The sequence below is a fragment of the Cornus florida genome, unplaced genomic scaffold, assembly GCF_030987335.1.
Source record: "Cornus florida cultivar Cherokee Brave unplaced genomic scaffold, ASM3098733v1 CherokeeBrave_3.0.0_Hap2_Chr08, whole genome shotgun sequence".
Classification (NCBI taxonomy): domain Eukaryota; kingdom Viridiplantae; phylum Streptophyta; class Magnoliopsida; order Cornales; family Cornaceae; genus Cornus; species Cornus florida.
This window is the reverse complement of record NW_026775578.1, coordinates 81,235,447-81,379,625: the sequence shown is the minus strand read 5'-3', so window position 1 is coordinate 81,379,625 and position 144,179 is coordinate 81,235,447. Positions and strand designations below refer to the sequence as shown.

Genomic DNA, 144,179 nt, shown 5'->3' with positions numbered 1-144,179 from the left:
CTTGCATTTCTACATATCATGGTTACATGTATACTTTGTTCCCCAAGTTAATTGCAATTAGGCATGTTTATATGGCTTGTGGTGAAGTCAATTCCCTAGTCTCTTCTCTATTGTTCTATCTCTTTACTTCCTAGCACATCATTGTTTTATGCACTTTGAATTCCTAGTTTAGTGACTATCAAACAAACTCTTATTACACCTTATCATTCTAAGAACAATTCTAGACTCTTAGGTTGCCATAGACTAGCGCAGTCCCAGTGGTTCGACTTACCCGACCAATAGCCCTATTTTATAATGATTCGTGCTATTGCGAAGGTTGATGTATAGTTGATCAACCGATCAAGTATTGGCATGGCACCTTTTGAGGCGTTGTATGGCAGACCTTGCAGATCTCCAGTTTATTGGATCGAGGTCGGTGATACCATTGCCTTGGGTCCTGACATTGTCATTGAGACTACAGAGAAAATCAAGTTAATTCGGCAGCGGTTGGCTACCGCACAGAGCAGACAGAAGAGTTATGCTGATAGGAGGAGGCGATCATTGTCTTTTGAGGTAGGGGACCATGTCTTTCTTAAGATTTCTCCGCGCTAGGGGCTTTTGAGATTTCGACAAACTAGCAAGTTGTCTCCTAGATTCATTGGACCATTTGTGATTTTAGAGCGTGTCGGTGAGGTTGCTTATCGTTTGGCATTGCCGCCAGACTTGGATAGGGTTCACAATGTCTTTCATGTCTCCATGTTGAGGAAGTACAAGCCGGACCCATCGCATGTTCTGCGGTGGACTGATGTGGTTGTTGATGAGGATGTAACCTACGAGGAAGGTCCAGTTCAAATTCTTTATTCATGGGAACAAGTCTTGCGGACCAAGACCATTCCATTGGTTAAGGTCTTATGGAGACACCACAGCATTGAGGAGGCTACCTGGGAGCTTGAGCAGGAGATTCGCTCCCGGTATCCCCATTTGTTCTCTCTTTCAAGTACGGCTTGATTTTGGGGACGAAATCCCTTTAAGGTGGGGAGGTTGTAAAGACTCGGTCTTTTCCCTCTTTTCTTTTTTTCGGCAATTTTCTTTTTTTTTTTATTTTCATCTTTTCCTGTTTATCGTTTTCGTTGCATAACCTCACTTTTTGTGCTCAGATTTGATTCCGGCTTTGCATGCATCCATGATATTTAATTTCTTTGATATCTACATTTTTACTTTTGTATAAAAGCATGCTAAATGTTTACTTTTCTTATAAAGGGCATAGATGTATAACTTTTGGTTATTTTCTTAAACTTTTGGGGTTTTAGTGTAATTATGCAAAGTAATTATTTTTCGTCTTAGGGACCATTTTACAAATTAATTTGGAAGATATTTTCAAAAAGGACATTTTTGCAATTACCGAAAAATATGACAAGTGTCACATTCTCATGGTGCCACTTGTTGGCATTGGGGTAGGGAGACTTGCAGGCATAATTTCTTGACACATGGGGGTGGAGATTCACCCATTTGTTCGCCTAGGATTGGACCACTTGCTGGCCTAGATGGTTGACAAGTGTAGGCTTAGGATTTAATCTAGGAAGCTTGCTTAGATTCATGACAAGTGTAGGACTCACCTTTAGTCTTGCAAGTGTGTGTGTGAGAGGTAGTGCAAGAGCACCTAGTGAGTGAAGAATCCCACCAAATTTAACTTAGGGTTTTCATTTCATTTTTCATTTTCATCTCCTTCCTCTCAAGAACCCTATCCTAGCCACCATTGAAGACAAGCTTGGTTCAAGGCTTTGACTTCATTTTTGACCACCCTCCACTCACCTTAGATCATTGAGCTTGGAATACAAAAGCCTTGCCTCATCTTCCTCTTCATAACCCTAAGAGGAAAACTTGAAATTCCTTTGCTTTCCTAGGATTCAAGAGGAACAATCCTCTTATGAGGTAGAGAGTGTTCTAAGTTATGTCTTTGATGTTTTATATGTTTTAGTATCTTGATACAAATGGAATACATGTCTCTAATCTAAATCTTTAAATTGATAGTCAATGATACCTTGCATGACATTAAGCTAAGACATGATTTTTGGAAGGGCCATAACTTGATTCATAACTTGTGTTAATTTGAAGTCATTCAAGGTTGTTTTGAAATCTAGAGGAATTAGTTAATTAATTTAATTAATTTTCATTATTATGTTCTTATGATTTAAATCAAGTTTTGAAGTTAGTTATGTAATAACCATGATAGATACTACAACATATATTAAATCGAGCATGTTTGGATGAGAAATGAAATCTAGAGAAATTAGTTGTCTTAATTAATTAATTTATATCCTTGTTGTGTTAGTGAAGGAGTATGTATCTTATGTTGATTCCATGTTTAAATTATGATTTTAAACTTATATCATACTTGTGAGACTATGTTCTTGTTGTTGAATGATATTGTTATAAAGAGGAACAAATTGTATAATGATTATTCGCATTCTTCATGCCATTGTAGTTGTGAACTTAGGGCATGTATTACGTCTCCAAAATTGGTTTGTGTATGGTAGATGGCTTTACATTATGTATATATATGTGATGTTAATATATATATATGTTGCTGCACAAGTTGTTGATTTTGGAAACTTAGGATATCGTTGTTATGGCTAAGGCTAGGGCATGGTTCTAGTACGGGGGGTTGTCCCTCTACAAGTCTAGTGCGCACATAGGGAGGTTACCCATGGGTTAGTAACCCTAAAGTAACTATGGTGTTGGTTTGATCCAGCATGATGTCCAAGTATCCACTTTGGTTTGATTTTGCATTTTAAATTCCAAATTTGATAACTATGTGATATTGCATCTCATTGTGCCATGTGAAAAGTTCCAATGTCATTTTAATAGCATGGACTAAACTTTATTGAGTTGCAAACTATGTAATAAGTTAAACTTATGTATACACATTCCCTACGAGTAAACTTGTTTACTCACCCCGAAGTTACTGGGTGTTTTTCAGATAAAGAAGCATTATTGTGGGATGCTCAACACTCTTAGGATTGCTTGACTACTTAGAATATTTTTGTATATTAGAATATGCACTTGTTAGCATATCATGCTCCATTCTTGTTTATTTTGACAAAACATGTATTTAATGTTCAAACTATGTAATGTGCACTTAAGTGCACCTTTTGATACTCCCTAGTTGTGTATGTAGGGAGGCCAAGGGCCAAAGATACTTATATGCTATGTATGCTACTTTATTTTCATAGTTTGTTTATGAAATTTAAGGGATTTCATGCATTGAAGGGTCATATTTTGCATATGACATGCCATGAGGCCGTAAGCCATTGTAACGCGTCTATTTTTGCATTTAACGTATGCGTACATGGTTACATTTCACAAAACTCTTAAGTTCCAAATTTTGAACTATTTATGGAGGATTTATGAAACAATTAAAGCAAAATCCATGCATTAAGATTTGATTCAAAGCTCCATTTTGATTTAGCATGACTTAGATGCTTGCATGAGGTTAGGGAGTGTTTTGAAGCTTGTTTGGATCACTTAGGATGCATGTATAACCTTAGAACCAAGCTAAGCACCTTCCTATGGGTGACAGCAGCTTTTTCTACTGCTAACAGGTCCATCGGTCGGCTGATAGCAATCATCGGTCAACCGATATGTCTTAAAAATGAGATCCCGAGAGTTTGCATTTGAAAAAGGGCATTTCGGTTGGCTGGTACTATACATCAGCCTACTGATGATGGAGTTTCGGCCGGCTGGTACTATTCCGTCAGCCTGCTGATCCTCCCTGAAGCTTGGTTTCCTTTCAGCTTCTTGGACAGATTTCTTGGGTCAACTTCAGAGGGCCATATCTCCTTCGTTTCTGATCCAAATCAAGTCATTCTTAAGCCTAAACTCAAGAGATTGAAGTTAGATTTCCAATGATACCAACCACACTCAAAAACTCTAACCATAGTGAGAGTTATACCAGTTTTAGTATGATAGGGTCATGTTGTCTCTTAAACGGAGGATGCCTCTTCGTTCTATTTTCATATTTTTTCCGTCCGAACTCCAAATCAGGTGATTCTTGAGTCTAAATTCATTAATTTTTCATTGTATTTACAATGGAGTGCTTGGCAGCACCCACTTCCATATTGGAAAAAGACCATTTTTTCCCTAGGTTCATTCTTGTCCGTTTTTGAGACGTCATTTCCGCATTCATTTTCATTGGGTTTCGTGACCTCATTGAGGATCACATTAGTGTTTTATAAATGTGTAGTATTCCTAGAGACCATTGTTACACCCTTTGCTTTTGCATTTTGGACTCATCATTGGATTTATATTAGGTTTATCTTAAGACGCACTGGCCTTAAAACCAGAGCCGTCAAAATGTGTGTATATATATATATACATATATATGTATAAAAGGTTTTTTTATGCTCGGTAAAATATTGTTTCTAAAAATTTATTTTTTTTCAATTAAGTGACGTGGTACAAGGAGGAACACATGTTCCCCACCAGCTAGCACTGGCTCTCCTGTAGCGTAGGAGAAGATTTTGTTCCCAAAATGTTGGGAATTTGCACGTAAATATATTAAGAGTGATGTGTCAAATTTTATTCACAGAATGGATAGTACATCAGGGAACAACAGATCAATACAAATACATAATGATTTCAATAAAATGAATAATACATCAAAGAATAATATATCAACATGAATTAATAAAACTTTCATTAACATGAATAATACGTCAAATTGAATATCATGGATAGAACAATGAATCAAATAATTTTAACCTAATAGAAATAATATCAACAATAGAAATTAAGATAGGAAAACAATGATAATAAAATACTATGAAAGAACTGGTCTAGATATTGAGAGGCATGCGAGCACTGTCCTAAAGTTGTAAAGTTGTTTAGCCTCCCTACGTGTAGGTGATAATGGTCTAATATGACTCCAAGATATGACACATATCCACCAATGGTCTTCTGCAGGTACGTCCAAAGTGTACTTGCCTTGTCTTCAAAGTTGCTCCAAAAATAATATAAAATACTCTCTCTTAAGTATAGTAGTATCTCAACAAAACTCAAGGAGGAGGGAGATAGAATGATTTTTCATAAAGATACTTCTCACACCCACATTGTCACACTTAAGTATATCATCTTATAAAATGATAGAAAACTCCCTTTTATAAAGTTAAAACTTGTAACGTTTATGTATCATAAACATAGAATTAAGTGTGAAGTAATAATAAGATAAACAAAATAATTATCACAATAATAATAATAATTTAATGATAATTGTGATTTTTATAAAATAGTAGTAACACAAAATGTGTTAATCAATACTAAGAATTAGTGAAACTTATAGTAAGTATAAACCTAACCTTTGATATTACTTGCATAAAATATGTATGGCTTAATTAAACCCACATTATCGGTAAATATTCTCAAACTCTATTACTACGATAAAGTATCTCTAGGCTCTTAAACTTTACAATTTAGTTTTCTATTACTAAAATAAATAAAATGATGACATCCCGATGCTTCGTTTGGTTAGAGGACTGGAAAAATAGATGGAAAAAATAGGGGGAGGGATGGATGAGGCATCCTAGGGAAGAGACTATGTCACCCCCAATTTTTGTTTGGTTGAATGAAATGGATAGTAGAAAGGATGGATGTGATGATACTTTTTTGTTTGGTTGGAAAGAAGGGAAATAGAATTTTTATATTCTTTTTACCAATATAGGACTTTATAAAATTATAAAAGGTAGATATCTATTTTAATTTTTTTTTAATTTTGAACTTGGCAATTAATATTTGTGGGTAGTTATTAATTTTTACTCTCCTCTCATCTCCCCAAAATTGGGCGGATAAAAAAACATAAAGAAATGAGGGATGAATCATCCCTCCTTAGTTCTTCTTTCTCTTCCCTTTCCTCTTACCAAACACAAAAAACTTCATCCATCCCTCCTCAATCATTCACTCATCAATCATTCCCTCCAACTAAACATAGCATAAGAGATAGAGACCTTCATTATCTTGCGTTTTCTCTTTTTGAACTCTATTTCTTAAACTCTCAAACAAAGAAACAACTTTATTTCCATTTTTCCTTCTTCCTTTTGGGTTAAAAATCAGACTACTTGGGGTGAAATTGGACCAAGTATCATTCATTTGCCAAAGCCCACTTCAGTTTCTTTATGATTTGTTATTGATGGCTATGAATAGTGATGACATTAATTCCTTTGGCATATATATATGCAAAAATATTTAAGGCATTTAACACAACCAATAATATAAGTATATAAATGATTGAGGTATTCTGACCAAATTTTAAATTTTGTTGCTTTCAAACTTATGTTCTTGCTCTTGCTCTCGCACGCGTTATCACTTCCATTCTGTGTGATTTAGGGCCCATTTGGCATGTGATTTGTTTTAGGCATTATGTTTTTAGTCACTATCAAAACAACCGTTTTGTTGTATGAGTGTTTTAGGTAGTAATCAGAACCATGTTTGGTAACAAAATTTTGTTTTGGAAAAATTCAGAAATTTGTTTTAGTTCCTTCGCTACAGTACCAAAAGACACAAAATCACCAGGGTTTGAGGAAAAAAATCTGATATGTTATGAACTCCAAACCAATATCAGTCGTATAAAGATATAGGCCCAAATTTAAAGATCAATATCAGAAAAATAATATCATAACACATTTCAAACCGACCCTTAGCTTTTGTTATGGTGCTCCTAATAGACCAAGATCCTCTCCAATCCAACAGTAGCCCATTTCCTCCATTTTTGTTAATGAACAGTAATAACTAAGGTGGTTAAAAAATTGTATTTTTTTTATACATAATTTCCATACATATATACATATATATATATATACATATATATATATATGTATACACTGTTCACAAATACTATTTCTTCTTCCCTCCCTTATTTTCAGTAACCCAAATCCCGCCAGTTTCTTCTCTCCCAAAATATTGATTTTGATTTCTTTCCAAAATCCCGTCATTTCAGCAACCCAAATTTTGATTTCTTTCCAAAATATTGTTTGTTGTGAGTCTTTTCATTAATTTTCACAAAAAATATCAATCAACGCAAATCCTGCCAATTGCTTAGATTTGCCAAAGGTTTCACAGAGAGAGAGAGTTCATTTTTTACTTATTATCTTCTTCTTCTTTCAAATCTTAATAATTCTCTTTGATTTGTTTCCAAAATGAATCACACATCTATTTCTCAATTCCATTGTTTCTATAAATTTCTCAGATCTATTTCTCTATTCATTTGTTTCCATAAATTTTTCCTTCCCTTTCTTCGTATACAAGGTCATTTTATCCCAAATTAACATAGCAATATTGGAAAAGATCAACATCTGGACTAGCATGGTTTTTTTTGTTTAATTATTTGTGTACTGCATAACATCCCAAGCAGTTTGTAATTTAAGACAATATAAGTTGTACTCAACATCCCAACATAATCCTAATAGATTATTTGTACATAATATCCCAACAGTTTGTAATTTAAGTCAGCATAAGTTATACGTAACATCCCAGCATAATCCTACTTAACATCCCAAGCAATACGTATTTTGTATCCCAAGCAGTACGTACTTTATTCCATGCTTATGTTATACATAAAATCCCAACAAAATTCTACTAAAGAAAGTGTGAACCAGTTATGTTTGTGCTCTTTAATCAGATAAGAAAAAACAGACCCAAAATCGAGACTTAGATGAACAAAGCTTAGATCTATGGATGATACTCTGGAGTTTCTGCATAATAGTCAAGTGAAATTACATGGGTTTTTGGAGTGTGTTTGCGTTCTGAAGTGAAGCTTTGAAGTTCAAAAATTGTTGTGAGTCCTTGGAGAGTCCATTAATGGAAGCTGATGAAGCTTTTAGAGAGAGAAAGAAAGAAGACGATGTATTTTGGAAGAAGACGGCATATAATTACATGGGTTTTTGGAGTGTGTTTGGGTTTTGAAGTGAAGCTTTGAAGTTCAAAAGTTGTTATGAGTCCTTGGAGAGTCCATTAATGGAAGCTGACGAAGCTTGTAGAGAGAGAAAGAAAGAAGGCTATGTATTTTGGAAAAAGACAATGTATTTTGGATACAATATTTAAATGTTTTTATATATATGGAATACAATAATTAAAGGTTCTATATATGAAATACTAGGGTGGTGAAAATTTAGTTACCCAATATTTTTAATTGATGTGGCCAATTCTCCTCCACTTATTCCAAAATGGAGCAAATGGGCTACTATTTCACTAGAGGTGATTTTCTTTGTTCCTAATAGACTTTTAGATTAGGTAAATGAACCAATGAATTGGTGAAGAAAAAATAAAAGATATGCTCTTCACTTGTTCGAGCCGGGAAGAGAAAAGGATTTTATGGGTGTTGTGCCATTCAGATTTACAACATTATATGCATAAAGGTAAAAGTAAAAAAATCATAATAATTTTTTTTTTCAAGGTGCAAACAACACCGGAACTAACTTTATCAATAACCATCTAGATATGCACCAAGACAGTGCATCTCTAAGAACGTTTTTTTAATTTAGCCAAGCTACCTCGTTGCCATGTCTAAATTAATTGGGCGGCTACCCTTAAATTAGGGCTTGAGGTGGGTCTGCTGGGGCGGAGCTAGAAATTTTCAATTGAGGGGGCCAAATGTACTAATATAAAATTAAATTTAATAAATAAATAAATAAAATAATTGCAATAATTTTTTTTCCCGTGCATTTTTAATATACATTTTTAAGAACAAATCTATAAACGATATGAGAAAAATAAATATAAATAAGATTAGTTAACAGTTCATTAATAAAGTTATCATTGTCCACTATTCTCTTTTTTTTTTTTCTCTTTAAATCATAACAAATAATTTATATATTTTTATACATAGAGAGAGATAGTGTGATACCCCCAGATTTCCAAATGCGAGTTGCCAGGCCCACGCCCGAATGCCCGGAAATATAAAAAAAAAATCGGCAATAAACGAACACAGAGTACAAAAGAATAAATAGGAATAAATAATTTGCTGAAAGAAAATTAAAAGAATAATCCAATAATAAAACCTCTTACTAAATTCCATTAATATAAAATCATTTTGATACAATAAATCCTTCATTAATACAACTCAGGAATCCATACTGTGTGGACCCTTAAAAACCAATCTAAACAAGTGACAGTAATAACTGTCTACAACTGAAGAATGAAGCATAAAAGAATCTCCTATGTAAAATTGGAAGAATGAAGTAGACTGATCTCTGCTCAGTACGAACAACCTCTACTCCTGACGAATACCTGAAAAATAATGGTGGGTCAAGTCCACAAATAAGTTCTACTCTACTACAGTCCAAGCAGAGATTCGATACACGTATACATCCTAGTCAATCCAACAATAATTAGTAGTCCGTATATATATATATATATATATATATATACACACACACACACACTAAAGGAACCTCACTAGACTATAAGGTTACCTCAACCTGAATAGTAGGCAACATGCAAAACGCACATATAGTGGGCATGAGTACTTAGACCTACTAGGGCACACTACACTATATCTAGCTACACATCCCTGGCGACATACGCGCACTAACCATTGATCCTGAGACTCAAGCTCATATCATGGTACCATAATTATATATATATAATTAAGTAATCATCTTATCCAGTATAAATTAATCCCCTACAAGTAATCTTCTATAAGTCATTCAATTTGTTCAGCTGACCTGACTTGAATATAAGTAAGACTTAACATTTTAGTTAATCCATTCACTTGTACAAAATAGATAGGACTTAACTGATAAGTTAATCTGTCCCTAAAGTGCCACCATCCCATATTGGTGCACTACATCCACACAATCCAATAATCGATGTAACAAATACAATAATACATCAATCAATCCAACAATTAACATAATAATAGAATATCATGCTATCACAAAATAGAAATAACTTAATAAACCTCTTTAAGCTTCCTACATCCTATATCATACACAAACTGAATCTTACACATGCTGATATTTTATTATACAGTCAAGTAAGCTACATATTTAATCTTAATTGCTAGAACAAAATAAAGATTAAATCCATTCATTCCTCCAATAATTCAAATAACATGCATTATTGTATTTAAGTTTGTTTAAAATTTATTTAAACTCATCCCTAGTCCATATTTAATGTTTAGGACCCTTCAAAATTAATTAAGATTAATTTAAACACTTTTACGTAAATTCTCCAGGTAAGGCTCGCGTTTTTGGTCCTAATTACTCGAGCTTTCTGTCCAAGGCTCGAGCTTCCTGTCCGTTACTCGAGCTTTACATCCCAGGCTCAAGCTTTACATCCAAGGCTCGAGCTTTTCACCTATGGCTCGAGTTTTTCGTTTCAGGCTCGAGCTTTGCCTCCAAGGCTTGAGCACTGTAATAGCGGATCGAGTACTGTTACGCGAATCTGCCCAGAATTTCTATTGTAATCTTAATCTTTATTGTTTAAGGATTCCTAGGCATGTTTTTAAGTTCCATCAATCCACAGATATGAATATACATCATTTAAACATGTAAAAATTCATAAAGGAAACCAGATTAAATCTATGAATTTAACAATTCATACAACAAGAACAAATATGAACCAAATTCAGAAAACCTATGTTCTAATCCAATTAAACATACATGATTATTTAATTTTAATGTTTAAGTATCCTGGAATTTCCTAGGCATGTATAGAAACACGAATCAAATGGAAAGAGATAGAAGAAGGACTTAGGTTAAACTTTCAGATCGAAAGTTAAACTTCTTCTTCCTTGATCTTCTCTAAAGGTTTTTCTCCTCCTTCCTTCCTATTCCTCCTTCTCTCTCTAACTCTCTCTATCTAGAATATATTACGTGATATATTTTTAACTCCCTTTTACAACCTATAGTTATATATTTATAGGCAAAATAATAACCCTATTCATTTTCCCAATCCAAGCCAACTTAATAAAGAAAATAAATAAAATTAAAATATTGAAAAGATAACTTAAAATATGTTACGTATATAATCTATGTATGTCCTTATTAAATAAATAAAATATATACATCAGATTATTTATTAACAGATTATTTAATAACACTTAAGTTACCATAATATTAAAAGGTAACTTAAAAAAATCTATGTATATCCTTATTATATAAGTATATAAAATATATATATCAGATTAAATATTAATACTAAAGTTACCATAAAGTAATTAATAAATTACTTTCCCTTTTATATATGTATATACATACATATCTATATATATACATAAATAACTATCCATGGGTAATTATCCATATTCATCAAACCTCCTATCCAAGTAATCCATATGACCTAATTGGTTGGCCCATTACTACTAACCATAACCATAAAATAAAATACAATAAAATAAAATAAAACATTTAATCAAACACATCAATCATTTAAGCACATAATCAAATTAAACAAATAATACAAATAACACATAGAGAAAATACAAATAACACATAAACAAATAACCAATTAATCAAGTAACACTTAATTCAATTAAACACATAAACAATTAGTCAAATAATCATTTAAACAATTAAAAATGCAATAAAAATAAATTAATAAATACCGAGACTATCCTTTTAAAATTAGGGGTATTACAAATAGTACTAATACGTTTTAACAAGACTTACAAAATAAAAACGTGTTTTTAGTTTAGCCAGGCTGGCCTCGTTGCCATGTCTAAATTAAGAGGGCGGCTACCCCTAAACTAGGGATCGAGGTGAGTCTGTACGATGCTCGTGCTTCAAACCTTTAAGCCCAACCCAACCTAACCCAACCCTCTTGAATGGTCAAGACGAGTTGGCCCGCCACAAGCTTAGTTCAGGTCAAAACCCTCAGTTGGGCTCCAGGCCTTGGGCCTTTTTTATTACTTGTAAGAAGAAAAACACACCCACAAAAAATTAGCAAGATAAACCATGTTGAGTAGGTTTTGAATAAAATTGACATATCGAGAGTGAGTTTGAATTGAAACAGGAAACAAGGCCTAAGTTGAACGTCTCTCTCCCAAAAACAACCAAATGATTTTTTTCTCACACAAAAACACTAAATGATTTTTTTTTTTAACCTGTAAATAAAAAAATTTCGGTAAATGTCGTAACACCAAACTTTGTTTAGAAGGATTGGGTAATTGTACTAAATAATTTATACTTCATTTAACTACTTCTCTTATTCCACCATTGAAGTCTCTTTCTCCTCACAGAAATGTGTTTTAACAGTGTCAATGTCAAAAAGGTTGCCCTCGGGTGTAGCTTAGTAACAACTTTCAAAAATAATGGTATCTTGAGCGATACTTTTAACAGGAAAAAAAAGACATAAAACATAAGCAAAAGAACCCATCTTTACATGGTTCGTCACAATGAGTGACTACGTCCATGGGCAAAGATAATCTCAAAGCTTCCATTAAGTACAATTTGGTGCATACAACATAAATTTGTATCTCCCTTTTCTCTACCCTTTCCATGGTTCTTCATTTCTCTTATCTCGAGCTCAAAAATCAGAAATACAAGGGGGGGGGGGGGCATTACGTCCACCAAAAATTTTCACCAAGTACAATTTGGTATACAACAAAAATCAGTATCTACCTCTCTCTACCATTTACATGGAAAGGGTAGAAAAAAGAGAGATACAAATTTCTATTATACACACCAAATTGTACTTTGTGGAAGCTTTCAAATGAAATACAAATGAAAACCAATTGGAAGCAAGCTGACGTATTCATGGTGCTTCTATCTTGAGCTCAAAATTCAGAAATACAAAGAGGTCGTGTTTAGACGTTTAATGAAAACCAGTTGGAAATAATAGGCGTGTATTTATGGACTTATCGTTATTAAATACACTCCATATCAAGATAAAATACCTACAACCATTTAACAAAAAATGTCTAATGGCAAGTAGGGTCGAACCACGCATTCATGTGAGTTTTTATTTTCAGACAAAAGATTTTTAAAATATTGATTTTGCAGTTTGTCATTAACTAGAAATGAATATTGGACAACAAATATTTAAAGCAATATTAGAATGAGAAATTTCAAGTATACAAATTGAGAGCAAGAAACAGATGAGTAATAAAACAACAATGCATTGAGAAGAAAATTACAACTAGAAACAACAAGGAAAACACTAAGAATCTATTATATCATTGTAACGACCCGGACATTTGCCTTCCTTTCCTTTTTCCTGAAATTTTATGAATGAATTTTTTTTTTTCGTTTAATTTTCTTTTCTGAGCTCTATTTCGTGTCGCTTAATGTCATCTCAAGTGCTCGGAATTGGTTCCTGAGACTCTATTCCGTGGATTGACAACTTCCTTTGAGGACCGAGTCATTTATGCATTTTCACTTTTCGGACACTATGCGTCTTTCGTCCTTTCCCCTATTTCGTCTTTTTCCCTATTCTGTCTTTTCCCCATTTGCCACATTGTTGGCACAACCTCACTTCTCATGGTCGGAGTTGGTTTTTGACTTCACGTGCCTTCATCTTGAGTGGTTTCCACGAAATACGTATCTTTACTTTTGCAAGAAAGTACTCTGGTTGCTCCCAGTGTCCATAGGGGGCATGGATGCAAAGTTCTTTGAAATTATTTTCTTTTCTTGGGGTGTTTTTCGTAAATATCTTTTGAAGATATTTTATTTCAGGGGCATCTAAGAAAATATCTTTTAGAAGATATTTTCATTCTGGGGCAGTTTCGCAGTTAACCCTTTTTGTATGGGCCATTGTGCAATTAACGAAAGTTATTCCAAAATGTCTTGTTTGGAGCCTGGATCCTCGTACGGGATTCATTTTCACTTTTTGTTGACTTGTAAATTCATAGAATTCCGTTCTGGTCGTTTTTATCCAGTTTCAGAGTTTCTGGACCTAGTTGCCGTTGAACTTGTTCGGGACATAACTTCTGCTCGGGACTCAGTTTTTGACGCCGTTTCTTCCGTTATTCATATTTTATCATTTTGAATCTTTTTCATTCACAAAGTTTTGCCATTTGAGTGCGTCTGCTCAAATTTTACTTTTTCAGACCCGGCGGGGCCCGTTCGGGGCACTTTTTGAGATTTCTATAAAAGGGGGGTGAGATATTTCATTTTTGATCTTCTCCCTTCTTCATGCACGACCTGGAGCTCCCATGGCAGCCCAAGGGATGCTGCCATCTTCTCTCTCCTCTTTTGGTTCACTTTTCCTTGATGGAAAGTCTTCAACCTTAACGTTTGTTGTTCCCCTCGCCGAGCTCTGCCTTTCCCCCTTAATAAAATTCAGTTTTGACCATTTCTTGAGTTTGGTTTTGAGGTCAAGTTATGGTTTTGATGGGGCTTTCATGGGGGTTATGTTCACGGCGTTGTCCCCGACAAAACCTAATAGTTTTGTCGGATTCGGAGCCGTTCCATTTTGGTGGGCCTTTGGGATTTTCATCTCAAATTGAGGTAGGAGATGTTCTAGGTTTAAATTCTTGTTATATAGCATGCTTGTGATGCTTATACTACTTGTTTGCATGATTAAATATAAAATCTAGATATTTTATTATTTATTTTTCTTGTACGGGATCTAATTTTTCCGGTTGCTCATGACTTGGTTTAAACATGTAGCATGATTTTATATTGCCCCTTGATATTCATTGTCGTGTATTAAAATTGAAACATTTGAATAAGTATTAAAGATTTTATTTAATACTTATCTTAGGTGAAAGATTAACTCACATGGCCTTAATTAACTTAAAATCAATATGTGTTAGCATACTAAATTAGGCCTTAGCATGCTCTCCAACATAGTTGAATTTGAAAGTGATTGGAGGTGTTTTGAAAATTAGTAATTATTAATTAATTTGATTAATTAATTTGCCCCGAGTACACTATTCACTCTATTTGAATTCCGACTTGATATTCTTGATTTACATGCCATATAGTTTCACATATAATTGATTTAGAATATTCGGTTAGGTTTTGAAACCTTTTATTTAATTAAATTCTATGTTTAAGATTTAATCCTCATGGTGATATACAACTTGGGATTGTATTGCGGCATGCTAGAAAATGAAGCTTAGGTATAGTTGTTCACATATATTAAATTGGAATTAATTGCATGAGAATTGCAACTTTTAATTTATATTTAACTTTAGTGAAAGGTTAAGTCACATGGTCTTAAATTGAATGAAATAAACTTGTAATGTGATATTACATTAGTCCTTGGCATATTCTCTAAGATATGTTAAATTGAGAGCATTTGGTTAAGTTTAAAAATCTAGAGATTTTAATTAAAAGAATTAATTAAAATCTATTTTGTGGTCCCATTAGCTTAATTAAGGTTTTAACTTGATATTTGTATTGGCCATGACTTGTTTACTAGTATATATTAATTTGGGACTATTAGAAGTTGTTTTAGAACCTTGGTAATTAAATTTGCATGATTTAATTAAAGTTCTACTTTGTTGTTCCAACAACCTAATTGAGTTTTAGAATGGATATAGGTGATGACCATACCATGTCCTTTAACATGTATTAAATTGAGGTTATTTGGAATTAAATCGGAATCTAAAGAATTTAATTGTGTTTATCTATTTAAATTCTTTCAATTTGCTCCATGATCTAGTTGTGTTTTAGAAGTGGTTTCTATATTCAAATCATGGACTTAGACTTGTTGTATATTCATTTGGTTATGTTTTGAACATTGGATAACATAGTTGCGATGTTTATATTCGTGATAATATGTTTTCCTTATTGAATATATTGTTACCTTGTGTAATGATTTGCACACTTCGTGTTTAACATCTTTCATGCATACCGTGTAACGAATCGCACACTGAAGATTCGACATTCATCATATCATATTAGTTGTGGATTTAGAGCATGTATTGTATAGGTTTCCAAATTTGGTTGTGCTTAGTAGATAATTGATTATCTTGCATATTCCTGTTGATATATGCGTTGTTGCACAACTTGTTAATTTTGGAAACTTGGGGATGTCGTTGTTTGACTATGGCTAGGACGTGGTTCTAGTACGAGGGATAGTCCCTCTATATGGTCTAGTGCACACATAGGGAGGTTACCCATGGGCTAGTAACCCTAAAGTAACTATGTTGTCGGTCTGATCCGGCGTGACGTCCGAGTCTCCACTTTGTTTGATTCCGCATTTCATTTTCAAGTTGATAACTAGATGATGTTGTAACTTGTTGTTTCTTATTTGTCGTTCCATTTTAAGTTACAAGATGTTAACTTTGCGAAATTGTGCTTTATGCGTTGTATTGGAAGTTCCAATATTGACGCTCTAATAAAGCTTAGGATTGATCCTATTGATTCATTTATAACATAGACGTTAGGTGGCATGAACCACTACTGTTATTTTATGCTTTAGATTCTAAGTTGATGGCTTTGAGAACTTAAACCTTGTTGCATTGTATAACATGCTCTTTTGTTGTTGAATTGCATGGATAATGTGATTCTTGTTAACTTGTATTCAAATATGCTTTTGTCATGTTGTATGGATTACTCTAGACCTAGTTCAATTGTATTGAAAATGCAATTCATGTTAATCTATGCTCAAGCATTCTTCTTGTCGTGTTTTTTGGATTATCCTAACCATGATTCGTTTCATACACGTATGTATATCATGATTCTTGTTGCTTAGACTCTAAGGTAGCTTAGGATGCTCCCCGAGTCTCACTTGGACATAGACATTAGGTGGCATGAGCCCCTTTAACATATTTCACCTTAAGGTGATAAATTTGTAAAATGCTAGGTCGATACATGCTCATCTCCTACGAGTAGCTTTATGTTACTCACCCCTACGATACTGGGGCATATTTCAGGTACGCAGATTTGGTTCGTGAAGCCTAGCATTCCTTGGATGTCGTGTAGCTTTCAAGTTTCCATTTCATGCAAATGTTAGCATGAAATGTCATTTTGTAGACTTATATGTCAAAATATGTATATTTGATTCCATGTATGTAATGTGTACATAAGTGCACTCTTTTCAATGTATTTGACATGTATGAGATGAGGCCAGAGGCCAATGACATGTGTATTGTATTCTATATAACTTTTTAACTTCATGAAATATTATGAAAACCTTGAAAAATCGCAAGTCATTGCTTCACCATGGTTGCATCGGCTGTGGGAATTTCATTTTCATTCTTTCATAGGGTCTTGTTAATCTTGTATGAAGTGTGACTAAGGGCCAAATGGTCATTTGACTCCGTTTTACATTTTTGGATTTCATGTTTTCCATTCCAAGTCCATTTTTGCCTTTTTGCCCATTGGGGGGTTGGATTTTGTATCAGCTATATTTTTAAGCCATGGACCATTGTAGCGCATATAAATAGGTAAGTTACGTTTGTGTGCATGGTCGTTTCCAAGCAAAACCTTATCGTTTGTGTTTTGAGCCTCTTCTGAATTCATTTCGCATTTTTTTTGCATATTCTGATCTAGTGGCATTATGGACCTTTCACATCAGTTTTATTCTATTCTTTTGACATGGTTGAATAGAAAACATGATTTTAGGGGGGGTTTCTTCTTCGTGTTTTTCCAGAAAATGTCGTCTTGGTACCGGAAATTCCTCGTGAAGTTTCAGCTTCCAATTTTCATTTAGCAGCTTTATGACCCTCTTGTTCAGTTCTGATCTAGGCACATTTTTGGGATTTCACAGTGAGTTTTTTTCGATTCCGTCCGTGTTGTCGGGTAGAAAACTCGATTTAAGGGGGGGTTTTTTCTTCGTGTTTTTCCAGAAAAACTCATCTTGACCTCCGTTTCAAGCCTCAGTTTTGGGCAGATCAAAAACAATGTAGCAGCAGCCAAGGGCTGCCACCAGCCATGTCTTTGGGCGCCGGTGGGCTCGCGCATGGGCACCATGTGCGCCATGGCCCCTCGTCGGGCCGCCGCGACGTCAATTCTTCTTTTGGGCTTTTCTCCTTCGTCCGGACTCCGATTCAAGTGAATTTTTTTTTGAGCTTGACTAATTTTTCGCTGTCTTTCCAACGGTGTATTCGGTTGCACCCGGTTCTTCCTAGATAATTACCAGTTTACCCTTTTTACTGTAAGTACTCATTTTTCTTCATCATGCCGTTTCTCCTTCATTCGGACTCCGAATCATACGATTCTTGAGTCCATCTTGATTAGTTTTTTGTTGTCCTTCCAGCGTATGCTTGGTGGCACCCGAATCTACAGTTTTCAAAAATGACTATTTTGCCCCTGGGGGCTTATTTGTCATATTTTCGATCTTTTGCATCCGCATCAGTTCTTGTTGAGTTCCACGACCTCATGGAAGGTCACTTTGACTTCTTAGAGTCTTGTTTTCTGTTTTCACTTCCGCATTCGGATCCGTTATCGGATCATCCTTACGGTTCATCACAGGACACGCTGGCCTAAAAACCAGGGTCGTCACAGGTGGTATCAGAGCATTCGGGTTCGAATACCTAGGACGACGGGTTTTGTGTGCATATTATGCTCATGTTGTTTTGCTTTGTTTTGTCATTTGTATCTTGATAACATGTCTTGTATGATAACATGTTCACATGTTCAGGTGTTTTGAGACATCTATCATTGGTTGAGCATGCTTTTGTGTATATATGCTTCCTGATAACATGTTCTGTGTCACTATCATATTCTGGTGTGATAACATGTCTCCGTGCTTCTTGATAACATGTCTGATTTGATAAAATGCCTATTTGCTTATGTGGCAACTTGTTTACTACTTGTGTGAGTAGATAGTTATGCTATGTTGCATGCTACTTGTTTACTTTATGTCAGGTTTTTGCATTGTCTCTTAGGATCTATCGTATCCCTTGGATGCGTTCTTGTTTCACAAGTTTCTTCCTTAAATAGGAGAAATTCATTCTGTGAGGACCTATGTAGGGAATCTTCTTGTCTGTTCTGTCGGTTGATGCGAGTGAGGCTCATGTGAGCGTAGAATCGCAATCATTTTTTGGTGGGGTGAGACGTGGGCCAGGGAGGTACCGTTTCATTCCCTTTCATCGTGGCTTCTAGATCTAAGGCCTTAAGCGTAATGGTGCCAGTGTCATTGTTGTTAGAGTTTTGGGATTAGCTACCCCAACTCTCGCAGATACCTGGTTTTCGTAGTGCCTTTGGTAATGATCATTTACGATATTGATGTCATTGGTATCGAAAAGTTCCCTTCTCGGGCATGTTACGAACTAGTGCCTTATACCGTCATGCTACCTTACTGACGAGTAAGTGTAGGCGGGTTCTGGTCACTGTTCGTACTTCCTTACCACTCTCTTCTTTCACTGCGTTTGACGTTTTGTTTTCTTGGGATTCTCTCGGTGGTTGACGTTGAGTTAACGTGCCGATTCGTATGGGGTGTTGTCTCAGTTCATGGTTTCACGTTCCTTCAGTTCATCTTTAGACTTCAGGATTTGTCCTTCAGTGCATTGTGAGCTGTCTTTTGATTTGACCTTTTGTTCGGTCATTATTCTGTTCTCTTTGGTATGTTCCTAATTTCGAGGACGAAATTCATTTAAGAAGGGTAGGTTGTAACGACCCGGTCATTTGCCTTCCTGTCCTTTTTCCTGAAATTTTACGAATGAATTTTTTTTTTTCGTTTAATTTTCTTTTCTGAGCTCTATTTCGTGTCCCTTAGTGTCATCTCAAGTGCTCGGAATTGGTTCCTGAGACTCTTTTTCGTGGATTGACAACTTCCTTTGAGGACTGAGTCATTTCAGCATTTTCACTTTTCGGACACTATGCGTTTTTCGTCCTTTTCCCTATTTCGTCTTTTTCCCTATTATGTCTTTTCCCCATTTGTCACATTGTTGGCACAACCTCACTTCTCATGCTCAGAGTTAGTTTTTGACTTCACGTGCCTTCATCTTGAGTGGTTTCCACGAAATACGTATCTTTACTTTTGCAAGAAAGTACTCTGGTTGCTCCCGGTGTTTTTCGTAAATATCTTTTGAAGATATTTTATTTCAGGGGCATCTAAGAAAATATCTTTTGGAAGATATTTTCATTCTGGGGCAGTTTCGCAGTTAACTCTTTTTGTATGGGCCATTGTGCAATTAACGAAAGTTATTCCAAAATGTCTTGTTTGGAGCCTGGATCCTCGTACGGGATTCATTTTCACTTTTTGTTGACTTGTAAATTCATAGAATTCCGTTCTGGTCATTTTTCTCCAGTTTCAGAGTTTCTAGACCTAGTTGCCGTTGAACTTGTTCGGGACATAACTTTCTGCTCGGGACTCAGTTTTTGACGCCGTTTCTTCCGTTATTCATATTTTATCATTTTAAATCTTTTTCATTCACAAAGTTTTTCCATTTGAGTGCGTCTGCTCAAATTTTACTTTTTCAGACCCGACGGGGCCCGTTCGGGGCACTTTTTGAGATTTCTATAAAAGGGGGGTGAGATATTTCATTTTTGATCTTCTCCCTTCTTCATGCACGACCTGGAGCTCCCATGGCAGCCCAAGGGGTGCTGCCATCTTCTCTCTCCTCTTTTGGTTCACTTTTCCTTGATGGAAAGTCTTCAACCTTAACGTTTGTTGTTCCCCTCGCCGAGCTCTGCCTTTCCCCCTTACTAGAATTCAGTTTTGACCATTTCTTGAGTTTGGTTTTGAGGACAAGTTATGATTTTGATGGGGCTTTCATGGGGGTTATGTTCACGGCGTTGTCCCCGACAAAACCTAGTAGTTTTGTCGGATTCGGAGCCGTTCCATTTTGGTGGGCCTTTGGGATTTTCATCTCAAATTGAGGTAGGAGATGTTCTAGGTTTAAATTCTTGTTATATAGCATGCTTGTGATGCTTATACTACTTGTTTGCATGATTAAATATAAAATCTAGATATTTTATTATTTATTTTTCTTGTACGGGATCTAATTTTCCCGGTTGCTCATGACTTGGTTTAAACATGTAGCATGATTTTATATTGCCCCTTGATATGCTCATTGTCGTGTATTAAAATTGGAACATTTGAATAAGTATTAAAGATTTTATTTAATATTTATCTTAGGTGAAAGATTAATTCACATGGCCTTAACTAGCTTAAAATCAATATGTGTTAGCATACTAAATTAGGCCTTAGCATGCTCTCCAACATAGTTGAATTTGAAAGTGATTGGAGGTGTTTTGAAAATTAGTAATTATTAATTAATTTGATTAATTAATTTGCCCCGAGTGCACTATTCACTCTATTTGAATTCCGACTTGATATTCTTGATTTACATGCCATATAGTTTCACATATAATTGATTTAGAATATTCGGTTAGGTTTTGAAATCTTTTATTTAATTAAATTCCATGTTTAAGATTTAATCCTCATGGTGATATACAACTTGGGATTGTATTGCGGCATGCTAGAAAATGAAGCTTAGGTATAGTTGTTCACATATATTAAATTGGAATTAATTGCATGAGAATTGCAACTTTTAATTTATATTTAACTTTAGTGAAAGATTAAGTCACATGGTCTTAAATTGAATGAAATAAACTTGTAATGTGATATTACATTAGTCCTTGGCATATTCTCTAAGATATGTTAAATTGAGAGCATTTGGTTAAGTTTACAAATCTAGAGATTTTAATTAAAAGAATTAATTAAAATCTATTTTGTGGACCCATTAGCTTAATTAAAGTTTTAACTTGATATTTGTATTGGCCATGACTTGTTTACTAGTATATATTAATTTGGGACTATTAGAAGTTGTTTTAGAACCTTGGTAATTAAATTTGCATGATTTAATTAAAGTTCTACTTTGTTGTTCCAACAACCTAATTGAGTTTTAGAATGGATATAGGTGATGACCATACCATGTCCTTTAACATGTATTAAATTGAGGTTATTTGGAATTGAATCGGAATCTAGAGAATTTAATTGTGTTTATCTATTTAAATTCTTTCAATTTGCTCCATGATCTAGTTGTGTTTTAGAAGTGGTTTCTATATTCAAATCATGGACTTAGACTTGTTGTATATTCATTTGGTTATGTTTTGAACATTGGATAACATAGTTGCTATGTTTGTATTCGTGATAATATGTTTTCCTTATTGAATATATTGTTGCCTTGTGTAATGATTTGCACACTTCGTGTTTAACATCTTTCATGCATACCGTGTAACGAATCGCACACTGAAGATTCGACATTCATCATATCATATTAGTTGTAGATTTAGAGCATGTATTGTATAGGTTTTCAAATTTGGTTGTGCTTAGTAAATAGTTGATTATCTTGCATATTCCTGTTGATATATGCGTTGTTGCACAACTTGTTAATTTTGACTATGATCTAGGACGTGGTTCTAGTACGGGGGATAGTCCCTCTATATGGTCTAGTGCGCACATAGGGAGGTTAACCATGGGCTAGTAACCCTAAAGTAACTATGTTGTCGGTCTGATCCGGCATAACGTCCGAGTATCCACTTTGTTTGATTTCGCATTTCATTTTCAAGTTGATAACTAGATGATGTTGTAACTTGCTGTTTCTTATTTGTCGTTCCATTTTAAGTTACAGGATGTTAACTTTGCGAAATTGTGCTTTATGCGTTGTATTGGAAGTTCCAATGTTGGTTAAATTGCATCGATATTGAAAATCGTGTTTTGACATTCTAATAAAGCTTAGGATTGATCCTATTGATTCATTTATAACATAGACGTTAGGTGGCATGAACCACTACTGTTATTTTGTGCTTTAGATTCTAAGTTGATGGCTTTAAGAACTTAAACCTTGTTGCATTGTATAACATGCTCTTTTGTTGTTGAATTGCATGGATAATGTGATTCTTGTTAACTTGTATTCAAATATGCTTTTGTTATGTTGTATGGATTACTCTAGACCTAGTTCAATTGTATTGAAAATGCAATTCATGTTAATCTATGCTCAAGCATTCTTCTTGTTGTGTTCTTTGGATTATCCCAACCATGATTCATTTCATACACGTATGTATATCATGATTCTTATTGCTTAGACTCTAAGGTAGCTTAGGATGCTCCCCGAGTCTCACTTGGACATAGACGTTAGGTGGCATGAGCCCCTTTAACATGTTTCACCTTAAGGTGATAAATTTGTAAAATGCTAGGTCGATACATGCTCATCTCCTACGAGTAGCTTTATGTTACTCACCCCTACGATACTGGAGCATATTTCAAGTACGAAGACTTGGTTCGTGAAGCTTAGCATTCCTTGGATGTTGTGTAGCTTTCAAGTTTCCATTTCATGCAAATATTAGCATGAAATGTCATTTTGTAGACTTATATGTCAAAATATGTATATTTGATTCCATGTATGTAATGTGTACATAAGTGCACTCTTTTCAATGTATTTGACATGTATGAGATGAGGCCGGAGGCCAATGACATGTGTATTGTATTCTATACAACTTTTTAACTTCATGAAATATTATGAAAACCTCGAAAAATCGCAAGTCATTGTTTCACCATGATTGCATCGGGTATGGGAATTCCATTTTCATTCTCTCATAGGGTCTTATTAATCTTGTTGTATGAAGTGTGACCAAGGGCCAAATGGTCATTTGACTCCATTTTACATTTTTGGATTCCATGTTTTCCATTCGAAGTCCATTTTTGCCTTTTTGCCCGTTGGGGGGTCGGATTTTGTATCGGCTATATTTTTAAGCCATGGACCATTGTAGCTCATCTAAATTGGTAAGTTACATTTGCGTGTATGGTCGTTTCCGGGCAAAACCTTATCGTTTGTGTTTTGAGCCTCTTGTGAATTCATTTCGCATTTTTTTTGCATATTCTGATCTAGGGGCATTATGGACCTTTCACATCCGTTTTATTTTCTTTTTTTGACATGGTTGAAAAGAAAACATGATTTAGGGGAGGTTTCTTCTTCATGTTTTTCCAGAAAATGTCGTCTTGGTACCGGAAATCCCTTGTGAAGTTTCAGCTTCCAGTTTTCATTTAGCAGCTTTATGACCCTCTTGTTCAGTTCTGATCTAGGGGCATTTTTGGGATTTCACAGTGAGTTTTTTTCGATTCCGTTCGTGCTGTCGGGTAGAAAACTCGATTTAAGGAGGGGTTTCTTCTTCATGTTTTTCCAGAAAAATTTGTCTTGACCTCCGTTTCAAGCCTCAGTTCTGGGCAGATCAAAAAAAATGTAGCAACAGCCAAGGGCTGCCACCAGCCATGTCTTTGGGCGCCGGCATGCACGCTGGTGGGCTCGCGCATGGGCGCCGTGTGCTCCATGGCCCCTCATCGGGCCACTGAGACATCAATTCTTCTTTTGGGCTTTTCTCCTTCGTCCGGACTCCGATTCAAGTGAATTTTTTTTTTTTTAACTTGACTAATTTTTCGCTGTCTTTCCAACGGTGTGCTCGGTTGCACCGGTTCTTCCTTGATAATTAGCAATTTATCCTTTTTGCTTTAAGTGCTCGTTTTTCTTCGTCATGTCATTTCTCCTTCGTTCGGACTCCGAATCATGCGATTCTTGAGTCCATCTTGATTAGTTTTTCGTTGTCCTTCCAACGGTGTGCTTGGTGGCACCCGAATCTACAGTTTTCAGAAATAACTATTTTGCCCCTGGGGGCATATTTGTCATGTTTTCGATATTTTGCTTCCGTATCAGTTCTTGTTGAGTTCCACGACCTCATGGAAGGTCACTTTGACTTCTTAGAGTCTTGTTTTCTGTTTTCGCTTCCGCATCCGGATCCGTTATCGGATCATTCTTACGGTTCATCACAAGACACGCTGGCCTAAAAACCAGGATCGTCACAATCATTCTATCTATATCCCCTTTGAATGCTCCAGAGTTGGCTATTTATAGCCAAAATTGTGTATCCCCACTTGTTGCCTTCTGATCAATACTTCTAACTTCTTTCTTCCTTCACACCACCTCGCTACACCTTACTTTAACCTCTTCTATATCAACCACTTCTTCACCTTTTCTTCCTAACTTCTGACCACTTCTATTTCAACCACTTCTTTACCTTTGTTGACTTTTCTTTTCTTTTCTTCTCTTCTTTTCTTCTTTCTCTCTCCTCCTTTCTCTTCTTCACGTGCACACTCTTTTCTTCCTACATTTGTTGACTTTTCTTTTCTTTTCTTTTCTTCTCTTCTTTTCTTATCTCCTCATTTCTCTTGCTGACTTTTATTTTTACTTTCTTTTCTTCTTTCTTTCTTTTCTTCTTATTCATACATTAACACTTACAAAATACAAAACGAGCATATAAGAATATTTAAATAATATAAAAGTCTAATTAAAATCTTATTTTGGCGCATGAAATAATAGGTTTTGTGTACTTATCAAACTACCCCCAAACAAGCTTTTACTAGTCCTCTAGCAAAGAAGGGCAAAAATAGATAAGTTCACAAAAAATATTACTTTTATTAACAAAAAGATGTGCCACTTTCGCAGGATACTTTCGATTGCATTTACCATATGCAATAAGGCCTTAAAACCCTAGGTCACCCCTGCCGGACGAGTTATAGCCTCGTGAGGGTTTCTAGTGAAGGTACTCACAAACTTCCAAAGAATTTTCCCGTAAATCTACAAAATGAAAAGTTTTAGAGATGAAAATATCAAGTTCTTTATATACAACGAGCTACTAAGGTGTTATAAAAACAAATATTTCAAGAAAGTTAATCCATTAACAACCTAGAAGTAAAGTATAGAGTGTGTGTGTGCGAAGTCGACAAAAATCCATTTTCAAATCCAAGTGATGAAATTCCCAAGTCTTTAGAAAACTATGTTTTGACTTCAAATCTCACTGCCTCTTATACACATCCTTGGCTTCAGTAGCTATCTTCAGATTGGTAGAGGCAGTGGTGGCTCTCTTCTCTGCATTGTCAAGATCCTTCTCCAGCTTCTTGATGGAGAGGGATTGGGCTTCAGCAGTGGCACAGAGGGCCATGGTGTGGTATAGACTCTGTATAACAGAGGAACAAATATGAGCATAGATGGAAACATAAGTAAGCAAGAGTAACATAATTCTGAAGGAGCAATACGAACCTCTATGGCCCGGACCGGGGCAGAGGGGAGTAGTTGTTCCAACCCCATTTGGCTGATGGCTTCCTCGTCCTTTAGGAGCCACATCCCTCGGGCCACAGCCAGTGCAGCTGAAGGGTCTATGATCACAGAATCCCCTGAATGCAGGACTGACTTGTCAGCCCTGGTGAAAGAAGGAGTCCAAGGAGCCCCAGTTTCAGCCAGAACATATGCCCTGACTTCATCTTCAGGTTCGGCCTCTCCAGCCTTTTTCCCTCTGCTTTTAGAAAGGACCTTGCCCTTGCCAGAGGATGGGGGGTTGAGGCGAGATTTCTTCATTGGTGGTTCCTCAGCCTCCACCTCACCCTCAGTAGACCTAATAACGACCAAGGGTTGGGCATCTTCGGCTTTCTTTTTTAAAGCCTCAGCCCTCCGTATCTCCTCCTCAGTCATGGGAAAACTATCAAAGGATGGTAGAGACAGATCCATGAGGTCTGCAGCAACAGCACTGGAAACAATATCCTTGAGGTTTGAAGAAGTTAGCAGGTCCTCAATAGGCGAGGGGTCACTCCAGACTCGTTCCTCAAGAAAAGAAAGTCTGTTCCTAGCTGCGGAGGATGGGAATGTAGCTGAAAAAACACCAAGAAACTCATAAGTACGGCGAAACATTAAGACTTGGCAAGGAAAACAGCCAGAACACTTGGGTTGAAGGGAGGTTAAGTATTGTATACCTAACTTCCCGAACTTGCGCGGGATGGGGAGCGTAATTGATTGGGGCACGAACCATTTTCCTTTAACTATAACCATCCTTTCTTTCCACTTCTTCTCGGATGAAGGAAGGTTCGTGCATATCCTCTGATGAAGGGTAGAGGTAAAAAAGAAGCGACCAGGCTCGGTCACATGCTTAGATATATTATAAGTAAGCAGAAGGTCGGCAAAGGTCAAATCCAGAGCCTCTAATTTCTGGCGCACCAATAGTGCCGAAAGGATGTGAAAGAAATTAGGATTTACCTGAAGGGGGGCAAGACCTAACTTGTTGAAAACTAAATGATAGAAGGGGTGAAGAGGGAACCGGAGGGCGCTAAGATGCCCGACCAAAAGAAGCAACTCACTCTCTTCAATTCCCTCGCCGGAGGTAAAATCGGCACCCTCGGGATATTCTACAATTTCTACTCCCTTAGGAATATCAAATTCTTCCATTACCGAAGCAACAGAGAACTTGATGCGGCGAATAGAGATGATTGCTTTCCTCTCTTCATAAGTAAGAACATTATCAGAGCCAGAGGTGGATGTCTCGGCTGGAAGGGAGGAAGTACCTAATTGATTCAACGAAAGACGATCTGTAGAAACCCTAGGAGGAAGAACCCTAATGCGAACGGGGGAAGATGAAGGTGTGGATTCAGAATCCCCAATGTCTATACGTTCGGGAGTAGATGAAGTACTCATAATGAAAGATTGAAGAGAAAGATGCAAAAAAAAAAACTAACCTGACAAAGCGATGAAATGAAGAACGCAGGAGTGCAGCTAGGGCGAATGTAACTCTTGCAGAATCTTATACGACGGAGTAATAATGAAAGTCCTCGAACCGTCTCTGAAGCAAAGTAAAAAACCGGTTTCAATTCCCTCTTTAATGGGAGCCGTCACTCAATTAACAATGAAATTTGGGGCAAAGTGTGGAAGGAAAAATCTCCCTCCAATGACAACTGTACACGTCATCGCAATATAAATACCCATCACAAATGTCAAAGGCCCATCCTGCTCAAAGCCCAGTCCAAGCTCGTTGACAGCCCAAAGTCATAAGACACTAGCCCAAGGTCACAACTAATTGATCTCTGTAGCATTGCTCAAGCCCGAAACAAGAGATCCAACCCATTAGTAATGTCACATGGATCAGGTTACTTATAGCCCAAATCCATTGAAAGGAAATTAGTCCTATTACAAGAAGGATACAGCAAAGAAAGAAACTACTACACAAGGAAAATTATACAAAGGAATGAGCTCTATTTGTAAAGAATTTCTGTAGGGAAAGAATTGGAGAACAAGTAATGCGAGTCCTACCATAATTCAACCAATCTTTTGTGTATAAATAGAGGCTCAGACCTCCAATAAAAGAATCAAGCAATTCTACGCTTTTCTATACACTATTCTTATTTATTCTTATTGTTTTTGAGTGAGTTGTTTGATTTTTCTCAATCATTATTGGTTGAGCGGAATTTTGCACTTACATATGGTAACTGTTAAAAACAAACTTTCTGAAAATTAAAAATTTCAGATTAAGTTATTACTTGAGCCATGAAAAGAACTCTTGATGTATGATTAGTAAGCTCTGCTACATTCAACATTGATGGGTATTTCCAAAGAGTGAGCTGATTCCGAGTAAAACCATGAGAACTAAGCAGCTCACGCTCTTTCTTGTTCCACAACAGAGTGCAAACCTGAGAGCCTGTGTCAACCGAATTCAAGCATGCTCCAGCGTGGGTGTTCCAAAATTTTATACACCTGTCACCTCCTCCTCCACCAGAGGCCAGCAAGTTACCCTGGAATGGGCACCAAGCAAGTGCTTCCACGGCAGCTGTGTGGTCTTCGAGCCTGTGAAGCCATTGCGTTGGGGAATTAGAAGAAGCCACTGATCTGTCCCATATATTGAGGAGATTGTCATTTCCCCCACTTGCTAATTTCTGGCCTGAGGCTGACCATTTTAACCCACAAACTTCTTGATGGTGTCCCCTATAGGTTTCAACTATTTGTGATCTGACTCTTACATCATTGTTGATGATTTGACCATCCATTCCTCCGGTTGTCAAAATATGATTGTTCCAATCCAGGGACCCAACTCGTGATTGATGACCACCTCTCAAAGTTCTCAACTGCAGAAGTTACACCATAGTTAAACACAGTATTAGCAAAACATAATTTAACAAGAAAATATGTAAAAAGAGTATAAACCTGTCGATTGGCTGTAGAATCCCAAAGATGTACTTCAGAATTGTTTAAGCCAACAGCTATGTGTCGGCCATCAGGAGCCCATTTTACGCTTGTCACTGGTCCATTTTCATCATCAAGGGTGACAAGTTCTGAGGTAGAACCATCAGAAGCATCCCATAAATATACCGTGTTTCCAAGAGCAATGGCAAAAACATTGCTGCTACCCCAATCTAATAAATTCAAGTAGTAATCATCAACCAGATCGGGAGCATCTAATGTCCTCTCAGAAGTCTGCAAAACCACATTAACACACCATTCAGAATCAATTATAAGAATTATGCCTAAGAACATCAATTCAATAAATCTTAATTGCAAAAACAAAAGACACAAGGAGATTCTAATTTAAAACACAGGTCCAAACTATCAAACCAAACTTCTAAGTCCACCCTAGCCACTTCAAATTCAACAATCCACACACTATCCAACCAACAACATTTCTAACTAAACAGGTAATATATTTGTGTAATTGGTAATATCCCAAATATCCTTATAATTGATTTTGATAATTTTCAAGTTCACTCAATATTGGGAGCATCTTGTTCACTTTCCAGTACCCATTCCAAATCCAAATTCAACTAATTCCTTAATACCATGAATTTCAAAAGGCATTACATATCAATAAAAGATTAGAATATGTATCCACCTGAGGAATGTACCGACAGGGCTTTGTTGGTTTGTTCTGGTGAACAGATGAGAAGAAATGTATCCACCTGGGGAATGTACCAACAGGGCTTTGTTGGTTTGTTCTGATGAACAGATGAGAAGAAATTGGGCTCGTTTGGTATAACTTTTGCTTCTGCTTTTAGGCAAAAGAGAAATAGAAACAGAAGTTATCACTTTCATTTGGCTTATATGTTAGTGTTTTGGAACTTTATTTTAGAAGAGCTTTTAATGCCAGAAGAGTTTTTCTAAATGTTTGGCAAAATATTTGTTGAAGCTCTTTTATTACTGAATTAACTATTTTGCCCTTAGTGTTCTTTTGGACTATTTGGTAACCTAAAGTATGTAACTGTTTTTTCATACCCAACTCTTTTTCTAAGCACAGACAAAAAAAACTTTCAATATAATCAAATTTAATTTCACATACCAACAGTATATTGTGCTAAAAAAAAATTACCAATTCCATCTCATCATTAATATGACAAAATAAAATATTTATCTATACATAATTTCATCATTAATATGACAAAATAAAATATTTATCTAGACATAAGTTCCGAATAACTCCCAGTATTTTCTCAATCAATCAAGCAGTATTTATCTACAAAATAATAAATTCACTGATAATGAAAAATTATTATCCATACCAAAAGCAACCTAACGTAATATTTTGAAGTTAGAACAGATGCTCACCTAGTAAGCATTTCGGTAGGTAAAAGCAACCTAACAAAAAAATTGGGATTTGAGAAAAAAATTTATCCATGAAAAAAATTGGATTTTGATACCTAATCAGCAATATATTGAATAAGTAGAAAAATGAAAGAATGAAGTCAAATGGAGGGGGAAAGCCTGTTCAAGCGAGAGAGAGAAAAAAATAAAATAAATTAAATTAAATTAAATTAAATAAAACGAAAACCAAATTCTTGCATTGGTAGAGGTCAAAGATGGGATGTTTAGTTCAAATTAGAGAGCCAAACTCTGATAGACTATTTGACTTATATCTAATTACAGGACATCACTTTTTCATTATATATTTTAGAACACAAAAATGTCACCAAAGAGGATACCAAACAGCCACCAAGAACATCAAACAACAAAAGGACCAAACCACTTATATATACACATATATATTGACCCTCCGACCAGTACAGCAGTGGTTTCTAAGCCATTTCACTTCCATCTCCTTCCTAAAAGGCATACGAAACTTCATAGTGCAAAACTCAAACATCAAAGTTTTTCTTCTATATGCTAATATCAATAACCAACGGTTCTTCGCTTTCCTGGTTCAGAAGAGGCCCTTTCTCCCGTAAATCAAAATATTCCCCTTTTTCATGCTTTCATACAAAAGGATGAGAAAACGGATCAAGATCGACTTGGGAAGCAGACCTTGATAGAAGGAATCAACATATTTACCGAATATGATGATAAACTTTCAGATCGCCCTGTGCTTGAGTTGTAAAAATTGTCCTTTGAGTTATGCTAGGGTTTTGGAAGAAGACGCCTTTTTATAATGGCATATATTGTAATTTTGTTTTCTCACTACCTAAATAGAAGGGTACGTTTGGAATATTGAAAGTTTCATTAAACTCATAAACAGCTTCCTGTATGTTTAAAAGAAGAGCGTTTTGAAAACGCTCTTCTAAGGCCCAAAAGCTCTTTTAAAATATTAGCCAAACACTACTCAAAATAGCTTTCAAGTTCAAAAAGCCAAAAGCAGCGTTTGAAAAGCCAATCCAAACAGGCCCATAGTAGGGCATCGCCTCAACAGGAGTGGGGACTTGTTCTTAAAAGCCAGTATACGGGTCCGGTTCATGTTGAAGGTTTCTGCCAGTAGCTTCTGGTATGCTAAATGTTTCAGGAAATGTTTATGAGTTCCACATAAACATGTGAATTTCAAGAAATGTTTTAAACAAAACCATTGCTTCATAAATCCAATTATGAAGAAAACCCTATTTCCAAGCAAATTAAGCATGAAGAGAATTACAACAATGATAAGGAAGAAACTCACAATAAGAACCAGTGAAGCCTACAAATATAATTAGAGCTTGTATTAAGACAGAACCCTAGCCACAGAAATATAATTATGAAAAAAAAACCCTTGTTTTAAAAACAGATTCCTAATTACAAAAAAAAAAAAAAAAAAAAAACCTAATTCTACAACCAAGCAAGAATCCTTGTTCTAAATATTTACCCTACTTTGGATATGAAATCAAGAGCAGATAAACCCTAATTTCAAAATCATGTCCAAAATTAACCCTAAATTTACATATAATATTGAGAAACCAAACCCAAAATTTGATGCAGGTGAAAAACCCATCTAAATTTAGGTCATAAAGCAAAAATGCATGCCAAATATGAATCCTTGTTCCCTATTTTGGATATGAAATCAATAGCAGATAAAGCCTAATTTCAAAATCATTTCAGAAATAAACCCTAATTTCAAAATCATGTCAGAAATAAACTCTAATTTCACATATAAAATTGAGAAACAAACCCCAAAATTTGATGCAGGTGAAAAAACCCATCTAAATTTAGATCATAAAGCAAAACTCATGCCAAATATGAATCCTTGTTCCAAACATTTACCCTAATCTGGACATGATATCAAGAGTAGATCAACCCTAATTTCAAAATCATGTCAGAAATAAACCCTACATTTACATATAAAATTGCGAAACAAAACCTAAAATTTGATGCAGGTAAAAACCCATCTACATTTAGATCATAAGGCAAAACTCATGCCAAATATGAATCGAGTACATATGACTATATGAGAGAATATGTCTGCTTTACATACGTTTTCTAGAGCATTTCTCCTTCGCATAAACTGTTCTTGAAGAGGGCATCGAGACTGTGTCTTGCAAATTAAGCGTGAAGAAGAGATCCTCCTAGATCCTGCATCCATAACGTTAGCACACAAAAAAAAAAAAAAAGGAAGAAGAAGATACCTACAAAATCAAAAGGGAAAAGAAAAAAAAAAAAAAAAAAAAAACCCTGCAAAACAGAAAACCAGATTAAAGAAATAGAGTTTTAGAGAGAGAAAACAGTGAGATAAAGAGAGAGAAGTCGATGAAAAATCAATTTCCGGTGTCTTCGTTGATTATTGAGAGAGAGAACACCGATGAGAAATCGATGGTAGCTTCGTTGATTATTGAGAAAGAGAACACGATGAGAAATCGATGGTAGCTTCGTTGATTATTAAGAGAGAGAACACCGATGAGAAATCGATGGTGGCTTCGTTGATTTTTAGCGAGTATTGATCAGAGAGAGCGATGGTGGAGTATCACACTGATTAGACAATATATTTCTATATTTCAAAAATTAGGGTTTCCTTTTTAGCTTGATGTGCCCGTTGCTTACAGAATATTGCAACGGCTAGTCGATCTCGAGATTAGAGCGTTGGAAATTGGTTTGACAAAAATACCCTGGGTGAGAACCGCTGGCTAAATTAAGATTCAGCCTTCTGAAGGGCAATGTGATAATTTTATTGGGGTCTGATAAAGATTTTTGCTCTCATGTCAAAATGGGCTAATAGGGAAAAAAAATTATAATAATAATAAAAATAATAAAATAATAAAAATAATATATATATATTTAAACCCTCAATTTAGGTCCTGGGCCACAGGTCTGATTATTTCTCACACCCTTCTAATGTAGAGTTTTTTTGAGGTATTTACACAGACCTCCCCAATGGTTTGCATAATTAGACGGATAGTCTCTTTGATTTAAAATTTTACACGGATTTCTCTTTTGTTACAGTCAACGTCACTTTCGTTACGATCAACGTCAGTGAACAACGAATTCTGCTAATGTCAATTAAAATAAATACCCATAACTCTTATCCCTGCCAATTAATGTTTTCTCCTCTTAGTTCTCTCTCTCTTCTCTCTGGCTCCTACCAATTCATGTCATGTCTTGGGTTGTCAATGGGATGTCGATGGCTCTTTGTCATTTGGGAGATGATATTTGCTGTCAATGCTCAGATGAAATGAAGGGAGAAGAATGGAATTGAGGTGGCCATGGCTTGAATGATTCATTGGTTCATCATTTCTCTTCAATTCTCGTATACGTTTGTGGGTTCTGACTGAATTTTAATATGAAATCGGCTTCTAAAATTTAGCTTAGTTCTTTTTCCTGTTTGTATTTAGATTTCTTCATCTATGTAACCAAATTGGGTATACATCAATTGATTACCCAAAGAGCAGAGTTTTTAGTTTTATAATTTCAGAACTAGAATTAGGAAGAGAGGATGATGCAGAACCAGAATTGAAGAGAGAAAAAGAACCCATGAATAATTTATGCTTCTTTTAACTGCTGCTTGTTCCACCATTGAAGTCTCTTTTTCCTCACAGAAATGTGTTTCAACAGTGTCAATGTCAAAAAAAGGTTGCCCTCAGGTGTAGCGTCGTAACAACTTTAAAAAATAATGGTCTCATGAATAATACTTTTTAAGAGGGAAAAAAACAGGCATAGAAAGAATCATAGGCAAAAGGCATAGAAATACAAATGAAAACCAGTTGGAAGCAAGCTGCTGTATTCATGGTGCTTTTTCTCTTATCTTGAGCTCAAAATTCAGAAATACAAAGAGGTCGTGTTTAGTTAATGAAAACCAGTTGGAATCAAGCCGTATTCACCATCTATCTGCAAGAAAATTAGAAAAGATGTGTTAGTCAACAATAACACAGTCTCTCTTTTATACAGAATTGCACAAGTTTAGAAGAAATGGTGGTTTACCTGCAACTAGTTTAGTTTGAGAATAATACGAGATTATGTTTGCAATCCATCATACCAAACATTAATGATCTTCAACGAATTCGTTTGAAGTGAGCTGGTTCCAGGTTTGCCTCGTTGACAAGTTTAATGATCTTGTGTATGAGACCTCAACCAATTCTTTTCCAATGACACTCAACGAATCCGGTTTAGGTTTAAGTGAGCAAATGGCTCCGGGTTTGCCTTTGGTGCAGGTTTTGCCACTTCAGGAGTCCCAAAAACATTCCAAAATCTCAGTGTTTCATCCCCTGCTGCAGAAGCAACCGTACATCCATCCGGGCTCTGAATTATTAGACAAGAGAAATCAGAATATGACATACAACAAAAGAAGAAAATAAATGCCAACTGTTAACAACAAACTTTCAGAAAATAAAAAATTTCAGATTAAGTTATTACTTGAGCCATGAAAAGAACTCTGGATGTATGACCAGTAAGCTCTGCTACTTTCACCATTGATGGGTATTTCCAAAGAGTGAGCTGATTCTGAGTAAAACCATGAGAACTAAGTAGCTCACGCTCATTCTTGTTCCACAACAGAGAGCAGACCTGAGAGCCTGTGTCAACCGAATTCAAGCATGCTCCAGTGTGGGTGTTCCAAAATTTTATACACCTGTCACCTCCTCCGCCACCAGAGGACAGCAAGTTACCCTGGAATGGGCACCAAGCAAGTGCTTTCACTGCAGCTGTGTGGTCTTCGAGCCTGTGAAGCCACTGCGTTGGGGAATTAGAAGACGCCACTGATCTGTCCCATATATGGAGGAGATTGTCATTTCCCCCACTTGCTAATTGCTGGCCTGAGGCTGACCATTTTAACCCACAAACTTCTTGACGGTGTCCCCTATAGGTTTCAACTATATGTGATCTGACTCTTACATCATTGTTGATGATTTGACCATCCATTCCTCCTGTTGTCAAAATATGATTGTTCCAATCCAGGGACCCAACTCGTGATTGATGACCACCTCTCAAAGTTCTTAACTGCAGAAGTTACACCATAGTTAAACACAGTATTAGCAAAACAGAATTTAAAAAGGGAGGTAAAAAGAATAGGTAGGTAACAAGAAAATATGTAAAAAGAGTATAAACCTGTCGATTGGCTGTAGAATCCCAAAGATGTACTTCAGAATTGTTTAAGCCAACAGCTATGTGTCGGCCATCAGGAGCCCATTTTACGCTTGTCACTGGTCCATTTTCATCATCAAGGGTGACAAGTTCTGAGGTAGAACCATCAGAAGCATCCCATAGATATACCGTGTTTCCAAGAGCAATGGCAAGAACATTGCTGCTACCCCAATCTAATAAATTCAAGTAGTAATCATCAACCAGATCGGGAGCATCTAATGTCCTCTCAGAAGTCTGCAAAACCACATTAACACACCATTCAAAATCAATTATAAGAATTATGCCTAAGAACATCCATTCAATAAATCCTAATTGCAAAAACAAAAGACACAAGGAGATTCTAATTTAAAGCAGAGGTCCAAGCTATCAAACCAAACTTCTAAGTCCACCCTAGCCACTTCAAATTCAACAATCCACACACTATCCAACCAACAACATTTCTAACTAAACAGGTAATAAATTTGTGTAATTGGTAATGTCCCAAATATCCTTATAATTGATTTTGATAATTTTCAAGTTCACTCAATATTGGGAGCATCTTGTTCACTTTCCAGTACCCATTCCAAATCCAAATTCAACTAATTCTTTAATACCATGAATTTCAAAAGACACATTACATTGCCGCTACCCCAATCTAATAAATTCAAGTAGTAATCATCAACCATTCAAAATCAATTATAAGGATCATGCTTAAGAACATCCATTCAATATATCCTAATTGCAAAAACAAAAGACACAAGGAGATTCTAATTAAAAGCAGGGGTCCAAGCTATCAAACCAAACTACTAAGTTCACACTAGCCACTTCAAATTCAACAATCGACACATTATCCAAAGCAACAACATTTCTAACTAAACAGGTAATAAATTTGTGTAATTGGTAATGTCCCAAACATCCTTATAATTGATTTTGATCATTTTCAAGTTCACTCAATATTGGGAGCATCTTGTTCACTTTCCAGTACCCATTCCAAATCCAAATTCAACTAATTCTTTAATACCATGAATTTCAAAAGGCGTAATTATCAATAAAAGATTAGAATATGTATCCACCTGGGGAATGTACCGACGGGGCTTTATTGGTTTGGACTGGTGAACAGATGAGGAGAAATTGTAGGGAATAGCCTCAACAGGAGTGGGGGGCTTGTTCTTAAAAGCCAGTATACGGGTCCGGTTCATGTTGAAGGTTTCTGCCAGTTGCTTCTGGTATGCTTCCCTGGATGGAGAGCTCACAGCTGGGTTCTCTTTGCCTTTCCTCCCCTCGGTCAGCATGTAATTCGCGTAGTCGAAATCCATTGCAGACCGATTTGGTATGAATCTATCCAACTGTTGACGCAAACAAGAAAATTACAATGAGTTCAACATAAACATGTGAATTTCAGGAAATGTATTAAACAAAATCATTGCTTCATAAATCCAATTATGAAGAAAACCCTATTTCCAAACAAATTAAACATGAAGAGAATTGCAACGATGACAAGGAAGAAACTCACAATAAGAACCAGTGAGGCATACAAATATAATTAGAGCTTGTATTAAAAACAGAACACTAGCTACAGAAATATAATTATGCAAAAAACCATAGTTTTAAGAGAACCCTAGCTACAGAAATATAATTATGAAAAAAAACCCTAGTTCTACAACCAAGCAAGAATTCTTGTTCTAACAACCAAGCAAGAATTCTTGTTCTAAATATTTACCATAATTTGGATATGAAATCAAGAGCAGATAAACCCTAATTTCATAATCATGTCCAAAATAAACCTTAAATTTACATATAATATTGAGAAACCAAACCCAAAATTTGATGCAGGTGAAAAACCCATCTAAATTTAGGTCATAAAGCAAAACGCATGTCAAATATGAATCCTTGTTCCCTATTTTGGATATGAAATCAAGAGCAGATAAACCCTAATTTCAAAATCATGTCAGAAATAAACCCTAATTTTACAAATAAAATTGAGAAACAAACCCCAAAATTTGATGCAGGTGAAAAACCCATCTAAATTTAGATCAGAAAGCAAAACTCATGCCAAATATGAATCCTTGTTCCAAACATTTACCCTAATTTGGATATGATATCAAGAGCAGATCAACCCTAGTTTCAAAATCGTGTCAGAAATAAACCCTACATTTACATATAAAATTGCGAAACAAAACCCAAAAAGTTGATGCAGGTGAAAAACCCATCTAAATTTAGATTATAAAGCAAGACTCATGCCAAATATGAATCCTTGTTCCAAACATTTACCCTAATTTGGATATGATATCAAGAGCAGATCAACCATAATTTCAAAATCATGTCAGAAATAAACCCAACATTTACATATAAAATTGGGAGACAAAACCCAAAATTTGATGAAGGTGAAAAACCCATCTACATTTAGATCATCAAGCAAAACTCGTGCCAAATATGAATCGAGTACATATGACTATATGAGAGAATATGTCTGCTTTACATACGTTTTCTCGAGCATTTCTCCTTTGCATAAACTGTTCTTGAAGAGGGCATCGAGACTGTGTCTTGCAAATTAAGCGTGAAGAAGAGATCCTCCTAGATCCTGCATCCATAACGTTAGCACAAAAAAAGAGATGCCTACAAAATCAAAAGGGCCAAAAAGAAAAAAAAAAAAAAAAAAAAAAGAAAACCCTGCAAAACAGAAAACCAGATTAAAGAAATAGAGTTTTAGAGAGAGAAAATAGTGAGATAAAGAGAGTAACACGATGAAAAATCAATTGCCAGGGGCTTCGTTGATTTTTAGCTAGTATTGATCAGAGAGAGCGATGGTGGAATATCACACTGAATAGACAGCTTTATATATTGCAAAAATTAGGGTTTCCTATTTAGCTTGGTGTGCCCGTTGCTTACAGAATCTCTGAGTATTGCAACGGCTAGTCGGTCTCGAGATTATAGCCGTAGGAAGTTGGTTTGACAAAAATACCCTGGGTCAGAACCGCTGGCTAAATTAAGATTCAGCCTTCCCTGAAGGGCAATGTGATAATTTTATTGGGTTTGATAAAGATTTTTGCTCTCGTGATATATATTTGAACCCTCAGTTTAATTGGGCCAATATAATTGGGCCACAAGTTTGATTATCCCTCACACCCTTATTATAATGAAGGTTTTTTTTTTTTTTTTTTTTTTTTTTTTTGATATATCATATATTGAAAACACCAACCATTTTTTTTTTTTTTTTTTTGAGATATTTGACAAAATAAAATTAAACAATAATTTTTTTTTTTTAATTGCTCAACTTATTAAATCCTTTCCAAAAGTTATTATAGTGGGAATATTTGAATTCACCTTTTTATATGTATCATCAACCTACAAAATATTAACTATCCAGCTAGATCTAACATTGATTTATTATTAAAAATATACTTATTTTTGGAGTTTATATATGTATGGTGGTTAATTTTTGAATGTTTTAAGAGGTTGTATATTATCATAATTGACAAAAATAAAAATAAAAATAAATACAATCATTTTATCATTTAACATGATAAAATCATAAATACAATGATGACGACCCATAGGTCACAATTAGGGGTGGCAAAATGGGTCATAACCCTTCAATTTGTCCATATTCATCCGCTTTTTAATAGTTTTGGGTGAACCATAAATACAATGATGACGACCCATAGGTCACAATTAGGGGTGGCAAAATGGGTCATAACCCTTCAATTTGTCCATATTCGTCCGCTTTTTAATAGTTTTGGGTGAACAATATTTAAAATGAGTGGGTAATTTTTAACCACTTAATTTAAGGAGCAAGATGGGTTGAATATGAATACCGATATTCAATCCATATTTCACCCATCACATAATAAACACACATAACGCATCTATATATTACACTCAACTCATTTCTCCCTCTCTAAAATTCTCTCACTCACGATCCTCTGTCTCTAAATTTGTCTTTCATCAATCCCCTCTCTTTAGAAATTTCTTTTATTTCTTTCACTTCTCTCTCTTTAAAACAATTTGCTGGGTTTGAGATTGTTTTTTTTTTTTATTTGTTATTAAATAAATTTTAAAACCTTTCGAAAAAAAATAAATTAAAAGATAATTAAAATAAATTGAAAATAAAAAATAATTAAAATTTTAAAAAAATTAATAATTAAAATTTAAAAAATTTAAAAATAGTAATTAAAAAAATAGTTAAAAAATAATAATTAATGGGCTCACGGGTCATAACAGATTGGCCTTATACATTTTTGACCCGCCTATTTTCAACCTGTCTTGAACGGGTTGAATATTGGTATTGACCCATGCTTGACCCGCCCATTTTCAATCCAGCTCAACCCGTCCATTTGCCACCCCTAGCCGTAACCTATGGTGTGGGACTACTTGACATGTGGGCCCCAAGTCATAAAAGCAATCAAGGCGAGCTCACTAGCGAGAAACAAAAAGCTTAATTTAAAATTTAAAAAAAAATATGAAAGAGCCCTTGCACTCACCCTCTACCCACCTTTGCTCATTTTTTTTATTTTCTTTTTTTAAAAAGTGCTCTTTTCCTTTTCTTTTTCTTTTTTTTATCTCTTTGCTTCATTACCTCATGATTTTTTAAAAAAAAATTTAAAAGAGCACTTTTCCTTTTCAAATATATATATATAATCTTTAAATTTGTCAACAAATATATGACAAACAAAAAGTTAAAAAATAATATTTTATTCATCACAAACAATACGAAAATTATATTTAATTCAATATTAGCTAAATTTATTCCACAAATATTTCATGAAATTCACAAATAAGTTTTAAATTTATTTTATAAAAAAAAAAAATTATAATAAAATAAAATAATAAGAAAGTGGTTAATACCATAGAAGCTCTCTGCATTTGTGGAGAGCTATGTCAGCCCAATTTGCTGATGTGGTTCTCTGCATTTACAAATTTAAAGAGCCCAATACCCATTGCCCTAACATAATTTCCTTGCTTTTGTTTCCGACATTTTGCCAGTTGGCTATATAAGATGGTTTTACACAACAATTTAATTTACGATTATTATTATTATTATTAGTATTATTTTGTAGAAAGTAGTAGAAGATCTCAATGGGAGATGAATGTGTTTGAAATGTCAAGTTCTTATTAGTTACCTAGTGAAATTGACAAATGTGTTTGAAATGTCAAGTTATGATTAAAGTTACCGTAGTGAAATTGACAATTAAATGCACATGCTTATGAATAGATTCAAAAACAGAAATCAAGGCCTTGTGTTGGTATGTGTTCTGTAATGTTTTGTTTTGTTCCAAAAGTGCTACAATGACAATTTTCTGGCCAATTCATGTTTGTCTGGACTAGTTTTATTCCCAACAGTATCAGAACAAATCCATTATTGGGCCTAAAAACTGAAACAGAAAATTAGTGTTTTATGTTGTTCCAAGCCCATTTTTCACTGTAGTGGGGGTAAAAAAAAAAAATAGGGCAAATCATTTCATCCTCCCAATCACCTCCATCTCTATTCTCAACTCTGAACTTGCCCTCTCTCTCTCTCTGCAACTGCAAACTACAAAATCTACAAGAATTAGAAGTTCAAAACCCGCCTCCATCTCTATTCTTGTTCTCAGCTCTGAACTTGCCATCTTTCTCTCTCTGCAACTGCAAACTATAAAATCTACAAGAATCAGAAGTTCAAAACCCACCTCCAACTCTATTCTCATTCTTAACTTTGAAATTGCCCTCTCTCTCTCTCTGCAACTGGAAACTACAAAATCTACAAGAATCAAAAGTTCAAAACCCGCCTCCATCTCTATTCTCGTTCTCAACTCTGAAGTTGCCCTCTCTCTCTCTCTCTCTGCAATTGCAAACTACAAAATCTACAAGAATCAGAAGTTCAAAACCCATATATTTCAGTTTATCTATCTGTCTGCAAGAATCAAAAGTTCAAAACCTATTACCTATATCAAAACCCATGTCAGCATATAATTTCAGATTGTTGAAAAAATCAAAACCCATATCTTTAAATTTAGGGATATTTTTAGAAAGTACAAAATACTACCAAACATATTATACCATGTTTCTGTTCCAAAATTCTCACTACAAATTTTAGTCGCCAAACATATTTTGTTCTCATTTCAGAACACCCTATACAAAACACTTGTTCTATTCTACGCTAAAACAAAACACCCGAGAACACAACGCATATCAAACGGGGCCCTAAGTCTCTCTCTCTAACTTTCTGTGTGCAAAAATCCCTTATTTTCCTCGTTTTTCTCCTGCTCCTACTCCTTTCCATGGGAGTGGGGAGGTGCTATTTTTGCCTCCCACAGCTTCAATAAACTCGGCGTGTGTCAATAAGTTTGCTTTTGTGTGTGTTTTTCATGTCGTTTTTACTTTTGTTTGGGTAGATCTACTCATATTTGGTTTGTTTTCCGGCTAGTATGGGTGGATCTGCTATTTTCTCTCCGGCTAGATCTTTGATCTATGTCGGTTTTGGCTGTTCCCGACTTAATTTGATTTTGTTCGAGTTTGGGTGGTTATTCCCCGGTCGGAGGCGCCTTGTGGTTGTAACTTTGGAGTTGTTGCCTTATGATGGCCAAGCATTAGGGTCTCTCCTATTGCTGTTCTTCTCCCTTGGTAATTTCCGTTCTTGAGCTCTAACTTTTGTTCTCAACAAATTTGTAATCTGTTCGTCATTTTTTCTTGTTTTGCTTCAAGATTTGTATGCTTTTATCTGACTTGGCTTTTGCCTCCATATGTTGGCTCGACCTTTGCGCCTTCGCAATGATAAAAATTAAAAATTAAAAAAAAAAAGTGAAATTGACAAGCGACAAAAAAATTGATGAAGTCTTTTTCACTAAAAGTTTCATCTTGTTTTTTCACTTGCTAGTTTGAAATTGTTTGGTTATAAGAACAGTGATTGTGTTAATTGGAAAATAAACTGAAATTTGGTGGCAATTTCAAACAATGCTTTGTTCACCTTTCTATAATATGTGCATGCCTCTGCAAACCTAATACTTCATTTGATTGGAGTGATGAAAAAATAGATGGAAAAAATATGGGGACGGATGGATGAGGAATTCTATTGAAGGGAAAATGTCTCTCGAATTTTTTATTTGGTTTAATGGATAGATAGTAGCAAAGGGTAGATGAGATGAATTCTTTTTTTTTTTTTTGATTGGAATGAATGAAAAAAGAGTTTTTATATTTTATACCAATATACCCCCCATATAAAATAATAAAGGGTAGATATTCATTTGAATTATTTGAAAAGGTTAAAATTGTAAATTGTATATTTGTAGGTAGTTATTCACTTTTTCTATCCTCCCTTCCCCAAAATTGGGCGGATAGAAAATTATTAAAGAAAGGAGGGATACTTCATCCCTGCTTCCTCTCTTTCTTCCCTTTCCTCCAACCAAATACGAAAAACTTCATTTATCCCTCCTCAATCCATCCCTCCAACCACAAATAGCATAAGTCCCAAGATCAACGAAGAAGTCGAGAAAGAGTCTGCTCTTCATTTTTTTTGTTTTGTGAACCATTTGGAGAGTCTAAAGTGGCTTGATTTTTTGTTACCAGATATATATATATATATATATATATATATATATATATATATATATCAGTTTGATTTTTTTTTTTTTTTTTTTCCAGCCTTCTTGAAAGCTTTAAATAGCTCAATTATAGTAAAACTAGTATTTTCTAATCAAATTCGAAAATCAGACTACACACAACAACACATAAACAACCACTCCGCAAATATCTTACCATTCTCAAACCTGGATAAAGACGGCATATATCTTACCCTTTTCAAACCCCGGCAATGGTAGGAGCCTCGCCCACTAAGTTGGGTTTGTCCTTTTAACTTCCACACAACACATTTAACATTAACAACAATTTCAAGTGACGTTTCTCTTTTAATTGATAACTAGTTGGGCATAAAATATCCACTTAATTGACTTATCAATCAACAACAAACACACTACAAGATTATGCTTAACAAAGTTCCATTTTTTATTTATTTTTTTAGTTTTAATTTTATTTTATTTTATATTTTTACTGCTCCATTCAAAGGGACCAGAGATCTAACATCCACTTCCCTAATCAATGTTCCATAGTGCAAAATGCAGCTTGACCATTTCTTCAACCACAAGTAGAACCAATACATATGACTGGATGCAAGGCTAGTGATGTTATAAGTGATGCAAACAATGATAAGAATGTAGCAGTTGAGTTTTATATTTTTAGAGAATGAATTCCATATAAATTTTGAGTAACTATCCTTAATGTCAGGGAAGTTATGATGATATATATTATTGAAGTGATGCAAATTATGAGACGCATGAAGCAATTTCAATTAAGAGAATGAATTTACTAACAATTTTGAGCAATTATCCTCGTATTAGAAGGTACAAGAAGCATAGAACTGATTGTTGAAGCCAATATAGCCTGATTGAATTGCCAAATGGCTAAATGGGCGTGCTGACAGATTTTCTGAACCGTTCCCGAAGTGTCTGTTTTTCACTTTTTGTTTTTTTTTTTTGGGGGGCTAAAAATGGTCTAACAAGCAAGACTCGCTGCTACGTCGTGACGTACGCCATTTTTCGACCGAAATACATCTTTTAGCTGTTAATTATTTTGAAATTTTCGTTCATTGCCTAAACGAACTCGGATTGCTCTCAATTTTTATATTTAGTAATTTTTATTGGTTAAGTTTCTTACTCTATTTTTTTTCAAACTTTATTTTTAGGTTTATGCTTAAATGTTAGTTTCCTTTTGATATTAGGTTTCCCTTATAAAGTTTTACAGTAGTTAATTCTTTCATTATAAATACATATAATGAAGAGAGTACAATCATCTATTCAATTATGAACACAACATCAAATTTTCTCCGCGAATATATCTCATAACTTTATGGATTCAAAATTGTTTATCATTGCTCGTGAACATTCATAATTTCCGCTTAAATCAAGAATCAATCAGCAAGTTCAGCTGTTTTGTTTAGACAATGAGATCATATCAAAAGCATTGATGGCCATTTCAATCGGTGTTGAATTAGCATATTCTACGAAAGATTGAACCGTGGAGAAAATTAGCCTATATTTCAGAATTTATGTCACAAGGACTTGTAAAAGAAAAAAAATATGATAAAAAAAAAAAAAAAAAAACCATTCTCCTTCATTAATCTGCTTTTAACAAAGTCAATATTTCTTATGCTCGAGACAAGATAAATGACTCCAAAGTTTAGGATTTTAGGATCAAATTCATCAAAGTATTTATTTCTCAGGAATCATTTTCATTTTCTACATTAAATAAACCAAAGACACCACTTCAACATGATCCTTGGGAAAAAAAATCATTTTAATATGGTAACAAATTCTCACCTGTGGTAAATTCTTGCTTCAGAAAATCAAAGCTCTTATGGTGTCCACAATTGTCTGAGGACTTAATGTAGCATCAACCTTAAGTATCCCCTCAGATTCATTAATCTGAAGCAAATCGAGTTGAGATTGCAAGAGCGAAGCAGGCATGAAATGCTTCCCTTCTGCTGCTCTTTTCTCTAGACGATCAGAGAGAACCTCAGCCCGAGCATCCAACAAAACAAACTTCACAACAGAAACATAGCTTCCCGGTTCATAGTTTGTGTGAGCAGATCTAAGAATTTCTCTGTACCGTTTCTGCAGAGCAGAACACCCAAGAATTACATTTTCTCCACCAATTAAGCTTGCTCTTAGGACATCTCGTAGCGTTTCAAGCCATGGAGTACGGTCTTCTTCTGATAAAGGGATTCCTTTATGCATCTTTTCTGTCTTTTTTGTTGCACAAATCACCAATTCAAAAAAGTTGAACAAGAAAATAAATGAAATTTTTTTTAGCAGAATATTAAAACTCCAATTCTAAATAAAATCACTAAAATTAATCAATTATTACCTTTGCTTGATTGAGAGTGAAAATCATCCGCGTCAAGAAAACTGCAATTTATAACTTTTGCTAGCATCTCACCTATTGTGCTGTCAAAGTACAAGCACAACACATGATTTCATAAGAAGAAACTAGAATTATTGGAAGTAAACAAACAAAGAAATGCGAAGGAAAAAATAATCTTTGTATTTAATCCAATATCATGTCACCGAGGCCGGTTATTTTCTTTCTAGAAATTAGTTCCTTGAAAGAAGGGGACCTTTATGAAAGGTTGCAACAATGAAGATAATATTTTATCAGCTCAAAACCTAAACCAAATAAATAATTATACGCCACTTGATGGGAAGGAAGCATCTTTTTTTTTTTTTCCTTTCTTTTTTCAATGGCATAAAAAAAAAAATACTGCATACTAAAGCCGTTTTAAGTATTTTGCTAAAATCCAATCCAATTTTATGGGTGAATATGGTTGCGTTGTGCTAGAAGCTGCTAGTTTTTGGTATTGACCGCAGAAGCTCATTCACAATTTTGTTTTAAATATATATATATATATATAGATATATCGTTTCAGATGCTTCTTTCAAGCTAGTGAGTGCCTTATTCATATCAACCAAGTCCCTTCAGATGTCAGAGACAGGATTTGTAATGGCATAATAAATTAGGGCCCCTCTTGTACCTCTCTTAGCCTGCTTGGATTGGAAAATGATTTTTTAGAGAAACAAATTACACAAAAAGGGAAAATATAAAAAGCTTCCTCACCACATGCAACCAAATTTGGCTTGCAAGAAATAATACTGAAAAGAAAACTTAAAACTTCTCCTTGCTGCATAGTTCTGTATAAAGTGGTAGACAGTGTGTGAAAGGGAAGCATTTATAATTTCCTTCAACAAAAAGTTTTAAGACAATTTCATATAGCAACCAAATACCCCAAAAGTAACCCGTGGGGTATCTGGGGGGTAAACAATAAACTCGAATATAAAAACGCCTGAATTTAAATGATGTGTGATTTGCAGTGATTGCACACATCCGATGTATCCCTTGCCCCATCAGAACCAGGAATGGAGGCGGTTAAGGACCAAGCGGACAAGTGCCCCCGGATTTTCTCCCTCTCTTATATTCTATATATATTTTATAATAATATATATATTTTTTAATGAAAATATGAAAAGTGCCCCCCCCAATTTTCTCATTCTTTATAAAAATCTATATATGTTTCATTTTTTTTCTCTTAAATTGTTTCCTTAATACTTATCTTCTCCGTTGGATATAATTGCTATGTTGTTTTGGTATCCAAAAGTCATTATGGTTGGTGTGGATAAATTCCATGCACATCGGTCAGCAAGAAATTATTTTCCTATTCTTTTTTTTATATCAGATAAAGCATAATTTCACAAAATAAAAATAAATAAATAAATAAATAAAACAGAGGAATGTTGATTGGAAAATGAGAACGACGGCAAAGAACACGTATAAGATGATTATATTACGTAAAAATAATAATAATAATAATAAAATAAATAAAATTCCAAATCAAAGAATTTAAGAGGGGGGTTTATAAGAACTCACGATTTCCCAGCGCCACTAACACCCATAATCACAACAGCTGTTCCTGTAAATGAAAAAAAAAAGAGGAAGTTTATAATCCAATCCATACACAAAATACAGAGAAACAAAGGGAAACGTATGCAATAAAGAGAAGAAAATTGTTAATAGAGACAGACAGGAAGTTGTAATTGAGTATCATCAACTCAATTAACTAAGAAATAAAAAAAGAAGAACCTTTGAGATCAGAAGCCATAATTGGTTGAAGGGTGAGGAAGATTTAAAACCGCCTCAATTTATGACAAATGATAGGTGAGGAAACCAGTCCTTGCCCATCTCTGTATTCAAGTAACTCACGGAACTATAAACCAAGTCAAAGAACCATCTCGGGGATCTATGTAAGATGGACTAGATACAATGTGAGCATACTTAATATAAATATAAACTATTTATATATTTATTAATCAAACCCAAAATTCTATGTTATTATTATTTCTTCACTTGTCATTACATTTAGCCTCAGCCTTGCTTAAATGCATTTATAAATTTCAAGATGATTTAATCAAAATTATCATTATAATTTTGTTATTGAAAAGTGTAGAAATTTAGGTGGTGTTTGGGGAGATTCTAAACACCAATTTTCAAAAAAAAAATAGTTTGGTGAGTGCACTTTTTAAAAGTCATTTTCCTATTAAATAAATTTTTGTTTGACAATTATACCCATCTCATATATTCCATTTCCATTCGAACCCTTCTCCTTACTACTCCCATTCAAACCAATCTCCATCGTCACTGTTTGACCAAGGTTGAAAAAATATCAAATGAAATTTTTTATAAACAAATTATTATTATTATTATTATTATTATTTTTAACCTGCCAAACGATACTTACAAATAAAAAACACATCGCACCATCTTAGACACAGCAAAACAACACCATATACATATCCCCGTGTCAATTTCCAAAAGAACATTCAACATATAAATCATTTTGCTTGACAAATTGCCCATGAGAGTTGGTATGGAAGAAATTTTAGGTGAAACGTGATTGTTCAATAATATTTATCTTTTTGTACTCTAAATTTCAAAGTCATTTTTGATTTGGTATCCAAATTTTGTTTTAATTCAGAGAAAAATATAAGGATTGAAATTATATTCTGTATGTTCATTGATGGTGTTACATCCAATTTATAGAATAGGACCTAACTAAAATAGGTAACTAATTACCTACCAATTAGCCCTAAATCAAGGAATAAATAATTCAATCCTACAGCTGTATTATAAGAGATAAAATATCAACACTCCCCCTCAAGTTGGTGCATAGATGTCACACATGCCCAACTTGTCTAAAAATTTTGAAAACACTTGATTTGAGACTGCTTTGGTGAGAACGTCGACTAGTTGATCCTCAGATCGAATCTTAGGCAACTCCACAATTTTTCCATTCAACTTCTCCTTAATGAAGAATCTGTCTATTTCAACATGCTTCGTACAATCATGTTGGATTGAATTATAGGCAATATCACATGCTGCTTTATTGTCACAATATAGTCGAATAGGTTGCCTATAGATAACTCAAATCCCGCAAGAGAAGTCTTAACCATAATGTTTCACAAAGTGCAAGCGCCATACCTCTGAATTTAGCTTCTGCACTCGAGCGAGCAACAACATTTTGTTTCTTGTTTCTCCATGTAACAAGATTACCTCCTACAAAAGTAAAGTAACCAGAAATAGATCGCCTATCATCTATAGCTCCAGCCCAATCAGCATCAGTATATGCATCTATGTTTTGATAACCAGCATTTTTAGTGAACAAAATTCCTTTTCCAGGAGTAAATTTCAAATACCTCAAAATGCGCATAACTGTATTCATATGTTGCTCTCCAGGATCATGCATAAACTGGCTAACAATGCTTAATGCATAAGTCAGATCCGGTCTTGTGTATACTAAGTACATCAATCTCCCCACAAGTCTTTAGTATTTTCCTTTATTAGGAGGTACTTGATCGGACTCAACACATAACTTCAGTCCTTCTTCCACTTGTGTCTCAGCTGGTTAACTTGCTGTCATGCCAGTCTCTTGTAACAGATCTAAGGTATATTTTCTTTGAGATAAAAAGATTCCTTTATTAAATCAAGATACTTCAATCCCAAGAAAATATCTCAAAGGACTTAGATCTTTCATTTCGAATTCTCTGGACAAGTACTTCTTAAGAGCCTTCATTTCTTCAGGATCATTCCCTGTAACCACCATGTCATCTACATATACAATGAGTACAGTGATCTTACCCTGTTGTTTCTTCAGAAATAACGTGTGGTTTGAATTGCTCTAATGATAGCCAAAGGCTATCATAGACTTTGTAAATCTTCCAAACCATACTCTTGGAGATTGTTTCAACCCATATAATGATTTCTTTAACCTGCAGACCTTCCGACTATACTTTTCGGGTATCATACATCCTGGTGGGAGATCCATGTAGACTTCTAAAGATAATTCACCAAGCAGAAAGGCATTCTTCACATCGAATTGTTGCAATGGCCAATCCAAGTTCGTAGCTACAGACAACAAGACTCGAACTGTGTTGATTTTGGCTACAGGTGCAAACATCTCTGTGTAATCGATTCCATAGGTTTGGGTGTAACCTTTTGCCACCAATCTTACTTTAAAACGTTCAACTGTGCCATCAGCTTTATACTTCACAGTGTAAATTCATCGACATCCAACTGGTTTCTTTCCTGGTGGAGGATCAATGAGTTCCCAAGTTTCATTTTTCTGCAAGGATTTCATCTCCTCGTTCATAGCTGCTTTCCATCTAGGGTCAGTTAAGGCTTCTTGCACACTGTTAGGAATAGATACAGTAGATAATTGATTTACAAATGAAAATTTTGATTCTAACAAACAATGGTTCGACACATAATTGCTCATGGGATACTTAACTTTACTAGAAAGTTCGGGTTCATATGTGGGTTTAGGAATACCTCTAGTGTGACGCGGTGGTAATTGTTTTCTGAGTGGCTTATGCACTAAATCAGGAACATCCTCAGCAGGCGATTGGTTTGATATATCAGTTGCGAGAGACTCGAACTTGAACGACGATGGGGTTGGCGCCATACTTTCCATTTCTGGGCGTTCATCACCACTTTGATCCAAACTTATACCACTCAAATCCAATTCGCTCGATTCCTGATTGGTTGGTCCAACTTATGAGTCATCAACACTACAATCGCTATCCTTAAAAGTGTGATAATTATAATCTAGAGTCTGAATTTCGTTATGGTACTCCCCCTGAAATTCAGACGCAGAGGAAAAATACATCGAGTCTTCATGAAAGACAACATCGATTGTGACAAACATTCGTTGAGTTGGAGGGTGATAACAGCGATACCCCTTTTGATAAGTAGCATATTCGAGAAAAACACATCGCAATGCTCGAGGAGTTAGCTTGTTGCGTTGATGCTTATGGAGGTGTACGAATGCTACACAACCAAAGACATGAGGAAGATTTGGGACTGTTGGGGCAACAACTGCGTCAGCGAGAACCTGTAATGGTGTCCAGAAGGCAATAGAGCTAAAAGGTACTGGATTAATTAGATATGCTGCAGAAGTAAGTGCTATTCCCCAATACGATAATGACATATGCGCTTCGATCAATGAAGCACAAACAACCTCAACAAGTGTCGATTTTTTCGCTTTGCAACCCTATTCTGCTGGGGTATATTGGAATAAGTGGTTTGATGAATAGTTCCATGTGCTTCCAAATACTGCTGAAGGTTAAAACTCTGACATTCTCCACCATTTGTCACTACGAAGAACCTGAACATATGCATTGTATTGAGTTTTAACCATTTTATGAAACTTCTGAAACAATAAGTTCACTTCACTATTGGACTTCATCAAGCACAATCAGGTCATCTTGGTACAGTCATCAATAAAAGTAACAAACCAACGGGATCCACCTAAAGTAGTGACTTTGGACGGACCCCAAACATCAGAATGTATAATCATAAAAGGAAGTAGACTTTTATGCAAACATAATGGATACGAAACACGGTGGCTCTTTACTAGTTCACAAACATCACAGTGGAAACTAGAAACATCAAATTGTGCAAACAAACTAGGAAATAATTTTTCAGATAACCAAAGGAAACATGCCCCAGACATCGATGCCACAGCCAGATTTCAAATTTTTTCTTCTCCCCCTCAGAACCATCCACTTTCAATGCTTGTTGGAACTTGTCGGAACTTTTGGACATTAAGTCCAAGTAATACAGTTTCCCTCGCCTAATACTATAACCAATCGTCTACTTTGTTTGGATGTCATTAAACACACAAAAATCAGGCCAAAAAATGACAACACAAGATAAAGTTGTGGTTATTTAGGAAACTGACAAAAGATTAGAATCTAAAGATGAAATAACTAAAACAGAATCTAAATGCAGATTATCAATGAGTGGCAAAGATCTTTCCCAAAGAACTGGGCTTGAAGTCCCATTGGCAGTAGAAACAAATTTGTGTGAGGATGAATTAAGAAGTGAGACCTGTCTAGAATCAAATGTCATATGATCTGTAGCACCAGAATCAATTATCCATGTACTATTAGCAACAAGTGAAGAAATATTGAAAACCTTACCACCATCATCTGTTGTCTTAACAATTGCTGCAGTAGAGGTCTTCGTTGAATTCTTCTTCCAACGACGATGATCCCACCATTCTGGATATCCCACAAGTTTGAAACAACAACTTTTGGTATAACCAGTCTGATTGCAATAAGTGCATTTGTAGGTAGACTTGTCTGCTCCAGATGATTCAATATTTTTTTCACTCATTTTTTTTTTTTTTAAATATATATAATATTCAAGTCACTCATTATATATATATATATATTCAAAGAACCGATTTGCGTCTCTGTTAAGCAACCAAAAGTCGGCTTAACTAACAACGACGGCAAAGAGCATCTAGGACGGTCGCGACAGCAGAGAGTAGATCCGGCGACGGTAGATTCGACGACAGCAGAGAGTGGCGACAGCTATGGACACAATTGGCGGGCAAGGTGGCTTGCGTCGCCGGCGAAGAAGAACTGGTGCAGCGGTGTGTCGCCGGCGAAGAAGAAACAACCGGCCGTGGCTGATCTGATCTGAGAAGAACCCGCTGTTGACGATGGCTCCGGAGGGGACAAAGCCGATTGATGAACGACCAATGGACAGTGCGATAGGAAAAAAAATGGTGGCTCGCGATGGGGACTTCGTTATGCTATTGCATCCAGTACCACTGCATGGGCAGGTCGTTTAATGCTTGCTTTGAAACAAAAAACACCATTGGTGGAAAGGAGTCAAGGCGTCCAGCTTGTACATGTGAGTTTGATGGTGAACCTTTGTAGTTTGATTGGTCCAAAAATCGGAATCTAACTGATGATGATGGCGTGGGTTAGAATTTTGGTTGGGTTTGTGATCGGGTGATGATGGTGGAGTGGTATGGTTCAATACGAAATAAAAAATAAAACTAATGGATGGTTCAATGAATTTCAAAGATATGGTTGAACAACAATTCAAAGCTACTTGTTCAAACCTTGCTCTGATACCATGTTTCAATTCAGAGAAAAATATAAGGATTGAAATTATATTCTGTATATTCATTGATAGTGTTATATCCAATTTATAGAATAGGACCTAACTATAATAGGTAACTAATTACCTACCAATTAGCCCTAAATTAAAGAGTAAATAATTCAATCCTACACTATATTATAAGAGATAAAATCTCAACAAATCTGTCTTGTATTCTATTATACTCAAAATACAACAACTAGTATCCAATTTTGTCTTGTATAAAAAGATTGTCTTCATCTTCATGCTATCATTAGCTTTAATTGAATCTCCAAAGCAACCACCAATCATCATTTTGCTTTAGCGAACTTCCCGCCACCAATCTTCGGCTCCTTCGGCTCTTATAAAAGTTAAACCCCCCAAGTTGAACCATCCATCAGGGGCGAAGCCTATTAAGGCCAAGGGTACGCCCCCTGCCCTTGTTCCAACCTACTATACATAAATACATATTTTTGCTATATACATATACTTATATAGTAATTTTAAATAGTGTCCCTCCTACAACTTTCAAATTCCACTAATTTTCTTTTGAAAAAAAAAAGTTAAATATATCCCTTCTTCAAGTACACCATATATTTTTCATTTTCTAATTTTTGTTTCCTTTTTAAAAAAAGTTCTTCTAATTTTTGTTTCCTTTTTCAAAAAATTTCTTTTTTTACTTACATATAATTATGTATTGTACCATTTTTTCATCTTCTTTCTTTTTTTTCTATGACATGTGTGATTGTATTTAATTAAAATATTATTAATCAATATTTTGATTTATATATATATATATATACTACTAAATTATATATGTCATACTTGTTGATTTTTTTTTTTTTTTTCTTCAATAAGTGCATTGTGTCGCGTTTGAAATAAATTTTTTGTTAGAAATATTAACTACCTCCAACTATCTATATGGTATCAATGGCTAGGAATTAAATCTCTATTCTTCAAACACAATGGTAGCATATGATGATCACACAACCATCAAACATGCATATGTGGTGGATATACAATCATACACCAACCAAACACAACAACATATTTTACAATCATATACAATCATAAATAAATCTTTGTTTGACAATTATACCCATCTCATATATGCCATTTCCATTCAAACCCTTCTCCTTACTGCCCCCTTTCAAACCAATCTCCATCGTCACTGTTTGACCCAGGTTGAAAAAATATGAAATGAAATTTTTTATAAACAAATTATTATTATTATTATTATTTTTAACCTGCCAAACGATACTAACAGATAAAAAAAACATCGCACCATCTTAGACACAGCAAAACAACACCATATACATATCCCCATTTCGATTTCTAAAAGAACATTCAACATATAAATCATTTTGCTTGACAAATTGCCCATGAGAGTTAGTATGGAAGAAATTTCAGGTGAAACGTGATTGTTCAATAATATTCATCTTTTTGTACTTTAAATTTCAAAGTCATTTTTGAATTGGTATCCAAATTTGTCTTGTATTCTATTATACTCAAAATACAACAACTAGTATCCAATTTTGTCTTGTATAACAAGATCGTCTTCATCTTCATGCTATCATTAGCTTTAATTGAATCTCCAAAGCAACCAACAATCATCATTTTGCTTTAGCGAACTTCCCGCCACCAATCTTCGGCTCCTTCGCCTCTTATAAAAGTTGAACCCCCCAAGTTGAACCATCCATAGGGGCGGAGCCGCAACCTACTATACATAAATATATATTTTTGCTATATACATATACTTATATAGTAATTTTAAATAGTGCCCCTCCTAAGATTTTCAAATTCCACTAATTTTCTTTTGAAAAAAAAAAGTTAAATATATCCCCTTCTTCAAGTACACCATATATTTTTCATTTTCTAATTTTTGTTTCCTTTTTAAAAAAAAATTCTTCTAATTTTTGTTTCCTTTTTCAAAAAATTTCTTTTTTCACTTATATATAATTATGTATTGTACCATTTTTTCCTCTTCCTTCTTTTTTTTCTATGACATGTGTGATTGTATTTAATTAAAATATTATTAATCAATATTTTGATTTTTATATTTGTTAAGTATATATATATATATTTTTTACAGTACTTACCAAATTATATTTGTAATACTTGTTCATTTTTTTTTTTTTTTTGAAATAAGTGCATTGTGTCCCGTTGAAATAAAATTTTTGTTAGAAATATTAACTTCCTCCAACTATCTATATGATACCAGTGGTTGGGAATTAAATCTCCATTCTTCAAACACAACGATAGCATGTGATAGATCACACAACCATCAAACATGCATATGTGGTGGATATACAATCATACACCAACCAAACACAACACAACATATTTTATGTGGTTCACCTAACCTCCAAGGAAACGTCCACAAAGAGAAGAACTTTCTTATTATCACTTAAGAAAATAATTACAACTTGAAGAGTATGCACTTAACCCTTCCCATAAGAAGTCTATATACCTGTCAACCTCACTGGCTTAAAATTTTTAAGCTCAGAGAAAACCAGCTCTTGATTTCTGGTTAAACTTATTATAAGGCTTCTCTTGCTCTCTCTCCTTAAATACTCAAACCATTTTTCTTCTCTCTACCTTCTCCACCCAACTCCACCTCTATTTATAGAGTTTTTAACCCATTCCTTCTTAACAAAGATTTTCATGCCTAGTTTAACAAGAAGTTACCAAATCGATCACAACTCTAAAAATAAAATTCTAATCGAAGACAAATTCCTTAATTACAAAGGAACAACTTAGGCTAGCAATTTTTCAAATAAGGAAACAAATCCCGCACCAGTTAGAACATACAACCGGCCATACTCCTCTAAGATCCTGCAATCTGATAGAATTTGAGTCACACTAACGTGTTTGAATCTCCCCAAATGCATTGTGGGTGTTAATTACAGGGACAAAAAAGAAAAGAAAAAGTATTTCCTTATTAAATTTTTAGTTCTCTAATTTTTTATGTTTGAATTAGTCATTAGTTTGTAACATTGTGATATGATACGAAATTAACTACTTGAAATATCAAGTTAAAAAAATGCATTTTTTAAATCTTCCCAATTTGAAGATGTCGTTTTCAATCTGTGTTTTTATTTTTTTTAAATGTTTCATTAAAATTGACTAATAATTCATTTATCAATTGTTCTCTCTCCCCCTTCTTATAAGGACGTATGGGCGATTAGTCAATAGAATATCGCATTTATTTCTATAATGCAGCACTCTGATTGGTACAAAACTATCTTGAGCCAATATAACAAAAACCTAATTGTCATAATCGTACAATAAAAACATCCTAACTCTCAAAAGGATCAAGACAGTAATAAAACTTAAATAATTTTGCAGATTTGATCAAATATAACCAGTTATGGAGTAGGTCCCTTGACTAAAGACAATTTAATTCTATGCACAAACATATAAATAACTCTAAATTATAATTCTCTATCTCTGTATTTTTTTTTTTTTTTTTTTTATATAGGTGAAAAAATTCATCAACTTTTATAAGTGAAAGAATAAACACAACATACTTAATAAAAATAAGCAAAACAAAGATTGAGATTTCAATGTATATCTTTATTGTGTTATATATATATATATATATATATATATATATATATATATATATATCTTTATTAGAAGTTTGTGCCACTAATTATACAATTTTTAGTGGTGGAATTAGGGTATGACTCTCGTTACTTGCCCCCCACAAATCATCCACCTTCTGTAATTCTTTCATACAAGACTCCTTCCATATCAGCTACAATTATATGATTGATAAATTCAAATCAACGGGCCTTCATCATGGCAAGCTATGGGTTGGACCGAAGTCACAGGTTGGATCCATCTTGTTAACTGGGTTGAAAGGCTAAGGACATATCGTTGGGCCTATTAAGTGGGGCTTTCAAATTTGGATGAACCAAGAAAAATAGGGTAAAGTGCATTAAACCCCCTTAAACTATTGGTCATTTGCAAGAAACCCCCCTGAATTACAAAAAACTCCCATGAATTATGATTTTGTTGTAATTTACCCCCTTGAACTATTAGTCATTTGTAAGAAATTCCCTTGAATTACAAAAAACTCCCCTGAACTATGATTTTGTTGCAATTTACCTCCTTGAACTATGATTTTGTTGCAATTTACCCCTATGACATCAGCTTTCGGCACCGAAAATTTTGAAAGACCAGTTTACCCTTATAACACACTGCGTCGTTTTAACTTATACACTTCTTACTTTCTTTCTTTTTTTCTGCCAAAAGATGTTTTTCACCCAAGACAACCCAAAACTGAGAACTGGAGAGAGAGAGAAGAGAAAATCCGAGGTTGGTGGGATGGCTCGGTCTCGGATGATGGTGGCTTGTGCGCGGAGGACTCGGCTGTGATGAGAGCTCGGTTGACTCGGCCGTGAACTGTGGAGGCGGCGACGAGCTCAAGGGGGCTCAGCGGTGAACTGTGGACGGCTGTGTGCTCGAAACACGGACGGCGGTGTGCTCGGCTATGGAGATGGCAGAATGGGCCGGCGAGATTGGAATGGACGGTGGAATGGACCGGCGAGCAAGGTGAGCTGAATGGATGGGCAAGGCAGTGACGGCGATGGGCTGACGTAACGGTGCAGAGAAGTGCGATATATATGGCCGACGGATCTGGCGAGTGGTGCAACGTCTATGATGGAGCTATGACAGGAGACCCACCGATCCCAGCAACAAATTCCTCTGCTTCATTGTCCCTTTCAGTCAATCAATTCGCGTGGATTGGGTAAACTGCAAAAAAATATATAGTTCAGGGGTTTTTTGCACATACCCCAATAGTTCAGGGGTTTTTTTTGCAACTTTTATAGTTCAGTGAGGTTTCTTGCACATACCACAATAGTTCAGGGGGGTTTAATGCACTTTACCCTTATTTATTCTTGAGAGGAATTCTATTAGCAGTAATAGAACTCTCACATTGTTGTTAATTTTTAAATACTCAGATTAATCAAGAATACTATGGTGGTTGTGATGATTAAAATCATTCATAGAGTTATAGTCTTCTGTGTGTGTGTGTGTGTGTGTGTGTGTGTGTGTGTGTGTGTGTGTGTGTGTGTGTGTACGTAATCCAAATAGTTGTATTTACAAAGGTATGGCAGATGATGGAGCTTCAATAGAAATGGATTTGGGTGAGAGTATGGTTGTGCATAAAATATAATTTTTATTTTATTTTTCCTTTGAAATTGCCACCCCAGCCCTCTCCTTTTGTCAAAATTAAAACAATGTCCTTTGTAGGTTTGTTTCAACTAAGATCAAGGCATGTTAAAGTTGAAACAGTGCCATTTTTTAATGTCTCTTTCAACTATGGGGAGGACATGAAAGATGAAGATTGTGTTTAAGTTTGTGGTTATACTATTACCAACCAAATTAGATTCTCCCTTATAGCATTGTCTATGTTTAATTTCATTTAATCAAATTTAATCAGATTTTTTATAGATATCGTAAGCATACAAAGGTGTGTTCGTATGTATATATACTATAATCTGGTGTAACCTTAAAATCTTGCCACATTAGTTTATAGTTTTTCTATTTAAAATAAAATTCTAACTGACCCATTTGATCCAGAGAGCAGAGAACAACAAAACCATAAAGCAAAATTTTAGGAAAAAAGGTCCAAATTTGCAACAAGATTACAGGTGAGTCCCTTGTAGCATTGTCTATGTTTAATTTCATTTAATCAAATTTAATCAGATTTTTTTATGGATATCATAAGCATACAAAGGTGTGTTCGTATGTATATATACTCTAATCTGGTATAACCTTAAGATCTGGTCACATTAGTTTATCAGTTCTTCTATTTAAAACAAAATTCTAACTGACCCATTTGATCCAATTTTAAAGGATATAAAACATAAATCTCTTTTAGCCAAAAATATGTATCACTATCACAAGATCATAGCCCACTGAAGTCTAGGATAGTGTCCCCATTGTCATTACTATCTCTGTCCATCGTGCACCATGTCATACCCTCTATGATCTTTTCCTATATCCTACTAAAAAGCCGTCTCCTATAAAGATATTTCCCTTCGCATGGCATACCTTAAATAAATTCATCCACATTTCCTAAAATTGCGATTTATCAGTGTTCATTTATTTCCATTTGGACTTGGATGCATTAACACTAATTATAATAAATATATTTTCTTGCATTATGAATTGTAAATCTTGTGGGAAAAAAACCCTTAATGTAGTATTTAACTTAAAATCATTGGCTGGATGGCTTGTGCGGAATTATCACTATCAGTAGTATTTAACTTATAATCATTGGTTGGATGGCCATTGAAAAAATCATATATCGACTGCTTTGGTGGTTGGTTTCGTCCCATGTAGCTGTATTGAATAAACAAGATCATAGCAAAAGCTATAATCAACACACTTCCTGACCACTTCTTCACCTTCAAAAACTTCTTGAATCTCAAATATTATGTACAACAAACTGTTTAACTCTTCAATTGTATAACTAAGAAATAAGCATAGCATGTAGTGGATCCAATGATTCGCCATTTTTCTCAGTCATCTTCTTTTTTCTAGTCCATATACAGATAACCCCTGCCATAATATTTCTTCAAAAATTTAAAAGAAAATCACAATGTTCATAACCTATAGGTAACCAAGCAAAAGGAAGTAAGAAAATGCTAATTTTCTTCTACATCACACACACACATATGTATAAACACAGATAAAAGCATGGGCATAATTAGGAATATTCTGAAAAATCATAAATGCAAAAAATACATAAATATAATTAAGGCTAATCTGAAAGCATAGAACTTTACAATTATTCAAAAGCCAAATCACTGGGATTACAGTAAAGATCCTTCTAAGTCTATGCAATATCTTCATTTGCATAGATGTTGAAAGTAATGCTCTTAGCTTTTGGGAAGCAAAATCTTTAAAGAAAACAAAAAATAAAAAAAGTTTTGTTTTGAAAAAGTAAAGAACTATGTTTGACAATTACACCACCATTTATAAGTAACATTTCACCACCATTTATAAGTAACATCATAGGAGTCTAAAAGTAACATCACTATTTGTAAAAAGATAATATCACCACTTAGGTACCTAATGAAGCCAACTCAGTTCAAAAAATTAATTATGGAAGATTTTTCATTTAGTAGAATGCTTTTGAATATTATAGAAGAAAACCCTACAATTATCCAAGATTTCAGATATACTAAAATGCTTAACCAATGTCAATTTCAACTAAAAAATATCATAATTTACACTAACAGATGACAAATGAAAGAATTAAAAGTTCTTAAATTTATGTGTGACATTAGTTATTTAGCATTGTGTTAATACCTTATTTTGAAGGTCAAGGTAATCAGTGTGCCTATTTATTGAACTTCATAATGTTTTTTCCCTCATAAATATCAAATAATAACCTGTGAAATGTGTAATTGGCGCATACATTTAAACCTAAAATTTTGGATAACACATTGGTACCTAATGAAGCCAACTCAGTTCAAAAAATCAATTATAGAAGATTTTACATTCACTAGAATGCTTATTGAAGATTATAGAAGAAAACTTTACAATTATCCAAGATTTCAGATACACTAGAATGCTTAACTAATGTCAATTTCAACTAAAAAATATCATAATTTACACTAACAGATGACAAATGAAAGAATTAAAAATTCTTTAAATTATGTGTGACATAAGTTAGTCAGTACTATGTGAATACCTTATTTTGATGGTGAAGGTGATCAGTGTACCTATTTATTAAACTTCACAATGTTTTTTTCTTCATAAATATCAAATAATAACCTGTGAAATGTGTAATTGACGCATACATTTAAAATCTAAAATTTTGGATAACACATAGGTGCCTAATGAAGCCAACTTAGTTCAAAAAATCAATTGTGGAAGATTTTACGTTCACTAGAATGCTTATTGAAGATTATAGAAGAAAACCTTACAATTATCCAATATTTCAGATACATTAGAATGCTTAATCAATGTCAATTTCAACTAAAAAATATCATAATTTACATTAACAGATGACAAATGAAAGAATTAAAAATTCTTAAATTTATGTGTGAAATTAGTTATTCAGCACTGTGTTAATACCTTATTTTGATGGTGAAGGTGATCAATGTGCCTATTTATTAAACTTCACAATGTTTATTTTCTCATAAATATCAAATAATAACCTGTGAAATGTCTAATTGTCGCATACATTTAGTACCAAAATTTTTGTATAACACATTGGTACCTAATGAAGCTAACTCAGTTCAAAAAATCAATTATGGAAGATTTTAGATTCACTACAATGCTTATTGATGATTATAGAAGAAAACCCTACATTTATCCAAGATTTTAGATACACTAGAATGCTTAACCAATGTCAATTTCAACTAAAAAATATCATAATTTACACTGACAGATGACAAATGAAAGAATTATAAATTCTTACATTTATGTGTGACATAAGTTAGTTAGCACTGTGTGAATACCTTATTTTAATGGTGAAGGTGATTAGTGTGCCAATTTATTAAACTTCGCAATGTTTATTTTCTCATAAATAATAAATATTAAATAATAACCCGTGAAATGTGTAATTGCCGCATACATTTAATACCAAAAATTTTGGATACCACATTGGTACCTAATGAAACCAACTCAGTTAAAAAAATCAATTATGGAAGATTTTAGGTTCATTAAAATGCTTATTGAAGATTATAGAAGAAAACCCTACAATTATCCAAGCTTTAAGATTCACTAAAATGCTTAACCAATGTCAATTTCAACTAAAAAAATATCATACTTTACACTAACAGATGACAAATGAAAGAATCATAAATTCTTACATTTATGAAACTTCACAATGTTTATTTTCTCATAAATATCAAATAATAACCTGCGAAATGTGTAATTGCCGCATACATTTAATACCAAAATTTTTGGATAACACATTGGTACCTAATGAAGCCAAGTCAGTTTAAAAAATCAATTATGGAAGATTTTAGATTCCCTGCAATGACAGATAACAAATGAAATAATCATAAATTAAGTTATAAATCTACAATGTTCAGTTCAAAACAAAAATTTTACTGTATTTTGAACAAATAATGAACAATACTATTAAATGCACAATATTAATAACATGTATTAAGACTTACCAACCATCAAGCGTTAATTAGGTCAATTGTAGATACTAGCTCAGGTCCATTGTAGATTTCTTTCCTGTAGATGACGAGGAGAATCTTATTGAAGAAATCACCAATTTCTGGAAGGAAATTACTAAGTTTTGATTCAAAAAAGGAAATAAAAAAGTAAAAATAGAGGAGGGAGGAATTAGGGTTTTAAATAAAAAAGGAATTTAAAAGCAATATGTTTTTTATGGAACAAGAAGAGACGAATTAGGGTTTGAATTAAAGAAATTAAAAAAAATAAATAATGAACAAAACGAAAAGGGAAGGAGGGAAATAACAAAACCAAAAGGGAAGAAAGGGAAAGTGAAAGTGCAGAGTGGGGGCGGGTGCGCCAAATTTTTCAACTTATTTCAACTTTCCTTTTTTTTTTTTTTTTTTTTTTTGTTGTTGACTTTTTTTGTTCTTGTGCCAAGCTAAACACGGCATTAGGCACTAAACTGCTAAAGATTGCAGGGTTAGGAACAACAGGGGATTTGCGCCCAGGACGGGTGCAAATCAGACACTATTATTGCCGTCAAAACAACTAAACGTACGTGGACGCCATCGGGCAAACAATTTATATATAAACCCCACCTAACTCGGCCTATAATGATAGGAGACGATGTACATCTACGTGTCTACATATATATATATATATATATATATATATATATATATATATATATATTATTCAAGAAATATAGAAGATTATATATAAAAAAAAATCCCTGTTATATAAGAAACGTGTAAAAAACACCTCCATTTTTAAAAAGCATATGTAAGTCACAATATTTTAAAGTTTTGTAGCAAATCATCCCAAATTGTCAAAGTTGACCAATATTTTTTATAAAATCCCAAAAATACTTTTACGGGCATTTTAGGTATTTCAGTCTTTATTTATCTTTTTATATAAAACTCCAAAAATTCCAAGAATTTTATAAAAACCTCAAAATCCAATTTTTTTATTTATAAAAACCCCAAAATTTTGAAATTAGTTTTATTTCTTTTTTGGCTTAAGGGCATTTTTTGTGTTTCAGTCTTCAAAGTGAAGAATTGTCCTTATTTACTCATTTTTTTAAAAATAGGGGTTTTGTTTATTTACAATTTTTGTATATATATGTGTGTGTGTGTGTGTGTGTGCGCGCGCGCGTGAATAATTTCTCAATTTACTATTTAAATTAAAATAGTGTTAATGTTTCACGAGATTTACAACATCTATTTGAATTTGCAGGAGTAAACAACGACAAAGAGAGGTCGAGATCATTAAAGGATGGATCACAAAGTACTTTGCTAGAGCAAGCAACGACAAAGAGAGGTCGAGATCATTAAAGGATGGATCACGGAGTACTTTGCTGATCTTTCATCCATGACGAAGAAAACAAAATAATTGTTGAGCATTTTGGTGTTAATAAGGGATGTACTCGAAGTCACTCTAGGAAATTAAATAATGGTAACGTACAACAAAACTATTTATTGTACCCAACTAATTTTCATCCCAAAATCGTTACAAGGTTTTAAAATGTTATTCCTTGTAATTTTGTGGAGCATTTTTAGTTTTTGTTCTTCAAAAATTAAGGAAACACATATTTGCAACATGCCCTTAACAAGCGTCTCAAATTGGGCAAAAAAAAGTTGTTTATCTTTTGGAACCTATCTTGATAAAGGTTGCTTACCTAGTAGATTACCAAAAGGGTTTGTCATTTTATATTTATTTTTATTATGCATAAAAGGATTGATAGTTGATATTCTCTTGAATATAGAATTGAGTAGTGAAAATTAGTGATGTTGGTGTCACTCCCACCGCTTTGTTTATTGGTATTATTATTATTATTATTATTATTATTATTATTATTATTATTACACTTATCTTTTTTATAGATTGCTTAAATAATAGAAATCTCCCCATTAGTTTCAAATATAACACTGACCTCCCTTTTGATTCAGATTTGTGAAGGCACAACGGAAGCATTTAATAAATTTTTAGGAACATATCCACATGATATTTCATCATATCAATTAATACGGTAAAGGAAATTTGTACCTCTGGACGATTGATTAATCGTTAACACTACGAGAATAAATTGGTCCTCATTTGACCTTGAACACCAGTTAACCTTCACCTCTATATCCCTGGAATGCACAGGTTTGTGGAAACCCTATATCTCTCACTCTCGTTATTCTGTATTCTGTAAGATTGTATCTCAATTACCAAATCTCAACCTGAGAGATATATCGTGTATTTAGATAGGGCTAGGAGATGAGGATCAAAATGAATTCTTATCCTAGCTCCAATTAGATAGAGATAGAGTTATCTCATAACTCTCATAACTCTATTCTATCTAATTAATTACAATAAACACCACAATAATATTGTAATTGTACTATAGGATTCAGAAATTACAACAAGGCCCTTTTATACTAAATAACTATATATAAGTCCCTCCACTATCGAATATCCATAAGTAGCCCCTAGGAAAATAAATACTGTCCCACCTAAGGCATGCTTACTTCTTATATTCCTTGAATAACCAATTTAATCCTTATGATCACTGAATTTCTTTTATAAAAGAATTTTTCAAAATAAATATTTTTCTAAATAAATAATAGAAAAATAATTTAGTAAACATTTTACTAAAATGTCCTAACCAGGTTCCAGTGATCAAACTTATTAAATTGCATCAAGGAGATATTTTAACTCTTATAAAGAGTGTGAATTCCATGTTGAGCATTTGTGTTCCCAGAGCTCCAACATTAGCCACCCAAGATACCATGGTATTGACCTTAAAAGATCTCACATGTTGGTAAGTCAAAGTGACCAATACTGAAACTTGAGTCCACTAAACCTCTTAGGATTTAGAGCTTAATATATCTAGCAGTTAAGAATCACACCAAAATTATAACAGTAATTTGTATGGTGTGATCTTACGGTGATCCAGTTCAGTGTACGTCAAGCACACTAACACACTACCTTAGAGTCTTACGGTGATCCAGTTCAGTGTACTCCAAGCACACTAACACACTGCCTTAGAGTCAACTACCCCAATGGTCAAGACAAAGCATCCTATCTTATAGAGGTCAAACGTGTTACAGTCTTATAGATAAAAGTACCCAACTTTTATCACTGACTGCGAACAATGCCAAGGTGCAAGAAACCGGTAAGCCCAAATCTCCTGTGTGTAAATGAGATTTACACACTTTACACACTTAAGTCACCTATAATGCAACTTGAGGATAATAATGTATCTCATGTAAATATATGTAAAGCCCAATGCATGAATATTATATTTATAAATAAAATATCGAATTAATATTAATTAATTAGCTTGTAGGGCATATAATCCCAACAATCTCCCACTTGTACTCAAACCCAATTACCATTACATCTAACACACATCCCTTTAATATGAGACTCAAAAACCCTAGTTGGTAGAGTCTTAGTGAAATGATTTGCAAGGTTATTTGTAGATGCAATCTTAGTGACAAAATATCCCAATACTGAACTATTTCTTTAAAACACCACCACGCTTCCATCACTCTTCTTGTATGCACAAAGCCCATTCATTTTCTAATCAAACCGAATGTTTTGTGTCACAATCATTCGTAACCTTTTCATAAGCATAGAGGGATCTTGCTCTTCTGGGATCACCTCGTCAGACTTTCCCAAGAGCATTAACCTATCAGATGGCCTGATAACCCTCCCACTACGTTAAGGTTCCGATATAATAAGAGATTCTGGACTCGTAGTTTCTGATGTCTCAATTATTTCAGTATCATATAAGGAGTGAGGTATAAGAGTAATTAAATAAAGACTATCCATCAATGTTCCAAAAAAAATAAACCTTTTATTTTTATTTATTAAAACTTCTAAATAAAAAATATTGAAAACCCAGATTTTGAAAAAATTGAAATAGAAATCAAGTATCTTCTACTATCTGGTACATAAAGACAATATTTAATAATAAACTTCTATCATTTTTGCAAAATAACTACTCCTACTGATATTGCCGCTACCCTTGCTTATGAAGCAAGATGAAGATAGATATCTCCCCTTCACTCAGTCTTCTAGTTTCCTGGAACCCCTGCAATAAATTGCAAACATGGTTAGTGGCTCCAGAATCTATAAACTAGGTATTCGTAGATCCAACCACATATCATGTCTTAATAATGAATGACTGAAGCATACCTTCAGAGTGCTTCTTTGCTAGATACACCCGACAATTCCTTTTCCAGTGTCCTTCCTTACCACGATGGAAATAATTTCCTTTGATTTTAGCCTTGCCTTTAGCCTTAACAATTCTACCACTACTACCAACCTTTTTGGGGACAGTGGAGCCTTACTTCTTATTATGGTTCTTGCCTTTCGGCTTTCCATGAGAAGAAGAACCCTTTTCCACTGTATGAACACTCCTTTGACCCTTAAAAATTCCTTCTGCAGCTTGCAGAGCATTCATCAGTTCTGATAAAGAATAACCCATACTATTCATAGAATAATTTAGTTTGAACTGATTGAATGACTCTGGCAATGATTGCAGAATTATATCAACCTGGGTCTCACCATCTATATCTGCCCCAAGAACTCCAGTTCGTTGAAATAAGAAATCATTTTTAAAAGGTGTTCACCAACTGGAGTTCCTTTAAGCATATGAGCGTTCATAATCTATTTCATTGCGACTTGTCGTGCTGCTCTACTTTGTTCCCCAAACATTTCCTTAAGGTTCAGCAAAATGTCATGAGTAGTGACAAAAGACTGATGCTGATGTTGTAAAACATTTGACATTGAAGCTAAAATATAACACTTGGCCATTTCATCAGCCTTTTACCACTTCTCGTACATTTCTTTGAGCTCCTGGCTGTCATCAGGGCCAGGCATAGGAGGGCACTCTTGAGTGAGTACAAATTTGTACTCCTGTGCAGTAAGAACAATGTGAAGATTTCTCTTCCAGTTAACATAGTTTGACCTGGTTAATTTGTTGTCCTTAAGTATAGCAGCAAGTGGACTGAAAACATTCGACATCTGAAATATAAACATTCATGCATAAATAAAAGTGCATACATTCTAAAACAAAAATTAAACTTTAGTTTTCATATAGTCTCTCAGTGGGCCTCTCTAAACCACTGATGTAATGAAAACATTGGTAATCATAATCCATGTAGGTATTCACTCATTTCTCTTAGGGGGCAATAAGAACATGCCACTACCAAGAGATCATGTCATCATGTCACTACCTTGATTAGACGGAAACAATTTCCACCATATCCTACTGTCTAGGCATCTCATGCCAAATAAAATATGGCAACCGATTTAACCTTGGCCTCTAAGTGAAAATACCCCCTGAGGTGGAGCGTACTCCCACTTAGTCAAGTGTATACCATTGTTTAGAAGTAGTGCAATTGAATGCGGTCCGTCTCCTAATGGTGATCGTCCCCATCCGCCTGCCGCTAGTTCTATCATTGCGAGATCTATATCTAGTAACCAGTGAAATAAATACCTTCTGGAGGAGCACCCAAGATTGGTGGCGAGGTACTTGTTACACCTTACAATAGATCGACAATGGAAGGCTGTGGAATTTAAAATTAAATCCCGCTCCCACTTGATTTTTAAAATTAGAGAGTTTTAAATTCCATACCTCCTATATGGATAATATCAACATATTACAATATTAATTTTAATCTAAATAATATTGGAATCTATTTTAAAATTTCTTTTAGGCTCAATGAGCCTAATCCATTTGGGTCAACTTAGCTCAATTTCTTGAGCTTAACAATAGGATAATCCTACACTTTCCACAAAATTTAATTAAAAATAAAATTTTTAATTTCAGAAAATCAAATTTTCAAAAATATTTTGGAAAGTACTAATTTTCCCAAAACTACCCAAATAAGTAATTCCAATTTTATCTAGTTTAAAATTAAATAAAACATAATTAAAGTAATTCATGGATTAAGCATGACATTCAAGCATATAACCATCATATGAATAAGCATGCAAATAAAAATCATGTTGCACCATAAATAGTGCTAATCCCCCCTCATGGCCGGTTAAATATCATCTCACGATCAACTTGTGCTTCCAAATTCCTCCATTGGAAGCATTGACTCTCATCTTGTTTGAATCTTTTCTTGAACTCCTCAAGAATTTTAACCCTAAATTTGTAAAATATAGTACAAGGCTTTGTCCTATACCCAATTTAGGGCTTACAAAAAATTCTAAACAATATAGAATAAATAAATCCTATTCGACAATAGGGAACACCAATTCTTATTGGATTAGCCCTTTACAGTGCCACCTCTATTAATTAATTACATCACATGTAATTTAATAATAAATTAAAATTGAACCGGACCATGAGAGAGATTAAATTAATTAATCTGCACCTGCAAGTGAGCTTAAATAGTGCCATTCAGCTCACCTTGCTCGCCGGTCCATTCCACTGTCCATTCCAATCTCGCCGGCCCATTCTGCCATCTCCATAGCCGAGCACACCACCGTCCGTGTTTCGAGCACACAGCCGTCCACAGTTCACCGCTGAGCCCCTTTGAACTCATCGCCGCCTCCACAGTTCACGGCCAAGTCAACCGAGCTCTCATCACAGCCGAGTCCTCCGCGCACAAGCCACCATCATCCGAGACCGAGCCATCCCGCCAACCTCGGATTTCCTCTTCTCTCTCTTTCTCCAGCTCTCAGTTTTGGGTTGTGTTGGGTGAAAAATATCTTTTGGCAGAAAAAAAAAAAAAAGTAAGAAGTGTATAAGTTAAAACGATGCAGTGTGTTATAAGGGTAAACTGGTCTTTCAAAATTTTCGGTGCCGGAAGCTGATGTAATGGGGGTAAATTGCAAAAAAATCATAGTTCAAGGGGGTAAATTGCAACAAAATCATAATTCAGGAGGGTTTTTTTGTAGTTCAGGGGGGTTTCTTGCAAATGACCAATAGTTCAAGGGGGTAAATTACAACAAAATCATAGTTCAGGGGGGTTTTTTGTAATTCGAGGGGGTTTCTTGCAAATGACCAATAGTTCAAGGGGGTTTAATGTACTTTACCCAATAAATAATGAATTATGTTTAAAATATTGTCAAGCAAAACTAAATAATCCAACCAACATAATTATAGTCAATATCATTGACATTCTCATCTAGATAACACAACTCACCAGTTTAACAACCCAATTCGTAACATTCTCAGGAGATCAAATCTGATTAAATTTGATTAAATAAAATTAAACATAGACAATGCTACTAGAGACTCACCTGTAATCTTGTTACAAATTTGGACCTTTTTTTCTAAAATCTTGCTTTATGGTTTTGTTACTCTCTGTTCGAAACCCTTACTTGAATTTAGGGTTTGTGGGTTGCTGAAGCTGATACATCAAACAAAGATTTGAACAACACTTGTTACGAAATTGGACCTTTTTCTTCCCTAAAGCTTCCAATTTCAATGTTTTGTCGCTCCTTGAGTTTAGGATTCTTTGGATGGCAAAAAAAGCTTTTTGTGAGTTTAGGGTTCTTTGGACGGCAGAAGATGGATTTTTGTTTTGTTTGATGAGTTTAGCTTTTTGTTTTGTTTAAGGATTGTGTTGATGACTCATCAATTATTATTTCTTTTTTCTTTTTTTAATAAAAAGTTCTCTCTATTAAGGATAACGGAAAAAACCATTTCTATTGTTAAAATGGACCACACCTCTTATATTATAACTACAAAATACGTGACCAAAGCAACGCCTCAAGAATGTGGACTGCATGATTATAAACAACAGAGGATTTGCGCCCGTCCTCCAATACGCTGAGATCAGAGGAAACAAGTATATTAAGTCAACTAGACCAAGATTGCTTAATTTATTTTATATATTTACAAAGGATGAAAAAGAATATATATATATATATATATATATATATATATATATATATATATATATATATATTTTAGATGGATATATACCCGCCAATACTATGAGGATCTCTCAGTCCATTGGAGAAAATGATATTGCTACCAAACCTTTTGAGATACAATTTTATATCCTACAATGAGCCATTGAAAAACATTTTGTAACTTTAAAAGTTATTAATTAGTATATAACTAAAATGAATATAAAGAAATTGGAGGGAAAAAAAAAAAAACCGAAAACAAATGAAAAGTACATTCATGGCCTCCATAATAGGTTGTGACCCAATCTGGTCTTGGTGAGACCCAATAATAGCTAATGCAGTCCTTGGTGAAGTTGCTGAAATCGAAATTATTAACTCGTGGGAACATATTGTTGTCCTCAATACGATTATCAATGGGATCCACCAACTCACTGTATGACTAAAAATACACCAACCAAAAATTCATATGAATAAAATTTTAAGATCTGTTTGGTTTGAAACTAAGAAGAAGAAATAAATTTGTGTAAAAATTAATTTGTCTCGTAAGTTTTCAAAGACAATTTTTATGTTTCAGTTTGAATCCTTGAGAAGTGTTTCTAGAAAACTAATTCAAAGGTCAAATTTTATGAGAAGTCCATATAATATTTGGGGTGTTGTATCCCGGGTCATCTTAATCGTTAAATCATTTATTAGGTAAGGTCTTGGGAAACTTGGGGTACTAAACTTGCAATAGTGTTTTAGAAATTTTCAATTATATTATGATAATTAACTATAATATATATATATATATATATATATATATATATATATATATATATATATATTTCATGCATGCAACTTACTTGCCATTGAAACCCTAGTTCCGTCTGACCAAGCTCCGGCATCATACCATAGCATGATTCTTTCCCTTTGATGGCGACAACACCGGCAAAAATCTGGCCAAGAATATCGGTTTCTTTAAATGCTCCATCAATGGCACGACAGAGTTTAGTAACCGGATATGTTGGTAGATTATCATATTGAGCTGCATCGGCATAAATTTTTTCTAAGTAGTCCTTCAGCAACTGGGAACCGTTTAAGGGCCTGAATATTCATTTTTAATTTGTGAAGAAAATTAAATATTTCTACAAGTAATGTAATTAATTACTGGAAATATATATATATATATATAGATAAATTAATTAATTACTTGCAAATTTTGAATCTCCCGCCAAGGATTGAAAGACCATTAGGCTGATAAGCGACTTTATCGATTTCAGACCATGATTTTTTTATAGTCTGATAACAACTCACGCTGATATCCTACAACAGTCCTACAACAGTCTGTGCAATACGTATTTAATTATATATACCAACATGCATGCAAGCCCCACTTGATCGAACGACTCAAATTAACTCGGAAGGAAAAACAATTAATAGTTAATTTAATTAATTTGTACCTTGAAATCCTTTGGGGCAATGGAATAATACTGGCCTTGTGGATTGATGTTATAGGTGTAAAGAATTGGTGCCGATGAGGCTAGAGCTCCCAGGGCAATGTGGGGATAATGTAGCCGAAACCATGATGTAAGCACTGAAAATTTTCGAGTATAATATGCACAGGAATTAATTACGAGAAAAAATTAAATGATATATATATATATATATATATATATATATATATATATAAATAATTGGGTAATTAATGGTTAATTAATATTATATATAGTTGTTTCCTTGCTTACTTCCTCCATAGGATCCTCCAAAGACGATAACAGGAGAGTAGTGTGCATGAAATTTCTCCTTGAGGTGTACGATTATCTCTGCATAATCTGCTAATGCTTGAGCTAAATTAAAATAACCGCGAAGAGTAACATTCTTCATCGCTTTTTCAAATGATCCGAATGGAATTGATTTTCCATAGAACCGATGCTGATATATGTGCAAACAGACACGAAATGCAGTTTAAGTAAGTACTTGTTCAAACAATGAAATATATATATATATATATGCAGGGACAGACCCAGAAACATAAGTGAGGGGGAGGGCGGGCAATGTGAATTTTTTTTTACTAATTTTAGGAGGGATAATAGCATAATTTTATAGGTATATGTATAAAAAAATTTCAAATATTGGTTTATAATACTAAAAAAAAAAAAAAAAAATTGGGCACACATTGGTCCGCGCGCGTGTGTGTGTGTATTTATAGAGCTAGAGGTCTTGGATTTAGTGCTCTACCTCTAAATAGATTAAGAGAGCTTTAAAACGAGGGGCATTATCAGTTAGAAAACGAAAACCAGGTTCATCACTCAAGGGCGACTCCTCACCAAGAAAAACGAAAATTGGCGCGTTTTTCTTCGCGCCACCCCCAGTATTTGGAATTTATCACATATTGTTGTTTGAAAGTGGTTATCAGGCCTGTAATTGAAGTGATCAAGTGTTTGGGTGTAGAAAAAGGTCTTCAAGTCATTCGACTTTTTTGCTTTCGCTTGTGTCCGTATTCGTGCTTCTTTTCCACCTTCTTGTAGGTATTGTCCTCGGAAAATGCCGTGGCTTGGTGCTTTATATAAATTTGCAGAAACAACAATGGTTGAGGAGATTAGAGAAAGCAAAGAGAACCACTGAAATAAAAGTGTAATGAAGGTCCACATGATTGTATACGTAATAGGTGAAGTCCAAAGGTACGTTATATATATATATATATGGATTTATACAACTGCGCTTTTTTTATTATTTGGGAAATTATCATTAGATTATGTTGATCAGCAAGTCATTTGAATGGATGTTTATTCCCTTCGGCTTTCTAGAGGTATGTTGTCAATGTCCATCATTAGACTGAAATATATATTGTTGATGTTTATTTTTATACTTGTGGCTTGGTAGCCTTTATTTGAAATGCTATGTTTTTGAGCCTTTGGGTTGTAATCGGCTATATTTGGTGCTACCATAATTCATGAATTCAATTTTCTCAACTCAGGAATTCAAATTGTGAATACTCAAATTTATAACAATTTATCATTAATTGAATTATTAAATAAAAAAAAAAACAATACAAAAATAAAATAAAATAACAAATCGTTGTTGTATTGCGTTCGCTTTATAATTGATCACTTTTGTTTCAATTTCATTTTTATTTTTATTTTTTTTTGTATAAAAAGAGTACATGTGTTTGTATAGTGTATAAACACATATATTTGTAAACAAATTATTCAAATACTTTTCATTTTTACTTTATTTTTAGGTAAGACGTTTATTATTTTATAATTCTTTTATTCATTTCATTATGAAATTTAAAGTCTTTAAGTAAACAGATTATCACTAATGTTATGTATGTCTAAATATAGAAAAAATAAGGTTAATTATAGCTTTAACACATTTTCTAACGCTTATGAAATTACATTTGTACTATTTCACAAATCATATCATACAAATATTGAGAATATTTCACTCTAGAGACTCCCGTTCTAACCAAATTTTCTCCCGTTCTAACCAAATTTTAGATTTTGTTACTCTCACGCTTCCGCTTCATGTGACTTAATTCCTAGCATGCTTTATATACTATGAACACAAGAATTTAACTTGGTTAAGCAATGTTCCTACGTCCACCGGAAATGAGTTTTTCTGATTCTGAAAATAATAATGCCAATCAAGCTTCGTTGGATGAAGACTGCAACAACTGAATAGTTGTGGAATGGGAGAATTTGGGCGGGAGAGTCATGAGAGGTTCATCTCCACTCAGCTTTCTCACAGCCATTCCCAATGCATATCCTAGAGCACGAGCAACAGGAACAGACACCGCATTCCCCACTTGACAGTATCTGCAGAGGTCCAAAAATGGAGTTCAAATGTTTAAAACAAATAGGAAGTTCATTGAAAACACCAAAGTGAATTCGACTAAAACAAGAAGCCCGACAACCGGTCCTATACTTCGGCGCTACGACAAACATCGCGTACCAAGAACAAACCAAGAATCATGACAGAAAAGTAAACATGCCATGCACAAAGAACACAAAATATTTACGTAGTTCGACAAAGCCTACATCCATAGGGAAAATCTGACAAGATTTCACTATATGCGAAAATTAAGAGATTACAAGTTTTATCCCCCAAACCCTAACTCCCTCTCTCTATCTTTCCTGCAGTTTTCAGTATTCTCTCGTTGCCCACTCCAAACCCTAGACGCCACTATATACCAGGCTATAAGAGAGTACTAAACCAATTTTGCGAGCTGGACCGAAACCATATTCAGACACAACATTACAATATCAGACACTGGACAAGATCAACCCAAGAAGAATAGCGCAGCAAAGCAACCAAGAAATACAAGTTGCAACTATTGATTAGCTATTTTCACAAAATGAAAACGATATCTTTTGAAAATCAATAAGAAAACAAACCGCTAAGTAAAATAAGAATACATCTATCGAGAAAAAGAAAAAGAAAAGAAAAAAACAAAGATAAATGAAAGAATATAGGTTTTTGATAAAAGTGATCATCAGTTGCATATTGGGTATAACTTGTCGAGTTATTGAGGACCTAAGAAAACAAACAGTTGGTAATATGGAAATAATTTATACATCTATATGTGTACATTATATAAATATATAACAAATTTAGATTATGTTGCTAGAAATGCTAATTTAGGTCATATTATAAAGTGGGTTTACTTATCAGGAAAGTGGAAAAAAAAAAAAAAAAAAAATCAGAAAACCAAACTGGTTTAAGAACTTCAACATGTGACCTCTTCAAAAATTTGTGAAACATACTACAAAACCAGTGTATGTTATCAGGTACAAGAAACATGTGTTCAAATCCAATCATGTCAAATACATGTATGAGCATTGTCAAAGAATCGGTTCGTTATTTCTGGATATAATATATATTATAATGGAGATCCTCACAATTCTATGTCAGGCTTTTGCTGATTAACTGAAATTGGGTACAAGGATGCATACTAAATTTTCTCTGAGATTTATAACATCTGCTTGCGTGATTAATTTCTGTCCACCTTTTTCATGTCAGAACTCTTTTTGGGAGGTAAAAGTACAAACATTAAAATTGCATAACATTATACAAAAGAAATAAAAACCGTTACTGGAAGAAATAATACCCACAAATTATGAAATGCAGATTTGCAGAGGAAAATGTAGACATACCTTTCCTTCACATCCCCACAAAACTGATAATAATCAGGAAATCCTTGCAACCTCGCGCACTCACGAATTGTAAGGACTCTGTCTTGCTCAGGATGTAAAATTGCCTGGAGAAAATAAATATCAAACAACAAAATCCTTTGTACGTGTTTTAACAATAGTGAATGCAGCTGTAAGGCTACCTGGCTGTGAGGATCTGGTCGACACAACACAGTTGGCACCGTTTCATCCCACCATAATCGGGCAAATGGTCTGTATTGTTGTAAGAACAAAAATCACATATAAAATTTAAAAGATACAGAGCTTAATGTGCTGCAGGAAAGTAAATTCTCACCTTGTAGACTTTCCACCCGAAAAGTTTATTGCATAATCAGGTACCTATACATGACCAGAACAAAGAAATGCTAGTAAAAACACCATGCTAATTGCAAATATTATGAATGCTGGATAATTCTGTGGATACTCACATGGTAACATGAAATTAAGGAAAAAATAACAAACTGAAGCTAGTTGAAAAAATAAAGAAAAACTGAAAGCAGCTCTTCTTGCAAGAGATTAAAATACTTTAGGACAGAAAACTGTGAAACTAGTTTTACTGTTTTAAACGCACCATTATGTTCTTCCTAATTCTCACAAGCGATTTGGAAGAGAAGATAAAATTCTAAGTTAACATCATTGGCATAACCTTCAGATAATATACCTTCAATTTCCAAGTTTTTTCGCAATTTTGTGAAAAGATAATCCTTCTGAGGACAAGTTTTAAGTTTTGAACATCATTTAACTTTACAAGTCTAGCAGTGATTGAATGAAAAGCTAAATTTTGAATCAGCTGTTCAACGAGTCAGATTTAGCCTTTAGGCTAAAATTCTGATGCTGGTTTCTTATTTATGGTATAGGATCTTGTTTGTCATGGCAGCATGTTCAATTAATGACACGGCAAGAGAGGATATCAACCCGTGAAACATACAAAAGTTATATATATATATAACTATCTATACCAAAGCTATGATTGGGTTGTAATTTTCTATTGGAGTATTGTTAACAACCATCTACACCAAAGCTTAAGTTGGTAGAGAGGGTGTAATTTTAATTCTTCAACGTGCCCCTCACACGTGGCCTTCTTTTGGTCCAACACATGTTTCAATTTTAACTATAAGGGCAATGGTGAGCTTTGATCATAGGACCTTACCTGCTGTGATACCATGTTAACTACCATCTACTCCAAAATATTAAGCTATTAGAGAGGGTGTAATATTAATATTTAAATCCTTCATACATTTTAATCTTTTACTGTAGATGGTTGTTGACATGGTATCAAAGTAGGCAAGGTTTTGTGTTCAAACCTCACCATCACCCTAATAGTTTAAAATTGAAACACATGTGCTAAAAGAAGGCCATACGTGAGGGGGTGTGTTAAAGAATTAAAATATTAAATTACACCCTCTCTAATAGCTTAAACTTTTAGAGTGGATGGTTGTCAACATAGTAATAGAGCAGACAAGGTCCTGTGCTAGAAGCTGACCGTCACCCCGATAATTAAAATTGAAACACGTGTTAGACCAAAAGAAAGGGGCGCGTTGGAGGATTTAAATATTAAAGTTACACTCTCTCTAATAGCTTAGGCTGTTAGAGTAGATGGTTGTCAACAAGTATTTACCAAGAGCTTCTAGATTCAAAAAAACAATTTATTAAGGATTGAAGCACCAACAAATTGAACACACTTCAGCAATAGGTAAAATGAGTTTTGGTGAGAACAGTTTGCATTTAAAGGTTATATTTCAATTGTTAAAACGCTTTTGAGGAAGTTGGAAGATTGACAAAGTTCGTAGTTGGATAGTGTACACTTGCATTGGTCTAACTTTAGGCTTGCATTGTGTTAAATTTGGATGTGGAAATAAGAAATACAAATAGGAAAAGGGAAGAGAGAAATATGGAAAATACAGGCATATACATGGTTCGGCACTAAGGCCTACATCCATGGACAAAGTGCCACCAAGGACTACATTTTTGTTATTCAGATCTATCTATTGCTTGAGTACAAAGAGCCTCTATATAGGCATGGTAATTATAAGAATATATGGAAGGTGTACAATAGTCAAAAGAGGCACCGTGATTGGTGGAGAATTTTGCTCCACCGTTATATAGAAATATTTATAGTTATAAGGAAATTGACCGGATCACCGTGATTGGTGGAGGATTTTCCTATGCGATTATATAGAAATATTTATATATTTCAATATTCCCCCTCAAGTTGGAGCATGAATATCATGAATGCCCAGCTTGCCAAATAAACACCTCAAAAGATGATGAGAAAGTGCCCAGAACTAAGTGGATAAATTGACTAGATCTTGCTGGGGAAAATAAACTGGAACTCGCCGGGAAAAATGGCAGGAACTACGCCGGGGAAAGGCCGAAACTAAGCCGGGAAAGGCCGGAATTAAGTTGGGAAATGGTCGGAACAACGCTGGGAAATGGCCGGAACAACACCGAGAAAAGACGTAACAACGCCGGGAAGGGAATGTGAAGACATGGAGAATATGCTCCATAATAATAATTCCAATACTCCCCCTCAAATTCTAGACAGGATTACAAGAACAACTTGGCTCTGATACCATGTTAAATTATGGATGCGGAACTAAGAAATACAAATAGGAAAAGGGAAGAGAGAAATATAGAAAACACAGGCATATACATGGTTCGGCACTAAGGCCTACATCCATGGACAAAGTGCCACCAAGGGCTACATTTTTATTATTCAGATCTATTGATTGCTTAAATACAAAGAGCCTATATATAGACATGGTAAATATAAGAATATATGGAAGGTGTACAATACTTAAAGGAGGCACCGTGATTGGTGGAGGGTTTTGCTCCACCATTATATAGAAATATTTATAGTTAGAAGGAATTGACCGGATCACGGTGATTGGTGGAAGATTTTGTTCCACAATTATATAAAAATATTTATATATTTCAACACATTGGTCCTTAAGTCCACTAGTTTTGTTGGGATAGAACAGGGAGCTCATGCACCAATCTATGCACCGGCGAATGATGCCTCTCTTCATTAAACTTTTCTACAAAATAGATAGCACATGCACCAGTCCTAAAAGTGGCATGCACCGGTCCAATTTGTTCCACAGAACACATAATGGTTCCAACGATTAGCATCCACGGGTCGTTGTTCCTAAATGTGTTCCACATAACGCATGATGATTCCAACAATTATAGAATTTCAACACTATAATTGCTCCGGTAACTAATTGTCTAAATAAAGGCAGGTTTGAATGGACAAAGAAAGCTGAAGAGAGCTTCGAACAAGTCAAAGAAAAGTTATGTTTAGCCCTTGTCCTTGGCAGTGTCGTTAAATGCATGCCAGACTTTGAAAAAAGCTTTGAAGTAAAATGTGATGCTTCTGGAATTGGGATTGGAGCTGCTCTAAATTAAGAGGGAAGATCAATAGCATTATACAATGAGAAATTAAGTGTTATAAGGTGAAGATACAACACCTACGATCAAGAGTTTTATGCAATTGTTCAACCTTCAAGGCACAAACAACATTATTTGGTTCATCGCAACTTTGTTTTGTTCTCAAATCATAAAGCTTTGAAGCATAACAGTAGCCAAAAGAAGTTGAATAAGAGGCCTGCAAAGTGGGCTTCTTTCCTCCAACAATTTTTTATTTTTATTTTTATTTTTTATCTTGGCAAACTAGGGGGAGGGGGGACTCGAACACGGGCACATCTGCTTGGGGAGCTGGACGGTCTACCAACTAGGCCACTGGGTAATGCCCCTTTCCTCCAACAATTCACTTTTGTTTTAAACCATAAATTTGGAGTTAGCAATAAAGTGGCAAATGCTTCAATAGTGCTGAATATTATATCTCCAACCATTGACATATTTGAATCTTTCAAAGATTTATATCACATTGAACCCTATTTTGGTTCAATTTGGAGTACGTGCACTATTAGACAAGAAGGAACATGTGTTGCATGAATAGGTCTTGGGTGGACATTTCGGAAGAGACAAGACATATGCCATGATTGAGCAGAAGAATTTTTGGCCCAAAATGAGGCGTGATGTGTACATGTTTGTTGATAAATGCCAAACATGTCAAGAATCCAAAGGAATACCGATCTTTATACACCACTGCCTGAACCTACAACACCATGGGAGAATGTAAGCATAGATTTCGTGTTGGGGCTACCTAGAACTCAAAGGGGAATGGATTCTAATTTTGTGGTAGTTGACAAATTTTCTAAGATGACTCATTCTATTTGCTGCAAAAAAGACTATGGATGCATCAAATATTGCAAATCTCTACTTATTGGAAACAATCAAAACGAGCAGAGACTCCAAGTTTTTGTCACATTTTTGGAGAGCCTTATGGAAAAAATTACGAACTGGGCTGCAGTATAGTAGTTCCTACCAACCTCATACGGATGGACAAACTGAGGTAATAAACAAAATTTGGAAAATAATCTGAGACCCAAAGAAATGGGAAGCCATCCTCGCACAAATCGAATTTGCATATAATTACTCTAAGAATCGAACTACCAGCAAGAGTCCCTTTGTCTAGTCAAAGTAAATTAAGTAGTAACTATTGTATGGGAATCTGAAGATGTGATGGGAATAGTAAAAGTTGTTCTAAATGTTTTGTGGGTAGCTTAAAAGTCAATCTAGAAAAAGTCAGATCATTAATGGTTGTACTGTGAAAGGAACAACCTTCTTATCAGTTGTAATCAGTCTTAAATCAGTATTATTTTTAAATATTATCAGTTCATAAACAATTCTTCAGGCTTTTCCCAAATTTCCCTTTAGAAATCTAGGCTCCAACGTTGATTGGAGTAGCTCTAGTCTTCTCACTGCCCAAGTCTTCTGAGTAAGAAGACTTCTATTAATTTTTCTGTTTGCTTCACATTTGGATAATCTTGAAACTCAGTATTCTTCAAAATATATGGAAACAAATTAGATGATGATAATAATTAATTTCTTTTTTTCTTTGTGTTTTTGTTTTTGTTTTTGTTTCAGAGAGGGAGAGAGAAAATTAGGAACAACAATTACATTTGCAGATTGCAATGAAATGCAATAGAACAATTTTTATTACTCTTACCCATAGCTTTCCAGATGGCATCGGTTCTGGCTTCATCGTCGAATCCCTTCTCACAACATTATCAGCCCCAACAACAATACCTGGGAGATCCCTAAAATTTGCTCCCTGCAAAAAGTACCAATAATAATAGTAATAATAATAAAATAGTACAACAATAATATAATAACAACATATTAGCAAATGGTAAAAACCAAGAAATAGAAGTACATGTTTACCAACCCATTGAAGTACATGTTTACCAACCTTTCTTTGTGGGATCCGACAAACTCGCAAATAATCATCCTCACACAATGGAAGAGGCCGATGATCATATAAAGCTGACTTTTCTGGTCCAGCTGTACCACTGGGGATCATTTCTAGAGATAAAGAGAAACATCTTATCAAACTCCAGAAGCAAGGAGCAGATGTGCAATATAAAAAAATCTTATAAAAGTTCAATTACCTGGAAGGACATCAAAAGCAACTTATTAGGAAAAGCAAATTGCTAGATAATAAAAGTGCAGGTATGGGTGAAGTATGAAGGGAGAAGAATACAAAATGAGTGTCCTATCTTACATAGAACATAGGGATTTCTCACTTGCCAAGGCCCATATTGTTTTATAACAGATTGCTGTTAAATTATCAGTGTGTAAATAAGCAGAGTTAACTAGCAAAAGATGCTAATCTAGCTACAGCAACGTGATGGTAAATATGGCTGCAATTGTACCGAGCTGTTCATGAATAGCTCCAGCTTAACTCGTTCAAAGCTCGGCTTGAACTTGGTAATAAAGGAAACGAGCCAAAGATTGAGCCCAATTTCTAAGCACATTCAATAAAAAGCCAATCCCAAATAGCATTGGGCCCGACTTGTTTACGTTCATGGACGTGAGATTAAACTGGCTCGGATTATTTGCAGCCCCAAGTATATGATACCAAAAGAAATTAACCATTCTCCAATCTCTACTTTGGGTAGGTATTGGCTTTTTTAATAGTGGCAAAATCACCTTGTAACATACTACGCATATTGGAAACCAAATCCTTTGTTATGTATGTCTCAAATTCTTATTGGGTTGGGTAGAGTTGTATTGCTTTAGGAATGTTTTCCTTTATCCCAAATAGTTGCTTTCCTTGCCAACAAGGATTAGTATTACTTTTTCACCAACCTAGGGTAGGAACTCTCTATAAATAGAGAGGAAGTTGTGTGGAGAATGGATGAGTGAGTGAGAAGAGAAGAGAGTGGGTGCTGCTTATTTCCAACTTAATGCATCAGTAAACATGTTTGTTTATATCTCTCTCACCCTTTTTAACTCCCTCTATTCTTCATCTTCTTCTTTTTCACGACCTCCTGCAAGAAAGGACATGTGACGTTCCGAATTTTCACAAACCTGGATAAGTAAATGTGACCCGAAAGTTGATTTGATAACGGATCCGGAATGCGGAAGCGAAAACAAAACACAAAGTCGGTGAAAAGAAAACAAATGCGGAAGCAAAACGGTTAAAATAGATCAAGTATGCCCCCAAGGGCAAAATGGTCATTTCACATGCAAACAAAGTCTCAAGGGATGTACGTCATCCTTAAGACACAAACATAGCTTCCCATGAAGCCATGGAACTTAAAAGAGAACAAAAAGCGGAAGCAAAGTTTTAAAAACGGACAAGTTTAGCCCTAGAGGCAAAATCATAATTTTTAGAAAGTTATGGGTGCTACTGAGTACACCATTGGATAGACAGCGAAAAAAAGTTCACCCAATTTGGAGTCCGGACGAGAAAGAAAAGGCCCGGCGAAAAATGGCGTCGCAGCGGCCGAAGGGGGCCACAGGGCACGCGGCGCCTTGGTGCTACTGCCCTCTACTTTTGCACAGAAAATCAGATTTTGAAATGGGATTTTGGACCCCAAAACGACCTTTTTTGGAAAAACACAAATAAGAAACCCCCCTTAAAATAATTTTTCCAAGCTGACCATGTCGAAAGAAAATTTTATTTTTGACTTGAAATGCCCAAAATACCCTTGAGATCAGTTTTGAAGAAAAATGTCAAAATGCAAGTTTGCTTTAAGTGTTCAAATGACTAAATATGAAGTTGTGAACTAAAACGATTGTGCACGCAAGCATAATAAGTGTTTTAAGGTGTGCGGGAATGGTCCGTGACTCCCAAATATGCCCAATGCAAAATCCGACTTAATAAACCTCAAAATGCCTAAAAATTGGAAATTTTGAAGCCTACCATCAACCATAACATGCAATCATGATAGTTTGTGGAAAGTAAACATTCTCGCAAACGTAATATACATAATAAAATGTGTCCCAATGGTCCATGACCTCAAAATATACCATATGCAAAATATGACATGTTCAAACCCCAAAAATCATGGAAAATGGCATTTTTAAGCGAAATGTGAAGTCAAACATCATAGATGCATTCAAAGAACCGTTTGGCCCTTGGCCACACGTCACATATAATAAAAGAGCACTAGGAAAAGTGATAAAACACAATTCCCACCATCCAAACTGAAATTGACATGCTAAAGCTTCGCATTTTTTAATTTTTATCATTTTTAAGCATAATGTCAAATAGCATAAAAGTAAAGGCCTCATCACATACATGTCAAATAGGTCCCAAAGGTTGCATTTAGGTACTTATTACATATCCCAAATAGAAATTACAAACTTTGACATATTTAACCCAAAATAAAGCAAATCATGCTAGTAAGTGCATGTAAGGAAATACGCCAAACTCATCAAGCCACAACCAAGTTCAAGGATGTTGTGCATCCCTAAAACATGGTTCTTTACCTAAAAAATGTCCCAACAACGAGGGTGAGTAAACAAGTACTCGTAGGAAATGAACATGCGTATAACCTAAAGTTTTCCAAGTCTTTCTAAGCTGAAATAAATCAATCAATGTGGTTCATGCCACCTAACATCTATGTCCAAGGTGAGACTAAGGGATCATCCTAAGCTATATTAGAACACCCACATCATAAACTACAATAAATAAGCAATTAAACAACATTGAAACATCAAATACCAAATAACGAAATATAAATTCACAAAATAAACAACTTGGAATTGAAATGTGAAATCAAACAAGCGGAGACTTGGACATCACGCCGGAATAGAACCAGCACCAAGCATCATTTGGGTTACTAGCCCGTGGGTAGGCCTGATCACAGTTCAGATCGGTTCGGTTTGGGGATAAATCCCAAGCCGAACCGGTCCCCACGGATTGGTTAAAACTGAAACCGAACCGATCCGTGGGGGCCTTCAATCCGAATCAAACCGTTCCGTGAAGTAACGGATCGGATCGGATCGGTTCCACGGATTGGGCTTTTCAAACAGCCCAATAGATTATGGTCTATTATCAGCATTCAATTAAGGCCCATTATCAGCATTCAATTATGGCCCATTAACACCAATAAATTAAGAGAACAGAATGGATTTGATCTAGAAACCTTCGTACGAAGCTCTGTTTCATTCTAATGCGAATTTAATTGAAAATCGATGCTTCAGCTTCTAGAGAAGAAGGCTAAAGATGAATCAAACTCTTCCTTTTTTTTTTTTTTTTTGTAAATAAGCAATTAATATATAGGAAGACAGTTTTTTAAAATGCTTAATATGTGTTTGTATATACAAATATATATATATATATAGATAGATGAGGGGTGGAGAGAGAGAACAAAGAGAGAAAACAGAGAGAGGTAAAGTGAAACTCTACGAAATATCTTTCAAAACTATTTTTATTTTATATTTTTGTTGTTAAATTCATAGAAAAATACTGAAATAAAAGTCGCAATCATATTTGGTAACTTAAATCTAAAAGTAACAAATATATATATATATATATATATATATATATATATATATATATATATATATTATATACTCCATTACAGGAACTTCTATACAAAACAAAAGTTAAAATATGTAGATAAAATACAACCCTTTTCTGGTAATCAAACAACAGTTTATAACTTTATGCATGCAATCAGTGGAAAACCATTACAAAAAACAATTTGTAAGAAGTAGAAAAGAGGAGAATAAGAAAATCCATGCAAAAAACGTTCAGAGAAGAGCAGAATAAGACGATCCATGCAAAAATCTTGTGAACTCACCGGAAAAGAGGTAGATCCAGTCGAAGAGGTCGCCATTGCTTCAAATCTAGTGAACGATGGTTGAGAGGTGTTGGATTGAGAGGCGAGAGATTGGGAGAGGCGAAAAGTCACAGACTCACAGAGGTGAGAGGAGAAGACTGAAGAGGGTGAAGAGAAGAGACTGAGTTAGTGACGGAGGCGCGGCTGAAATGAGTTTGGAGTAATGATTCTAATGAAGAGGCGAGGCTGAGTTAGGGTTAGGTAAACATTAAAAGAATAATGAATAAAGGAAAAAAAAAAAAAGAAATACGCCAATACGGTATATTGTATATATATATAATATATTAATATATTATTCAATAACGGTTCGGTTCGGTATATCTTAACGGTTCGGATTTGCAACGGTTCTGTTCGGATCGGTTAACGATTCGGATCGAATTTTTCATGACCCAATCCGTTAACCGAACCGCGAATACCGGATTGCAGATTTTTCAAACCATCACCGAACCATGAGCTCTGAAAACCGAACCAAACCACACGGATCAGATTGGTTCGTACCGGATTGACGAATTATTTGCTCACCCCTAGCCCGTGAGTGCTTGCCGCTAAGTGCGCACTATAAGATAGAGGGCTCCTTTTGTCCCCCGTACTAGAGCCATGCCCTAGCCATGGTCATTCTTACTACATCCTAAGTTTCCAAAATCAACAAATTTGTGCACAACAAGCATATACACATATACTAAATGCACAAAATCAAATATCATACACAATCAAATTGTGGAAACACACAAGACATGCCCTAGGTCTTCAAGTACCATGGCATGTAACATAATAGGCCTTGAAAACATTAAAGGTGTAAATAAATCATAATTTCATTAAATGGAAATTAATTAAATAAAAATTAATTAATTTCTCTAGATAGCAAAATATCATCAAATGACATGAAATTAACACATAATAAGCAACATACCATGAATAACTCAAATATCAAATCAAAAGTCTAATTAAGCATAACTAAAACACTAAATTAATTTTTAATTAACTTAATTAATTTAAAATCTCTAGATTTCAAAAGTCATCCAAAAATTTCGAAAATAATATATGATGAACTACAAGTCACGGGCTCTCCAAAAATCATAATCTTAATTAAATCTAAGCATGCTTCCACTATGAAATTAAATCATCATTTAATTAAAATAAAAATTATTTCTAGATCTAAACTTTAAACATGCATATAAGTTATATAAGCCTCAAAAACATGTAAAACACTAAGATTATAAACATGAAACACCCCCTACCTCACTTTGAGATGAAAATCTCAAATCCCACCAAAATCAAACTCCACAAAATGCGATAAAACTTTGGGGTTTTGACGAGAACAACAAGGAGAGCAAGAAATCCTCAAGAGACAAGACCCAAATCCAAGCTTGAACTCCCAACCCAATAGTCAAAGTGCTGTAAATCAAAAACCGATCAAATAGAAATCACCGCGTCGTCGAGGACATAAAAAAAGTCTAAATCACGAAGAGCCGGATCAAAGAGGAAATAGATGAAAAGATGAGAGAGAGAGAGGGCAGCTCCAAGCTCCTCTAATGGTGGTTGCTGCTGCTACTTTAGGAAAGAAAAAGTGAAATGACTCTCTCATCCACCTACCCTAAATAGGTTAAAAAGGTGTCCCGAACAGTCCGAACAGGCCCCGTCCAGATCCAAAAAGTAAAATCTGTCAAGACGCGCTCAAATGAAGATGGTCCGTGAACGAAAAAGTTTTGAAATGGAATTCTAAGATCAACGGAAGAAACGGGGTAGAAAACCAAGTCCCGAGCGAGGAGATATGTCCAAGACAAGTTTGACGACTAACGGGGTTCGAAAATTCAAAATAAATGAAATAAAAATCCAAAAAATATTCCGGAAGTGCCAAAGTCCATAAAAAGTGAAAATAAACCCCTCATGAAAATTTGAACCCAAAACGAGAAACTTTTCTGAAAACTTTTCATAATTACACAAATGCACCCCCACTGAATAACTCAAAAAGTGAATTTCTCATAAAGCCCAAAATGTGGTGCCATTCAAAAGATACATTTAAAAGAACCTTAAATACAAAATTTCATCAAAAGATAATTACGAAAAACACCACAAGTAAAGAAAAAAAATTTCAAGAATCTTTGCATTTATACCCCTACGGGCAAAAGTAAACATCTAGCATGCTTTTTTACAAAAGTAAAAATGTGGATCACATAGAAATCAAGTAAAATGAATGCATGCAAGGTCGGAATCAAATCCGAGCACGACCCGATAGGTTATGCAAAATGAAAAGATAGTGAAAAAGTGGCGGAAAAAGAAAACTCGGCAAAAGAAATCAACGAAAAAAAATTATCCGTAAAATTTGAGAGAATAAAAAGAAGGAAAATGAACTGGGTCATTACAGGACAACCCATAGAAAACCTTCTTCTTTGGTCCCTAGGTCTCTCGTCTCTCTCACTCATGATATCCTGCAAGGAAGAACAACCCATAGATGAGAGTGCAGTTTTGTATATGCGGCGACCTAGTGAACGGGTGCAAGAGAGACTAGAAGGTTACCACACTAGGCGAGCTACAGGTGCACAATCCCACATCGCTTGAGTGTGAAAAGGAAAAGTACTATATATATAGTATTTGTACACTCCAATTGGTATGAGGCCTTTTGGAGTAAAATCCAAGAACAAAACCATGCGAGCTCGCCTAAAGCGGACAATATCACACCATGTGGTGGAGTGGGTCGTAACAAATCGTATAAGAGCTTGACCCAACTGAAAGTGTGGCCAACGTGGATGTTGGGCCTCAAAGGGGGTGATTGTGGCGACCTGGTGGGCGAGTGTGCCTTTAGCAGGTGCAAAAAGCATTGGCAGGTTACCACACCGGGCGAGCTACAGATGCACAATGCCACATCGTCTGAGTGTGGAAAGGGGAAGTGCTATATATGTAGGATTTGTACACTCCAATTGATATGAGGCCTTTTAGGGTAAAACCCAAGAGCAAAACCGTGTGGGTTCGGGCCCAAAGTGAACAATATCATACCATGTGGTGGAATGGGTCATTACAATATATGTCCTGTAGTTGAAAAAAGTTATAAAGGCAGCCAAGCCCCAAAACGATATTCCTTCTCCTAAACTCACATATGGGAATTTTAAAAAGTTGTATCTTGATAATTTTGTCAAATGCTAGCCAGAATTTGATAGATATATACATGTACATATATAACAAATATATACATATACATATATAATATATCCCGCGGATTTTGCCGAATTCATCCCATAATTTGATCTATACATACATAAATATATAAATATATCCTTAATTCAGGCCAAAATTTGATCGATACATATAAATATATATATATAATGTTGAATTTGAATGCTGAAATAAGAAATGCAAATAGGAAAAAGGAAGAGAGAAAGATAAAGAATACATGCATATACATAGTTCGGCACTAAGGCCTACATTTATGGACAAAGAGCCACTAAGAGCTACATTTTTATTATTTAGATACATTTTTTACTTTAGTACAAAAAGCTTATATATAGGAATGGTAAAGATAAGAAAATATAGAAGGTGTACAATAGTCAAAGGAGGAATCGTGATTGGTGGAGGATTTTACTCCATCGTTATACAGAAATATTTATAGTTGGAAGGAAATTGACCGGATCACCGTGATTGGTGGAGGATTTTGCTCCACAATTATATAGAAATATTTATATATTTCAACACTCCCCCTCAATGTTGGAGCATGAATATCATGAATGCCCAACTTTCTAAAGAAACGCCTCAAAAGATGATGAGAAGGTGTCCGGAACAAAGCCAAGAAATTGACCAGATCTTGTTGGGGAAAATGACCAAATCTTGCTGGGGAATATAAACGGGAACTTGCCGGGGAAAATGGCCGGAACTAAGCCGAGAAATGACAAGAACAACGCCGGGAACAGCCAGAACTAAGCCAGGAAAATGGCAGGAACAACGCCAGGAAATGGCCTGAACTAAGCCGAAAAATGGGCCAGAACTACATCGGGGAATGTCGAGGTGCTGAACTATCCGAAAAACGGACCGGAACTATGCCCAAAAAACCAACCGGAACTCGCCGGAACTACTCCGGGAAAGGAATGTGAAGACATGGAGAATATGCTCCATGATAATAATACCAATACTCCCCTCAAATTCTAGATGGGATTACAATAACATTTAGGCTCTGAAACCATGTTGTCCTATTGAAATATCTTTATTATTATTATTATTTTTTTTATTAATTGTTTTCAGCCTTTTATTTGATGTTTTATGTAAGATCTCTATTACCATGGGATCACGTGGGTAAGATCCCCATAATCATGGGATCACGTAGATAAAATCCCCATAATAATGAAATCACATAAATTTTGGCATATTTCCTATGTTTATTTGATTTGGTTTCTTTTCTTTGTACCCTGTTCTTGTATATAAATATAGCTCTTGGCTCTCGCTTTGAGTAAGCCAAAACCCAAAACTTCTTTTTGGTAGCAGAGCAAAACAAAAACCTTCGCCTCCCCATCTTCCTCCCCAACGCCGCCACCTTCTCTCTCCCTCTCTCTATTTTCCGTCACCTCCGGCGCTCCTCCATCTCCTCCTAGCCCTTACAAACTTAACAAGCTTACACACCTACTCCCAACGAACCAGATGATACTTAAACTGATCCCCCAAACCTCTCCAAAAAAAGTTCCTCAGAAGTCTTTCAATACAAGCAGCAACAAAGGACGGAAGCTAATTCCTCAACCTCCACAAACTCTTTTCCCCATAGGCACTAGAATCAAAGCGCTCTTCCTCAACCAAGAATAGAAGGGATGTGTGGCGATCGGAAAAGAACTAACTCCACAACAAAGAACAGAAGCTAATTCCTCAATCTTCGGAACCTCACCCACTAGAATCAGAGCTCTTCCGCACATTCACTTTCAAACCCGAGACTACCTGAAAACAGATCAACACCGACCTCAAATATCTCATCCAAGACACCTCAGCCTCGCAAAAAACAAGAGTATCATCTGCAAATAACAAGAGAGAAATCTCCACCTGATGCATATCATCCCATCCCACCCTAAAACCCCTGATGAAGCCCACTTCCACAGCCCTCCCCATCAATCTACTAAGCCCCTCCATCACAATGATGAACAGAAGTGGAGATAATGGATCTCCCTGACGCAAACCTCGCGAATTACAAAAGAAACCAGTTGGGACACCATTCACCAACACCGAGAATCTCGCTGAAGAAATGCAGAACTCAATCAAATTCCTCCATTTTTCCCCAAAACCCATCCTTGCCATCAAGTATAGCAAAAAACTCAAACTAACATGATCATAAGCTTTCTCCACATCCAACTTACACAAGACCGCTGGAACCCACACCTCAATCTATCATCCACACACTCCCTAGCAATAAGGACAAAATCCAAAATCTGACGCCCTCCTGTGAAAGCACTCTGAGATTCTGAAATAACCTCATCCTAGACCACCCTTAACCTCAAAGAAAGAACTTTGGCTATTAGTTTATAAATGCATCCCAACAAACTAATAAGTCTAAAATCCTTCCCATCTACGGGTTCACCCTTCTACGGAATGAGGGCTATAAAAGATGCATTCAGGGATTTCTCAAATCGCCCCCGAGTATGAAAAGCATTAAAAGTACCCATCATCTCGCCCCTGGCCACGTCCCAACTCTCCAAAAGAAACCTCATAGTGAAACCATCCGAACCCACAGCTTTATCCCCATTACAATTTCTCAAAGCCTTCAACACTTCCTCCTCAGAAAACGGAATCTCCAAAAGCTCTCTGTTTGCCTCAAAAATCCTATCAAAATTAAGTCCATCCAGCCGGGGTCTCGTACAAACAGGCTCCGTAAATAGTCCCTGATAGAATCGGGCAATCCCCCTGCAAACATCGTCCACCCTACTCAAGACCACCCCATCCACAATAAGTCTCCCTATGTGATTACCCCTCCTATGATCATTAGCCAACCAATGGAAAAACTTAGTTTTCCTGCCCCCCTCGTTAAGCCATAATGCTCTGGATTTTTGCCTCCACAAAATCTCCTGTGACACATCAATCTCACCCTGGCACGCCGCTCTCCTACTTCTCTGCTCATCATCAATGCCACCCATGCCTTCCCGGCGATCAATCTCTGCAATCTCCGCCAAAGCCCTACTTTTCCTCCACTCGAGATTCTCGAAAACCTCCTTATTCCACCTTTTTATCTCCTTCAACACCCCAAGGTTTCAAGCAAGAATAAAGCTCAGATTCCCAAACACCATACTACCTTCCCACCAAGACCTCACACACCCCTGGATATCATCCGCCCTAAGCCACATATTTTCAAAACGAAAAGGAGTGATTCTAGACCTTAACACACCACAATCCAACACCAATGGAATATGATCCGATGTTGATCTAGCCAAGGCTGTCTGAGTTGCATCCGGAAACTTCTCCCAATCTCCTCAAATAAGAAATCTATCCAGGCGTGAAAGGGTAGGAGACTCTCTGCCATTAACCCATGTGAAAGAAGCACCCTCCAAAGGCAAATTGTGAAGATGCTAGCCATCAATGAATTCTGAAAACTGTACCATAGCCTGAGTCGATCTTCCTCCTGTCGATCTCTCCAAAGGGGATCTAACCATATTAAAATCACCCCCCACACACCATGGAAGACTCCACTGAGCCTTAACAAATCCCAACTCCTCCCAGAGAAGATGCCTTTCCACATCATCCACTGCACCATACACACCTGAGAACACCTAATGAAACCCATCCTCTTCCATAATAAAACTGCAAGAAATGGAGAATCTCCCTCGCCACACATCCTCTTTTGACACCCATCTCTTATCCCATATCACCAAGATACCCCCAGATGTCCCAACTGCATCCAACGCCTCCCATTCTATAACCTCCCACACCACAGACTCCTAACCACCCAATCCGAAATGGACGCCATCTTCGTCTCCAGTAAGCATGCCACATGAACACCCCACTTCATCATTGCCAATCTGACCACTTTTCTTTTGTCCGAATCATTAAGCCCTCGGACATTCCACGAAATTATGTAGCACTTCATTAAAAACCAATAGATGACCCCTCCCCTCTACTTCTCCCTCTTCGCCTCTCACTGCTCCTCTCCCTCCCCGTCCCATTCTTCCCCTGATAATTAATATCAGAAATCAGGCCTTGGATCTCCCTTCCCCTTCTCTACGAGGATAACCTCTTCTTCTTTCTAACTGTTCTATTCGCACTCCCAACATCCTCCACATTCTTTCCCTCCACAATTGAATGCATCACCAAACGAGCATGCTCCTCATTTGGCTGAAAAGATAGTCCCAACATACTACTCACATTATCAATGTTATCCTTCACCCACTCTACCCCTCTGTCTTCATAACCTAACGCAGAGAACTCCCTCCCCCCGTCCGACCATAATACACATAATGGTTGCATCTCCAAACAAGAAGTATTCTACCATGGAACCATCTCCATAGCATTCTTATCATTACCCACTCCCCCCAATCTGTCACCACCGTCATCAGCCAAAACCTCAAACCCGTTGAAAGCTGAAGGTGAACCAAAATCCCTTTCAAAGTCATACCCTACTGTTTCTGAGCCAAAATCCTGCAAACGGTTCACTCCCTTCAACCTTTTATACATTCTCAATTCCTTCACCAGTACTGACGCAGCCTATTCACTTAACTAAAACTTTGAGTTTCGTCCCACACACATCGTAACTCCATCCACACCTACCGGCGTTGCCATCATTGATACATTCTCCCTTAATATCTTGGGAGAAGAGCTCATCAGAATATCAAGCGTGTGATTCCTTAAATGTTCCACTTCATCCTCTGTCTCTACATCCAGCCCCATCCCCTGTGAATCCACTTCCACCACAGGCGATAACACCCCATTTCTCTCCGACTTTCGGTCAACCTCCACCCCCATTTCCCTCCTCAACACCCCACAAGGAGTAGAAGAAGAAGAAGGAGCAGAAAGAAGGCTCCGAGAGTTGGGGAAAAGAGACATACCAGGTTGGCTTCCCTTTGGGCAAACCCATTTCTATTTCTCCTTTCGCGACCAACGCCTCCCATCTCTAACTGTGGGATCACCCTCTCATAAGAAGTGGATTGCAAAGACCAAAATCAATTGTCCGAAGCCATCTGCACACAGCAACTCCCATGTCGAAAACTATTCCCCTTGCTACTGCTATAAGAATTGGCTCTAACCCAGTTATCTTTCTCAGATCGCGTCCAGTGTCTATTAACTTCACCAAGGACCGATGCAGAATTCCACACCTGGGCTTGGCCTAACCCATTCACTCTGAATCTCCTTTCCTCTTCAAACCCAAGCCCAAAACTCTAATAGACAGGCTCTTATTAGGGCCCCAATACACAGCCTTATCTCTATTCTATTGAAACAAGTTATTAAGCCCATACCCATCATTGTACTTGTGCTTCTGAACATAAGAACTAACTGACCTATTGCGCGGCCCACATCCCACCGGCCCAGCCCCATCCAAAACCTTATCCGTAATCTTCGAAACCCTATCTCTTGCACATGTACGCCTCCATTTCACCCCTTCTCCAGTCGCCTTCCGCGCGTACATATCACTTCGTCCCTGACCTTGCTGCCATCCATCTTTCTCCGATCTAACCAAACTCGCCGAACGGATGAACCAACATCGGATCTGCGATACACACGTCCATTCTTCTCAAAATTATGAGATACCGTGGGTTTCGCCACCACAGAAGGAGCAGTCTCCTCCGTCAATGAGATATTGAAAGCCCGAGACCTGTCTTCAACGATCACGAACTCCAAGATGACCCCACCGTCGTCCACTGTGATGACTATCCTTCCTGTCTCGCTCTCAAAGACCTCGACCTCCCTAAACCCACCACATAATTCCCCTATAGATTCAAAAATCTTCTGGCACCAGAGATGGAGTGAAAGGCCAAACAGCGCTATCATTCTCTGCCTCATCATTTTCCTCATCCCCAAGCACCCAACTCTATAACACCACAAATCGATTAACAGCTGTGCATCGCCCTAAGATTTTTTCCCCATCTTAGCACCTTCTGCGCTTCCTTCTCCAATGGAAATCGAAACAACAATAACCCATCTGGTAGATTAGAAACTTAACCCCACACGAAATATGCCAAATCCTTGAAGCCCACTCCTCAATTCCTTCCGAGCTACCCACACCTCTGTCGAAACTCCCAACAAGGCAAGATTACAACATCGTTTCATGGTGGACCGTACTCTGCTCATCCACCCGAAGGACAAACCCTTTGTCTGTAAACGTTCGCACCACATCTCCCTTCAACCCTAATCGTGGCAAACTCGCTACATCCAAAAAAGTCCTCTTCATGACATAATATATGTATACATAAAATATATCCTCGATAAATGTGCCCTAAATCAAAATCGCCTAAAATCGCCATTGCATATCTGTATTATTATTATTTTTATTTTTATAGCTGTTTTCAGCCTTTTATTAGGTGTTTTACGTAAGATCCCTATTATCATGGGATCATGTGGATAAGATCCCCATAATAATGGGATCACGTACATAGTTATTAAAAGCCCAAGGCACACCGAGGCGCTAGAGGCCCCTTGGAGCCTAGGCGCGAGGCGCACGACGAGGCGCGAGCCTGAGTGATGTGAGGCGCACAAGTACAATTTTAAAACAATAATTCTTAACAAAAATAAGACAATTAAACAATGAACATCCAATAATAAAAACACTAAATAGAATGGAGTCAATGGAGTGATGGACCAAATTAAATTCAGCAAACAAACATTCAGCAAACAACATTCACACTTTTAGCAAACACCATTCAGAAAGATGCATTCAAAATTTAAATAATCTAGCATACAACATGTAGCAAAATTCAGTAAATTGCATTCAAAAGAAGGAAAAACAGAACACAAAAACACAAAAAAAAAAAAAAAAAAAAAAAAAAAAAAAAAAGAAAAAAAAAAAAAAAGAAAAAAAAAAAGAGACAGGCAGCCTTCAAAGAAGAAAGGAGAAAAAAAATACGGCGAGAAAAAAAATACAACGAAGAAAAAAAATACAGGCCAGAGAGAAAAAATAAATAAATAAAAAAATACAGCAAGAAAAAAAATACAACGAAGAAAAAAAATACAGGCTAGAGAGAAAAAAAAAATACAGTAAGAAAAAAAATACAATGAGAAAAAAAATACAGCAAGAAAAAAAATACAAGCCAGAGAGAAATATATATATATATATAGACCCAGAAGAACAAAAACATAGATGGAGAATAAGATAGAAGAAAAATAAATAAAAGAGACCCATAAAAAGAAAGAGACCGAGAAAAACACAAAACCAGATATATAGAGAGGAGGAAGAAAAAAAGAGACCCAGAAGAACAGAAACAGAGACGGAGAAAAAGATAGAAGGAAAAAAAAAAAAAAAAAAAAAAAAAACAGAGACCCATAAGAACAAAAACAGAGACCGAGAAAAAGATAGAAGAAAAAAAATAAGAGACCCAGAAAAAGAAAGAAGAAAACTAGAGATATAGAGGTGAAGAAGAAAAAAAGAGACCAAAAAAAAAAAAAGCGAGATATAGAGATTAGAGAATAAGCAAATGAAGAGAGAGAGAGAGAGAGAGAAGAGGAGGAAAAAAATTACTAAACTGACCTGGTAGGTTGATTCGGTGATTCCGGCTTCATCTTCGTCGGATGGAAGCAACTGATAGCCCTCTCTTCTCTTCTCTTCTCTTCTCTTCTTTCTTTCTCTTTCTTCTGTTTCCCACTCCCTCACGTCTTTATTTCTGCTGCAGCTTTTGCTATAGATTGATTTGTTTTGTTGACTATTGTGATACATTGGGTTGCCTCACAAGTCACAAGAGGACAAATTTCCATTTTGTACTTAAAGTTTTTGTTTTGTACTTTTAGTTTTCAAAAGCTGTAACTATATATATATAATAATATAAAGTAAAAAAGCAAACACATGGTACACGTAATACATAAAAGGAAACAGCCAAACAAATTATAAAAGGACCACAGAATATATGAAGCGCACCTAAGCGCGCCTCTTAAACCATCCAAGGCGCAGCCCAGGCGCGCGCCTAGTGAAGGTCGCTGCGCTTGGGCTAGCATGAGGCGCAAAAGCTGCGCCTGTAGGCGCCTTGCGCCTGGGCGCGCTTTTAATAACACTGATCACGTAGATTTTGGAATATTTCCTATTTTTATTTTATTTGGTTTCCTTTCTTTGTACCCTATTCTTGTATATAAATTTAGCTTTTGACTATCGGTTTAAGTAAGCAAAAACCCAAAACTTCTAAATTCATATACAATACAATGGTGGAGGCTCCTTTATTGTTAGCCGAGATATGATAGGCGCAAATCATGGGAAGTGACTTACCATATTATTTGAGATATGATAGCCATAAATCTTGGATTTGACTTTATTTACGCATATGTCTAGGCACAGAATATGCAATGATTTTATTTAGTTTCCTTTATTGTAATATTAACATGTGCTCTTTTTAGTATATAAATATAAGAGTTATGAATGAGTGTTTATACATCTCATTCAAACCTTTTACATATTTCTCCTCTCTTTCTTTTATATTGTATTTCTACTTGGTATCAGAGCCAAGGTGGTCCGACTGCAATGAGGGCATTGCGAGTTTGGCACCACCCATTTGGAAATGGTCTAAGGTCACATCGCCCATCCGGGAGGTGTCGGGTAGGCAAGGTGTTCCGACCTCAATGAGGGCGTTGTGAATTGGCACACCTATTCAGAAATGGTCTAAGAAGACATAGTTGCTTCTTTTTATGGTCTGAGGAGACATTGTTGATTCTTTCATCTACATTATTTAAACATATGTATGAAGGGGAATGGTCTGAGGAGACATTGTTGATTCTTCTATCTACATATTTTAAACAAGTGTAGGAAGGGAAATGGTCTAAGGAGACATTATTGGTTATTTATAGTCTGAAGAGACATGGTTGATTGTTTTGGGTCTGAGGAGACATTGTTGAAAGTTTATGGTATGAGGAGACACTTTGATTTGTTGATCGGCACTTCATTTGACAGAAAAGCATCGCTAATCAGATTTGCACATGTGCAAGACCGTGTTTAAGGATGCATTGTCCAAGTTGGGCTTCTCAGACATCCACGCACCAACTTGAGGGGGAGTGTTAGCCGAGATATGATAGGCGCAAATCTTGGGATGTGACCTACCATATTATCTAAAAGATATGTTAGCCACAAATAATGGATTTGACTTTATTTACGCATATGTCTAGGCATTGAATATGCAATGATTTTATTTAGTTTCCTTTATTGTAATATTAACATGTACTCTTTTTAGTATATAAATATGAGAGTTGTGAATAAGTGTTTATACATCTCATTTAAACATTTTACATATTTCTCTTCTGTTTTTTCTATATTGTATTTCTACTTTTATATAGGAGAAGAAATTGTAAGAATGGAAAGAATTAGAAAATAGGAAACAAGGAGGATTTTTCTCCATTGATTCCTCTAGTAACACCAAATCTTCAATAATAGGAAACAACATCAATTACTGAAAGATTTTCCTCCACTAATTCCACCATTGAATCTTCAATACTCCCCCTCAAGATGGAGCATGAATGCCCAACTTGCCATTGATATGACGAGTAACAGCAAGTGTGAATGATGAAGAGAGAAGAAAGAAGACGAAGAACAATGCTCCCGAACACACTGACAACCCAAACAAGTCAACAAAAAACTGCCGGAGACACGGCAAAGGCGAGAACAATGCTACCGAACACACCGGTTAACCAAAGAAGTCGATAAAAACTGTCGGAGACACGGCAAAAATGAAGACAATGCTACCAAACACACCGGCAACCCAAACAAGTCAACAAAAAACTGCCGAAGACATGGCAAAGGCGAGGACAATGCTACCGAACACACCAACAGCACATACAAGTCGATAAAAACTACCAGAGACACGGCAAAGGCAAAGAACATTACTGCTGAAGAAACCAATAGCCCAACATGTCACAAATAACACCGAGAAACCCTTTGCAACATTTCAGATGCTAAGGGAATACCCCAAAATAGGGTTCCGAACCTAAGAAGAGAAATTAGGCTCTGATACCATATTCAATTTGAATGCGAAAATAAGAAATGCAAATAGGGAAAGGGAAGAGAGAAAGATGGAGAACGCATGCATATACATGGTTCGGCACTAAGACCTACATCCATGGACAAAGAGCCACTAAGGGCTATATTTTTATTATTCAGATATATTTTTTGCTTTAGTACAAAGAGCTTATATATAGGCATGGTAAAAATAAGAAAATAGGGAAGGTGTACAATAGTCAAACGAGGAATCATGATTAGTGGAAGATTTTGCCCCACCGTTATATAGAAATATTTATAGTTGGAAGGAAATTAACCGGATCACCGTGATTGGTGGAGGATTTTGCTCCACAATTATATAGAAATATTTATATATTTCAACATATAATATAGAAGTAGAGGTAGGCAAAGAGAGAGAGATTGAGAATTAGCGTTTTTTGGGGAGGAGTGTTTTGAAAAGACTTCTACAATCTGTAAAAAAACTCATTGCTTATAATAAAATTCAGGTTAGTCAATTTGGGTTTCTCTTCAAATTAAAACCACTTCATCACTTGTCTTCTTGTTTTCATTACTCACCTCAATCACTTTCGAGCACAAAACTCAATTGCTATTATTATATGTGAGGACTATATTAATTCATGCATTATATATTTTTTATACATGATTTTCAATGAATTTTTTGTTAAAAGCTTAAATAAAAAAAATCAGAACACCTCATTATTTTATGAGGTAGATATACATTACAAAACATGTTTCTGATTTACTATTTGCAAAATTCAAGAAACAAATGAAGGTTACCAAACACTAATCCTGCTTTCAAATAACTAAAAAATAAAAAGAAACGTCAAGAAATAGAAATAGGAAAAATGAACACATAAGCATAAATGTTATCAAACGACCCCTCAACTTTTGAAATTTGTAATCTACGCTAAAAATTAAAACAAAAACATTCTACGAAAATTACCAACCTAGGTACTATTAACTTAACAATCTCCCCCTTTGGCAATTTTGTGATAAAATCATTATTAAAAAAAAATAAAATATAAAATATAAAACTGAATATTTCATCAAAAAACAAATAAAAAGACTCAGCAATATTCTTTTTAAAAGCTCCAATGATTGATAATGTTAAAGAATATTTTTGTTTTTTTTCCCCTTTTTTATATGGGTAGTCTAGCTAGCATTTCCTTTATTTTGGCTAGATTTTTTAGGGCATATTATATTCTTGTACTGAAAAAGGTGTAGACGTATGATTGAATAATGCAGTTCACTTATTGATTGCACAAATTTTGACATGGTACCTGAGCTGCATCGATTCTGGCCCTAGATTGTCCATAATCTACCTCAAAGCATCTCAACTGCATCGGAAGAACTCACAATCGCAAGCCTTAATTGCATCAACTGCAAGACCTCACTTTGTTCATCTGCTTGATTCTCTCTATTCAATCTTGCAGCAATTGCAAGCCCTTCATCTTGTTCATTTTCACACGACTTTGTTTGCAATTTCACATAACGTTTTTTTTTTTTTATGAGTAACAATTTTGCATAACTTTGCTCTGTGATTCCGCATGATCATCTCTCATCGCAACTTAGTTTAAGTCGCAAATCTCTGTTCGAAACTGTGTCGATTTTCTACCCCAATTCTTTTTGGATTGGCACAGTTCTCTTCGCACTAGTTCACTGTTTGGTCTCAACATTTGATATCGTATCTCATGAACTGGCCATCACAACACTTCTTGCAATTCCATTTCTATTTTGTTTTTCAACTCCAATGATTTTCTGTTTGCATCAATTTGAGAACTCGTAGTTGATATTCGGTTCTTGGCAATTAGAATCACAGTACTTGACTCTTCTCCATTCACTGTAGATTTTGGATTTGAATTATTTCTAAGAGATGGCTAGTGGAAACAGTGATATTCTCTTCAGGCTCCTAGGGAACTCTAGGCACGAGGCGCACGGCGAGGCGCACGCCTGAGTGATGTGAGGTGCACAAGTAAAAATTTAAAACAATAATTCTCAACAAAAAGAACACAATTAAACAATAAACACCCAGTAATAAAAATACTAAATATATCACAATTAAACCAATAAAGCAACCAGCAAAATAGCACAATTAAAACAATAAAGCTCCATTAAGAAAAACAGCAAATGGAAGATATTTAGTTTCAGTTTTGAGTCATAAAACCAAACAATCTTAAGGGACCTAAAAAATTCAGCAAACAACATGCAGCAAGATGCATTCAACATTGCAAACAACATTCAGCACAACTTAACAAACTGAATTCAAAAGAAGAAAAAAACAGAACAGAAAAAGAAAAAAATAAAATAAAATAAGCAAAAAAAAGGCAAGAATGGTAAATTCATACAAGAAAATTTATTAAAAATAATTCAGCAAAATACATTTAGATAATTCAGAAGGAAAAAAAAAATTAAAAAAAAAAAGCAGGCTAATCCCTTTTCTTTTCTTTGTTTTATTCTTTTATTGCACAAGAAGACAAAGTTCACTGCAACAAACTACTCCCCTTTCTTTCTTTCTCTGCTTTTGGTCGGTCTTTATTTGTTCCACTCTCTCACGTTTCTCTATTGTATCCATCTTTATTTGACCATTGCTTTTCTTTTCTTTATTTTATTCTTTTATTGCACAAGAAGACAAATTTACAAAAGCTCCTTTTTATTCCAGCACATGTGTGCTGAACAGAATTCTTTTATTGCACAAGAGGACAAAGTTGACTGCAACAAACGACACCCTTTTCTTTCTTTCTCTGCTTTTGGTCTTCCTTTACTTGTTCCACTGTCTCACGTTTCTATTTTGCTTTTCTTTATTTTATTCTTTTATTGCACAAGAGGACAAATTTACAGCACATGGATAAGTCAACAGAACATGGAAAAAGCTGAACAGCACATGGATAAGTGAACAGCACGTGGAAAAAGTTGAACAACACATGGATAATTGATCAAGCGCGCCTGAATAAAAGCATGAGGCGCGTCCCAGGCGTGCGCCTAATGAAGGTCGCTGCGCTTGGGCTATTATGAGGCGCAATTCATGCGTTTGTAGGCGCCTAGCACCCAGGCACGCCTTTAATAACACTGCCTGCTAGAGGCTTGGAAAGGGTGTAAAGTGGAGAGCCGAGTCCGAGATGCTTGGAGGGTCACTCCCCTTTGTCTTTGGTGGGGATTGTGGCACGAGAGAAATAGGAGACCCTTTGATGGGGAGGAGTCTCCTATTTGGTCTCTCAAATACAATATACTAGCTTGTTTATTCTTTTGGGTGAAGGGGCAAAATTGTATATCTATGGATAGTCTTTTGGATTTTGTGGATAGTTTAAAGTTATAGTGTCGATTTAGGCAGCTTGTGTAACCTTTCAAGAGCGCTCCCCTTTTGAGCGCCTTTTCTGAATTATTACTTATAAAAAATAAAAATAAAAAACTAAAAAATACTGCTTTAGGGACCAGTATACATGGAAAATTATTGTAAAAGAGAAAATACTTGATCTTGTTGCTGTATTTGAGCCTAAGTTCATCATGGAAATTGGGATGCATTTTTTTTGGGTTGATTCTTTTGTTTTAATTCTCCAGAGGAGAATTCTTCTCGGATGGGGGGAATTGGTTGAGAACTGAACATGGCTCGAGAGCTTGAAAAGTACATGACCTACACCTACTATTGGAGGAGTGGGAAAAACAGAATTAGGGATTTTTGTCCATTTATTATTATTATTATTTTAGTAGTATATTAATTAGAGGATATTTAAGTAATTTAGTATTTTAAGGTCTTATTTTTAGTAGTAGAGTTTTATTAGGATTCTATTTTGAAGCTTATATAGATATGGGTTGATAAATTGAGAAGGAACCTTTTGATGATTATTGAATATTACTGGAAATGGCTACAATGATTTCTACCTCCTCTTTCTTCTCCTTCTCCTTTATTCTTATTCTTCTCTCTCGTTCTCTCTCATTCTCTCTTTAATTTTGGTATCGAAGAAACCCTACCCGTCCTGCACCAAAAGTTATATATTGCCTAGGTATATACTTAACTAACATTATATTTTTGAAGGAGAAAAAAAAAAAAAAAATTGAATCTAATAAACATATGGTAATTATACCACAATCATGAAACCCTGATCCAATTATAGACGGCCCTGATTTTAATGGTCATCCTTGGGCATCAATTCTCCAAGAAGTGAAAGAGAAATAAGCAACATAAAAAGTTAACATGACAAAATGAATCTATCATATAAGACAATATTCATAATTTTCTGCTAGATCCTGGTACTTATGAACTACAATTTGATTATGATTTAGAAGTAGTTCCACATTTACTATATGGACATAAACAACTTACCAGATCTCGTTGCTCTGATATATTTTTGAAACTCTGTTTCTGGAGGCTTTTTGTATGACATCTTATCACAAATTTCATGGTTCATGACCTGAAATAGTGAATTAGGTAAGAATGCATTTTTTATAGCGAAAGAGCACAAAAAAGTGAAAAACCAACAAACAAAGAAAAGGAAAATGAAAATACTGGAGGAAGATCAGAGATGGCATCACTGAGAACAAGAGCTTTTTCTAAATCCCGAGATTGACTTTCATCATAAGCAACAACACTACGCTGCAATATGGAAATAAGTCAGCAATGATAATTAATTAGTTAACCTCAATGTTAGCGTAATAAGAACATAGTGAGCACCTCAAACTCACTAGGCGCCCCGTATCTCAAAACCACATCATGTGTAGGAAGTGGAAACTGGGGTAATTTCTGCATAGAAGAAAACAATTAAGAAAAAGTCTTTTGTTTCAACCAAAACATTATACCGAGAGATTACTTGCCTCATGACAATGAGCGCCCCACAAAAAAACACGCAAACGGAATTGAGGAAGACCATAACAACCAGAAGCCATAATTCCTAGCCTTGCTTGGTAATTCATACGAACCAAACGACTTATAGCATATCTTCCAAGACAACCCTTGGCAAACCTCAAAATGTCAACCACATTTTCCATTAGAACATATTTGGGCTTTAAAAAGTTCACAATATCCATGAAGACTACAATTTGACGATTTCTTTCATCATCCAAAGGAGAATCAACATTTCTATGGCGGTTGTAGCCACTTATTCCTTGACATGGAGGTCCCCCACAAATAACATCAACATCTCCCTACAATGTTTGTTGCCAAAAGAAAGGAAACGTTTTAGAAGCTGTCACTGTAAAAGCAAGAATATATTAATAAGATACAGATGCAAGATAGTCATATAAATATGAAATTATTCTCTACTAATGAAGAATAAGCTAGTAGTGTCATTTGATCCCAAATAAATAGATCTTACCGGTTGTGGCAATATTTTTGCCTTAAAGCCTTTTAACACGAAATCTTGTATACGATCTTGGCATTTACTGATAAAAAGTAATTATCAATAACTACAATCACCAGAACAAAGCAAAAACTTTACAACATACTGGAAATAACATACCTTAACCCCTCAACTGGCTCCCACGTGTCCTCACTGGGACCATATCCCACCCAACGCACCTACGAAATAAGTATTAGCAAAGACAGCAATCATTTAACCTATCACATAAACCACATATACATGAAGAAATCAACATTAAACATCTCAAAACATACTCCAATTGAAAAAGTTTTCATTTTATAATAAATTTAGGGTTTTATTTTTTTTGATAAGTAAAAATAGAATAGAAAGCGTTCAAAAGGGGAACGCGTCCCAAGAATGCCCAACCCTCCACAAAAGAAATTCTGCTGAAGCCTTTCAATCCTTTCTGCCACAGAGGCTGGGATCTGAAAGAGAGAGAGTATGTGGGAAGACTCGCCAACGTGCACTTCATAAGGGTGACCTTCCCGCCCTTCGAAAGATACTGCTTCTTCCACCCAAGAAGCCTTTTCTCAAACCTCTCAACCACAAGGTCCCAACCCGGGCCCCATCCTTCTTGACGGAGAACCCAAAGGCAACCCCAAATAAGAAATAGGGAAAGAGGAGATCCCACACCTAAGTACCGCCGCAAGATCAGCAATGTTATGCACCTACCCCACAGGGACTAAAGAACACTTCCCCACATTCACTTTTATGGTAAACTTAATCCATATGGCCAATCCCGTTGGTACAGGATAAAAAGGAAAGGATGATGATGATTTAGGGTGAACTTAAAAAGTAATTTTCAAAGCCACATAATTTCCTATGGAACTCACCAAGACTGACATAAACCATCAAAACACTAAACTTGTTGGTCAATAAGACTCAGGTTGGTAAATTTCGAACAAAACAAAGTCCTTATTATTTATTTCAATTTGTTTATATTTTTTAAAAAGACAACCTAAAATCAAACAAAGACAAAGCAGCCTGTGATTCAGCAATAGATTGATCAACGCACAAAAATGCTCGACCAAGGGAATGAGTCACAAGATGATCTGCAAGCCCCAATGATAAACGAGACAGGATGCAGACGAGAAAGAGTAACGTAGGACAGAATTAACACTTCACTCTATTGTTCCCTCCTCTTACCAAAAATGCTCGACCAAAGGAATGAGTCACAAGATAAACTGGAAGCCCTAACAATAAACTAACCAAGACGCGGGGACTAGAAAGGGGAGTAATGTATGACAAAATTAACACTTCGCTCCATTGTTTCCTCGTACTAAGGGTGATTCAGGTTAAGCCGTGTGGCAATACGAGCAAAATCAAAGGACTTTTCACCTTTTGTACTCAAATCCACATGGAGAGATTACTTAGCGCACTAAAATCTAGTGGATGTGGTTCAATATTCAAGAAAAGCAAGGATTGAGCTATCAATTAGAGATTTCAAAAATTCAGCTAGGGTACAAAGGTAAATTCAACTATCAATTGTGCACTCGCCGAAAATAATTTCATATTCATGCATTCTTATCACCATTTATGTTTGATCTTTACAAATTAGTATAGAGTGCGAAAAGATTGTGAAATTTTATACAACATAGAACCTCATTTAGAGTGTGTTTTGGATTACAGGACGTTTTTCTGATTTTGAAAACCTTCTGTGGAATTTTTGAGGACTCGAGGGTATGAATTTGTAAATTTCTCAGTGCATGCATTTAGTGTACACAGGAGCATCCCCCATGCATTCCAACAATGCTTGGAAAGAAAAGTTTGTTGATGAAGTCAATAAAAGATACAAGATGGTTATGATAAAATGAAGAAAAAAAAGCTTTTCCTATCATAGAAAAGTTGATACGAGAGTATTCTGTTTTAAATCATTAAAAAAATGAAAGAAATGAAAAAATAAAGTCTTTCCTTTTTCTTTTTCTTTTTCTTATTTTCAGCTCCTAGGGTGGTCTACCCATTTCTTGTTCATGTAATACAAGTGGGAGTGACTTGAGAACCTTGCTTTCAGCTAAGGTGAAGTTTTGTAATTTTGGTAAATTTTGTGGGTAATCAGAGAAAGTTGTGATAATTTTTGAAAAGTTCACGTCGATAGATTTTATGGCACTCGACCTTGCCTTTTGTTGAATTTTAATCCTAACAATAATTTTGAGAAAATTAAACTAAAGTATTATATATTTTTTTCTTAGTTGGTTCTCACACTCACATGCCTCTACTGAGGCTTGACCCTTGACCTCCCTTTGGGAAGTAAGGGTCTGAGGCCACTGGCCCGTTGGTAACTAAAGTATTATGTATCAAGTTAGTATTTGTCATACTGCGGATGTGATGACCCAAATTTCCACAATCCGGTGCGTTAGCGAGTAACTCGAAAACCCGACCCGATATCGAATCCAAAACGCGGAAACGGTAATAAACGAAGAGATTGCTAGAGACAACTACCATCTCAAGGACAACAAGAGAACCCCAAATGGAGTTGAAAACTCCACCCGAATACAATGCGGAAGCGAAGAATAAAGGAATCAAAATCATTTCCTAAAACGGAAGCAAAAGGGTAAAATATTCATTAAAATGAAAGCCTAGGGTAAAAAGATCATTTCGTGACAAATATAGCGGATGGGGTGTGTACCATTGGATAGCTAACAAAAAATTTATAAATTTAGACTCAAGAATGACCTCAATCGGATTTAAAATGAAGAAAATATGGTCGTTTGAAAGAAGGGGGTCAAAGTGCAAATACCAAACCATCTAACCGGTGAGATGACTCATCTAACCGGTGAGATGACTCATCTAACCGGTGAGATGACTCATCTAACCGGTTAGATGGATCATCTAACCGATCAGATGAGTGAGCCCAGAATACAGCAATCTGCCGAAGACCATCTAACCCGTTAGATGGCTCATCTAACCGATCAGATGACCTCATCAAACCGGTTAGATGGCCCATCAAATAAGTGAAGAAGAGGAAAATGAATACTACGAAGCCTGTGTATCCGGTTAGATAGTCCCATCTAACCGATTAGATGAGCCTAAAGCAAAAATAGCCTGCTAAAGAACTCAAATGCAATGGACCTCAACTAGATGAATCCCCAAGCATGCCCAATGTCCCAAACATGATAAAAATGTCCAAACTAAATGCCTAAGCATGGCAAGGACAATTCTGAACCAAAATGAGTGAAACCATACATTAAGTGTGCAATTAAATGTATATATACATTGAAGATAAAATGGCCTTAAGGCCTCAAATTACGTTTCTTCCCAAGAATCAAATATGCTCATACACTATAAATGAAACAACATCATTTCAAGTATATACATGAACTCGAATACAAGATCCGAGATAGCTCCAAGATGAAAGGTTTTAAAGATGGAATGAACTTCATCTTTGGTCTTCATAAGATAAAGCCAATTATAACGACTAAAGTCATCAACAAACAAAAAGTAGCAAAAACCGAGTAACGAAGTAGTAGATTCAGGATCCCACAAATTAGAATGAACAAGTCATAAAGGAGTTGTACTCTCATTAATACTAGTAGGATAAGAAACACGACATTGTTTGGCAAGAACACATGTTTCACAATTTAACTCAAAAGATTCAACAGAAGCAAATTGGGGAAGCACATGCTTCAATACATGAATTGGTAAATGTCAGAGTCTATTATGCCATCGCATCAATCTTTATTGACATTGTTATCCCTAACACTAGACTGATTTGCAACATAATAAAAAGTGGGCTTTGAGTTCAGCAAATACAGGACATTGTCCCCAAGTCCACTCCTAATCGTCTTCCTCGTGCCAAGTCCTGGGAAAAAGGTTACCCCACAATTCAAGCCATTTCTAATGTGACTGCTACCTAATTTGATTCTTGTCCCACTTCAATGACAAAAAGAATGTTATTTGTAAACTTTGGGACATGAAGAAGAGATGATAAGGTAAGATTAGGAGAGGCAAAAACAATAACCTCCCCTGTAATGGAGGAGAATGTGTCACCAGCCACTCTAACGTTATCCCTACCCGAACATAAACTGTACGAAGAGAAATCAAATGCCATACCAATCATGTGATCACTGGCTCCTAATCAATGATCCAAGGTTGTCCACTAGATAATGTAGAAACATGATGTGCCGAATGCTAAGAAGCATGGACACGGATACTACACGACACGGACACAGCGACACAGCAAATCCAAAAAAATTAGGACACAGACACAGCGAATAGTATATATATATATATATGTGTGTGTGTGTGTGTGTGTGTGTGTGATGTAGTACTTTAAAAATTACTGAGTGTTACTATTTTTCATCAACCTCACAATGAAAAAAAAAAAAACACAAATCATAACTCTTAACTAATAAACTATAAGAGAACAATGTTGCATAGTTATAAAACCAAATAAAAAACAAGACATTAGAATAATAACTAGAATCATTTAATCATCATTGCAACTTTACTCCAAATACAAAAGCATAGACAGAAAGGACTATTAACATTCGTGACTGTTTAACATTCAGGACTTTACTGTTAGCACTTAACATTCACAAAAACCTAAAGGCTAGTCCCCAAAAAAGATACAAAAACAAGTCAGAGTACTATCATCTATTCCCATCCATCATTTGACCTAGGACTTTTACCATTTACAATACCAAAAAGGTAGTACAAAACAAAAAACAGAACATATCAGCATTAAAAATTAAAAAAAAAAAATTCCAGACACGTGTGTCCGCGGAGTGTCCAAGCTGTCTCCGAAAATTAAAAATAAAAATAAAAATATTCCAAACACGTTTTTTTGGTGTGTCCGACACGTGTCGGGGCGTGTCCAACACGCGTTGGACACGGATTCTTCGCACATTTTGGCATGTTCATGCTTCCTAGGCTAAATGAGAGGTACCTATCTAATCAAAGTTAAAGGTGGAAGTGGAGGCATTTAGAGCTAGCAGATGTTGAAGAGCATTAATTTCAACCCCAGACAAAGAGCTAGGTGGCCCTAAGAAGGCATTACCGGTAGAAGCAGTCTCATGCGCTGCAACATGTGTTGTAGATGACCCCCTAAATGGAGCAGGCAATGGCCTAGCTTCTCATGAACAGGGTAGAAGCTGGAGTACAACAACCGTGTAAATTCTAGCATATTTCCTAAGTGTGGCATATACACCCACAGTGGTCACACCTCAACTTTCTCTTATCATCCTCCTTTCCTCCTTTTAGAGGGTTGGGTTTGTTCCATTGTTGTGTAGCAAGAGCAAACCTTTCACAGTGGTACTTCTGACTTTGGCTTAGTGCATAGAGGCGCAGACATAGCCTTCATTCTACTCTCCTCAGGATATACGAGAACACCTTTGTAACAAAAGTAAGGGTTGGATACCCTGCCTAACACTTTTACCCTGGCATAATTACATTTCGGACGCAGACCACCCAAGAACTCATATATTCGATTCCTTTTTACCATAGCCCGAAATGCTTTAACATTAGTTGCACACGCAAGTATGTGGGCTTAGTAATGATCAACTCTTCCCATTTACCACGCAGAATGTGGTAATATGTACTAAGAGTTTGGTCTTCCTCCTTGAATCTTGAAATCTCTTGTTGAAGCTTATACAGTTTTGCAAAATTACCAACCGAGGAATATGTCTCTTTCAGAGCATCACATAGCTCTTTAGCTATATTCACAAACAAAAACCCCTGGTTGATGTGTGGCTGCACTAACTACAACAAACACATCATAACTAGTGCATTATTTGCACTCCGCTCTTTGAATTCAGGATCGCTCTTGGGGGGATCCGTGACAGTCCCTTCCACATGGTTGATCATCCTACGACCAGTGATATGCATATGAGCAGTTTGAGCTCACTCCATATAGTTCGTCTCATCCAGCCTAACAGTCGTAATTCAAAGGCCTGGATGGTGATCATTACTACCTCACAACACTGTACACACTGAAGACGACCTAGGTTCTTTTGAAGTCACCTCTGAACTAGACATTCTATCAAACAATTTATGGGTATGCACTCCTCAAAAACAGAACAACAAGAACCACCTTTAACACACAAACAACTACAACTAGAGAGAATACCGTCTTGTGAGATGCATAAAAAAATGGCTGCATAGTCACCACACCAATCCTAGAAAGCAACAAAGTATACCATACTAGAATACGAAGAAAAAAACCACCAAAAATAGGTTAAAAATAGTTGGATCCGCAGTACGTGTGGATATGATTAACACTACTTGCAAATAAACCTCATCTTGGAATCTCTTCAAAACCATAGGTTTACACAAACTCCCCCTAGGGTTTCAACTACACACCCTAGAGCTTTACAAACCATGCTCTGATACCATGTTGACTTTAAGAGATAATCAAAACAAGAGTAAAGTAGAAGATAAGAAGAGAGGGAAGAGGAGAAGAGAAAAAGAGAGAGAGATGGGGAAAGAGAGAAATAATGAAAGAATACTTTCATCCTTCCACCACATCTATTTATACTAAGTTTCAAAAATTACACATAAGCACCCTACATCATATAAGTAATAACAAATAAGCCCCTGACAATAAAAACTAAGTACCAACCACAACTAGCTAGAATAAGTTCTCCACGTTTCTTTTTGAAGATTGAATGAAGATTCATCTAAATCATCTTACATGTATTCAACTGTGTCAAAGTGATTTGATTGATAAGAATGACAAGTTACAAATAAAAACACTATGTCAAGCGTTTAAGTCCTCGAGAGTCATATTAGATATGCATACCTGAAATTTAAGCCCACGCTTCCCTGTTTCACTGGGATCACTATAACAAATATCAACCAAGCGTGCAACTTCGTATTCACCAGTTGGACTTTTATCAGTTTTCAAATGTATATCCTTATTAGCTGCTCTCATGGCCCTAGAATTTGGTTCATGTGTCTTTACACCATCGTTGACTACATATCGTTTGCAAAGTTTGTCCCATTCCTTCAATAGGTCAAGGAAATCCTCCGCAGATTCATTTCTAATCTGTAAACACAAGGACATCACACATTATGCCTTCATTGTCACGCCGCATTAACTTGGACAGGTTCAAACAAAAGAAAAAGAATACAAACTTCTGTGTCTGGATGATTTAACTTCAAGCTTTCACATGCTGATTTATCAATGTCAACAGCCCATTTCTATCAAAAAGGACGAAGAAATAAGGTCATATTACACATATAACACTACATAAATCCAAAAACAGATGTACCAAAAACTTATGATAATTTACCGTTGCAAGATCTACCCCAGAGAGTTTGGCACCAAGTGACAACCCAGTTGACATTCCACCACAACCAGAATAAATATCTAACAATGCTAGCTCTGATTTGTAAGGTTTACTAACTGATGTTTCCTCCAAATTAGCCTTAATACCATGTATATGAACGGCCTTCGTACAAGGAGACGGTGATACATTACAACTGTCTGCAGAATTATCTAACACCAATTTTAACACTAATGGGATCACTAAATAGGAAAACAAGATTGCAATATAAGCCAAAAAATCATAAGATAGTCCAAGCATTTAAAATAGGCGGTCAAGGTAAACAAGAAGTTATACCCAATTATGTTAGAATTAGGTTGCAAGTAAAAACTGTTTGGTAATAGTTATTAGGAAGTAACTAAAACTGACAAAATATACCGAATTACAGGATCCAATCGTGATTCAACTTAATAGGTTAACTGTAAGATCAAATAAATGATTTTTAATAACGATAACTTTGGATTATATTGAGTTATTGACAGTTTAAACATTTGTAGCAGCAGGCCAGTCAACTGTTTGAACCAATATCAAAATGTGACATGATGAATTTGAGTGGACAACAGATCACAAAGTGAAATTACAGATTGTGAAATAAATTGAATTGTAATCCATGTTCGTCCTATATTATTAACATCCAAATTCAATAAAATTTACATATCAATCATCATTATCATCATACAAAAGAATGAGGTCAACCACATGAATTTCTTTCTCCATTTCAAATTACCTCATCCTGTGTTAGTATAGGTCGGCCTCTTTATCTATTGCCTTCTATGCAAACTAATATTCTTTTTCTTACCGGTGAATCTACAGGTCCATGGTGTATATGTCAAACCACCTAAGCATGCTTTCTCTTATTTTATGACTAATTGAGACAACTACCATTTTTTCCCTCACAAGTTACAGCACCAACAATTTCTACATCTAATTGAATTTGTAATGGAATATATTTTGTCCAGTTGGGTTGATATTACCATCGTATCCACCTCTACCAGCACACTGCCATCATCATTACTTTATTGCCGTTTTAAAAAAACTGCATTTCTCCATAATCTCATCATCATTGTTGTTGTCTGCTATCACTATTTAAGAATTTGTTACAACCACAACCACCATCATGGTGTCACATTCAACTATTTCATACCCACCAACTCGCCATCATTAGGACGCAAGTTTTCAATAGTATATATAGTCTTCATTCAAATACGTATAATCATAAGATTTGAGGTCACTTTAAATACTAGAACCTTGGATGAAAGAAACTAGAAGCTGTTAGGTATATCATCAGTAAGAAAAAGAACTTGATACTATGTAAGTTACTGTCAAATAACTAGCTTACCGGTTACCATTGTACAGAATGTTGTGTAATCCACTGAGTATTTCATATCATAATAGAAATCACAGGGTGGAATAGATTTTGATTTCAAGTTTACCTGCCAAAAGCAAGCAACCTATTGATAAAGCCAATAATAGTATAATATGCATAAATCAGGATCAATTTTTTAAAATAAAAGGAAAGAGGGAGGGGGGGTGGGAGTGGGTGGGGAGGGTTCTACGTTACACTAAATAAGAAACATTAGGAAGAAGAAACAACAGTGAAACAAATTTAACATGCAAACATAAAAGCAAATACTTGAAACATACACTAGGTGCTATATGTACAATCTTGACTGTGGAAACAAGGCAATCCAATAAATTATCATTCATTAAGGTAGAATAGAATAGGCGCTTCTTGTTATGAGATGCTGCCTCTTCATTGATTACCTGAATAATACATAAAATAGGTAAGCACTAGACAATAGAAATATAAAACACCAAATAAAACTAAGCATTCTCACCGTATCTTCGGCTCTGAAGAACCACTGAACCCTAAAATAATCTTCACCTTCCAATGTTTTAAAAAATTCTAGTATCCTGCCTACAAAATTTTGTCCCCCTTCCTTGCCCTAAAAGATAATAAAAGAACCACCATAAGTTTGCACGAATATTAACATATAAAAAAAATAATTGAACATTACATCTAAATAGTTGGTGACCAGTTAAAGATAAGCATAGAAGAGACAAAGGTGACTATACCACAGCAGTTAAGCATATGAATCAAGAAACCAAGCAAAAGTACAAGAAAAAAGAAAAAAAGAAAAAGAAAACACACACACACACACACAACAAGCTTAACTCATTTCCATGACTAAAGAACACCTTATCATATGGATGGCTAGGGTTTAAATCATGTGTATCAATAATTCTTTCTAGAGTTCCTTAGCACAGAAACAGAGGTCACTGGAACTTGTTTCTTTGTGTATAATCCCAGTATCATAATTAATATTAAAATTTAAAACCATGGCATATCATTTTTAGAGTTTTCACCGTATCTGGAAAAAAAAAAAAAAAAAAAAAAAAAAAAAAAAAATTACTTTAAATCCTAGCTAATAGGGCATTTCCCAAATATGAATTGGGAAAACCAAACAAATACCATTACCAAATAATATAAGAGGAAAAAAAAAATAATGAATAAGATGACTAGAGGTCTTGATGCTTCTTTCCAAAGGAAATAATGCATCTAAACTCAGGGCCTCATTTACTTATCAAAAAAAAAAATCAGGGCCTCATTCGGCCATCTAGCCTGAAACACCTCATAGTTATTAACCTCTTGCAAGCCATTGACCGGGGGAGAACTTTTAAAAGAGATGTAGTCTTCCAAATCAATCTTGCAAAGTATGTATCATGTGATGTCCTAATAATGTTCTTTGATTAGCATTATGGATTAAGCTTTACTTAAACTAAATTTACATTTTGGACTTGGGGGTCTGGTACAACTTGTTACACACATTGAAGTTTAATTATAAAGTGATGATTTGTGGAATATAGAAATGAAGGAAGTGAAATACTGTAATATCCTGAATGTTTATTTGAAGCCTATTAATGCCTATTAGAGCTAAATTTCTTGGTTGAAATGTGCAAGTATAAGAAGTTTTGCAATTTAAAAGAAAATAATGAAATTATTTATTAGTTATCGGCTTCATAGCAGAAGGACAATCTGGGACGTTAGATTTTTGAGGCATTTTCAGGATTGGAAGTTGGAGGATGCCATTGGGTTCTTAGAGTTGCCATTGTGATGCGGAGGTGTCCCATATGATATTCCTGAGATGTGTCTTGATTTGGTTCCAAGTTGGCTCTTGCCTGAAAGTGAATGTGGGGAAGAGTGTTTTGGTGCCGGTTGGCGAGGTATCTGATATTGCTGTGTTAGCTGAAAGCCTTGGTTGTTGCATTGGGTCATTTCCTCTATTTCCTATTTGGGCTTGCCTCTTGGATCATCTTCAAGGAGGGTGGGATGTTGGGATCTTGTGGTGGAGAGGTTTCAGAGGCGATGGCGGGATGGAAAAAGCAGTACCTTTCGAAGGTGGAAGGGTCACTTTAACAAAAAGCACATTGTCAAGCCTTCCTACCTATTTCCTCTCTCTTTTCCAAATTCCCTCTTCTGGAGCGAAATTTTCTTTGTGTGTGTGTGTGTGCGTGTGTGTGTGTGTGTGTGTGTGGGGGGGGGGGGGGGGGGGGGGGTGTTTGGGCTCCAATGGGTTATGCGTAGGTCCTCCAGGTTTGATTCAGGCTTGTAGAGCATGTACAGTGAATGTTCAAGCCCGTGACTTTTGGAGGATAACGTTTGTGTGTTTGGTAGTGTTTATGGACAAGAATAAATAGGAGATCCTTTCATGGCAAGGAGAATCCTATTGGGGCGCCAAAGTTCTCTATTATTTGTTCTCTTTTTTTGCTGGGTTTTGGTGAGAAATTGTGAATCCATGGGGAAATAGTTGACTTTTTGGACTCTTTGAGAGTGTAGAGTATTTTTGGCCTTGTGTAGCTTTTATAGGATGTGTTCCCAGTTTGAACGCTTTCTAATACAATCTTACTTATTAGATTACAAGAAACATCCCAAACTCTTGATCCACGACCTATAGCTTAGATTTTGTTGATTGCAAGTGTTGGGGAATAGATCCAATTTACATAGTGTGTTTTTCGAGAATATGGAAACTGTTTATGTACAATAAAATGGAAAAAAATGAGAGAGAGTATGTTTTGCATATTCTCAGTCCAACATATTAGGGCATTAAACTATGTAAAAGCCATTATATCAGTCCATGATGGTAACACCCATCACATAATGACCATTTATGCTACATAATGGTCATTATCAAAATACTGCTCCTACTACTTTTAGTTTAGTAAGCACATCCCTCAAATGTGCGGATACCAATATTTACCAGCTTATCATCACATTCAAGGGCTATAAAACATGTCATTTGCAAGAAGAGGTATCTAGTTTTCCCCGTATTCCCATGAAAGCCCGTTGCTTCCACTAAAATCCCCATCATCAGTTCAAAGGAAAATAAGTAAAGTGATCAACCAGTCATGTTCAGGTTACGAGGATAACAATCACTGGAAACTATCAAGAAAATTACATAAACTCAACACTTTATGGCGTGTTATAAATTGCAATAGATATATAAAAAAAAAATAAAAAATTAAAAAATAAATAAAAAATTAAAAAAATTTGAGAAAAACAATTAAATGTTCTACCAAAAGTTACTCCTGATATTCATGAAGAATCACGAGAAAATAATGTTGAGAAGTATTGTATCTAAATTTTGTTAAAACAAGAGACAGCCACTCAACAAATGACATTAAATAATTACTAGAAATGCAAGAATAATGTTCAATTGAATTGCAAGAATAAGTAAAACAAATGAGCTTTACAATTTTTGACAAAAGTACTAAGGGAAGGGCATACTACTTGCCTTTACATAAGCACAATCTCCAAGTTTGAAGACACACTTTTCAATCTCAGCATGAGAGTAATGGCTGTTTACATTCAGAATCATCTCATCGTCATCATCGTCACTACATGATAAAGACAATAAATTAGAAAACAAGGAATCATGAACATAAAGCAGAATAACCAACGTTGCCTGGACTAGGTACATGTATTGGTATTGTGTCTAAATGTCAAAGCTTCCTACATCCCAAATCTTAGGTTACGTAGAGACACCATGAAATGCATCCAAAACTTGGATACGGATCCATGGACACACCTTGCACACTTAGAAACATAATATGTTACACAAAAGTGTTACGCATGAGGCTATTCTTCTTTTAAAATGTACTTGTACTAATCGAAATTAAATTACATATAGTGAAAAGGAGAGATTCCATTTATCTCAGAAGTAGACAATGCTTCTTCGCCATCACATTTAACCATTTCTTCTTCTCATTAGAGTATCCAATTGTTTGATATGGGTACTTGTGTCAAACACATATCTTATACCCATAACTATGTCAGCTCATGCAGACACAGGTGAGTTAAGGAGAATAGCAGTCTTATAGATTGATTACTTACTCAGATTTCAAGCTTTGACCCCTGTTTTGCTGGATCTGCAAAATCCAAGACAGGATAGAAAAAGTTAAATAATGAAATAATTTTTGTTTGCAAAAAATAATATTTCAAACAGATCAAAAGAGATGTATCTTGCAAAATATGTTGTTTTACAAAGTACTAACTAATTTGTTTTTCTAATTTAAAAGTGTTACTAACTAATAACCCAACCTACCCGGATGGTCTAACCAGTCAACTATTATGAACAAGTATAAATACACAACCCAGGGAAACTGACTAAGCTTTATGCCAAACCTTTAAATCATCTCGATGTTAAAACAAAGCAGTCCAATTTTTCTTTAATTCAATTTCAACATGTCCACCAACCCAGGCCAGACCAAAACATAGATATGTATATGTGTTACAACAAACACAGCAAACCCAAGAAACAATCACGAAACCCTAGCTCTCGCAATGAACACAAAGATTTACGTGGTTCGGCAAAGCCTACATCCATGGTGAAGATCCAGCGAAATAATTCACTATGCAAAAATCTAGATATTACAAATTTCAACCCCAAAACCCTAGCTCTCGCTCTCACTCTCTTTTCTGCGATTTTTAGTGTCTCTTAATCTCCAACTCCAAAACCCTAAACACCCTTTTATATCAGGCTACAAGAGAGTACTAAAAAGGGTCCACGACCCACAATCAAAAACCGAGTCAAAAGCTCAATCAACAGGCCGTCGAGTCGCAACGCGACCCGGAACCAAATTTGGGCCACAACATCACATTATGGTATATCCATACAGGTGTAATAGCAATAGACACATGTCATGTAAGAAAAATATTAATAATAATAACAATATAAAGCAACAAACAAAAAGTTTTGTGTATGAGAAAGAGAGAGAGAGAGAGAGAGAAGGAAGGAGAAAAGGGAGAAAATTTGAAAGATAGCTCAAAGACATGGGTTATCCTAACTTTCTCAACTTTTGAAAATAATGTTTTAATTTGTTAAAAATTAGAAATTTTCTATAATTGTTTCTTCACAAATATAAATTCAAGTTGTCAAATAATTTTGTTAAGCGTTAAATTAGTTGAAAATTGGTTAAATTTTGAAATGTGTTATTGTGCTGAAAAACTGAACTGAACAGTTTGGTTATAGGGCTTGAAATTATAGTACTTTTACTTGTTACTAGTACAAGACCGTGATGCATGTGATTGAAACATTTTTTTAAAAAAACTTCATAAATAAATTCACACTATTTATCTATAAGATACTAATGATTTTAAATAATGTTACAAATGAGAAACAACACACTTATTAAGACAAGATGACAAATTTATCAATCAATATAGTAATCTTTGTGAGATGGTATCCGATGTATGTAGTATGTGATTTCAAATTTTAATCAATCTAAAGGTCAAAACAATAGCATATGAAAGGAAGCAATGGATCACTACTAATGTTAGCAGAGATATGATAGCCACACTTTATGGAATGACTTACCATATTAGCAGAAATTTGATAGCCATTAATAATGGCATAGAATATGCCATAGAATATGCTGTGATTTGATTTAATTTTCTTTCTTGTAATATCAGCATCTGAAAAAATAAGACTTAGCCCAATAATGTGGAATATTTCTCTCTCTATCCTTCTGATCTCTTCTCTTCTCTACTCCGGCGTCCTCTAATTTCTTCCTCTCTTCTTTCTGGTTTCCGTTCTTCATCAAGAAGTCTTGGGGACTTGTGATATGCTCCGATCTTATCCCGATGTGGCGACTCTTCCACGCCTTAATCTCAATGGTGAGATCAAAACATAGTTGTCAAAGGCGCCGGAGGCGCGCGCCTGAGGCGCAAGGCGCCTCCAGGCGCCATCTCAGCGCCTCCAGAACCTTGAGGCGCATGGGTTGCAGAAGGCGAGCGCCTTTTATCTACAGGCGCAAGGCTAAAGGCGATACAAAGGCGCGCCTTTATTGATTTGTTTATTGACTTTATTGATTTGTTTTATTATTTTATTGTTTCTATATTATTACTTTTATAACACTTCGTTACCACATTAAAAAAAACAAAAAACGAAAGAATAAACACCAAAACAAAGTCGGAGACAGAGATCACAGAGGCGAGTGCGACGACTTGGAGTCTTGGACAGCAGTTACTCTCGGTCTCGGATCTGTCATCTGTGTCGGATCTGCTGGATCTACGCCGTCAGCGACACCGCGACTCTGCCGGTACGTTCTCTCTCTTCTTCTTCTCTTTTTCTTCTCTCCTCTTCCTTTTCTTCTTCTTCTCTCCTTCTCTTCTCGGATCTGTGATCTGTCTTAGTTTTTTTTTTTTTTTTTTTCTTTTCTTCTTCTTTTCTTCTCTCGACCGACTGTAGAGTCGAGTTTGGCAGTTTTTTTTTTATTTTATTATTCTTCTTTTTTTTCTCTATTTTTTTATTTTATTTTTTTTCTTGAGTAGCTATTAAGGTACAGAGAAGAATTATAAAACCATCAGGAATTCTATATGTATATATATAGTTCTGATTTATAAATTTCAAGGTTAACAAGGTGAATGAAATTATTTGATAACTAAATCGAACCATATCATAATTCATAGCACTGAAGTATCAAGTAACCAAGAAAGTTATATATATCAAGTATCAATCGAACCATCAGGAATTCTATATGTATATATATAGTTCGAATTTATAAATTTCAAGGATTCAAGTTAGTTGTTGGTATATAATTGACATAAACAAGAAAGTTGGAACTTTAAAGAGGGAAGTAGATTGGTTAAACCTTTTTGTAAAGAACCTCGTCATTCAGTTACCCCAACAGATTGATTATAGCCTGTATGTGACAGATTGAATGTAATTCTTTTTCTTGGTTACAGGTTACCCAAAAAAAAAAAAAATTATTGAAATCAGAAGGTATTTAATTGATTTTCTCGTAAAATTTGCAGAGGAATACAAAGCTTCTAATCTATACAGAATTTACATAACACCAAAATACCAAATACAGAGAGATAGACTGATAGAGAGAAGAAATTGTCCAGTTAACAACTAACACCAAATTGAAGTCAAATTTATTAACATCAAACTTAAGTTACTTAACACTGAAATACTGAATCCATAAAAATTAGCTCCAAACCGATCTATCAGCTCTCTCCACGTAGAGAGTGACTGTGAGTCTGTGACGGATCTATTTCCCAATTTGAGCCAACACATTCTGCAGTTACTTTGCTTAATCACAATTGCAGCCAAATTGTATGCCTGTATTTGTTCCATTGAATCATTCTAACATGTTAAAATGAAATAATTAGTGAAGTGTACTCTAAAGTCTAAATTATAAAAGACAATCGCAAATTGTAAATAGCAACTGTTTACTGTTATATTATTTTCATATAATATAATTAGGTTCTATTATTGAAAGTATGTTTAGTTGTTATAGTTATAGAATGAATCATGGTGCTTATAGTTATAGAAAATTAGATTGATTTGCAGCTTACATAATTTCTATTGAACTTGATTGTAGTTTGAACTTTAAAAGATGCCTAGTGAAGGTTCAAGAAAGGATCCGGCATGGAATTACTCACATTTAGAGAATCCGAAAGATACAAATGCCGTCACTTGTAACTTCTGTGCAAAAGTTACAAAAGGAGGTATTTATCGGGCTAAGCAACACTTAGCTGGAGGATATAGAAATGTGAGTGCATGCACAAGATGCCCATCTAGTGTTAGAGAAGAAATCAAAGAGTACATGAGTAAGAAAAAGGAAGAAAAAGAACAAATGAATTTGTTACCTAGTGATGAGATTAATTTCATTGATGGAGAGGATGAGGATGATGTCATGGAAGTTAGCAATCGGGGAAAAAGGGTAGCTAGTGCAGGCAGTGCTAGTGTCAATTCCTCAAAGATGCAAAAGCAAAAGGGACCGATTGATTTATATTTCACTCCCAGACCGGAAATTGTGGTACAAAAAAGAAAGGAAGGGGGAAAACAAACAGCCATTAATGATGCATGCAAGAAAGAGTTGAGAGGAAGAGCGTGTGCTGCTTTTGCAAGGTGGATGTATGATGCAGGAATTGCATTCAATGCTGTTAAGTATGATAGCTTTGCCGAGGTTGTTGAAGCAATTGGACAATATGGTCCTGGCATGAAACCACCTAGTTATCATGAGGTGAGAGTTCCTTTGCTTAGGAAGGAATTGGATAATACCAATGCTTTGATGAATGACCATAGGGAGGAGTGGTCAAAATTTGGATGTTCATTAATGGCAGATGGGTGGACAGACAAGAGAGGGAGAACATTGCTTAATTTCCTAGTAAATAGTCCAAGGGGAACCATGTTTATTGAGTTGATAGATACTTCTTCTTTTTCAAAGGATGGTGACAAGATGTTTGACTTACTTAATAAATTTGTGAACCGCATTGGAGTAGCAAATGTCATCCAAGTCGTCACAGATAGTGAGTCAAGCAATAAGTATGCCGGTAAGAATGTTCAATGTTTATAACTTTTAGAGTTTACATTCTTTACAAATATATAATTTAAATCAACTTTGATTTACTCATTATCTTTATATCATTTTTTCTTTTTTCCGTTTGGTTTCAAATAGGGAGGATGTTAGAGAAAGAACACCCACATTTGTATTGGACCCCATGTGCTGCTCATTGCTTAGACTTGATGTTGGAAGACATTGGGAAAATACCGTCCATCTCTAGAACAATGCAAAGGGCAGTGGAGTTGAATAGTTATATTTATATGCGACCAAAGTTGTTGAACATTATGAGGAACTTTACTCACAAAAAGGAGTTGCTTAGGCCTGCTAAGACTCGATTTGCTACATGTTTCATCACATTATCAAGTATTCACAAGCAAAAGAATAACTTGAGAAAGATGTTTACTTCAAAAGAATGGAATCGTAGTAAATGGGCGAAAGAGGAAGCCGGTAAAAGAGTTGCTTCTTATGTTTTGATGCCTTCCTTTTGGAACAACATTGTCTTTAGCCATAAGGTTTCCGGTCCTCTTATTCCGGTTTTGAGATTAGTTGATGGCGAGAGAAAGCCTCCCATGGGATACATTTATGCGGCTATGGATAGGGCTAAAGAAGCCATTGCAAAATCATTTGGGGGAGTAGAAGATAAATACTCAGATATTTTTGAAATAATTGATAAGAGGTGGAATGTTCAACTTCATCGCCCTTTGCATGCAGCAGGTTATTATTTGAACCCAGAATACTTTTATTCAAATTCGAAAATTGAAGAAGATGAAGAGATTGCAAAGGGTTTGTATGCATGCATTGCAAGGTTAGTCCCGGATGTCAAAGACCAAGACAAAATTACTGAGGAGCTGTCCTTATATTCTAAAGCTGAGGGCCTCTTTGGTAATCCCTTTGCTATTAGACAGAGAAGTACACGAGGACCAGGTAAAGTGGTAAAGTATATTAAGTTAGTATAGCTAAGTGTTAAAATTATTTTGACAATAGAGTCGATAGAAAGATGAAGCTAAAGTTGCTAAACATCATTATTAATTTTTTTTTAATAGCTAATTGGTGGGAAGCTTATGGCAAGTCAACAAAACTTCTCCAAAAGTTTGCTATAAAGGTTTTAAGCCTTACTTGCAGCTCTTCTGGTTGTGAACGAAATTGGAGCGTGTTTGAGCATGTAAGTATATACTATTTAGTATTTACTAACTAGGTTTGTAATTTATTTGTTGAAAATTAAAATTTTAATTTTTTATACTTACTAGTTAAAGTTGAATTTATTGCAGCTTCATAACAAGAAAAGAAATAGGCTCGCTCAAACAACGTTGAATGATTTAGTGTTCATCAAATATAATAGAGCATTGAGGCGTCGATATAATATGCGTGACACTCTTGATCCCATTTTACTCGATGACATTGATGAGAGCAACGAGTGGTTGACAGGGAGGATGGATGATGCTGATGCAGAACATGATCTAGTCTATGAAGATGATTCCTTGAGATGGGGTGATGTTGCTAATTTTGCTGGTATTGGAGAGGCAAGCAGGCCGCAACGGTCTACTAGATCAAAATCTAGTTCTAGTTCACGGTTACCAACAAAGGGAGCAGGAAGTTCTTCAGTTCGACTTGTGGATGAGGATGAGGATGATTCAGATGAGATAGAAGAGGATCCTGAGAATTATGAATCATTTAGTGACGATCAAAATGATGTTATGCTTATTGATGACGAGGATGATATTTAGATTCATTGGTGTTGTCTTCTTAGGAAGAATGATGTTTATGTTTGTTTTAGTTTTATCTTATACTTTTCCTTAGTTGACTTTTGCATCTTTATGTTAATATGTTTAATTATTCACTGTTTTGAACTCAAGTACTTGATTTACTTGGTTTTGGCATCTTTATGTTGAATATTTAACTTAAGTAATTCATTTAGTTGACTTTTACATCTTTCTATATACTATTGCATGATTTGCATCTTGTTTTGTTTTTTTTTTTTTTTCCAACGTGCGCCTTGCTTCAGTCGGGCGCGCGCCTCGCCTTGCGCCTTGCGCCTCAGGCTCCAGGAGGCATTTGCGCTTTTATGCGCCTTGAGCCTTTAACAACTATGGATCAAAAGCTTCTCAATTGACGAAGGCAGGGTGTTCAGGTTTGGTATTTTGCGGTGGGATGTTCGGCAGTGAGAACAAGAGACAGGACAAGAAGGGTGGTGATGTATGGCCTGCCCCTCCATCTTTGGTGTCAGAAGTTATTTGAAGCCATAGGAAATATGTGCGGTGGTTTCAGAGGTCTGGAGGCAGACAATATGGCGGGAGGTGAGAGAGTTATTCTCTATGTTTCTAACGGAGGTGTATTACCGGAGTTTGTTTTCGTCGAAGATCAGAGAGTGGCCTTTAAGGTCGCTTTGACAAAGGAATCTTCACCATCTATCCTTCCGAAGTCTTCTTACGGCACAATCGATGGTCCCCCCTTCAAGTCCGATGAAACGAGATCCAGAAGAGGTCGTCGTTCACGGCAATTTCAGTTTCACCTTGGCCTTCAAGGTCAACGACGCGTGCGCTTCAACGTGCCGTATGCAAGTAGGGGAAGGAGGTCCATGAGAAGTACGCATAACGCTTCCTTCCCTTCCTTTTCAGCCTTTCCTCGATCTAATCACACCATTGGAGGCCATCCACGTGGTCGGGCACGTGGTCATAGAGGTGTCTCCAATGAAATAATGGTAGCCACTGATGGGCATGTTCTAAGTCTTGGGCCTGATAAGCCCATGGCTAATGGGATTCTACCTTGTTACGAACCTCAGGCTCCCAATGAGTTAAAAGAGGAAGGTTTTGTGGGGGGCCAACAAACGCTTATCCATTTCTTTTCCAAATGAGAAGCCCAGCCTAAAGGTCTTGTTAAGGCATAGTGAAGTTTATTCAGACCTTCTCTCCTCGCAACGTAACTCTTACGACTCTTCTGTAAACAGACCGTGGTCCTTGTCGAAGAAGATGAGATGGATGCAATTCAACGCATGCACGGCCGGCTTGAGCACAGAAGAGAAGACCTTTCGACACGATAAGTGTAGTACTAATTTTTCAGTGCCTCTGCCCTTGTCTTGCCGAATGATATAAGCCCTAGATTATCAAATCGAGGCTCTCATCTGATTCGTCATGGAAACAGATGGTCTCGCAATGATAAACAGAAGTGGATCGCTCGCACCTCTTCTACCAATGATTCAAGTATGTCCTCTGTCTCTCACCTTCGGAGCCCTTCTTATGCTCCTTCTTCTTCTTCTACTCCTTGTGGGGTGTTGAGGAGTGGTGTTGAGATGGAGAAGGGATGTCTGCCAACGGTGCCTGAAGGTGAGTCCTCTGGATGTGACAGATGACTAAAGGCCTGCTTTTCTTGGGTATGATGACTCAGATGCTTGTGCTGTAAAGGAATCGTTTGTGGGGATTACGGTTTGTGTGAGACGTGATCTCCATCTTCAGTTGACCAACAACTCTGCTATGGCTTTGCTTAAAGAGCTTCGCCTCTGTGTTGCTTTAAAAGGCTTCATAGTTTCTTGGATCAAGGAATGGGTGACTCTGTTACAGACACGGATTTGCAGACGGATGTGTATGTAAGTGGGAAGGAAAGTGCAACGGAGGTGAACGAAGATATGGCTTCCATTCAACATGTCTATCCTAATGAGTTAGTCCCATGGTTGGAGACGGACCACTCTAACCTAGAAATGGTGGAACCACTGGCTATCATACGACCCGATTGCTCTGAAACGGCTGCTAATCTGGGCAAGGAATGGGTAGTAGCAAACATCGGGGTTACTAGTGAGTTGTTGGGTGTCTCATCAAAGGACAATAGTGATCAGGCACTGTCCATTCTTCATGCAATTATGGAAGGAAGAGAGGTTGCAGTGAACATGCAGAGTACGAAAGAGGTTATTAATAAGAGATCTTTATCGTCTTGGAAAGGGAACCAGGAGGTTAAGAATCTTATCTCTTATGTCAACTATAAAGGGAAGAGGGGCGGTGAAAGAGAGGGGAAGGACTAGAAGTAGGAGTGGAATGAGGGGAGGAGGGGAGATAATCTTATCTGGTTCTTAATGAAGCTACGAATCATTACTTGGAATGTCCGTGGTCTCAACGAGCCGGACAAAAGGAGGGTGGTGAAGATAGCTTTAAGGAAGTGGGGAGCTCAGGTTATCTGTTTGCAAGAAACCAAGATGGCCTTTATTTCTGATGGGGTTGTTAGGAGTCTTTGGGGAGGTAGGTTTGTGGAATGGGAGGCCTTGAATGCTTCAGGTACTTCTGGTGGTATTTTAGTTATGTGGGATCGTAGATGGTTGTCAAGGATGGACGTTTGGATGGGGAGGTTCTCTACGTCCTGGGTGTTCAAGATGGAGGAGGACAACTTCAGATAGGTTTTCTCTGGGGTCTACGGACCAATTGTTGATAGTGATAGACCTCTCTTTTGGGAGGATTTTGCCATGTACAGGGACTGTGGTCTCTTCCTTGATGCCTGGGTAGGGATTTTAATTCTGTTAGGTCTCCGCTAGAGAGGCCCATAGGGGGAAGGTGGTCTTCGAACATGACTCTGTTTTTTGATTTTATTGATGGCCATTCTCTCATTGAACTGCCAATGGAAGGGGCAGCCTTTACATGGTCTAATGGCAGGGACCCGATTACCTTATCAAGGCTTGATAGGTTATTGATCTCTGGGGAGTGGGAAGAGAAATTCCCGGATGCTATTTAGGCGGTTTTAGCAAGGGTTACCTTAGCCACACAATTCGTCCAAAGTGGCCCCGCTCTCAAGCTCCGCACGCGGATTTGCGATTTGGGAGCGAACTCGCACAAAATCCGCGAATTCAATTTTTGCAATTCACGAATTTGTTTTCCTAGTTCGCGATTTCCATACGAATTCACTTTATACAGCTAAATTTGTTACAGTTCTAATGATATGGAACACCTATATTACCATATATATGCATTTATTACTTACACTATTACTTAATATATGGATTAATTACTTAAACTGCACGTGTGCGCCAACTGCATTGGCATTGCTATACTACCATATATATATATATATAATTAATGTTTGAAAATATACTACTAAAAAAACTTCCCAATTGGAGAATATTTCAAATAAACCACACATCTATTAGTGAGAAAAGTTAGCTTATTTATTACATATATCATTAATGGAATAAACAATAATGAATATATTTGCATATGGATTTAAATAAATACAAAATATGTGTCATGAGTTTATATAATTTTATTTAAACCTAATATACAGACGCTCCCGCTTTCGAAAAATTTAACTTTGATGCTTTTGCACTCTCGCTTTCGCTCTCGCTCTCGCTCTCGCTCTCGCTCTCGCTCTCGCACTCGCTCCCGCTCCTAGTGACTTAGAGGGTTACCTCTAATCATGTTCCTCTGGTTCTGGACTGTAGGGGTCTGAGATCTCGGTGCTCCCCGTTTCGATTCGAGAATATATGGTTGAGAGCGGACGACTTCCAATGGAAAGTCCGGTCTTGGTGGGAGGAGGTAACGGTTACAGGTTCTTCCCGTTTTATATTAGCTAGGAAGCTAAGGGCTCTCAAAATCGAGCTTAAGAGGTGGAATAAGGAGGTATTCGAGAATCTTGAATGGAGGAAGAATAGAGTCCTTGCTGATTTTTCTGAGATTGATCATCTTGAAGAGGCGGCTCGGGATGTGGAGTCTCTACGCTCTAGGAGAGCTTCCTGCGAGGCGGTTCTTGCTGAGATTGCTAGTATAGAGGAGTTCTCGTGGCGCCAGAAATCTCGGGCCTTATGGATTAAAGAGGAAGATCGTAACACAAAATTTTTCCACAGGTTTGCTAATGCCCACAGAAGGAGTAATCTCATAGGGCGAATTCGGGTGGATGGTCTGGAGTTGTGGAGGGAGGAAGAGGTGCGCGGTGGGATCGTCTCTTTTTACCAGAAGGTATACATTGAGCCTTTAGGATGGAGACCTAGGCTTAACGGTCTTCATTTTGATGTTATTTCTGAGTTAGATAGAGATGGTCTTGAGTAGGGATGGCAATTTGACCTGCTCCAGCGGTTACCCGCCCCGCCCCACCTCGTTTTTGGCTGTTTTGGGGGACCGTTTTGCTTATATGGGCGGGGATGGTTTCATGTAATAAAAACCCACACGGGTTTGGTGCAGGTGCGGGGGGAGGTCGCCCCGCACCGCCCCGCCCCGTTTAGATAGGCAAATTACTTAAGTACCTTTATTTCAATAGTATATATATTTACCACTATATATTAAGTACCCTATATAACAATATTAAAGTAACAAATGAATTTGATTAAAAGGAAAGTTGCAATGGTGAAGAATTGAAGATGAGGGGAAAAAAAAAAGAACAAATTTATTTCAACAATAAATAAATTATGGTCTAAACGGGGCGGGGCGGGTACCCGCGGGGGTAAAAATGTTAAACTGTTACGGGGATATGGTGGAAAGTTCCCCCGTTTTTGCAGTTTTGGGCAGAGACGGGGGCGGGGTTTTTAAACGGTTGCGGGGGCGGGAGAGGGTACACCCGCCTAAACCTGCCCTCGTTGTCATCCCTAGTCTTGAGGTCCCTTTCTCCGAAGAGGAAGTGCTAAAGGCCTTAACGAGTTGCAATGGTGACAAAGCTTCGGGGCCAGATGGGTTCACTATGCGGTTTCTGATGGAAAGTTGGGAGGTGGTGAGAAACGAGGTGATGGGTACCTTCCAGGAGTTTCATTCTCATGGCGTCTTCGAGAAATCGTTTAATGCCTCTTTCACTGCCCTCATCCCTAAGAAGGGTAACACTTCTGATATTAAAGACTTTGGACCAATTAGCTTAGTGGGTTGCATTTACAAGCTTATTGCCAAGGTTCTTGCTCTTAGGATGAGGGACGTTATGGATGGAATTATTTCGGATTCCCAGAATGCCTTTATCGGAGGACAGCAGATCCTAGATTCAGTTCTTATTACAAGTGAATGTGTGGATTCCAGGTTGAGACGTGGTGTCCCTAGAGTTTTATGCAAACTTGACATTGAAAAAGCTTATGATCATGTTAATTAGAATTTCCTGCTGTACTTACTTCAGCGAATGGGGTTTGGAAGTAGATAGAGGAAATGAATAGAGACATATCTTTCGTCCGTTAAGTTCTCTGTTCTCATGAATGGGTCTCCTGCTGGTTTCTTCGGGTGTTCTCGGGGTTTGAGACAAGGAGATCCCTTGTCGTCTTTTCTTTTTCTCATCGTCATGGAGGGCAGAGGATCTCGATCTTATCAAAGGCTTTAGGGTAGGCAGTGATCTAGCTCATCACATGGAGATCTCTCATTTACTGTTCGCGGATGATTCCTTGGTCTTTTGTGATGCTAACGTGTCTCAACTTAGATATTTGAGGTGCATTCTGGTCTATTTTCAGGCGGTCTCTGGGTTGAAGGTCAATGTAGCCAAGAGCGTGCTTGTCCCAATTGGGGATTTTCAGGATATTTCCTCCTTAGCCGCAGTTCTTGGGTATAGGGTGAGCTCTTTCCGTATCCCTTATTGGGTTTGCCTTTGGGGGTCTCCTCTAAGAGGATGGGGAGCTGGGATCCTGTGATTGATAGGTACGCAAGGAGATTAGCAGGGTGGAAGAAGCAATATCTGTTGAAGGGGGGGAAGTTACTCTCATAAAGAGTACTCTTTCGAGCCTTCCTACTTACTTCTTATCTATGTTCCAAATCCCATACTCTGTTGCCGAAAGGATTGAAAAGATCCAAAGGGATTTCCTCTAGGGTGAAAAAGGTGAGGAGTTTGAATATCATCTAATAAGGTGGGAGCAAGTTTGCAAACCCATGAAATCGGGAGGTCTAGGTATCCGGAGGTTGGTTCCCTTTAATCAAGTTTTCTTGGGCAAATAGTTATAGAAATTCGGTAGGGAAAGGCATCGCCCTTGGAGAAGGATTGTTTCATGTCGTTTTGGGGAGGAGAGGGGCGGCTGGTCTACTCGTTCAGTCTCTATTGCGGGAGGAGTTGGCGTGTGGAAATTCATTCAAAAGGGCTGGGATGTTTTCTCTTCCCATATCAGATTCAAAGTTCGTGATGGTAGATGTGTTCGATTTTGGAAGGATTATGGTGTGGTGACCAGCCATTATCTTGCACCTTTCCCAGTTTATACAGTATTGCCGCCAATATCCAATGTAGCTGACTGTTATCAACTTGATAGCAATGGGACATGCGTTTTAGGCGTTCTTTTCAGGATTGGGAGATGGCCGAGGTATGTGTTCTTCTGGATATGTTGTAGTTGGCAGAGTTAGTGATGATCTTCTATGGGTGCCCTCTACCCATGGTAGATTCGATGTACGGTCTATGTTTCTATGCCTATCCTACTTCGTTGGCATTGATTTTCCATGGAAGACCATATGGTGCTCCAAGGCTCCTCCTAGAGTGGCATTCTTTGTATGGACTGTCGTATGGGCAAGATTTTGACGCTTGACAACTTGAGGAAGAGGGGCAACATTATTGTTAATTGGTGCTGCCTTCGCAAACGAGATGGTGAGTCTGTGCATCATATGCTTCTGCATTGCCTCGTGGCATATGACTGTTGGAACCTTTTATTTGGCTTATTTGGTATGCTTTGGGTAATGCCTCGATCTTCTAAGGGTCTAATTAACGCGTGGAGGGGATGTCGCGTGAGAAGAAGCGTACACGACTATTGGAGGACAGTTCCACATTGCGTTTGGTGGTGCATTTGGAAGGAGAGGACTAACAGAATGTTTGGTCGTCTATAGCAACGCCAAAACTTCATATTATTCGCTCCATCTTTAATTACGTGAAGAGGAGTTCTTACTCCTCTTCCGCTAACTTAGTTAATTTTTTGGACTCTCTGGGTCCTTAGATCCCAGTTCCTCTTTTGTATAAGGGATGCGTTCCCCTTTTGAACTTTCTTTTAATCAATTATTACTAATCAAAAAAAAAATATCTACATGTTCTCTTTTCACCTATATAAATACTAGAGTTATGAATGAGTGATTTATCTTATTCGAACCTTTTACATATTTCTATTCACTTTCTTCTAAAACTCCCTTCATCTCAAAACACTTGTCCAACTTGGGATTGCTACACCCATGGATCGGTGGCGGATTCCAAAAAATTGAATTCGTAGCTCACGGATCGGATCAAGGATTGGCTGTTTTTTTTTTTTTTTTTTTTTTAGATAAATAAGCAATTCATTAAAAGCGTTCAAAAGGGAAACGCGTCCCTACAAGACCACAAAAACCTGGGTACCCTAAGGCCCCAGGGAAGCCAAAAACTCAACAATCTCCTCAGCAAAGGAACAAAGTCTACCCGAACCCCAAAAAAAGAGAGTTAATAATAGAATATTTCAGAACAATGACCGAAGATTCCTCTCCTTCAAAGGATCTTCTATTCTACTCCCTCCACAGACACCACCAAAGATACAGTGGCGCCATCCTCAAAAAAAAAAACCTCGAGCCTGTGCTCCCACCCAAACCCCTCTCCAGGTGTCCATCACACCTCTCGTAGATCTAGGCATGACCCAGTAAACTCCAAATAGACCTAACAAAAGATTCCAACATTCAACCGCCACTGGACAATGCAAAAAAAGATGGTCAACCGACTCGCCATTACACTTACACATGCAACACCAATTCACCGTGATATGCTTTCTCCTTCTCAAATTATCCAGCGTCAATATTTTACCCCACACGACCATCCAAGCAAAGAAAGCCACTTTCAATGGCACCTTAGTTCGCCACACTACCTTCCAAGGGAATACCACCCCAGTTAAGTCCAGAAGGCATCCGAAAAAAGATCTCACACTAAACATTCCCCTAGAAGAAGGAATCCAAACAAGAGAATCCCTACCTCCTCCACGGATCACCTGCCATACAACTCTAAAAAACCAAAAACATCATCCATCTCCCAGTCCTGAAAAGATCACTGAAAAAGTATATCCCATACCGGTCTCCTGGCTATCAAGGCGATAGCAGTCAGCCACCGAGGCATGCCTATTAGCCGCAATCCTAAAAAGTCTAGGGAAAAAAACATGCTAAAGTGCGATCTCCACACCACACATCCTCCCAAAACCGAATCTCTATACCATCGTGAACTCTAAATCTGATATGCTTAGAAAACTCATTCCATCCCTTCTGAAGGGCTTTCCAAACCCCAACACCTCCAGGAATAGACACCACAACAGAGCGCCCCCCCCCCCCCTTCCCCAAAGCGACACAAGATAACCCTCCTCCACAATCTATCCCGCTCAATACCAAACCTCCACAACCACTTACCTAACAGGCCCTGTTAAAAGGCAGCAATCACCTAATCCCGATTCCTCTGAACTTAACAGGCTTACACACCCTTTTTTTTTTATAAGTAAATATATATTAACAAAAACGCTTAGAGGGGAGCAAACCCTTAACAAAACAAACAAAAGACGTACAAAACGCCATTACAATGATAAGTTGTCAACAAAATCCAACAAACTATCCACATACGGACAATTCCTCCCATTAACCCAAGAATAAAGCGAATGCAAAACATACGACTTAATCACCCACGTCGGTGCCTCCTTTCCCTCGAAAGATCTCCTGTTCCGCTCTAGCCACAGGCCCCACCACACACAAAGAGGTGCAACCCTCCAAGCTTTCCCCCCGACTCCCCATTAATCTCCGTCTCCACGTCTCTAACATGTCCACCATGTTCCTTGAACCCCAAACACATTCATAAACATACTCCACACATCCACTGCCACTTTGCAATGCAACAAAAGATGGTTAACCGATTCACCCGTTATCTTACACATACAACACCAATTGACTGTTATTCGACCTCTTCTTCTAAGATTATGAATAGTAAGAATGTTGCCAAGTACCGCTGTCCTTGTGAAAAAAACCACCTTCAATGGAGCTGACGTCCTCCATACAGCCTTCCAACGGAACCCATTGCTTAACTAACCCGTAAGACTTTGGTAAAACAACCTGACCTCAAACACGACCACCCCCACCCCCAATCCACACCATCTCATCCTTTCCTTCCCCCTCCACCTCTTGATTATATATTAATCCCATTAGCTCTGTAAATTCCAGTAACTCCCAATCGTTAAAGTTTCTACGAAAGCGCACATCCCAACTAGCTCGCCCATTCTCTAACAGAAAATAATCTGCAACCACAGCAAACTTATCCTCAACCATCCTGAACAACCGAGGGAACCGACGAGCCAACCCCACATCCCCACACCATACATCCTTCCAAAACCTCACATACTACCCATTCCTAACTCTAAACCGTATCCGCTTAGAAAACTCGTCCAACCCCTGCCAACTCACACCTGCTAAAAAAGACACCTCTAGACATCCAACCTCCCTCCTCTTCCCCAAACCGACAAGCAATAATACGCCTCCAGAGCACACCTTTCACACCCAAATCTCCATAACCATTTCCCTAACAAAGCTTTATTAAACATATCCAACCTTCGAATTCCCAACCCTCCTTTTCTCATAGGGGTGGGTCCACACTTTCTCCCATTTCACCAAATGGTACTTAGCTCCTCCCCCTAATCTCACCCCCCCCCCCCCCCCCACACAAAAAGTTCCCCTGAATCTTGTTCAGCCTACCAAACACTATTCTCGGAATCAGAAACAGAGACATGAAATATGTAGGAAGATTAGAGCGAGTACTTTTCAACAAAGTGAGTTAACCCCTTTCGACAAATATTGTTTCTTCCACCCAGATAACCTCTTTTGAAACCTTTCCACCACCGAATCCCAAACAGCAACTCTCCTCATAGACGCTCCCAAAGGCAGCCCAAGATACGAGAACGGAAAAGACTCCACTCCACACCCCAAAATAGCTACTAACTCATGAATATTTCCCACCTCCCCCACTGGAACAATCACACTCTTACCAATATTTATTTTCAACCCCGAAACAACTTGAAAATATGCCAAAACACACCTCAGATGCCTTAACTGATTCACACTCGCATCACAAAAAACAATAGTATCATCCGCAAACAGCAAGTGAGATGTAACAATCTGGTTTGGCGTACGTCCCACCGAAAAACCTTGGAGGAAGCCTAAAACCTTTGCCCTTTTCATGAGTCTGTTCAATGCATCCATTACAATAAGAGAAATGATAGGTCTTTCGACCTCAATTGCAGACTCCTCCTCCGATTACAACGTGGTTGGATCACGTTGGAACTCTTAAAAAAAAAATATCTCGTAAACATCTCTTTCTCTTTGACTCATTCCCAACCACGTTGTATTCGGAGGAGTCGGCAATTGAGGTCAGAAGACCTATTATTTTTCTTACAACAATAAACAGAAAAGGAGACAACGGGTCCCCTGCCGTAACCCTCTCGAACTTGCAAAGAAACCTGCTGGTGACCCGTTCACTAAAATAGAAAACCGCGCGGACGAAATACATTGGTATATCCACCCTCTCCATTTAACTCCAAACCCCATCCTCTCCAACAAATACAATAAAAACGCCCAATTCAAATAGTCGTAAGCTTTCTCAATATCCAATTTACACACAATCCCCGGCTCCCCACTCTTGACTCTTGCATCAATACATTCACTAGCAATAAGAACCGGATCAAGAATCTGCCTTTCTCCAACAAACGCATTCTGTGACTCCGAAATGACCCCATCCAAAACTTTCCTTAGCCTAATAGCCAAGATCTTTGCAATAATCTTATAAACAGACCCCACCAGACTAATTGGTCTGAAATCCTTAGCTTCAACCGCTCTACCCTTTTTAGGTATGAGAGTAATGAAAGAAGCATTCAAACTCTTCTCAAAGCAACCTTCCTCAAAGAAAGCATGCAAAACTCTCATCACATCCGCTCTCACCACCTCCCAATTCTTTTGAAAAAATGCCATTGTGAACCCATCTGGCCCCGGCGCTTTATCACCATCACAACTCCTTAGAGTTTCCAGCACTTCCTCCTCCCCAGAAGGCCTCTCAACCCCACCCTATCCTCATTAAAAATTGTATCAAACTCAATATCATCCAACCTCGGTCTCCAAGAAACAGACTCTGTAAACATCTTCTGATAATATGCTACAAAGCCTGTCCGAATCTCCTCTCCAGTTTCAGCCATAACTCCATCAAAACATATCCTTCCCTTGTTATTCCCTCTTCTATGAGCATTAGCTAGGCAATGAAAAAACCTAGTATTCCGATCACCCTCTTTAAGCCACAAAGCTCTAGACTTTTGTCTCCACGAAACTTCCTCCATCACAACAGTCTCTTCAAACTCAGCCTTGCACTCCTCCCTTCTACTCCTTTCCAGCCCAGAAATCCCCTCAACACCTTCCTATCCAGCTCTGAAATTTCCATAAGGAGCTAATTTTTCCTCCACTCCAGTTTACCAAACACCTTATTCCAAACCTTGATATCTCCCTTTAAACGCCTCAACTTAGATGTCAATTGAAAACTTAGATTACCCCTAACCTCATACCCACACCACCAATTCTGAACCCTATCTTTAAACTCTCCCACATGCAACCACATATTTTCAAATCTAAATGGGGTTTTTCCTCTCCTGATCCCCCCACAATCCAGCAACATGATCAGAAATAGCTCGTGCACACGCCACTTAAGCCACATCCGGAAACTTTTCCTCCATCTCTACTGAAATAAGAAATCTATCCAGCCGAGAAAAAGACGGAGGATCACGCCCACTCGACCATGTGAATGCACCCCCCACCATGGGCAGATCCAGCAACCTATTAGCTTCCACGAACTCTGAAAAATCAGCCATTGCTCCATCCCATGCACCCCTAGAAGATCTTTCCCTCGTACTAAGAACAGCATTAAAATCCCCCCAACACGCCACGGAGCATCCCATCTACCGCTAATGGTACCCAGCTCTTCCCACAACACTCTACGCTCCACATCAACTGCAGGCCATAAACCCCCGAAAAACACCACTTCGGCCCATCTTCCTCAAATTCAAGTAGAATTGATAATGAATGCCTCCCTTGCCAAACATCAACCTTCGACACCCATCTCCTATCCCAAAGAACAGCAATGCTCCCAGCAGTCCCCACCGCATCAATAACCTCCTAATCCACAAATCTACCCCCCCCCCCCCCCCCCGGACTTTTCATCACCTTAGCCTCCTCCACCTCCAGCTTGGTCTCCTGCAAACATACCACCTGCATTCTCCACTTCCGAATCAATGCCTTCACCGCCTTCCTCTTCCTCGGGTCATTTAGCCCCCAAACATTCCAAGACACGATATTGAGCTTCATTGACAAAGATTGAGTCTTCCACTCTACCTCCTTCCTCCACCCCTCTTCATTCTCCCTGCGCCACTCCTTCTATCATAATTCACATCAGAAAATAGGCCTTTTAATTCTCACACCCCTTTCAAAACTAGCAGACTCTTCGCCTTCTTCCTCACCCATTCATCCTTCACTACTTGAAACAACTCCTTAACTTGCTTATCCTCCCCTTCCCGCGTCAACCCCAACAGTTTGCTTTGCTCCTCGATGCCCTTTATAAACCAATTGTCTTCTAGGTCATCCAAAGCCCTAACCACTGCCAACGGAGTATGAACTTCCACCATGCTCGCTCCCCCCCCCCCCCCCCCCCAAAACCAATATCCCATAAAGGATACATATGATCCGCATCAATTTTGGTATCCCAAACCTCATCATTAGCACTGCATAGGTTAAGCTCTGATCGCCCAATGTCAACAACTCCTCCATCGGTACTCAACCTACACCTACACCCCACACAAAAATTAGTGCCCCCTTCGTCTGTATCAATCGGCCTCAACTTGATCAGCCCCCTCTCTTCCCCTTGCTGTTCATACCCTCTATCATCACTGCCTGAAAATTCTGACCCCCTCCCTTCACCCTCCACTTCAAAAATCGGCGTAAGCCTCTGAATTACCAATGGCCGTCCCCTTCCCTCCCTCTCACCCACTGTACTCACATCCCCAAAAGGAGTAGTAGCAGAAGAATCATGGGTAGAGATAGAACAATTCGGTATAGACAACACAGTAGACATACCTGGACCCCATCACCATTCACAGCCCATTTTTGTTTCTAAACCCTCGACCATCTTTTGCCTACCGACCAGCTACTCGCCTTAATAGCACGGATTGGTTGATACAGCTCGCCTGAAAAATCACCTCTCCTCTTGACCTCCACACCCTACCGTAGCCAGTCTTTGCGAGGGCCCCTTAACTGCAAACAACCCCTCTAAAACTTTTTTTTTTTTTTTTTCCCTAATTGGTACTCTCACACACATGCCTCCACTAAGGCTCGAACCCCTGACCTCTCTTTGGGAAGTAAGAGTTTGGTACCGCTAGGCCACTGGCCAGTTGGTCCAGCCCATCCACCCCCACATAACCCTCCTCAAACCCAGAATTGCGTCCCTCCCCCAAAGGCCCAAAACCATTACGCACATGCAACCCACGCGACGCCACACCCACACCCCCAGGTCTTGGCCCATACCCTTCAAATTTCCTTTCCGGCCCACGTAATTAAATCCATCCATATTACTTGCCCCATCCCTTACATGGCCCGTCCGCCCACTAACTGACATCAGCCTATTCTTCCTCCTCCACATAAACTCACCCTTGGCCAGCCCTAACACCCTTCGGCCCAAACTGCCACCAACCCCAGCCCAATCAGAATCCCCCCCCCCCCCAAAACCTTGTCACCAACCCCATATCCTATAGCTGAAGATAAGGGTATGGAATCTGGATAGGCACCGCTACACACCTACTCCCAACGAACCAGATGATACTTAAACTCATCCCCCAAACCTCCCCATAAGAAGTTCCTCTGAAGTCTTTCAACACAAGCAACAACCGAGGACGGAATCTGGAAATGGGATAAAAAAATATGTAGGAATACTCGACAAAGTGCTTTTCAACAAGGTAACCCTCCCACCTTCTGATAAATATTACTTCTTCCACCCCGCAAGCCTCCTCTCCACCCTCTCCACCACCGGATCCCAAGCACCTACAATCCTCAAAGAAACCCCTAAAGGCAAACCTAAGTAAGAGATCGGAAAAGAACTAACTCCACAACCAAGAATATAAGCTAATTCCTCAATCTCCGGAACCTCCCCCACTTGAATCAAAGCGTTCTTCCCCACATTCACTTTCAAACCCGAGACTGCCTGAAAACAAATCAACACCAACCTTAAATATCTCATCTGAGACACCTCAACCTCGCAAAAAACAAGAGTATCATCCACAAAAAAAAAGGTGGGAAATCTCCAACTGTTGCATATCATCCCTTCCTACCCTAAAACCCCTGATGAAGCCCACCTCCACAGCCCTCCCCATCAATCTACTAAGCCCCTCCATCACAATAATGAACAAAAGTGGGGACAATGGATCTCCCTGACGCAAACCTCATGAGCTACCAAAGAAACCAGTCGAAACCCCATTCACTAACACCGAGAATCTCGCTGAAGAAATGCAGAACTCAATTCATTTCCTCCATTTATCCCCAAAACCCATCATTGCCATCAGATATAGCAAAAAACGCCAACTAACACTACTTTTTTTTTTTCATAAGTAGCAAGAAACTCCAACTAACATGATCATAAGCTTTCTCCACATCCAGCTTACACAAAACCCCTGGAACTCCTCAATCTATCATCCACACACTCCCTAGCAATAAGGGCAGAATCCAAAATCCAACGCCCTCCTATGAAAGCATTCTAAGATTCCGAAATAACCTCATCCAAGACCACCCTCAATCTCAAATAAAAAAATTTGGCTATTTGTTTATAAATGCATCCCAACAAACTAATAGGTATAAAGTACTTCACATCGACGGATCCACCCTTCTTTGGAATAAGGACTATAAACGATGCATTCAAGGATTTTTCAAATCGCCCCTGAGTATGAAAAGCATGAAAAGTACCCATCACCTCACCCCTGACCACGGCCCAACTCTCCAAAAGAAACCTCATAGTGAAACCATCCGGACCTGGAGCTTGATCCCCATTACAATTTCTCAACACCTTCAGCACTTCCTCCTCAAAAAACGGAATCTCCAGACCCTCCCTGTTTGCCTTAGAGATCCTATCAAAATTAAGTCCATCCAAATGGGATCTCGTAGAAACAGGCTCCGTAAACAATCTCTAGTAGAATCGGGCAATCCCCCTGCAAACACCGTCCTCCCTACTCAATACCACCCCATCCACAGTAAGTCTCCCTATGTGATTGCCCCTCCTATGAGCATTAGCCAACCTATGGAAGAACTTAATGTTCCTGTCCCCCTTCTTAAGCCATAATGCTCTGAATTTCTGTCTCCATGAAATCTCCTCCGACACAGCAATTCAGCCTGGCACGCCGCTCTCCTACTTCTTTGCTCATCATCAATGCCACCCATGCCTTCCCGGCTATCAATCTCTGCAATCTCCGCCAAAGCCCTACTATTCCTCCACTCGAGATTCCCGAAAACCTCATTATTCCACCTTTTCATCTCCTTCTTCAACACCCCAAGCTTTCTAGCAAGAATAAAGCTCAGATTCCCAAACACCATACTACCTTCCCACCAAGACCTCACACACCCCTGGAAATCATCTGCCCTAAGCCACATGTTTTCAAAACGAAAAGGAGTGATTTTAGACCTTAACCCACCACAATCCAACACCAAGGGAATATGATCCGATGTCGGTCTAACCAAGGCTGCCTGAGTCACATCCAGAAACTTCTCCCCCCAATCTCCTGAAATGAGAGATCTATCCAGATGTGAAAGGGTAGGAGACTCTCTGCCATTAACCCATGTGAAAGAAGCACCCTCCAAAGGCAAATCGTGAAGATGATGACCATCCATGAATTCCAAAAATTGTACCATAGCCTGAGTCCATCTTCCTCCTGTCGATCTCTCCAAAGGGGATCTAACCACATTAAAATCACCCCCCACACACCATGGAAGACACCACTATGCCTTAACAAATCCCAACTCCTCCTAGAGAGAATGCCTCTCCCCATCATCCACTGGACCATAAACACCCTAGAACACCTAACGGAAGCCATCCTCTTCCATAGTAGAACTACAAGAAATGGAGAATCTCCCTCGCCACACATCCGCTTTTAACACCCATCTTTTATCCCACATCACCAAAATACCCCCAGATGTCCCAACAACATCCAACGCCTCCCATTCAATAAACCTCCCACCCCACAAACTCCTAACCACCCTATCCGAAATGGCTGGCATCTTCGTCTACTGTAAACATACCACAAGAACACCCCACTTCCTCACTGCCAATCTAAGCACCTTTCCTTTGTCCGAATCATTAAGCCCTCGGACATTCCACAAAATAATGCGGCACTTCATTAAAAACCAATAGATGACCCCTCCCCTCTCCTTCTCCCTCTTCCCCTCTCATTGCTCCTCTCCATCCTCGTCCCATTTTTCCCCTCATAATTAATGTCAGAAATCAGGCCTCGGATCTCCCTTCCCCCTCTCCAAGGGGATAACCTCTTCTTCTTTCTAACTGTTCTGTTCAAACTCCTAACATCCTCCACATTATTTCCCTCCACAATTGAATGCATCACCAAACGAGCATGCTCCTCATCTGGCTGAAAAGAAAGTCCCTACATACTACTCACAGTATCAATGTTATCCTTCACCCACTCCACCCCTCTGTCATCACAACCTAATACAGAGAAATCCGTTCCCCCGTCCAGCCGTAATACACATAACGGTTACATCTCCAAACTAGTAGTATCCTCCCGTGGAACCATCTCTATAGCATTCCTGTTATTCCCCCATCCCCCAATCTGTCACGACCGTCATCAGCCGAAACCTCAATCCCGTTGAAAGCCGAAGGTGAACCAAAATCCCCTTCAGAGTCATCCCCTACTGAGCCAAAATCCAGCAAACGATTCAATCCCTTCAACCCTTTATACATCCTCAATTCCTTCACCAGCACTGACGCAACCTCCTGACTTAACTAAAACTTTAAGTCTCGTCCCACACAAACCGTAACTCCATCCACACCAACTGGCGCTGCCATCACTGATGCATTCTCCCTTAACATCTTGGAAGAAGAACTCATCAGAATATCAAGTGTGTGACTACTCAAGTGTCCCACCTCATCCTCTGTCTCTGCATCCAACCCAATCCCCTCCGAATCCACTTCTACCACAGGCGATAACACCCCAATTCTCTCCGACTTCCGGTCAACCTCCTCCCCCATTTCCCTCCTTAACACCCCACAAGGAGTAAAAGAAGGAGCAGAAAGAAGGCTCCGAGAGTTAGGGAAAAAAGACATACCAGGTTGGCTTTCCTTTGGGCAAACCCATTTCTGTTTCTCCTTTCGTGACCAACGCCCACCATATCTGGTTGTGGGATCACCATCATCAGAAGAAGTGGATTGCAGAGACTGAAATCGATTGTCTGAAACCATCTGCACACAGCAACTCCCATGCCGAAACCTTTTCCCCTTGTGATTGCTATAAGAACTCGCTCTAACCTAATTCTCTTTCTCCGATCGTCACCAGTGTCTATTATCTTCACCAAGGGCCGATGCAAAATTCCACACCTGGGCTTGCCCAACATATTGACTCTGGATCTCATCTCCTCTTCCTTTGAACACAAGCCGAAGACTCTAATGGACAGGCTCTTATTAGGGCCCCAATACACAGCCCTATCTCTCTTCTACTAGACCAAGTTATTAGGCCCATACCCATCATTGGACTTGTGCCTAGTCTGCACCTTCTGAGTATAAGAACCAACTGGCCTATTGCGCGGCCTATTAAACGACCCATGTCCCACCGGCCAACCCCATCCAAAACCTTATCCGTAATTTTCGAAACCCTATCCCCTTCACATGGGCACCTCCATTCCACCCCTTCCCACTCGCCTTCCGCGCGTACAGGTCACCTCGTCCCTGACCTTGCTGCCATCCTCTTCTCCGAACTCGCCAAACAGACTGACCCAGCCTCGGAACTGCAAGACACACATCCTTTCTTCTCAAAATTTAGGGATACCATGGGTTTTGCCACCACAGAAGGAGCGATCTCCTCCGTCACTGAGATCTTGAAAGCCCAAGACCTGTCTTCAACGATCACGAACTCCGAGATGACCCCGCTATCGTCCACCGTGATGACTATCCTTTCTGTCTCGCTCTCAGAGACCTCAACCTCCCTAACCCACCACATAAATTCCCTATAGATTTAAAAAGCTTCTGGCACCAAAGATGAAGTGGAAGGCCAAACAGCGCTATCCTTCTCTGCCTCGTCATTTTCCTCATCCCCAAACACCCAACTCTGTAACACCACAAATCAATTAACAGTTGTGCATCACCCCAAGATTTTTCCCCCCATCTTAGCACCCTCTGAGCTTCCTTCACCGATGGAAATCGAAACAGCAATAACCCATCTGGTAGATTAGAAACCCTAACCCCACACAAAATCTGCCAAATCTTTGAAGCCCACTCCTCAATTCCTTCCAAACTGCCCACATCTCTGTCGAATCTCCCAACGAGGAAAGATTGAAGTGTTGTTTCACGGAGGATTGTGCTCTGCTCATCCACCCGAAGAACAATCCCTTTGTCGGTGGACGTTTGCACCACATCTCCCTTCAACACCAATCTTGGCAGGCTCGCTACATCCAAAAACGTCTTCTTCATGACATAATATATGTATATATAAATATATCCTCGATAAGTGTGTCCTAATCAAAATCTCCTAAAATCGCCCTAATACGTAATATGAAAGCATGAGGACACAAGTCTGAATAAGGATTGGGCTGTTAAAATCCGATCCAATCCGTGAGTCCGATCCAAGAGATTTATATATATATTCAAAGAATGTATTAGTTAATTTAACTAGTTAATAATCATTTAATGAACTCTAAGAATGTATTAGTTAATGATCATTTAAATATATGAATTAACGTTGATAAATTGAAAATTTATTTATTAGGCTATGATTAAAAAATAAATAATATTGGACAATTTAGGGAAAATCACAATCCACGGATCCGATCCGATCTGTCAGTCCACGGATCGGATCCAATCCGTGGAATAACGGATCGGTGGCGAATTAAGATTTTTCTAATCTGTTGGGAGCGGATCGGATTAGGATTGATGCCTATTTTGATCTTATCCGATCCGATCTGTGGCATTATGGGCAACGGCACGAAACCCAAAAAACGTTGTATATCAATAGTAACTCTTTTTTACCAATAAATAACTAGACGGAGACATATGTACTCAACTATGCATAGATATTACCCTTGTAACCTTACACAATGTCTTGTGATGAAAATTTAGCAATTTCTAATTATATGACATACATCTTATTTGTCTCTCTCTTATATACACATAAGCTTGCTCGGGTTGTGTGCCCACAATCATTTTTCAATTGCTGTCTTTGATTTCTAAATTGACACACCATTCAAGAGTTAGCTTTGTGTCCATGATTCCCCTTATTGTTTGAGATATTTTTTCTACATGATTGATTCAAGAATGATCAAAGACAACTCTTAGCAAATTCACGATTTTTTTCTAGAGTAGAGACTCAGATTCAATCACTAGGTAAAGAAGATGGGTCAAGTGGCTTGGTCGCATTGATGAATCAACAACTATTCTCAAGAGTGCAGACGAAAGTATTAATAGCAACTGGACTTGTAGGAACCAAGCATAAGCCTGAGGTGTTGGCAACTAGCTGTCTAGTTTCTGTGTCAAGGTTCAAGCATTCAACCTTTTTCTTCACATATGGCTCTAATGCAATCTAGATGAGAAAATCTAGTTCTCTTTGATTTCCCGAATTTTCTTGATATTTGCATTAAAAGAATAATTTCCTAAATTTCTACAAGAGGTTAAAAACAGTTAGCACATAAAAATTATTTACTTTCTGATGTTTACATTGATTTCACGGGGAAAGAGGTGCTCCCAAAAAAAGGGAGAACAGAAAAGATGATCAATTAAAACAACATTAATTACATTTGGAAGTACTGAATTACACAATTCAACCAACAAAATTACAGATTCACAGCTACTTATAAAAGGAGGTAATGAAACACACACCAGGTAGAAAAAATAAATTTAAAAAAAAAAAAAATGTATTCCAGTCCTTTTCTCTTTCCTGAAATGTGAATATAGTCACCCTTTTATAAATGGCATTTACCAGCTACAGTTTAAAACAACAAAATATAGATCCAATAAACCAATTAGAAGCTTAATCAAATTCAACGGCACAACAATCAGAAACTACATGTATCTCAAACCAGACATTCATAAACAAATTACAATATGTACCTTCTTTTGGTAGCGCCAAGGCCATCTCTGTCGAGCTTCATCGTCAGGGACCGGATCACCGATCAAGACGGAGACAACGCCGGAACCTTTCCCCTTCTTCTTGTTCGAAGATTCAGCGGGAAGCGAGACAACGCCAGAACCTTCCCCCTTCTTCTTGTTCGAAGATTCAGAGATCGTCTTCTGCTTTTTCGCAGGTGGTTTCCGCTTCTTCGAATTCCCATTTGCGGCAATTCCATAGCCATTTTCCAGATTCGTGCATAGTCTCGGCGATTTCCGGAGCACATCCTTACCCGAAATCTTTGAAGCCGAGCAGTCGATGTTACCATTTTGAGGCAATGGCGACGGAGACGGCGATAATGAAGCCTTTGAAAGTCTAGGGGAAACCCTAGAAAGGGTATTCTCCGCCGCCATTGTTGGAATCTGACACTATACTAAACCCTAAATGGGAAAAGGATAGAGAAATGAGTATAAACCCCGACTTGGAGAGAGAATAGCAGTAGATTGAACAGCGTGGACTGTGAAGTCTTAGGTCCATTTTTGGGAAGTGTGCGATGTTTTAGGAGGGAAACGTTGGCGGGAGTAGATGGATGAGTTACCCAACATGAAAAAAATCAAATCCAAATTGCTGACACGAAATGATAACGCACACGGAAAACTACAATGTACCGTACCTTTGTTGGAACAAATTTGAATGAGAAATGATAGTTCCTACCATGGTAAGAGGTTAGGGCTGTTTGGAAGGCCAAAATGATATTGGTTTGAGTGTTTCGGTTTTAGTTTTAAGCCAATATCATGTTTAGAGTGGCCTGATCTGATATTGAATAGTTGCATAACAGATATGAAATTTGGGCCAAAACCCATACCACCAATTTGTTGATATTAGGTGATATGGCACTATAGCGGTGATATCAGTCCAAAACAAAACCACATCAACCCTATATTTTTATTGTAGCGGTGATATCATGTGTATAAGGTCGCATATCATATTTTAGCCGTTTTTCAGCCTCCTTTCTCTCTCTTCGCGCAGCTCCTTGAAGGCGATTCAGTGGCGATTGAACTGTACGTGACTCCATACACACCACCGATCTAGCAGAGCTCCTCCACCAGCTACCTCCTTCCATTTTCGCCTCTCATTTATCTGTCTTCTCGTAGGTCAGTTGAGGGGATTTCATTTGTGCCTCTCATCTCTTTCTATTCTCGCAAACCGGGGTTGGTAGATCGTTTTTGTCTGCAAATCTTTCAAAAAGAAAGACCAATTTCATCTCGGCGTCGGCTTTCCTATCGTTTCTCTCTACTCTCTGAAACCCTAGCTTGGTGGCCAGCAGATCGAAGGTATTTCTCTTCTCTCTGAAACCCTAGGTCGATATTTTTGCCTTTATTATACATACATAATAAACCATCATGGGTTTTAAATGTAACTAATTTACTTTCGAGTTCATCTGGATTCTGTGTTTTAATATGGTCTGCCTTGGTAAGCTTTTCATGTCTATCACATTACATGTATATATATATATATATATATATATTTGTGGAAAAACTGTGCTTGTTTTCCCGAAAATGAAATGGTTTTATTCTTAACTGACTTGATAAATCAATAAATTATGGAGAAAAATGAACAAGATTTACTCGTTGTCCAATATCATACTTAAATTAAAGATGGAACAAATTTCCTACCTTCTTTCTCCTGCTAAAGTTGGTTAAAAATTAGAAAATTTGTGACATACTTTGATTTTTACTTTTTTGTCCCATTTTTAATAATTTTTCAAGTGATGATTGATCTTTGTTAAAAATTAGTAAGCTCTTTGTGTTGGTTTCTTTTGACATCGACGAACTTGTTTGCTTTTGGCTTGTTACTCGATGTACGTACTCCTGTGTGTGTGTGGAGATGCAATTGTGGAGATGCAGTGATTGGTTAACGCTTGATAATATCTAAATGTCCTTAGAAAAAACATTGTTTTAACTAATGTTCTTTTCATTTTTATATCAGAAAAAATAAATAAATAAATAAATAAAATAAAAAAATAATTTGTTAATTAAATGCACAAAGCAAGTTAAGCAACTAATTTAATGTTTCATTTCCTTATTTTGTTTTTGAAAACAATGATTTTAAATAAATGAAGAATTAGAGTATAAGTTCATCTAGACTCACTACCATTAGTTAGACCTTAAAACATAACCAAGAAATATATATATAGAAAGAACACGTAAATGAAGTGCAATTTAAGACTGAAATTTGACCTAAAGGGTACCATTAACTAATAATTTCACAAGCACTTCAAGGAACCATCAGAATTCAAACACAAATACCATGTAAAGATCAATACATATTTACTGTATATATATTCCAAACCTGAATGGCCAATCCTCTGGTAGGGCATATGCAAAGCGCCTGGGGAACCTTAAGGAGTCTTTGTGTTGCCAAATAAGTTCTCATATGGGATCTGGTATCATGTTATTAGCCATTAGGAATGAAGATGATATAATAATTTATCACGACTATATTGTAACTTAGAGTATTCCTTCGTATTATAATTCACTTATCATCACTTTCTTTTAGATAATACATATATATATATATATATATACATAAATGTAA

The 144,179-nt window shown here is 36.7% G+C and overlaps 6 protein-coding genes and 1 pseudogene across 7 annotated transcripts in view; 2 read left to right on the top strand and 5 right to left on the bottom strand.

Moving 5' to 3' along the window:
* Window positions 1-987, top strand: part of LOC132270520 (uncharacterized) — a 2,957-nt gene extending 1,970 nt beyond the window's left edge. The window contains exon 2 of the mRNA XM_059771695.1: window positions 659-987. Within this exon, the coding sequence (XP_059627678.1) occupies window positions 659-987 (329 nt within the window). The remainder of the gene's footprint in view (window positions 1-658) is intronic.
* Window positions 988-28,056: 27,069 nt separating this feature from the next.
* Window positions 28,057-32,429, bottom strand: LOC132270518 (cell division cycle 20.2, cofactor of APC complex-like). Its single transcript, XM_059771694.1, has 5 exons — window positions 32,322-32,429; window positions 32,232-32,235; window positions 29,575-29,660; window positions 28,826-29,095; window positions 28,057-28,746 (listed from the first exon to the last, which is right to left on the bottom strand). Exons 1-5 carry the CDS (start codon window positions 32,427-32,429, stop codon window positions 28,153-28,155), a joined length of 1,062 nt encoding a protein of 353 aa, XP_059627677.1. The 3' UTR covers window positions 28,057-28,152.
* Window positions 32,430-33,924: 1,495 nt separating this feature from the next.
* Window positions 33,925-38,298, bottom strand: LOC132268197 (cell division cycle 20.2, cofactor of APC complex-like). Its single transcript, XM_059768984.1, has 6 exons — window positions 37,879-38,298; window positions 36,469-36,741; window positions 35,381-35,650; window positions 34,691-35,272; window positions 34,259-34,576; window positions 33,925-34,165 (listed from the first exon to the last, which is right to left on the bottom strand). Exons 1-5 carry the CDS (start codon window positions 37,984-37,986, stop codon window positions 34,430-34,432), a joined length of 1,380 nt encoding a protein of 459 aa, XP_059624967.1. The 5' UTR covers window positions 37,987-38,298; the 3' UTR covers window positions 33,925-34,165; window positions 34,259-34,429.
* Window positions 38,299-42,517: 4,219 nt separating this feature from the next.
* LOC132268195 (gluconokinase-like) lies at window positions 42,518-47,246 on the bottom strand. Its single transcript, XM_059768983.1, has 4 exons — window positions 47,057-47,246; window positions 46,844-46,886; window positions 45,290-45,369; window positions 42,518-45,164 (listed from the first exon to the last, which is right to left on the bottom strand). Exons 1-4 carry the CDS (start codon window positions 47,073-47,075, stop codon window positions 44,761-44,763), a joined length of 546 nt encoding a protein of 181 aa, XP_059624966.1. The 5' UTR covers window positions 47,076-47,246; the 3' UTR covers window positions 42,518-44,760.
* A 22,010-nt stretch (window positions 47,247-69,256) lies between these two features.
* LOC132270517 (uncharacterized) lies at window positions 69,257-72,057 on the bottom strand (annotated as a pseudogene).
* A 586-nt stretch (window positions 72,058-72,643) lies between these two features.
* On the bottom strand, window positions 72,644-142,357 carry LOC132268193 (DNA (cytosine-5)-methyltransferase CMT2-like). 2 transcript variants are annotated; one of them, XM_059768980.1, is made up of 21 exons: window positions 141,584-142,357; window positions 114,903-114,937; window positions 114,304-114,406; window positions 111,349-111,456; window positions 111,155-111,274; window positions 110,850-110,943; window positions 109,478-109,683; window positions 109,320-109,385; window positions 108,985-109,230; window positions 102,348-102,406; window positions 102,204-102,270; window positions 101,704-102,033; window positions 101,564-101,632; window positions 101,399-101,485; window positions 101,216-101,303; window positions 79,916-80,028; window positions 79,673-79,777; window positions 74,894-74,937; window positions 74,742-74,811; window positions 74,563-74,666; window positions 72,644-73,224 (listed from the first exon to the last, which is right to left on the bottom strand). In XM_059768980.1, the coding sequence occupies exons 1-21, from the start codon at window positions 141,992-141,994 to the stop codon at window positions 73,053-73,055; spliced, it is 2,697 nt and encodes an 898-aa protein (XP_059624963.1). In that variant the 5' UTR covers window positions 141,995-142,357; the 3' UTR covers window positions 72,644-73,052. The 2 variants fall into 2 exon arrangements, with proteins under 2 accessions (XP_059624963.1, XP_059624964.1); XM_059768981.1 differs by having other exon boundaries at window positions 72,645-73,224; window positions 109,478-109,671.
* On the top strand, window positions 119,231-121,143 carry LOC132268194 (uncharacterized). Its single transcript, XM_059768982.1, has 4 exons — window positions 119,231-119,351; window positions 119,477-120,286; window positions 120,406-120,524; window positions 120,631-121,143. The coding sequence occupies exons 1-4, from the start codon at window positions 119,258-119,260 to the stop codon at window positions 121,084-121,086; spliced, it is 1,479 nt and encodes a 492-aa protein (XP_059624965.1). The 5' UTR covers window positions 119,231-119,257; the 3' UTR covers window positions 121,087-121,143.
* Window positions 142,358-144,179: the final 1,822 nt, after the last annotated feature.

Bases quoted from the DNA above. Each gene is read 5' to 3' on its own strand.
- LOC132270518 (XM_059771694.1), bottom strand. From the start codon at position 32,429: ATGGATGCAGGATCTAGGAGGATCTCTTCTTCACGCTTAATTTGCAAG. The intron at 29,096-29,574 runs GTGGATACATTT...GTGGTTTTGCAG, and splicing joins CCTGTTGGTACATTCCCCAG to ACTTCTGAGAGGACATTAGA. The intron at 28,747-28,825 runs GTTTATACTCTT...TAACTTCTGCAG, and splicing joins ATTCTACAGCCAATCGACAG to TTGAGAACTTTGAGAGGTGG.
- LOC132268193 (XM_059768980.1), bottom strand. From the start codon at position 141,994: ATGGCGGCGGAGAATACCCTTTCTAGGGTTTCCCCTAGACTTTCAAAG. The intron at 110,944-111,154 runs GTATGTTTCAAG...TGCTTTTGGCAG, and splicing joins TTGTACATATAGCACCTAGT to GTAAACTTGAAATCAAAATC. The intron at 109,231-109,319 runs GTTTGTATTCTT...TTGTGTTTACAG, and splicing joins TAAATCATCCAGACACAGAA to ATTAGAAATGAATCTGCGGA.
- LOC132268195 (XM_059768983.1), bottom strand. The intron at 45,370-46,843 runs GTGAGTTCTTAT...GTACTTTGACAG, and splicing joins GTTAGTGGCGCTGGGAAATC to CACAATAGGTGAGATGCTAG. The intron at 45,165-45,289 runs GTAATAATTGAT...CAAAAAAGACAG, and splicing joins TCACTCTCAATCAAGCAAAG to AAAAGATGCATAAAGGAATC.
- LOC132268197 (XM_059768984.1), bottom strand. From the start codon at position 37,986: ATGGATGCAGGATCTAGGAGGATCTCTTCTTCACGCTTAATTTGCAAG. The intron at 36,742-37,878 runs GTATGTAAAGCA...TTGCGTCAACAG, and splicing joins GGAGAAATGCTCGAGAAAAC to TTGGATAGATTCATACCAAA. The intron at 35,651-36,468 runs GTGGATACATAT...GTGGTTTTGCAG, and splicing joins CCCGTCGGTACATTCCCCAG to ACTTCTGAGAGGACATTAGA.
- LOC132268194 (XM_059768982.1), top strand. From the start codon at position 119,258: ATGTTTGACTTACTTAATAAATTTGTGAACCGCATTGGAGTAGCAAAT. The intron at 119,352-119,476 runs GTAAGAATGTTC...GGTTTCAAATAG, and splicing joins GTCAAGCAATAAGTATGCCG to GGAGGATGTTAGAGAAAGAA. The intron at 120,287-120,405 runs GTAAAGTGGTAA...TTTTTTTAATAG, and splicing joins GAGAAGTACACGAGGACCAG to CTAATTGGTGGGAAGCTTAT.